Here is a 140,562-nt window from a genome sequence, read left to right on the forward strand (position 1 = left end):
TACGTACCTTTGATGTCTGTAAAAAGTAAGGCAGGCATCACTCCCGCTGCTTCGGCAGGTACGTACCGCACCGGGCAGCGTTATGGACGGGTCTGTAACTGCCTTGCCTGTAGAGTCCGTCGGTCGTCCCTCCCCTTTCTATCACCATCATCAACATCAGCATCAGCATCAGCATAGCACCTTCCACCACCATAGTACCTGCCCTTGTCACTAGGGGGTGTTGGTGTCTACCTAGGTACTTTAGCTTACCTCACCTGCTCATTTCTAATGATAGTGTGCATTTACAAAAAGATATTGTGTTTGCCTGTGTTTGCAAGGAAAGAATGGGAGGGAGAGCCCGACCTTATTTAGCATGCATTGACTGTGATCGAAATAGAAGTATCGGTTCATGGTACAGCTGAGGAAGGCGTCGAGGAGGTGAACGGAGGCAGGTGCAAGCTTTGATGAAATTGACTGTCTGAATCTCCCATGTAAGTAGGCAGGTAGGTACTAGGGTTGTGTAGGTGAGTGCCTACCTGCTTGTTTCTCAAAAGTGAAGTGTTTCGTTCTGGATATTCATGTATTGTATGTACGTACTTGCCATAGATCACAACAACATTTGGCCAGAGCCACACGACATTTCCGTCAATCAACCATTCCCTCCCTCACTCACTCAGCCATTCATTCATTCGTTCATTCGTTCGGTTGTTCAGTCAATTCTTCATTCATCCCATCAACGGAACCTGGCTCTGTCGATTATTTGGTCTGCGTGTGCCCATGATCCATGTGATCCTGTGATGGTCTGGGGGTATCATCCCATGCCCTTCCCAGTTGAGTACAGCGCCGACGCCGCCGCCGACGACGACGACGACGACGCCGCCAGATTGTGCATCTGCTTCATCTCCAGTCCCCCAGTCGGCCATTACGTTACCTTGCCTGGGGTCTGTCCGCCTATCTACTCTGGGAATTTCCAGCTACCATCCCATCCCATCCCATCCCATACGATACCCACCCTCCACTCTTCCCTCCTCCTCCTGCTCCTACTCCTACTCCCCTGTCCGGAACACCTACCGTACGTCTATACCTCACTCTACCCAGACACTACCCCTACGGGAGGTACTGTAGGTACCTCTAGTATCTACCCTACCCCTACCTTAGCCTTACCTTATTTCGCCTTTACCGTACTCTACATGCCATGCCATGCCTCGCTTCTAGCCATATGTACAGTACCTCCAGTGCTGTGCCTACCCTGCCTTACCCACCCTCCCTAGGTCGTGAATTACTCTTGAGTACCTTACCCTTGGCCCACAGAGAGACCCGGGCACCCAGAGCAGCCATACAGAAAGCCTTAGACTAACACACACATACAATCATTCTGACACACACACACACACAAATTCGAGGGACAGCAGAGAGCAGCGCAAGAAACACACCGTCTTAGCATCCCGTTCTTGTCTCCGTCCGTCCTCCTATTCCTCCACTTGCTGCACGAATTCGACTCGACGGTACTCTACCTACCTGCTTTTCGCTGCAGCTGCATCAACTACTTGCTATCGATCCATACAAACAGCCATACCTACAATACGTACATCATGCTGTGCCCCCCGATCCACACACAAGACTGACAAGACAAGACTTCCCCATCCCAATCCCCCCCTCCAGACTTTGTCTTCGTTGACTTTCATTCGTCTTTCTACTGCAAGGTATAAGGACCTCCCCTCCTCATTCTTCTCCTCCTTTGCCAGTTTCATTCTCCTCTTTTTGGTTCCCTCACGTCACCTTGGGAGCAGAGGAATAGAGATCGGATCTGACCAGAAGCCAGACCGCAGCAGAACAGATCAGACCGGCTCGGACAAGTAAAGCGATTGAAGACGCCCGTTCAATTCAACGACGACTATCTCTATCTCGAGGTACAACTCACTTCTCGCATCTTTCCATGATCGCGTCTCGACAAAGACCAAGTTCGGCCCTACTACCCACCCTGGAGAAAACGCTGTCTCGATTCGACGCTACTGGGTCTTCCTCGTAGGGCGCCGCCTAGTTTCGCCTGACCTGAGTTGTCTCGCCCGCCGTATATGCGCAGCGTAGTGGTATTACAGTAACCTACCTAGGTAGCCAGGGTGAAGTACTGTACCTACGGTACCACACTACCTAAGGTACGCTACCTACTACAGGGCATTATTCTACGGGCTAGGGTGTGTGTGTGTGTGAGTGAGCGAGTGCTTGCGCTTCGCCTTCCCTGCTTGCCGGGACCCTCAGCTGGGTTGGGAAAATTTACTTGTAGCCACAGCGCTCCACAGCAAGCTTGGAAAGCCACCCGTGAGCTGAAGCGCATATCATCCCGTCCGTCCCTCGCCAGTGAACCCACTTTCGTCACAACCAACTCCAACTCGAACTCGAACTCGACTCGAGCGACTCAAGGGTCCCTCGAAACTAAACTACTCAGTTACTCCGTACTCACCTTACCACTTATTTACTTACCTGACTACTTACGCACCACACACGCCTTGTCTCTTCACCATCCTCGCCCGTCTCCCTTCTTCTCTTCTTCATCTTCTTCCAATCGCCTTTGCTCAAATGTCCCGTTGAACTACGCAGTGTCTCTCCATCATTACAAGCTTTGAAAAACGAACAGCATTGCGTTCTTCAGCAGCACTTTTGTTCTCTGGTTTTACGGCGGTCCCGGTCTATTTGCTCTTCCTGCTCTCACTGGCGCCCCTGCACCGCTGGTCTGTTCTGCACCTGATTCAGCACCTGCATCAACACTTATACCTGCCGATACCACACAAGACAGCTCGACCAATGCGTCAGTGGAAATCCCGAGACACGGCATATATCTGCTGAGCTCCCACTTCCCGATTACTCGTCCTTCTGGAGTTCGGCCATTCTTGAGCGCCACACGCCGGGTTGTGTCCCTCCCTCTTTCAGCTGCGCTTGTTCCTCGGCGGTGGCAAGGCGAACACACAGTTGTTCCCCTGTCTTTCTCAGCTGCCAACTCCATTGTTCACCAGCAAACACTTCTTCTTATACGAGACTGCGTTGTCCTAGTCGACGCTAAACGTAGGCGGCGATATGGAGATTCCACGACCCCGGGATCATCACGGCGGCTTGCCAACCATATTATGCAATGATGGCCACGGTCACTACCCGTCCAGCCCTCGAGGCTTCGGCTCTTCCCATCGACCAGGTGGCTTCCCCTCGAGGTTCTCTCCTACTCTTTCAGATGCCATGTCTATTCCCAACGACAACTCATATATCGACGCTCCTCCTCCGCTTCCTCCACCGCGCTTCGTTCCTGTCGAAGGTCCCCAGCCAGACCATAAAGACTTCTTTCGCCGCGAGGAATACAACGATAGTGTCTACGGAAGTCTTGGAGAGAGTCTCAGATCAAACGGGAGCTTGTACGACGATCGATCTGGTTATAAGAGCAGGGACCACAGCGCACCCATGAGGGGCCGAGACGAAGGCTATGCCAGCCTCTCAAGCTTCGCTTCTTCAAGGTACTTCCACTTGCCCGCGCTTTTATGGTGACTTGGTCGGCATGGAGCAACCCTATCTTCCTATCCCTGATTTACTGACACAACCCGGGGTAAACAGATCTCGAGAAGTCCCTCCCCGATTTCAAGTACATGATCAATATCAGTTCCGCCCGAGCGCAGACAATTCGTACGACAATCAGTTGCTGAAGAAACTAGACGCCAAAAGACCATTGGATGGCCGGGCAGGTCTGAGTTCTTCAGTTCAAGATGCAGTTCCAGCGCGATCATCCGACCGTCCTTACATGCAACTAAAGCCGTTGTCTCTGCCAACGCGGATGAAGCACCAGCCATTGCTAGATTCTCCAGGCAGATACAGCGAAACCCCTATGACTTCTGCCGTCTCCCCACGAAGCACGCCGTTCAGTCACCTTACACAAGCTCACGAATACCGGTCCCCGATTGACCCGCCGTCAGCCATGGACTTTGAGAGGAGCCCCGTTCCACGAAGTAGGAGGACGAATTCTGGTTCGATGGGTGATGATCTCTCTGTATCTACGGAGAGCTACGACAACGAGACAGACTTCCCCATGGAAGAAACATCACGCTTACGGGCTATTCACCTGGATGACCCTCACCACTCTAGAATGAGCAGCCTGGATTACCAAACAATTGGGCAGAAGCGTAGAGCCTCGAGTCCTCCTGGTGACGAACCGCCGCTGCATACTATGTCAAGCCAGAGTGATCTCCTACGGCGCCGTGATGGTGTGTCACGGGGCAGCCCAACCCCACGGCTGACGGTTATCCCGCAACATAGCAGCGTTTCGTCGGTGTCATCAGCAGGCAGGAGTGGCAGCTACGCAAGCCAGTTGTCCTTGACGACAAGCATGACGTCTGCGCATTCTTATGGTCGGAGATCCCCAGTCGGTCTATCACCAAGCGGTCTATCCCCAACTGATCCGACAGCCTCACCTTTCATGACACCGAATTCGCTTACCATGAGCCCAAGGTCCACCATGTCTCAGCGGATAGGTCCGCACCAGCGTACACTGAGTGAGCAGAAGACTATGGTCAGCCCCAGGAAGCTGACTGAGACGACTTTACGGACCAATGGCAATGTATCAAAAATCCAGGGATTCTTTATGTGTGATTGCTGCCCCAAGAAGCCAAAGAAATTCGAGACGGCCGAAGAACTGAGGTATGTGCACTGCCTGCTCCATAAGCTGACATAAACATGGCTTATGGCCTCAATTGATTCTTGGTCTGCTGACAACCTGACCGTAGTGCTCATGAGGCTGAGAAGCAGTATGAATGCTCATTCTGCGGTAATCGCTTCAAGAACAAGAACGAAGCGGAGCGGCACCAAAACTCCCTACACGTCCGTCGCCACTCATGGTCTTGTTCTGCTTTGTCTGGCTATGACCGCGCTTTCCATGAATCTACGAGCCGCCCTGGAGAAGCAGATTCTTGCGGCTACTGTGGAGAGGAGTTTGTGCGCTCAGGCAGCGGTCCTGCTGGCCACCTACGTCACGCTACGGACCAGGACTGGGAGGAGCGAATCCGACATCTACAGGACGTGCACAAATTCAGAGAGTGCAATAGCTCGAAGAAGTTCTACCGTGCAGATCACTTCAGGCAGCATCTCAAGCATAGTCATGCCGGTACTAGTGGTAAATGGACCAACATGCTTGAAAATGCCTGCATGCTGGAAGAGGAACCGCCTCAACCCGTACGGTGAGCAGTGGCTCCTTGCGGCTGGCTGGACAGCGTCCCAGCAATTCGGCAAGGCTCCACGGCGTCCTTGCCCTGGTTTGCGGCACGGGATAATTGAGGCACGAAGTCAGGCAAGAATCCGCGAGTTGATGAGACGCCGTCTTGGTTATCTCCATGGCCAGGCGATGACGGTGCCCGCGGCCCGAATCAGGAGATTTGGCGGGTAGTGAGGGAGGCACATGTCAAGTGGAAAAATCCAGCATCCTGGGCCGCTTCCCGCGAGCGTCCCAGCACAACCCCCGGCCTGCGCTTCCGATTGGAATCTTTACGACAGGCGCGGGGTTGTCAGAGGCGTCCACCGCTCCTATTGGGGAGTTTACGATAAGCGCGAGGCAAAGCAACAAGACGCTGCTGCGCCGTCAGCAGCCAAGACTCGAAGGCGTGCTCGAGCTTACGCTCCGACAGCTCAGGTCCAGGGTCGCATCGACCATGACCCATAGCGGGGTGCTGGAGGATTCCGTGCCTCAGGGCCACTTGACTGCCTTGACCATCATCCATCCACCCCCGCGCCGCTGGGGCCATTGGCCTCTCATCACTGCCTGTGCCTTTCGTTCATTCTGTGACGACAGGTCTTGACTGATTTGACGATAGTCGTTGAATTCCTATTGACACGGGTGATTGGGTCGTTGGATGTCGAATTGTACTACTTGTAGTCCAGTTGTCTGGTGTTGGGCTTGACCGGTCAGACTGGTGATGATGGACATTCCGTCTGGCTGACTGCTTACGCTGCCGATCTCCCGCTTCAAACCCGTGGGTGCCAATGCGAAGCGGGGGAGGACAGATGAGCGACAGATCTGACAAATCCGACCAGTATGCCTCGCTTTTCGCTGCGGTCCGCGCCTTGACTGCGCTGCAAGCACACCCGCCCGCCCGCTGGCGCCAAGTCATAGACGCATGCCTGCTGCTTCGCATGAGTCTAGCTTCGGGCGGATGCATGTCGGCGAACTTCCGTCCTATGCCCATCACGCTCCCCCCTCTTTAGCCATGCTCATGGGAGCATGTCTGCCGTCCTCCCTGCAGAATGGAATGCTACACTGAACTCGCACTCGTTGTATCTTTTGGGCAACCCGCTCCTCTTAGCCTGTTGCAGACCTGGGGAGATACAGGCGGCACCTGAAACGTCATCGAGAGCCATCCCTATCGTCATGTCATACATCTATATATATATATGTCTTGTTTATGTTTTCAGCACATTTCCACCCGTCGACACTTTTGGTCACGGTTTCACTCATGAATCATGCTCGAGAAAGGTTTCCATCATGTCGCCTCTTGAAAATACCCGCCTCTTCTCCCCCGAGGCACACTCTCACACATGAAGCATTTTCCTTGTCTCGGGAGTGTGACACAACCCCGAGTGCAATAGGCTGGTGGATTTTAGTGATTTCTTCAGTGGTTGAATTGGCATTCTAGGGTCGACGGTATATGCACACTCTGGGGTTGGTTGCTCGGTATCGGAGTTTGAAAAATACTCACTGGGAAACGGGTGGACGCACATTATTGTTGGCGCTACTACGCTTGGGGGTGGCTTATCACTGGCGGGTGTCTTTGTGCGTGTTGTGTTTATTTGATCCTCGTTTTCTGATACCAGTTCAGACCAGGCGCGAGCTCCTGCGAGAAAGGGCGAGCGGAGCGGGAGACGAGACCGGGCCAGTTGAATGTTATTCAACGGCGCGTGGTACTCAACTGGGAGGAAAGCAAAGGGGACTTGCGCACGCTTTCTGGTCATTTCACATAGTATTTATATTATATACAGCTTTTTGGGTCAAGGACAGGGTCGGGTAGCTCAAAAATGGATTCCGGATAAGGCAATGGCAATTTGCATACCCTGAAATTGTGATTTTCGCCGTCTTGTATGTGTTTGGAATGCTGGACCATCTCAGCCCGATATATCGGGGTGAAAGAGACGACTTGCAAAATTGCCCAGTACGTAGTACTTGATCGTTTCTAATTTAGACATATGTAGACAGACTCAGTGACGCGCTCATAGGATGCCAATATCCTGCAATACTTCTATCGCCTGCCTATAAGTACAAGCCAGTTTTGCCTTGCGTTGGGTTGCCTCGTCGGTTAAAATCGCTTCTTCGTTCCGCCTTTCTTCGCCTTGCCTTGCCTTGCCTTGCCTTGCCTTGCCTTGCCTTGCGTAGCTACGTAGCCTCGTTCAGCCCTATGACAAAAGCGTGGCCAGTTCTCTCCCTCCCTTTTTTGGCCCCCACATCCACGCGCCAGATGTGCAGTTTAGCCCCGGCCCGCTGGCCGCCCGCCGCCTCCACGCCACCACCCACTTCCATTTTCTAGAGTACTTCCAACGGCCGGCCGGCGGGGATCTGGGCTGGAACCAAAGGTTTTTTTTTTTTTGGTGACACAGAAAGGGGATAAAAAAAAAATCAAACACTAAAAGTAGGTAGCCGCATTTGGGTCTTGTCACGGGTGTGAAGTGTGACTACAAGACAATGCAACGACATATCAAACCTATATTTTTTTTATATCGCATCGTATCGTATTCATCATCCCATAGCAATCTGTCCTCCTGCCTGCATGCCTGTTGGCGGTGGGGAGTCATACTTGTTTTACTCTTGAGGCGACAAGTTAGTTACCGTAATAAGCCAGGCTTACTTCACCCACGCTGAGTGCTGGTGTTCAGCTTGGAGGGGTTGAGAGGAGAGAGCTCAGCTTGCCCACAGCTTCCACACCTAGCTCAGCTACCCCGCATTGCATTGGTCGAAAAAAAACCAACCGAAAAAAAACAAAGAGACTGCGACTCAACCCATCTACTTCACTTCATTTTCATCAATCAATTAACCAACATCTCATCACCCAGCCCGCCAGCCCGTCCAGAAGATGGCGCTCAATAGGGTCGACGGGCCCGACGAGCTGTACGTCGGCGGCATCTTCGCCCTGCGCCGGCCCGCGGCCATGGAGGAGAAGCGCATCACGCACATCCTGTCCATGATCCAGTACTCGTTCGTCCAGTGGGCCGACTTCCGCGACCGCTACGTCCACCTGAGCGTCGACATTGACGACGTCGAGGACGCCGACCTGCTCGTCCACCTCCCCAAGGCGGTGCGCTTCATCGAGACCGCGCTGCATCCCGAGAGCGAGATACCCTATTCCGAGGACACGGCCGTGCCGGAGCGGATGAGGCGGTTGGGGCCGCGGCAGGTTTCTGGTGGTAAGGACGAGGGTAAGGACGGGGATGGCATATCGCCGGCTACAGGGCGGCTAGAAGGGTTGCATATCACCACGGAGGAGGGGACCACGAGACCGGCGGTGTTTGTGCACTGCGCCATGGGCAAGTCACGCTCCGTGTCGGCCGTCGTTGCATATCTGCTGTGGAAACACCCCCACCGATACGGCCTGAACCCCAAGAGCCCCAAGCGGCCCGACAAGGAGAGGGCCTGGACGGCCGTCCGTCAGGCGCTCGACTGGGTCCGCAAGACGCGGCCCATCGCCGAGCCGAACCCGGGCTTCATGGAGCAGCTGCGCATGTGGGTGGAGATGGGCATGCCTGCGGACAGCGACGACGCGGTCGAGCGCAACGGCACGTATCAGCGGTGGATATGGGAGAGAGAGGTCGAGGAGAGCGCGAGGATAGGCAAAGCGCCAGATTGGATCCGGTTCGAGGACGAGACGGAGGATGGGAAGACTGAGGAGGAGGAGGAGGCTGCTAAGGAAGATGGAGGTGTTGAGCTGAGGTGTAAGAAGTGCCGACGGGTGCTGGCGACCAAGCCGTTCATTATCCCACATCAAGAGGACCCCGCCAAGCAGAGGTGTCCGCACTACTTCGTCGAGGCGCTATCCTGGATGAAGCCGGCCTTGGAGACGGGTGAGTTGGATGGACGATTGGTATGCCCGAATGCAAAGTGTGGTGCCTCGGTGGGGAGATATGCCTGGCAGGGTTTCAAGTGCAGTTGTGGTGAATGGGTCTGCCCGGCCATCTCACTGCAGTCAAGCAAGGTGGATGAAGTTGCGATCCGGAAACCCGCTGCTGGTCGCACAGGCCCGGGACAGGATCCGCGGTCCGCGTTGGGTATACGTCTCCCTCCTGGTATGAACGGGCAGAAGCAGAACCTATGATCGCAGCCACATCCATTTCAGCAAATTACACTATCACAGGGCGATCCTAACATGACAGTATAATCCTGCTGGCGCCATCAATTACATGACACGACGAGACGGCCTAAAAGATGACAGTGGTTCGTTTCCAGCCTTACTGCCGGAACCCTCTTGGCCTACTGTATACTACCGACCGCCGATCGGTCGGACGAGGCTGCGGACCCGGGCGGCCGCCCCATCTTTATGATTGCGGATGAAACGGCTGGTCACTCGACAACAGCATTGGAGCACGCACGAGCCAAGCCTGATGAATGTGGCTGCTTATGCGTTTGCACATTTCGCAGGAACCTGGCTTTCTCACCTAACCCGCGAGACGGAGGCTGCTACCGAGCTAATCACAGCACATCGCTCCTGAGTGATTCGTCTTCCCTTCCCTTCCCTTCCTTCTCTCCCCTCTGCTCCACGCACCCCCTGAGCTCGGTCCCGAAATGCCCTTTTAATGAGGGTGTCATCACGGAGTCATCTGGGCACACGCCCTCCCTGCCTTACCCGCCCGAAATGTCATCTTTGCCGATGCATGGCTGTCTTAGGGCTTACGCCCCCCACCAACTTCTCCTTCCAGCCAGGTACCTGCCGCCCTGCCTCACTCTGGCCTGGAGCACAAGTATAGTCGCATCGACACTCGGGTCGTCGACCTGCGAACCCTGCTGGGTGTCGTCCGGCTCCACGATTTGAGGGCTTCTGGCGCAGTTCCGAGACATGCCACGGAGAGCGGGGGTGGTGTTGTTGTTGATATGGACTTGACATGCTGGCATACTCGCAAGCACCATGCCCAGCATGTTAGTATGTATGCACATATGTGCGTACTGGGGCGGTCGACCTGGGTCCGTGTGGAGAAGCCCGCCCAATGACGGCGTGGCCGATGCAGGCTTGTGAGATCTGAATCGCTGTCAAGTCTTCACCTCACCTTCACCCTCGTCCCTCCCAGGTCGTCCAGGGGAGAACCCGGCACGGCTATCGCGTAAGGGTCCGTTGTCGTCGTTTGCCTTTCCTAACATGACGATGCAGTTGCCCGTTAGGAGACTTTGCCTGCGCCAAGTCCTGCAGTTATCCTTTCTACTCGGCAGTATTATGATGCGAGCCGAGCCCTGCATGGCATGGCATGGCACGGCGGGAGAAGTCGGGACTGCTGAGGGAGGATGAAAGTGGCCTTGCATGACGCAGTCTAGTCTGGCAAGCCTAGACTTAGCGTTGCTCAAGGCTACAGACTTTTAAGAATGCCCGATTAGTGAATCATCTGATTTTGACTCTCCTGTATGGGATTGTACGCTCTTGACTCACGAGGGGCAACTTTGCACGATATGCCGCGTGGCTTAGGACTAAAATTATTGATGAGTCGAGCGCCACTTACAAGCAGTTTGTGGTCTCGCCCTTCTATCACAGGTCTGTCAGAACCTTGGTTCAAAAGGGGCTAGGGTGGGGTGAGACCAACACAAAAGAGCCTTCACAGGCAGACACAAAGGTCACGAAGAGCCATAAAGAAACCCAGATTGCGAGCTCCTCGCCAGTTATGGACATATCTCTCCTTTGGGGAACCGCTTAAGTCCGAGGTTTACGATAGGCAAGCGTAACGCTTTTCGGAGCCCAAGGTGATCCGCAGCTTCCGTGACGAAACGCGCCGCCGGTCGGCATATTTTCTCAAAGCAGATTATCCTGCTGGAAAAGCGCCGAATTGTCTGTGCCACGACGAAACTTTCCCAAAGGGGTCGACCGGGCTTGAAGAAAGAGCCTACGGTTGAACAGGGGCAAGGGTGGTATGGAAGATTCTGTCCCATTATAATGACTTCTATTTGTTACATCCAAGGGTGGTGAAAGACAGCCAGTCAACTCTATTACGTCCGATCGAGATTTACGTTGCAGACATGTGGGGCCTTCCCTTGCTGCCGTGTGTCTAGCGGTTGATAGACAAGCCATGACAAAGGCAGCGAGAGGGCGAGAAGTCACGGTACTTGAACTTAGAGTGCTGGATGTATCTGACAGGCACCACCCCCTAACGTCAACCCCTGACCGATCTTGCCGTCGAAAGCGACGCTACAAGCCGTGCCCCGCAAACAATTATAGAACCAAAACGCTCTCAACCCTGACGTTTCGATGATGATGATGATGACCTTCGGTGAAGATCACTTGCCAACTTGATATACCCGGCTTGTCGACACTTGATTGGTGGCTGCGCCCGGTTTGACACCACGGGTTCGCATGGTCGACAAGGTGAGCCCCCTTGCTCGACGCTGTCCTGGCCCATCCAGATTCACAGACCACCCGAGCCACCCCATCAATTGCCTACCTCCGTAGGAACGTGCGAAACGTGGGGGCAGATCGGAGGCTGAAAGCGGATACGTCTCCCGAGAGTGTGCCGAGAAAATCGCCGGTTGACGTTTTGAACGTTACAAAAGCCGTTGTCAATGTTATTGCAAGGGGGAGGCGAATGTGTTTCGCGACGGCACCTCTCTGCAGAATCGGACAGGTCATTGAGCCGTCTTTACGACGAGCGGAGGTTGTCAGCTCCGACTTTGATCGCGATCAGCCAAGACGAAGAAGAAAAATGCCCAGGTTTGGTTCTGGGGGACAGTCTGATTAGCTCGCATGAGTCTTCCGGTTTTGTCACTGTGATGGTCTTGGCTCTTGGCGCCATTCAGCACTATTGGCGACGGCGGAATAGTGCACGGTGAATAGTGATCCAGCAGCTTGTGATGTTACACTAAATGGCTTCCCGTGAGGTCATTTGCTTGAGGCTACGATAAACAATTACAGAGTCTTGGCAAATGGGGTCTAGACTTGCCCCCTGATAGATAAGTCTATTTACCCAGATATTAGAAGAAATCACTCTAGTCCCAAGACTATTCTTCAGCCTTGCAGAACCCACCAGTTGTTCAGCCCATCATCTCGAGCCCGATTTTGCCCTGCGACTGACTGGGCGAGCACTCTAGTGGCCCAGAACACATCAGCACTTGTGACAAGCCTAACGGGCTTACTGGCGGAACTCCACAACAAGCCAAAGAAGCTTAATTGCCCACACCATTTACGGCGAGCCAGTAATGGAGTGTTGCTGTGTTGCCCAGAAAAGGGCTTACGGCACACATACCCCGTTCCCCCAATCCACTCATCGTCTCAGAGTGACGGGCCACACATCCTCATTCGGTTAACAGCCAGGCCAAGGAGAAGGAGCCAGTAAGCGGGGAATGGAATCGATCAGGCAGCGCTCGCTTTTGCCGTGTCCCTAGGCTCAAAGGGCGAGAGGGAGCACCCGTAATCGCCGACCTGGGAGGATCTAGTGTGCCCTGACTATCCCTCTTCTCTTCAGATGGATCAAACTGCTCGATTACTGGTGGTGGTGCGGACCCTTTCTTTCCCACATGGCGGCACATGCACAGGTCCGCCGGCCGGCAGCTCTCGCTCGCTCCAAGATCGGCCGGTAGTAACCACACCGTCAGACGGAACGGACGCACATGGTTGTGCGCGGAGATGGGATTCAGACCTGGACGGCAGGCGGAGATGCGGTTTTTGGCGAATTTGTCGTGTCTTTGCTCATCGTGGCATTGTCGACAACTCCAGTACCACGAATAAAAGCAGGAGAGGGTTAATTAGCCCCTTAGCATTGCGAATGTCGCAAGAGTTTGACCCTATTCCTTCGCAGTCTGTTCCTTGTCAACTCTGGAGAAATCAGGCTACAATGCATCGCGGAATGATGCCGCAGGCACGGCGAGACCGGCGAGGATCGTCCCACTATCTGTGCAGGAGCTGAGAGCTACGAAAAGGGGATCTACAAGAGCTCTAACAATACCGGGTCTCAAAAGCTTCTCTCCTGTCTCAACGTCAGCGTATCCACATCGGTTCTCAGACACGGCACTTGAGGCTGAACAAGAGAGTATAGCTATGCTTATGCTGAGACTTGGGGAACTGGTCCTCTAGCCTTGCCTCACTTACGCAGTAGAAGTAGCCCCTGGGAACTCCCCAATGAGTCGACACCTCCCGTAGACAAGGCTGTTATGCTCTGAAGAAAGGGGATCGTATAAGGCAACAGCACCTCCACTAGCCTCACCTAGCCGCTATCGCCGAGGGGTCTCGGGTCTAGGCCAGACTGCATTAATAATAGGCCTGTACGGAAGCGGCAAGTTGCGCGATCGTATAATTGATACTAGTAGGCGGTGTGGTTGTTCGAACGAAGACTGCCAGGTCCGGTCTCCCGCATAGCGCCTTGCTATCTTTGGAAAGAGATATTGGCGAGCCGTTATCAGCGCATTTACGAGCCCCTCTAATGGAGAGCATTACCAGACTGTCGGGACCGAGACAGCACACCAGACACTGGGCAAATGTTATCGAGAGTGACTGGCGTGAAAGTAGAAGAAATGCGGCCTAGGATCCCCTGTTGCCAATATAGTGCACTGAGCCGTGAATAGAATATCTTGGGCAATATCTTGTGTCATCCGAGCCATTCACGTAATAATAACTAATCCGATGTGCTTTTTTGGGTTCACCGAATATTTTCGGCCCCAAGTTTCGTGGGTCATGCTATGCTTCTTGTGAACCTGTGGGTAGAAGCCCTGCTTATCCAGGCACTTGCCAAGCTACATGATGGTACAAGGACAGCGGCCGTCTACATCTATTTCGACCGTCAGCACTAGCACCGAATCGACGACGGCCTACGTAACTATTGTTAAGTCCGAGCTAAATGCCATCTGATCAGTGACCAAGATAATACGGATCAAAATAAGCAGCAGCCACGCGTGTTCGGAGATTGTAGGCTAATAGGGTAATAGCTTGGGATGCACTAGCCATCCTGCTATGTATCGAGGATTCGATTGTAAGTGATCGGGTACCACCGTTATGGACGTGATCACGGCATTGCCTGACTTAAACGCAAGATTGACGCTGATGATCAGGTATTCGTTGCGGGTAGCTGCCCTGAACCAGCCCAAGTGCCGAATCCTGAGACGGAATCTTGGTGCGCAAATCGCCATTCACACTTATGAGTAACTCGTACACCCCCCTACAAGCACCACTTCTTAGTGATCGAACATCCGATTATAGAAGCTAACTTGAATCTACCCTTTATCATATTCTCCATTTGGTTGGGCTCGTTTGCCAATGCGGCAGCCGCGGATCACCGCCTAGTAAGATAAGGTCGATGTAAACTGTGCCATAGTGACATTGTATGAGCAAAGCCCAATTGGCTGCTTTGATGCAGGCATGGCCCGGCCAGTCAACTTAAGCCACTAATAAGAAACATCGATAGGAACTAGCAACACGGAATATGCGTAGTACGAATTGCTAGCCTTTTGGCGGGTTGGTAAACTCCTAACGATATGGGACAAGAACAAATGGCCCACGGCTTGGCTAAGACAAGGCTGTTTCCCTCATCAAGTTAGGTTAATGGGTTGATGCTTCAAAGTGATGAGGAATCCTAATTTCCACGGGGACCAAACGCCAAGCCACGGTGATCTTGTTCAAGTAGGACCCCTGGTCCCACCAAAGCCACCCGAACAACCTCGTAGGGCTGACTAACGCGGCCCCACTGATCAGACTCGTCTGCTCGCTTGAGAAGGGAAGCAGCGGCCAGGGTCAAAAGCTGGGGGCCAAAAAGAGGGAAATTAAGCTTGATCTTGCCGGCCGGAACCCACTCCAGCTTGTAGCACTGGCCCACCGCCACGGGCTGCTGCCGTGGACTCAGTCAAACGGCCCGTGAAGACAAGAGAGACTCGAGAAGGTCTCGCCACAGGTTTCCTCGATTGCTCAAACAAGACGAGATCCGGAATCGGCTCGCTGCAGGAGTTTCTCATGCAAAGCATACACGCGAGATTGCCGGACAGCCAATCTAGCGCTCTCTGTCGTGAACCGAGGTGGCCACTAGCACGGCGATCCGACCGGTCTCTCTTCCGCTGCGCCTGTGTATCCGATCACCACCGCCAAAAGATGCGGATAACGGCACATCGCTCACAATCCCGCGCCTGTAAGAGCTATCTCGTCAGTAGCACACATGTCGCTGGGCTCTCGACGAGTGCTTTCCTTGTCTGTGGCTGCTAGCTGCCAAGTAGGTAAAAGTACTGTACATGTAGCCCGTCAGCAGATGTAAGCACTAAAGAGAGCTGCTTGGTGCTAAGGCTGTTGTTTCGCGCACTCAAGACACCCATTTGCGTGACCCGTCGCTCCCCGCATGATCGCTCGCAGGATCAAGCTCTTTCTGGCTGTGCCTTTCTCTGCCCTGCTAGGCGTTTCACAGTACGAGACACGAGCCTGAGAATGGGTTAGGGGACCTCATGAGCCCGGTATCCATTGCGATGACAAGATCCGATGTTTGAGGCGGCTGACATCAGCCCTCGCGGTCCGTCGCCGTCCAGCGTCATCAGGTGACGGCTGTGCGACGCGAGGCTCTCCTCGACGTCGAGATTGGTGTCACTAGACGGAAGCTTTGAAGCAGTGAGAAGATAGTGAGGATTATACCGACGGTAGATGGCTGACTGACCAGTCAGACTTGCGCCATACCATCCCAAGGAGATCGACATGATGGACATAAGCTGCAAATGAACTCCCGAGGCGCACGACAGCTTGCATCCGGGAGGATTGCGCTGCCGTGTTATGCCTGGGAGAGCCAAACCATTCAATCAATGTTGCATCGCGTAAGGAAAACATCTTGTGTTTGTTGTCAAGCCACATTTTGCTGATCAAAGATGATCCGCGGTAAGCGGGGGATTTCAAGAGAAGAAGAATGTCATGAGGCACAGCAACGAGTTGCCCAAAGTATGTAGAACAGCAAATGAACTGGTACTTCTAGTGACCTGTCTTCGTGTCCACGGGGTGTCCATGTTTGTATCGTCTTGGATTCCAAAGACCTGCAATGCTGTAATACATACGCCATACCCTCGACCCTTTCTCCTCAATCTAGCTATAAACGCCATTAGCAAAGCTGCGTATAGGACACCATCGCAGGCTGTTGGTCGTGGGACTATTTGCGCCAAGATGTAACGCTAGGCTGCCTGCCGTGGAAATTCTGTCCCACGATCAGGACCTCATCTTCTGGGGGCCTATCAATGTTCCGCGATTGGTGGATCTCGACAATGCGTCCTCATGCATCATCATGGCAGTCCCTTCGGAACGGATGGGAAGAAGTTGGGATTCTGCAGACGTTCTCGGTTCCTCTTGGCCATTTCTGCCTGGCGTTTCTTCTCAAGACGTTGTTGATAGAAAGTTCTGACGCTGCGTTAGTTGTTCTATTTCGAAACTTGGTGTACTAAGGTCAGAGTTACCTTTGCAACGCAAAGACTCGTGGCTCCTCTTCCTTTGCGGGTTCCTTATCTTCAGATTTCTTTGAAACTCTGTTAGTTACGAGTTAAACAATATGAGATATAAGAGATGATAAATACCTTGGTTTCATCAGACTCGTCTTTTTTCTTGTCGTCATCACTCTTGTCGTCCTTTTCCTTGTCTTTGTTCTTATCTTTGTCTTTGTCCTTTTCTTTGGCTTTCTCCTCTTTCTCTTTTTTCTTGCGCTGCTTTTCTTCGTACTCCTTCTTGACTCTGGCAACCTCGTCTTCCATCTCCTTCTTCTTGCGGGCTTCTACTGCTGCCTGGTCTATGATCGGGGAGCAGAAGCCCTTCTCCTTTAAATGCCCTGGACAAACATAGAAGAAATCCTATCACGAAGTCGCGTTAGGATGAAAGTTGGCGTTGCGATCATGAGACGGTGACAACGTGTTCACAGCTGACTGACCTTGTTCTCGGGAGCAACGAGCACACTCGTGCTGGTCCTGAAACATATCTCGCATCCTCTAGCCGCCGTGTCGGCAACCTTACGGTGGGTGTAGATGTTTTGAAACGACATCGCGCATGATGTAAAAGCGATGCGGCTCCAGTAGTGACCTCAATATCTTGTCGCTGAGATATCGAAGTTCGTGAGTGAGGCGGGGGTTAGCTTGTTTCTGGCGCTAAATTCGGGTTGCTCTAAGGGCACGAGGAACGGCACGTGATCTATCCTACATCTCCTTTGTAGACAGCTCTATTAAAGAATATACCAGGTAATCAAATAAATACAGTAGAAACCTGGCCTTTGCTTCGAATATGCACTCCTGATAATAGCTATATCTGGTTGTTCTTGATTGGCCTCGAGTAAAGATTTCGAAAGCTCTGCAGAACGTTCCGCGGTTTGTGAAGACACCTAGAAGTGCCCTGAGGTCATCAAATCAGTGATGAGAGAACTGCACCATCTCTGGTCATGAGTCAGATCATACTGAGTATGGGACATTTACATATATGGCAACACAATATCAGAATGCCGTCTTATATGACACTTGGCTAGCTCATGCCGCGTCGATACTGGAATTTCACACCTGTTTGATTGACCAAAAGGGCCTTAGAAAATATGGCCCGAAAATAGTTTGACGAGAATGCGCAGCGATTCAAGTTATTGCTCGTGTTAACCCGCTATCTAACCGTGGGAAAGTGGCAGGTGATCTATCGACTACCTCATTGAAGCCTGGAACCATTCACTTGCCCTTCCCAGTTAGACATGATCTGCTAACAGTTTTCCAGCTCAGTATGGAAATCATATTCTAAGTTTATGAGTCTGCAGGGTATGATTACGCATCACTTGAGACTTTGAAGCTGTTGAACCCACATCAATACTCTGTGGATAGACTTTGATCCATGTGACCATTTCTGTGGCCAGAGATCCCCACATCTAAATGACGAGTTAACGTTTATTTATGTCCTACTAAGAGTGTTTGCTAATGATAGTGCATATTGTGTCACTAATTTGAAATCATTTCATATGATACCCAACTGAACGTGATACACTCCCGCTCTCCCCCGCTGAGATATTACATCACACGAGCGGTAGGGGAAAATTATATCCCTTATTATGTTTTGCTCGCATAGAATTGTTATATAACAAGCTCCAAAGAGTACAATTTTAGTGAACATTAGCTAGATTTCTATCTATCTGAATTTGTGATGACAAGAACAATCTTTCATGTGGTGCATGGGATGGGCACAGCCAAATTCTATTTTTATGATGGCGTATTATTACATATGCTAGCAGCTATGCTGGTCATATGAATGAACTCAATTCATTGGACTTGGTTTTGAGAAGCTGAGGAAATCATTCTGCTTCGTCCTCAATCTCTAGATCTCCGACTTTGAACTTTTGCCCCTTTTTGTCGGCGTAATCATTGTGGTCATGATAATTTTTGACTCTTTCTCTTACGTACTGGAGTCCAGTTACCGGTTTGTCACCCAATAATTGTTGATCCTTCAGTAACCCAAGCCTTCTAAGCAACGGTGAAGGTGCCGGCTTGATGTCAACTGAGTCTCCTGGGCGGACAAAATAGAACAGTCCCTGACGATACAGATGTGCTTGGTCCTCTGGCGGTCGTACAACTCGATGTGTTGTCGATTTAAAGTAACCAGCCGACCAGAAGTCCAAGGTGTCCCCAACGTTGCAAACTATCCCATTGTCTACCGGAGGCACATACCGCCAGTCTCCCGTGCTAGTCTTAATCTGAAGTCCAGCAACATCTTGGCTCCACAGCAACGTGAGAGAACCAAAATCGGTGTGTGCGCGTGACCACGTATTAGCGACTTTAACATCATCGGACAGTGGTCGTGGATGATATGTCATGTACCGGAGGTGGTCTTCGCTTGGGGACGAGTAGGCATGTCTTGACGAGAAGTAATCTTCTGGAAGTTCAAGTATTATAGAGAATAGCGTGAATATCTTGCTCGCTAGGTCAAGCGAGCGCTGTGGGTGTCAATGATGAGAAACATCGATACATTGGATTGGAAGAGACTTACCCTAGAAAACTTTTCGATCTCACCTTTGAAAGGTTCAAAGAATGGATGAAAAGGTTCATTGGCGTATTCTGGTATAAATTTTGCGATATTCACTGATTCAACATTGTCAAGAACTTCCGTGCCCATTATAGTCTTCTCGTGTGCCTAAACATGAATTAGACCGAAACCACTAGATGTCAGACATGAGAGACATACAGCTCTATATCCGAAATAATTTCCCTGTGTGAAGTCACATCGAAACTCAGGCTTTCCCTTCTCCTGGGGAGACAATTTGAAGAAGTCTTGCCCAATATCATATTGCCTTTGCACTTCCTCAGGAGTAAAGCCAGTGTTAATTAGACTGAAGAATCCAGTTTCATGGACCTAGAGAGATATTAGACGGCGTCTCGGCAGTGATGTATGATGATAGAGCTGACTGCTTGACGGAGCTCCTCTGCCAGCTCTTGCTTTCCCCCAGGATTATCAAATTTGGCCATATCAATGACCTTGATATCCGCCCATGGCAGAGTCTCCTTCGTCTTGTTGGGACGTTGCCATTTTGGCAAACCTGCCGCTTCAGGCAATACTACCGACGGCATATTATCTCAAAGTTGTCGTCGTAGGGATGTGCAAGTGAAGGGGTTAATTGATTTCAATTTACTTTCTTCGTGTCACTAAAATATTAAAGCCTTTGTGATAATTATGATTTCATCTTAAAGCCACCCCCGCGTCCCCGGCACTAGGTCCCCGAGGCCGGCTTGCCTACAGCTATGAAACCCGAGCACGCCATTCTCCAAGATTATGACGATCATACCGTTGCCAGCGACTGAGAATTAGATGAATCTAATTTGGTCGTTTTGTGCTAGTGGCTCCACCGTCCCTTGGCAAATGTTAAAGAGTATGAAGCAACCACGATCATGCTGTCATTTTGATTATGGCAACCAGAGGTTATTCCCGATAGCCAAATCCTCCTTGTGGGGTAAAGCCCAATATTGCAGTGCTAAACCAGCGAGAGCCGTCTTGCAAATAGTCCCACAGTAAGGCGTGCTCAGCGGCCCGCTGACTAGCCGTTATCATGCCCGCTGCCGAAGATAATTTGAACCTCAGCACGACAAAAGTTCTCGAACCCCATTGAAAGAGTAATTCGTTCAAGATTTATCTCTCTAGAGCCTTGAGATTCGTCTGGTAAAATGGGATTCCTGGACCGATTTCTTGACGGCAATGGCCCTTCAGTCGGAAACGAAAAACCGGTTGTTAAGACTGCTCACCGGAAGGTGGACAATCGGCTGCTGCTCTGGTATGCATTCGTGTACTTAATCATGAGAATTCATGTGGGCAACATTAGCAACGCGGCAATCATCAACCTTGAAGAGGGCACAGGTATCAAGAAACAACTCGGAGGTTTATCAAGCTCACAATGGGCATGGGCACTCAGCATATTCTATTATCCATATATGGTGTTTGAACCATTGGCGACTTTGGCATTGAAAAGATTTTCGCCCAGCGTATGGATGAGCCGAATTATGGTTACCTGGGTAAATTTGTTTGGTAGTCTTTTCAGCACCCTAGAATCTGTACTAAGTGTTAAATAGGGTATCATATCTATGTGTCAGGGGGCAACCCAAAACTATGCGGGCATATTAGCGTGTCGATTCTTTCTAGGCCTCGCTGAAGCTGGCTTTTATCCTGGAGTTCTGTATGCGTTTCTGTCCGTGTCCGTGCTGAATTGTAGCTAACATGTATTAGATACCACCTCAGCTTTTGGTATCCCGCGCACAAGCTTCCGTTTCGAATAGTAAGAAGGCTCTAGTATTGAATAAGTTACCAAAACTAATTACTTATAGGCGTTCTTCTATGCATGCGGCATGTTCTCCGGTACAATCAGTGGGCTTTTAGGTATGTGGTCTCTGGTCATGCTATCGAATATAATATAACTTACTTGTGCAGCGTATGCCATTTCCTTCATGAACGGAGCCGGAGGTCTGGCAGGGTGGAGATGGGTACGTCGGTCAATCCCTAATTGCCTTTACATGCTATTGACTCAAGCTCTGATTTGCAGCTGTTCATCCTTGAAGGCATTCCTGCTATACTCTGCGGTGTTTACACGTTCTTCTTCCTCCCGAACTGTTAGTCTTCATCGCAACTTTGCACATAACTCAGCTAATGCAAGACATCTAGACCCTGAAACAGTAAAGTTCTTGAGCGAAGCTGAAAGAGAAGCTGTCTTGGCTGAGCTCCCGGAACAAGCCCCAACTATGAAAGCGAAGACTGTCAATGTTCAGCAGATCAAAGACTTATTCGGCAGCTCGACATTTGTCCCATTTCTAATGATTTGGATCACTCATGGCATCGGTGGTTGGGGAATTTCGTTTGTTCTCCCCACAGTCATATATGAACTTGGAATCTCAAATACTGCCATTTCGCAAGTCATGACAATGGTATGGCCTTTGAAACTCACAAGAGATGAGAGACGTCTAACAGTGTATAGCCTCCGTTCACACTTGTATTTGTGATACTTCTCACACTCGCCTTTTTCATCCACGCACAGAAGCTAAGCCCGTGGATCGCCGGCTTGGGTGTTGAGCTGGTACAAATCATCTGCTATATTCTTCTTATCACTGTCAAGCACCCCATTGCAAAGTATATCTTTGTCATGATTGCTACGGCGGCATCTCAAAGTTTCTTTCCGATTATATGGCCAGGTGAGTTACCTACATACCACAAAAGACCTCAAGCTGGCTTTGACACGATTACTTTAGAACGTATTCGAGCAGCAAAGGGTACGACCTCCGCTGGTCTAGCTATTGGTATCACGAATGTGAGTAGTGGTTCTGCATACTGTAAATGACTTCAGTATTGACATAGTACGTAGGCATCTTGTCAGCTGATGGGCATTGTTGTAAGTACTTTCGAAAGTCTCACGGATGTGTATCGTCTCATTGTTTCATAGGGACCACAGATATATCAGTCAAAATTCGGCCCAACATATCGTGTCAGCTATTCGTGTTCAATCGGGTTACTTTGTGCAACTCTTATATCCGTTGCAACGGCATGGTTCTTTGTAGTCAGGGAAGACAGAAAGAGACTGACAGAGCTGGAGAACGAGAGTGTCGAGTCGGGACAGGTGGTGCAATCATTGCCGCATGTTAACGAGAAAGTTTAAAGGTCTGGGATCAATATGGATTGCTGACGTCTGCTCAAATCTTCGGCACTTACATGCAAGGTCAGCTTTGGAGCTAACGACTGTGCCGTTTACACCCCTCAGACATACTCATACATCACACTCTAGCCAGTTCAGATTATGATACCCTTGAACATTTGGTTTTAGACTCGATTCTCGAGGCGCTTGTCACTTATGGCGCCTCCTTAAGAGAAACACAAGCGTGCCCAGAAATTGAATATCGTTACGGTCGGAGCCACGGCGTCCAGAAAGACCGGTAACCCCACTATTTTCAAACCTGTCTAAGACAACATAGGAAATCATATCGTCGTTGAACCTAACCCATTTCAGGAGACAACCAGATATTGATAGTAGCTTGTAGTGACAATGCTGGATGAATCTGGTCCCGGACGCCCTGAATTAGCTGGGCCACGTCGACATCATTTCCATTTATCTCTGTGAATATCGAGTTGAACTAGAAAGGTTCATCATGGTCTTTCCTTCACGGGAGAAGGTGGGCCTTTTCCTGATCCCGAAACGTGTACTTGGCCATAAGCTTCTGATCGCTTTTTGGGAGCATATACAAGTACGGATGGCGCTTGAGGTCACTTGGCACATGATATTTAGAGATATGACTGGATTTACTACTAGGAGGTCAAGAGACTTGGCATAGTAACTTCACCGAAAGGCTGGAAAAGAATGTCTTGCCCCCTGCCGAACTTTGACAGCCTCACACATGGGAATTGCCCGAAGTCACTAGTGCAATTACTTCTTCCGGTCATTTTGGTGAAGTGATAGATAATAGCAGTATACCGTACTTCAGAACTGGCTCATGAGTTCCAAGCAGAAGTCTTTCCGTGGGGGGATACAGGGCCCCGCAAGGTGACCAGTGCTATTCTTGCCCGCAAGCTTCAAGATAGGAAAGGAAGGGATACCAAGAGCGTGTGATTATCGACGCTTCTCATGTGATATGTTTTTAACAAGTGTCTTGATGACTACCAGGGCACGAACCCCAAGAGAAGGTCTATTTGACAGCTTTGTGGAATCAGAGTGCCTTGTAAAGACCAACTGATCAAAGCTCCATCGGCCGACGATCTCTCTTCCAGACACCTGCAAAATTCATAGGATTGAAGCCCTTTTCAGGCTGGTAATTGAGCTCAAAGCGTAAACTATCCCTAAATGCATTTGCGTACCTGCAGCAAGGCTTGGCATTCATAATCCGACATGCGCTTTTAGATGGAAGTCCGGGGTATGACTTAGACATTGGCCAGATCATCTTGCTCAAGCTGAAGGGCCTGCATCGACTACCTTCTATGACTTGCCCTTCTAATCTCTCCATAATGAGGGGAAGCTGCATTGGGGCGTGGGAAAAGTCAAAGCAATGCGGAGTTAGCTTGTTCCTAAGAAGATGTTCCGGATCTAAAGTCGGCGACTCTTGTCACCCCTGGTCAATCACTTGTGTTCGGAGCAATTTCAATAGGCGGTACCCCAATTTGCGGTTGTGAAGTTCCGAGAAGAGGAAGATCAAAATAAGATTATAATGTTATAGAAGGCGCAACGATGCATCATGATTGCCAGCGTATTCGCTCTTTGTTCAATGTCAGCCTGTCGCTTTCTTCTATCTAACAATCCTACAACATGGTGCTTGGAAAATGCCTTCCCGCTACTCTCGCACTTGCGCCAACGCTAGGGGTAGCAGACATTTCCCCAATGCATGATGCGACCCTTTACAATAGCGGAGCTCTTGGACCGATACCAAATCAAACATATGTCTCTTCGGATTTGGTCTCTCCTATATTCCAAGTTAATCGATGGGTTGAGGATGCGGTTGATGTCAGTCGGTCTTTTATCTTCCTGACTTCTTACGAGCCAGGGCAGGCTTACTCAGTCCTGATGTTCAATTCTTCCGATCTCTCACTTGTATATTCTGACTCCACGCCACGAAATCGCACGAACGCCCGGGTTCAGACGTACAGGGGCCAGAATTTCTTGACTTTTTGGGAGGGCTACTTTTCGGCAGCGGCGGGCCATGGTCAAGGGCACTGCCTGTTTTTCGACAATAACTACAGACTGGTCTATAATATCTCGACCATAACGACCGCCACACTTGCCGATGCTCACGAATGCCAGATCACAGACGATGGCACTGTAATAATCACCACGTATATTCCAACGCCATACGATTTGACTCCTGTTGGTGGCCCGGCTGACGGACTTCTTCTCGACTCTTCCTTTGAGGAGATTGATCTCGGTACAATGCATAGTGTTTTCACTTGGCGTGCAAGCCATCATTTTAACATTACAGATACTTTTGGCGCTTACGACGGCGCCAGTGATGGGTGGGACTTCTTCCACATTAATAGCATACAAAAGGTGATTGCATCCAAACAGTGCTTACCCAGGTATTCTGACAGCTTCTCAAGGTTGGGTCAAATTATCTTGTGAACGGGCGACTTTTAAAGATTGTCACTTTGATCGACGGTTCTACGGGATCTCCTATATGGAAACTAGGAGGCAAACTTAATGAATTTTCTGATCTATCAGAAGGGAAAGCAACGGACTTTGGATTTCAACATCATGCACGATACTGGAATTACGATACCAAGCATCTTACCATGTTTGACAACCATGAGCTCATTCAAGGCACGGGATGCACATCCAATTGCTCACGCGGTCTATCACTTGATCTGGACTACGAAGCAATGACTGTATCTGTGATTGCTGAGTCTTGGCATCCTGAGAGCATGGCTTCATTTGCTATGGGAAGCTATGATCAACTTGACAGTGGTAATGCTCTGGTGGGGTGGGGAGTCAACCCTACTTTCACTCAGCACCTTCCTACTGGCGAGTGTGTTCAGGATGTCCAATTCTCCATCTGGGGCCAGCCACAGGCTAACTACCGTGTCTTCGCGAGTGATTGGGTGGGATACCCTACTTGGCCACCTTCAATTGCGGCCAAGGATAGAAAAATTTACGTTAGTTGGAATGGTGCTACTGAGGTTAGGTCATGGCTTGTGGTAAGTCTTCAGATCTGGGTCCACTAAGAAACCGCCATCGCTAACTTCTCTTCATCAGTACACCGGAACAAGTGCAACTCAACTTACAGAGTACACTACGGTTGTTAAGTCCGGCTTTGAGACAGCTATTGACGTAGGTAAAGCAAAGTACGCGTTGGTGTCAGCACTGGATGCAAGTGGAAATGTTCTAGGCTCTACATCGACTGTCAGTGTGTGTACAGGACGGCTGATAAAGTAGGCATGTGAACATCAGCCCAGAAATCCGCAAGTCAACAATAGTAAATACTGAGAATCAATAAAACGTGTAGTCTTAATACTGAGCTACCCTGCGTGCAGAGAGTTGAAATACTATGATAATCCCGATTGTGGTTTCTCTAGATTGTTGTAAATTGGATAAATGCATAGAAGTCTGAAACTACCGCTATTAGTACAGTGAACAGACATGAATGACTAACAGTAGCTGATTTATCTCCTTCGATATACTGTAATGACACTCGATTACCAGGGTTGAGCAATTTGAGGTTTGACCTTGAGCCAACAGCTGTCGACGACAGGTGTATGACGCAGTGCAACTTTACCACACCTGAAAGAGATGTACTCAACAACAGCACATTGGGCAAGCTGCGCCTCGCTTGCGCCTCACGCCACGCTGTAATCTCTGTATGCCTTTCTCTCACTGCTGTTCTTCCAACCTTCTAAAACATTCACTGCACTGGCATATATGCTAGTACTAATCGCAACTATTATAGCAATGTCTTTGCCAATCCAACATACCAAATTGGTATTTTTCGTGTCAGTTCTCTCAACCAGCTGGGATCATGGCGGAGACTCGGGATTTTGTCTACGATAGCCTTCTCCAAACACCCGAGGCTACTTCGCATGCTATTCGTCTGCTGCGGATACAAGGTGGTGACACAATCACCCCGTTGAAGTGCTCATTGAAGACTTACAGCTATAACACTTGCCCTGACTACTGGGCTCTGTCATATACGTGGGGCCCCGAGACACCTTCTCACATCATCTTCGTTAATGAGCGACGGTTTTCTGTTCGACAGAACCTCTTCAACTTCATGAAATCGTTTCGCTCTTCATACAACGATGATGTCTACCTCTGGATTGACCAACTTTGTATCAATCAAGAAGATATCCCCGAAAGGAATAATCAGGTGCGCGGTATGGGCCAGTACTATAGTCGCGCAGTATCTGTGCTCGCGTGGCTTGGAGTTGGCACGGAGCTCGAACTTGCTGCTATGGTATGTATTCAGAAAGCAGATGTCGTCAAGGGGAACATGGCAGAGCGCGAGGTGCCAATGACTCTTGACCTCCTGCACGGATTTCGTTCCATCATCGCGAATTCATATTTCGAACGGCTCTGGATAGTGCAAGAGATGGCTCGAGCCAGAAATATCCTTGTCATGTTGGGAACGGAGGCCTACAGGGAGGAGACGACGTCATGGGACCACTTCAACTTCGAATTTCTCCAGATCATGATGGAACTCAAGATTATATCAACAACGGCGATAGCTACACACCAGGAACTCATGTTGCGGCAGGAGATACGCGACCGCAAAATTCTTCTTCAGCTCTTCAAGGTCAAGCAAGATCAAGATTCACTAGACATCTTTGACCTCATCGAAGCATTCAGTGACTTCAAGTGCGCTGACCCAAGAGATAAGCTCTATGGTCTTCGAGATATTGGATATCTTCGACAGCAGCTGTTCACAGTTGGTTATAGTAAAGATACACATGAAGTCTACCACGATTTCCTGATTGAATGCTTCAGGTTAGCAAGCTCCGGCGCCGCACTCAGCAACCGACAATTTGATATTATGTCAAAGCTTGCAAAAGTGATGGGAGTACAAGTTGACTTCCAGAAAATCACTGTAAAGATGAGACCGAACTCGGCTTACATGCCATGCAAAGGCAGCAGAGGCTCAGCGACCTCTTTACAAGTTCGCGTCGAGGACATTGAGATGTTCAAGGAATCACTAGAACATGCCAAAGACAAAGACGTACGCATGTTCGGGTTTCAGTATGAAGAAGACACTGGAGATCGCATTTCGCCATATGCCAAACTGGGTTCTGACTATTGGACTCCTAATGTTTTTTGGATCCCAGACTCCGTAGATCTCAACGAGATAGCGAAAATAGCTCACCAGCATCTTGCCGAACGACTTGGAATAGATCCGAAGATACTTCTACAATCCGATGAAGGAGAAAAAGCAGACACTGTTACTGAATGGTATAGTCCAGATGGTTACCAGACACTCACAATGATCACAGCAGATCTCAGCCCTTGGCAAGAATTATTCGAGAAGAAGGAAACAAAAAGCTAGCTGATTAACAGAGGCCTGAAGACCCGAGACTAAAAGAAGTTTCCCAACTTTCACCTAATAAACTACAATCCATCTGATGACAACTGGTTTGAGTGACAACAATTCAGCCTATACTGGTATCTTTAGCAAAATAAACGATTGCGCATGACTCCAACCCTGAGCTTATCAAATGCTGGCCTGGATGATTGCTTTGCCCTCAATCAGGGCCGGCCCCTTCTCAATGAACAAAGTTCGGCCTTTCATGTACGAGACTAACCAGCTGAACGGCTTCATCCCACCCATCTGACCTGTACCTTTGCTCTTGCCAATGGTAACGAATATCATAGGCTTGTCTGATGTCTTGTAATCAGTGACACCGGTCGAGTTGCCCGTAACCACGGCGTCTAGGTTCTTGGCCAAGTGGATAACCTGAGGCTCAACCTTCATCACTTGCTTCGTCTCCAAGTTACCAATGTCGCCAACACCCCACACATTCTTGGTGCCCGTCACACGTAGCGTGGTATCAAGCTTAACGTTGCCGTTGCTGTCAAGGACTGTAGACGGCAAGTAAGAGGCATTTGCCCTCAAACCAAAAAGGGGCAGGTATACATCTGCCGACAGAGTCTTGGCATTAGACAGTGTGAGAGACTTGGACGCTCCAAGGTCTTTGACATCAGTGACCGTAGCGTTGTGAATGATGGTGGTGTTCATCTTGATCAGCTCCTTCTCGGCAGCCTTGCCGGCAGATGGCATAAGACCGGGAAGGGCATGGTCTTTCGAGACAATGAAAGTGAGTTCTTTCTTGCCACCATAGGCGTGGGCAATCTCGCCCGCCGTCTCGACACCCGTCGGGCCGTCTCCGGCAATGATGATGGATTTGGCGGCCTTGATCTTGCCCTGCAGGTCACGAAGGGCAGTCTTGGTTGCCTCGGAGGAGCCAATATGCTTCAAAGGCAAGCCGGAGCTGATGGATGATCCAGTTGCGAGAATGAGCTGGTCATAGGTGATGGTTGTTGGACTCCCGTCCACATCGACAACGATTGTGCTCTGATCGAGGTCGACGCTGGTGGCTGTTCCAAAGACGAGTTCGAATTGGGAGGATGGGTACTTGGCAAAGCCCTCCTTGATTGGTCGGAATAGTTGATCCTCGGGGATCTGATCGGGTACCACCGCGCGCACTGCTGCGAGGTTCCAATAAAGGTGTGTGGATGCAGAGACCAGGATGAGTTTGGCCTCCTTAACTTTTGGGATGGTGTACTTTAAGAGCTTATGGGCTAGCGGGATGCCCGCGAAGCCGCCACCAAGAATAACAATCTGCTTTGCCATTTCGGGAATACTACTCGAGACCTTGGTGAAATGAAGTAAAGAATGTTTGTTTGTCGTCGAGTTAGAGATACCGTAGATGGCCAACGATGCTGTCCTCTAAAATTGCATCGCTCCATCAAAAGGCGGCAGGCGGCTGTTATAAATAATATCAATGTGGAAGGCTGATCGTGCAAAATTTCGTCAGTCACACACTGGGGTTCCTCGGAACTCCCTCCCATGTAAGGCAGCCTTTCCAAATCGAACGCAGGACCCATCCCAAACAGGCGGAACGAGGCCTGACTTACAAAGCTGCCGCGCGAGTAATTCTGGTCAGCATGACTAATTCATGGCATTGACACGGTTGAGCAGCGAATCATCGTGCGCAGCGCCGGCTTCGTTTTGCTCTATTAAGAAGACCGCTCGCGCGACCCTAACCCTCGCCCGGATGATGCTGGCTGTACAAGCTACCCCTGGAACACAGCGCCGACCGCCCTTCACTAACACTAGATAGGCTGTAGTTTCAGGTCTTAGTCTTGCGATGGAAAGGCTGGACCGCCAACGCTGGCGGCTTAAACATGCGTGTGGAGTTGGCAGGCCGAATAAATACCTGTTATGACTGGCATTGTAATGATAAGGACATTTTATGACTTCGCAAAGCAAAAACTTGGCCGTCTTTGCAACATTTTGACTCCTTTGGATGCTCAGACGTCTTCTCATCAACCTGAAAACTGCTGAGCGACATCTAGCCCATACAATGACACGCGCTGCTGTAGTGAGCGTTGCCCATGGCGGAGGTATGTATGCCAATGCATCGACAAGACCACGGGCTTGCTAACATCCACTTACAGGCCCCATGCCAGTGCTTGGTGACCCTGGGCACAAAGAAATAGTGCAGTCGATGAAGAAGCGTGTGCCAAAGATCCTCAAGTTGCACACCCCTGAGGCACCGCGAGCAATTGTGGTGGTCACTGCTCACTGGAGCACCAACCAGCCCACAATCTCATGCGCAAAGTCTCACCGGCTGTACTATGACTACGGCGGATTTCCGCGCGAGGCTTACGAGCTTCAATACCCAGCGCCCGGCTCACCAGAAGTGGCCGAGGAGGTGAGGCAAGCACTGGAGCGGGGAGGCTTCAGCCCTGTTATGGACAAGACAAGAGGTGCGTGCTAGTCCGTACAAAAAGCCAATGATTACATGTGGTCTAATATGCCATTAGGCTGGGATCATGGAGTCTTTATCCCCTTCTTGCTCATCAACCCCCAAGCGGACATCCCAATCGTGCAAGTCTCCGTGCTCGCTAGCGAAGACGCAGCCGCGCATCTCAGAATGGGCAGTGCGCTCGCCAGCCTGCGCGACAAGAACATCGCCATCGTAGGCTCCGGATCCGCCTCGTTCCACAACACGCCCGTCCTGCGACGTGTGTTCATGGGCCTTGCGTCCATCGCATCTCTGCAGGCCAAGTCGAAAGCGTGGCACGTCGCGCTGAACGACGCGGTCATCGGGGACGAGGTCAAGGGCGACGAGCGGGAGAAGAGGCTCGAGCGCTGGAGGCAGTTTCCGAATGCCGATGACATGCACCCGCCGTCGGCGGGCGAGCATTTCCTGCCGCTGCTGGTGTGCGCGGGTGCGAGAGGCGAGACTAAGGGGCGGGCGTTTAAAGACCCTTTGTTTGGGGTGGATAATTTCACGTATTACTGGAGCGATACGCCGGAGAGTACAGAGTAACTTGGAATATTTGTTTTTAAATAACTTCGCTTTTATACTAATAGAGCGCGATACCCTGGAATCTGAAAGCATCCTGGCAAGTCCCAGAAGTCGGGACATAGCTCCTCGCGTTTGAGCCAGACCCTTTCCATGATGGTCAATGACGCCAATATGGACCCAAAGCCCTGCAACACGCCTAGACTTGAAGCCATGTCTCGAAGGACTTGCTCCTGATGTGCTTCGGCCAGACAGCCCGTGACGCAAAATGGCCAGGCCAGATTCCTCAGCCAGCCGGGGGACGGGAGCGTGGCGAGGAGCTGGATGGTTCGGCAGACATTATTGCGCAGATCTGGACTCGCTCGCTGCCAGCCTGAGACAACGATGAATAGGTAAGAGAGTGCCGAGTGTGCCCAAATCCTGGTGAGGGTGACCCGGATATCTGGCGTACACGGCTGATTGTTGTACAACGCGAGAATATCCAAGGGATTACTGTTTGGATTGCTTGAACCGGTCGAGTTCAGCTGTTCCAAGCCATCGTGTAGTCGTCGCTCGATGGTGCTCGCCCTCCTAGCCACCTCCATCATTGATAGACGGCCATCTTTCCTCATGTCTTTCTTCCATGTGTCCAGAGCAGAGATCTCACCAATAAGTATGAGCACCCAATTCTGACAGCCTACGAAGTTCTCCAATTTGACTAGCGGCTCGTCGTCCGGGCACCCGCTGCCGATGAGAAGACGCTGGTGATATGCTTGTAACCGCGGGGGTTGTTCCAAGGACGTGCTGGCGATGATATCATATGCCAGCACAAGGGACCCAAAGAACAAGAACGCGGCTTGGTCTGGCGCCCACACCGTATGGTTCTTGGGATGTCCATTCCGCCATGACATCTCCCCCATCTTCTCAAGCACAACCTTCATGTCCGGGACGCCATTGACGGTGCCGTAATGCTGAAAGATCTGCTCAAAGAGCGCAATGGCCGCGTCCATGTGCGGCTGCCAGTACTCCCCGCAGCCGCAGCCCATCTGGAATGTGAGCATCTGCATGACGCTCCCCATGAGCTGTCCGCCCTCGACAAGCCTGTCTTGGATGCCATCGCGGTTGAACTGCTCTACATCCTGCTGTATCGTCTTGATGGACAGCTCCGATTGCTTTAGCAGACACTCCCAGCTTCCGTCCTTGCAGTGGTCGTGTCCGGAGTGCTGCGCTGACAGCGCAGTGGAGAAGACGTAGGCGCTCAAACTCAGGGCAGTGTGGTAAAGCCCTGTGTTCTTGACCAGGAGCGCGAGCATCCAGGTGCGGCCGCCATCGACGACGCTGGGCTTGTAGAGAGGGAAGAGAAAGGGCATGACGTAATCCAGGTATGTCATGACGAGGAATTGATCTTCCTCCTTGATGAGTGTTGGGTCGGGTGTTTGTAGCGCAGCAGGATTGGTTGGACGATGATCTGTCGTCGTGGCTGCACGGACTGGGACATCGAACGTTGCATTCAGTACGGGATCTAACATACCGGACGCATCGGTGTGTGAAAATGTCGAATTGTCAAACGGCGAGTCCACGAAGACGCCGGTATCGACACTCTCAGGCCCAAGAGACGAGGGCGTCATGGACATGGACGTCTCGCTCGGCGTCATCAGCGCCACGACACTCTCATCCTTCTGCTGCACCGTCGTGGTCGGCGGCGCAGGCGTCTCCATCGACGCCGCCTCGGCCGCATCCATGAAGCTGAAGCCGTCGTCCTCCATGCCCCGGGCCAGGGCTTCAATGTGCCGCTTGCTACGCCGCCGGGTCGCGCTGCGCTTGACCTCGGCCTTGAGGCGCTCGGCCATGGCGTTCTGCCGGTCGCCGCCGTCCATCCACTCGGGCTTGGAGTCGCGGAAGTGGCAGGTCACCTCGAGCGTCCTGCACTCGCCGCAGACGGGGCGGGCCTCGTCGCACTTCTTGCGCCGGAGGCGGCATGTCCAGCAGCCGTTGACGGGCTTGACTTTGGTCGCCATTGCTGGCAATGTGCTGTGTAATGATAGGATGGGGTGGTGAGTGCAGTAGTTTCAGGTAATTCCGCTCTGAAGAGTCCAGTGCGGCAGTGGAGATGTCACCATCTCACATCTCACATCAGATAAGATTAGAACACATCAAAGTTCCATCTTGCCCCTGCCCTGGCTGAGCCTCTCTTGATAACCTGGTGGTGTTGCACCTGATCTTAGCTCCAATTCAAAGCCGCAGTCTCCATCGGTCCAGCGCCACCGGTGAGTCTGGATTGACTTTGATTACAGATCTGTCGTGGGTCTAAGTGCTGAGCCCGCGCGGTGGTCCGAATGCGGTAAGGCGCTGTTTTGACTCAGTGCCGTGTTTGTAATCGGCGTCGGACACCATCGACCCTTCCGCGGAAGCACGCAAAGATTGACTCTCATCAGGAACTGGCCAATTGAATTTCGTTGTTTGTGTGATAGCATCAGGAAGAGCTCTACTCGTCTTTTGAGCCTTTCACAACGACTCGTCGCATGTGTGATTTCAATCCATGAGCCACGGGGTTGAAATACTGATCTCGATCTAAGCGCGCGCGGCCGTGAAGAGCGCAGACGTCCTAGGACTTCTACGGATCTTCAGAGCCAAACAATCGTCTTTGTGAGGGCATCCCAGCACGAATATTGAAGACTGCATCTCAATGTTCAAACTTGACACTTTTATTATTCCATCCGAGCCAACTCCTATCCTACAGCAAGGCTGATCATTTGACAATTTTAGGCTCCTGCGGGTAACCGCGCCATGTCCACACTGTAATCCAGTCCGTGTGCCAACGGCCCGTCCTTTTTGTTGCATGCTCGCATCCATCTAAGCCAACACGCAGGCCCGCTTCCATTATCTAGTTAACCCAAAATGCAACAACGCCGATGATGTATGCGCTCTCTATATAGCCGTCCTCCCCTGCTCTGTCTCGTTGTCACTCACTATCTCCTGTGACTGCATCCTCTTCGTCATTCATGGCTGTTAATCAGCTCTTCTCATCAGGAGTCGTTCAAGGAGCGGCGGGGACCACTATATCCGCCCGCCCTCGAGGACTTCTCTTCCTAAAATCTCCACCTCCCCCGTCTCTGCTGTGCGGCGGCGCTCGACCACCCAGCGCGTCTCGCCGCTGTCTTCCTCCTTGATGTACGAGATGCTATCCGCAGAGCCCTTGTGGCGATGCCCCATACCCGGCCGTCTGCTCGGACCTGACGCCACGGTTGGTGAGATGGGCGATATCATGTTGGTGTGGCTCGTTTCGCTTGGACTCTTCATCCACAAGCCCGAGTTGGACATGCTGCTGTTCTCTATCGGCGGCGCATCGTCGTGAATCTCCTCGTCTTCAAAGACTGGTGGGCACTGTGGCACTGGAGACGGCTGCTGTGCGGGAGGAGCGGGCGGGGAGAAGATTGGTGATGGCATGATGTTGACGGGCGCTGCCGAGTGGGCTGGGATGCTTGGGAAAGCCATGTTCATTGTCATGGTTGGGCTCCCGCTGCCGCTCCCGGCGTCCGAGTTACTCCAAAGCGAGAAGGCAGAGTTCTTGCGACCGTGGTTCGCAACACCAAGATAGCCGCCGGCACTGGGAATGCCCCAGGGACTTGCAGCGCCATCTCCGCGCTCGCCCGGTCCGGCACGATCGGATCGTGGGCTTTGATCCCTCGGTGAGCTAACAAGACTTGCTTGACTCCCACCCCAAGTCTTGTTGCGTAGACGTAGCAGTGCAGAGAGTGACATGTCACTGTCATCAGCCATCATTGCCAACTGCGCCAGACCAGGCGACTGGAGGGAGCCAGAATTCCGGCCTTCTGAACCAATGGCGGGCGGCAGCGTGAGACTCATGATCGAGTTGCGGTTCGAGTATTCAGACCGCTCAGTGATTGGTGTCAAATTGGGCTCACGGCTGACCACCCGACCGCTCGTGCTGCGGTTGACTCCCGAGGGGCCAAAGAATCCACCGTTTGAATACTCGTAGAGATTCTGCGCACTTAGAGAAGATGAATTTGACGAGGTGGATCCGTGATGAGCGTGATGCGACTGCTGTGCCGGAGCCGAGTAGAAGCCGAACTCCTGACCGTAGAAGCCATCGGAGTCATTAGCAAGCGCGCTGGCATTCGCTTCAGCAATGATCGCGTCATCGTCGAAGTCATAGTCGTCCAGGCCGTTTCCCAGATCGTCATCATTGTAATTGTCATAGTCATCATAGTCATCAAAAGCAGGATCTCGATTGTTGTGGTCAGCAGTACTTGGCTGAGAGCCCGTTGTTGGTGATGTGATGGTCAACTCGGCAGGTGCTGGTGGTGAAGAATCGCGGCGGAACTTGCCCGAGGCAGCAGCTTTATGGGCTGCCTCTGCCAGAGCTGCTTGATATGCCGCGACCTTGTCCGCTGAGCTGATCTGAGATGGGGCTGGTGCCACGGGCTGCTCGTGGTCGATCAATGCTGATGCATCCCTGTCCTTGTCTATGACTGAAGGGAAATGCTGTAGCCCGACACTCATTGATGTATGAGCCGTCGATTGATTAGCCCCTGACTGAGTAGATAGTCGTGACGTGCTGTCCGACACCCGCTTTTCTTGATCCTGAAGATGCGCAGCTCTCATAGCTTGCGCTTGCGCAAAAGCTCCTGGAATGGGCCGCCCATACTGATCGGTATCATGGTTGTCAAATATGGACTCGTCAAAAGTCGACGGTTGGATCTCGTCATCAGCTAGAGCCAATTCCTGGAGGAGACCTTCGTCAAAGTACAAGTCATCTTCGCCACGAGCTGATGGCCGTGGAATGTGCGGCGGCGCTGACTCTTGACGGGGCTGTTGCTCGACATCGTCATTTGTAGATGGCCGGGACATATCAATACCTTGTATGCCCAATCCCGCGACCGAATCTTCTAGCTTCGATTGCAAAGTCAGATCAGACGAATCGAGGGGGAAGGCTTGAGAGGTGGCCGACAGTGGATCCGGAGTTGTATTCTTCGTCACTGCAAACCCTACCGGATTGCCGTTCGCGTCTCGAGGTGTGATCAACATCCCAGGTGTGTGAGGGCTAGTCACTGATGATTGGGGGTTTGAGCGCTGGAAGGTGAAGCCGGCAAAGTTCTCCTGATCGTTGTCTGGATCATCCTCACCACCTAGATCCGGTTCGACGTCGTCCAGTCCGACTTCAAAATCTTCTTCCTCGTCATAATCAGCATTGACTCCGGGTATCCTCTCCTCTAGGCCATCATCATCCATCATTGCATCATAGTCAAAGTCATCGTCGAAGTCGTCGAACCTTGAGTCGCGTTGTGCCGATACGGGGTCAGAAGTCTGCTTTTCCAGGGCTTTTTGACGATGTCTCTCCTCAAGCAACTTTTCTGCTTTGGCAGCGCCGATCATATCGAAGCTGAAGCGCGAAGAAGTGCTCTTCATATGCTTGGGCAAAGACGACATGACGCTTTCTCGTCTTATGATTGTCTCGGTCAGTGATATGTTCCTAGACCGTGTTGTTCTCGTCGAGGCTGTTGAGCCTAGTCGAACTGATGCAGCATCCACAGATGCCACTCGAGATTTTGTTGAGACCGTTCTCGAAGACGCGGCGTCATCCTTGGGCGGAACTTCGGGTGTAGGTGATAGAGGCTTTTCGGGAAGGGGTTTCTGATCGAAAGATGCCCGCCTCGTATCCTGGAGCGTCTGCTCGGAGGGCATCTTGTTGAGATGCCTCTCATATTGAGCTTCTACATCCAGTGTATAAGGCTGCCTCTGGCCCGATCCACTGCTGGCACTCCTGCCATCACGACTCATCTGTGTAGGCAAGCTTGGCGCTTCGCGCTGGGGAGCAGGTATTGGCGACTTTTCAAACCCACTATAGCCATCTGGTCTAGGGCTCAAGCTCCCTTGGCCAGCATCGTTCGAGACAATTCTTCGAGGCCGCGGCGCACTAAAGTCATGAACTCGAGTGCCTCGAATGCGCGGGTCATATGACGGCTCTTCTGTTGGCTGAGGGAACGGGAGCGGGTTGAGATCAGGGGAGTTTTGCGTTCCTTTCCTCCTCATTAGCAAGGATGACATGGGATTCTTCAAGAAGGGTAGCCCCTTCTTCGCCTTCTGCGCATCGACCATTGCCTGAGATGTGTTCGCCATGACCGGCTCTGATACGAGCCTCGTTCCTGCCGGCCGTTTCCCCATGACAGCAGTGGAGTGCTGTAGATCCGTAGGGGTGACAAAAGATGACGCGGGCTTGACCTGCTTGATAGGCACTGGTGGTGGTCTGCTCGGAAAGTTTGTGTTTATCGGCGGGGGTGGAGCCTTCATTCTGGAGATGTGACTTTCTGGGAGAGAAACGGTGGAATTATCGGCGGTCGCCTGCATGTTCCGACGGTAGTTCTGTAGAGCAACTCCGCCGAGGAAGCCCGAGTCACCGCTCGAATAGGAGGGCCTCGTGGGCGGGGATGCGACGGGCTGAGGCGGAGGAGGCTCATTGTCTCGATCATGGCTGACCTCGGCCTCGTTGGATGTGACTCGGTGGATCGGAGGGAGGGTCGGCGGGGTGTTATTGGAGTTGGAGGATCGCGGGCGGAAGTCCGGACGGGGAGAGACATCCTGGATGCTCTGGGGATGTTCGGCATGGTCCCATGGGCTCAATTGATCAGGGACGGGCGAGGTTGGATTTGAGGGCCCCCGCCGATGGAATCGCAGATGCGATAGCATGGCGTCCATTGCCAGGCCGGCAAAGCCGCGTGTCGGCGGCGCGTAATGTGCCTCTATGGAAGCTGGATATTGAAAACTATTCCTGCATATATCGGCGTCGGTTCTGCTAGATCCGGGAGATGGGGTCACTACGGCAAGGAGTTGTTGTCGACAATGCAATCCGTGATGTTGACGCGGTCATCGCTCTTCCCGGAAAATCAAGGCAACGACGCGCAAGACAGATGGTCGAGAACAAATTGGCGACGCTGCGGGCAGCTGAGGGTTGCGAGAAGAAGCTCCATAGACGTCTCGATTATCGTCGTCGTAATCGTGCGGCAGATGCACCACTTCGTTATCGTCTCAGGTGTGGCGTCGGAGGTCTCACAAAGCTGGTGAGACGAATGTCTGGTAGCTAGCTAATGTTGGTGGTGGGCGTGATATTCTCCGGGAATACAGAAACCAGCGTTAACATTAGCCAAGCCCAAGTGTCTCTAGCTGCCTGCAACGCTGTGCCTAGGAAGCGGCGCAGCACTGGCCAACAAATGGCCTCTCCCCACAATGGTCTGGGCCGCCTCCTGGCACGTGCAGAGGATGATTAAAGATTGACGACACCAGCTTCAGATTGAACATCCTTCTCAACTACAGAGTCGCATCAAATCGCCTTCAGGAATAGCCTAGTCGTGGGAGTTACTGAAGCAACTCGCCGGGATACAACTTGTTGACCATTTTATGATGCTGATAGGCTGAGCACTCCACGCGAAATCGCCTCAATAATCAGGAGGAGTGACATTTAACGATCACCACTTCTAGGATTTCTGCCACAGTCAAAGTTAGTAGACGTGAATCGAAGGCGGTGTGGCCTAGAATCTCAGGGCATTCTGAGCGTCTCGGCTCTGGGAATATTCCCTTGATTTATTATTCTCTCATTGAACTTTCAGATACTGCCCTTGGAGATGATGATCTCTTTCAGCGATTCCCCATTTCCTGCTATCCACACGAATCAGCAGTGACATAATTCAAAACAAGTTTAAGATGGATTTACTCTATCTCTACGGTAGTCCTTTTTATATCGTTTCCGCTCTCCGATATGTCAAAATCCTTCGCTCCACGCTGCAATAATTGTGCCGCAACATCATCACGAGATATTTCATCGCTTCCGCTTCTTGTTCCGCTTGTTCTGACAATACGCAGAGGGCTACGGCCTCGAAGATGAGCAAATTCTCCAAGTACGAAATCAGAATCCCATTCCAAAGCCCCCTTCTGGCCGATGTAGTTCGGGTCTGCACCTGCGTCTAATAGGAGTTGAATACCTCTCGGGTCATGCCTGTAACAGCAGATTTGTAGTGGCGTTAGCTCGAAACCTTGGGGGTTGGGGTTTGCACCATGTGCAAGTAGAAACTCAAATCTGCAGTTGCCATCCTCTCTATGTTTTTTGTTGCAGCTCCGACACTCAGATCCATGGGTGGTCGCATAGTATGCGAGTGCGTTTGAGAAATCGGTATGGCCGATTCCGTACTGACAGCATAAGTCGAAGGACTCAGGACCGTATCTCCAACCATTCAGCATGCCATAAGCTGCGAAATATTCCACTACGGTTCCTTTAAACCACGGTGCGCGTGAGTACCTATCTGAACAAAGCCAAAACTCTCCGTCTAGAATAGTCTTTACACCGTATTGTAGGAGGCAAAGTTCTGCAAGATCATCTCGCCCCAGTATCATGAGCATCACGAATGTGCCAACTATGGCAGAACCATTAAATAGATCCCAATTCCATAACCAGAAATAGTGGCTGTGATGAACTTCGTCGTGAGATATAACCCATTCCGACCACACCATGCTGTGAGTTGTAGCCAATTCCAACCACTCGTTGACGCGGGAGTGTGAACGCGAGTAATCTAGGAAGATTGAGAGATGAGGAGCCTTGGGAGTTAGAAACTGGAACATAAGCTTCGGATCAGCTTTCACTTCCGAGTGAAATCGTATCATTTGAAATGATGTAGCTAAGCAGTATTGTCTCGAGAGATTTGGTGATGTCGAACCAGGATCGTTGCTATCTAGCCTCGCTTTCAAAGCACAATTGAAAATGGCGTCAACTAAGTCAGCGTAATCGCGTTGTGGACCTAGGGAGAAATGTAAGGCATTGCCTAACAATCTGTCTGACTCTAGGAACTCCCGGACAGTGTAGTGAGCAAGTGACGCAGTCTCTATCACCGAGCCATTACCGGATGAGAATGTGACCAAGCAGCCACAGCTCTCTTTGAGCGATTCCACAGTGAACAAGTAATCAGCTGTATAATGGTCTTCCCCTACCGATAAGGGGTACAACTCCAACAAAGTTGATGAGTCGATTGGAGGCCATTCATATATGCTTCCGTGAAAACAGATCCATCGAATCGCATGGCGAACCAAATCTCTTTCCTCAGGGTGGATACTTGAGAAAATCCTCTCGTAGGTTTCATCAAGAGTTTCCGGTAGGCTTTGTAGTGCGGTCCTAATTTTGCCCATTCGGTTAAGGCGCCGGAGAATATCGAGCTGGCAAACCGCCCAACGAAACATTCCTTTGGCTCCTCTAGACAACTTTTCTTCGACCTCCATGCGAAGGCTTGGTGGCCATGCCCTGAAGGTTGTATTTGCGGCAATTTTGGCGGCAACGTAGCGCTTGATATCAGACTCTACCAGCGGGTTTGATAGAGATAATGGGGTCGAGAGTTTTAACATTATGCGCCGAATGTCGATGTAATCTCTGCTCGACACAAAGAGCTGTACTTGTTTGAGACGGTCATCCGTGACCATATTCTGTAACAGATGCAGGATATTCTGCCGATCATGGCTCTCATCAAGCGCATCAACCATGACGAATATGGTACCAAAGTAGCCGGTCATTTCAGCCAATAGGTCGAGTAATCGTGGTAAGCTGGGCTCTTTCCCTTCCTTAAAAAGTTCCTGGGCGGTTGGGGGTATGGCTTCGGCTTTCCTGAATAGCTGGCTCAATACCCACCGTAGAAAGGAAAATGAGGCATCGTGGTTATGACCATGATAGCAATAGTAGAATATGCAAACATCTTTCCTGCTCTTGAACTTGTGACATTGTTGGATGGCCTCTTCAATAAGAAAAGACATCATTATCGTCTTTCCGGCTCCGGGTATGCCATAGAGCCAAACCGCGCGTGCCCGTAGGTTGATCCAGTCCATCCATTCCTGGGATCGGAGCACCCAGCTTGCTGTCCCATCTTCGTAAAGGGATCTGGCGATATTGTGATTTGACGAAGGATTTATTTGTTCGAACCAATTGCATATCGCTCTCTGTTCAGACTCTAGGCTTTGATATCAGCATCAGGGTCGAGCAGTTGAATTACTTTTCATACCTGTCAAAGATTGTTTCATCTTCTGGATATCTTTCTTCACGTCTTTCACGTTCCGACTGACCTGACATCAGCGTCTAGGAAGCAAGCATATATTTGGAGAAGACGAGGTAGACTCACCAAAGCTCCCCTGTTAAACCCATGGTTATGGTGGATTTGTACTGCATAATTTCATCAAGTAGCTTTCGAGCCTTTGACGCTTTGAGTGGCCATGCAAGGGACACTAGACTTAGGCTCAATCTCTGCCGTTTTGCCCGGCTCGCTGCCGGTCTTGTTGGGACAGGGGCCAATAGGCTGGCGGGCAGAAGTCTCCCTAGCTCAGTCACGGCCCTGCCGCAGCCAAGAATAGGCCCGTCTGGCTGGAAAAGGATCTGGCTAGCCTTAGAGTCGTCGACGTCGTCTTCATGTAGGAATTGTAAGCTCTCGAACAACAACTTGATGCTGGAAGTCTCGATGTAGATGAGGCGAAGATCTTTGGGACAGTCCTGAACTGCCTCGATATATGACTTGCAGACACTAGCGATGGATCCGGCGATTTGGATGAAAGTGGCGATGCTCGCACCTAGGCCAATGATTTCGGCCATCCTCGCGCCGATGAAGTGATAAGCTCCTGCGACAGAGGAAGGGAAACGGGACGTAAAAGTCTTGGAAAACGAAAGGATTCAAATTAGACTTAGAGCAATGAACAATGTGTTCTTGTTATTATCATACATGGTACAGCATCGCTATACGCAAACGACGGCTCAAAGTTTCGTGTGCTGCTGCATGATCATAGTGATGAGATGCTCATGAGGAGGAGGCGAGGCTGGGACATAAAAGTTGAAAAACATGCCTGAATAAAAGCCACAATTCAGGCAGCAAGGCATACCCGAGTAACAGTATTCTGTCGAATCATACGTCACCCAACAACTCTCACCCAGGTATTTGATCAGCTGACGGCCCCTTGCAGCCAGAAGAAATAGTGTTACTGCGTTCATACGCTATGCCTCGGGGATATAATATTATCAACACGCAATATCCAAGAGCTGGGACCTATTTGACTAGTCATGAGATATTTTCACATCTCTTGTCTTTCACAGTTTCATGAACTACCTGCTAGCTTGGGTTGTTCTCAATGCCAACACACGAAGTTGTATCTTTAGCCCGCACGTTCGAATAATGCTATGCTTATTTACCTGAGAAATATAATACAAACATGAAGTGAAAAAAGTTGTTAACACAGGTCCCAGCTGCGGTAATCAGTGTCGCGTGCGCAACACACTCGATAGTGGAGGAAGGAATGATCATAGCGTTCTAGTAATCGTCCGTACATGTGGAGTGCACGCTGCATCTGGCGCATGAGGAGACAGGCGATGAGTGGGCCGTATCCTCGTCCGAAGCGTGGTTGCAACGCCGCCCGCTCGAGTTGTCGCCCGGGTGGTAGGAAGAACGACTGTCGGGAACGCAGACGCGGAGCTAGAGGCCCCGATTGGGAGAGCCGCGGATGTTGGCTCAACACTCAAGGTGGACTCAACGGGAATGGCAATGTCGCTCGTGGGAGTAGTTGCAGCATTTGATCCCGTCGCAGCAGGTTCTACGATCGAGACAGCGACCGGGCTGGAAGACGCCTGCACTGCAGTACTGGATGACACTGGATTGGCGCTCGAGCTTCCTCCTGATGAAGCGCCGTTGAGATTGGCACAAGCAAACGACATCTTCGTCGTAGTGGTCCCGGCACCATAGCCAACGGCCTTGTCCAGCGTCCAAGTCATATCCACATACGGCCAGCAGATACGCCCATCGCTCATCGTGACCATATCCCCAGCGACAAAGGTGTCCGTAGACTTAGCTGGCTCCCCGACCTTCGTGCCGTCGCTACTAACAAGCTGGAAGAACGATCCAGTGAAGGTACCCCGACAGCCCATGGCGATGAAGTCGCATGTCGGGCTGCCGATCTCCTCCCATGTCACCAGTGCATTGCTGGCGTCGAAGGCCGCTGCGTGCGCATTGGAGCAATCAGCCGAGCTCTGTGTTACCCAGTTGACCTGGGAGTCGCCGCTAGCGGAGGGAACCACGCTCGTGGCCTGGTCACCGACGATGGTGTTCTTGTCTGAGAACAAGGCAATAGCGACATTGCGACCGTTCGTGCGGTTCACAGAGTGCGTGTATCCATTCCCCATCCAGTCGTTGACTGTTAGATCCTTGGCGCCTCGTGATACCCAAGCAAAGATGTACGCATTGGAGTCTGCGAAACGAGCCATGTTGCTGTATGAGCCGCTCATGCCGCCCATAGGCTCGCCGCTGCCACCATTGGTGGTGTTCTCGTTGGACACCTTGACCCCGGCCGTCGACATACCCTGGCCCTTAGTGTTCAACCAAATAGCGCCCTGGTCCTCGGCACAGAGAGATGCAAATGGTGCTGCATCGGCGGCTTCTAGAGCAATGCCCGTGTTATGAGAGCAGCCCCAATCGCTTGAAGCACCGGAGATAGTCGTCAACTTGCCGCTGGTGTCGACGTAGCGTATAGCGTCGCCGAAATGTCCTGCAGCATCGCCGGTGTAAGCTGTCACCACGAAGTAAGCCGCGTAGTATCCTGCGGTCTCGGAGAAGACAAGGTCGCCGTTTAGATCGGGCGATGAGACTAGACCGAAGGAGGTGCTCACTCCCGGGCCACCAAGAAAAGTCTTCCATGACTGTTTGCCGGATGCATCAAATCGATAAAGCGCGGCTACTGGAGTTGAATCGGCAGGCGCATTGGTGGTACCGGAAGGAAGAGCCTCGTTTGTAAGGAGCGCAAAGCCATCATCATGTGCTACCAGACCACCGGCTTCTTTAGCTCCTGTCACTGTAACCGGCGTCCCAGTCGCCGCAAAGGTCGTAGGATCAACGGGCTGAACATGGACGTCCGTCTCACTAGAGTCGAGGTAGGCGAGATAGGCAGTCTTCCCATCGGGAGAGAGAGCGAATGGAGTCCGTCTGTGATGCGGGTAACCAGTCCAGTAAGCGGCTTTTACTGGATTGAATGAGTTTGAAAGAGTCAAAGAATTTGCATGTTTCTCAAGAGAATCCGCAGTGAGACCTTGGGCTGCAACTGCGTCGGTGAATAGGAGGGAAGAAATGAACGAACGAAGCGACAGCTTCATGGTGACAATGTCCGAAGAAACGAATGTGGTAAATGAATGGAATGAAGCCTTACGGACCAGTGAATGATGGTTAGAGCCATTCTGTCCGTCTCATTGAATGTCATGATGCTATATAATGTGACTTTTCAAAACACGAATTGGATGTTCTCGGCTCCGTTGCGGGGCACAGCCAGGATTGTCAGATGGATGTTTATTAGAGCTGTTTCGAGTACATTGCAAACTCGAGAAGCTCACGGAAAAAATTAAACCATAACCAGGTAAGTCGCCATACTAGAAATTTGGTGCGATCTTAGCCAGGACCAGGACCCTTGATAGTGCACTGTTTGCTAGGGGTCCCCTGTTGCTGTCAGCGATCATATGTTATCCGCCAGCTTGGGCTGAAACTCGTGGCTTGACCACATCTATCCAAATCATCCAGTTGCCACCATGAGTACGATACCCCACGGCGCCGTGTTCTCCGTTTCTGAGAAGAGAAAATATAAAGGGGGTTTGGTTTTGCAAGGATTGGAGCTTCTGAGCTGCGCCGTGGGAGAATCCGTCTTTTTCATAGTACATCGAGATAAGCGTCTCAAATATTGGATTCAGGAGGCTACGATTATCATACAGTATGTTCAATATTCAAGCTCGAAATCGAAACCATTTCGTGATTCGTGATATGGTTACGAAATATCATGTGCATTCATCATAGCGCGTCTTTCTGTAAGCAGAAAACTGACTTGCTCCAGTGACCATACCTAATTCTTAAAGAGCAAGAGTCGAATAGCAATTTGATGCTGCTCCCCTGTTCCCCTTTCCCATGAACTCAAGCTATAGCCATTTACTCCCAATGACCGCAAATCAGAATCAATCAATTTAGAAGGCCACACATGGCAAGAACCGCTGTATCTGAACCTTCTTCACCATTCACATCCCCAATATAACCCAGCCTGCCAGAGCCAACCTTTGCCAAGGCAATAGCGGCCTCGTTGGAATTCTCTCTTTCAGTGTACCAGGCCATGGATCTCTGTATACCGTTTACGAAGAGGGCCTTTTGGCTATATGACGAAGGAAGAAAATTGACCAGGGACGCACCGACAGCATCCCGGCGCAGAGTGGTTGTCGCTCGATGATATGATCCTCTCTTCCAGGGAAGACCAACCTTAGCAAAGAAACGAATAAATTGACCCGTGCTCACCATGCTGCTGAAACAGCCTCCTAGCACAACTGTGGTACCTTGGCGGAGACGATCTATCACACACTCCCAAACCTTTCTCTCGCGTGTAAGTGCTCCATCTGCGACAAGTATAATGGATGGCGGTGAGCTGTGGCCAAGTATAGCCAGGGCGGCTTTTGGCGTCGAGGCACGTTCCATCTTGGCTCTTGAGGAGATCTGTGAGATGAGATTCGGGTAACAATTGTCGAACATGGATTCGGACTCGAAGCACAACACAAGAATCCGGGGTTTCTGCTCGATTACTGTTGCCGCATTCCGATTAGTAGACATTACGACATCTTCAAAGTCGGCTTTGGTCAGTGAGTTATTGGCAGCCTGCTTTGCCGCGACGTCGGCATCGATGTTCAACTCCCTCGGAATCTTCCAAAGTTCGACCCTCAAACCACGTTCCTTCCATCTCTCCACTTCGCCGAGCAATATGTCCCACAGATCTTTGTTCTTCACATTATCGCCGGAGCGCGTCTTCCATCCGTTGCGCACCCAGTTTTTGCACCAACCAGTGGCACCATCAACCAGGTAGGATGAATCAGTTGCAATGACAATGCTCTCGAATCCCTCACGACGCCAGTCGCAAAGGCGCAGTGCAGCGATGGCTGCCCGTAGCTCAGCTCGGTTGCTTGTTGCGACACTATCGTCTCCAAATGGCCCTTTGTTTTCGAGGGGGCCGGACACCACATGGGAACTATTACTTTCATCAAGTCTGGATGGCCCGTAAACGACTGCCCAGCCTGCACGAGGGTTCGCGTGGCCATTATTGGTACAAGCACCGTCAGTGTACACAAGTACCTTCCTCTTGCCATCGCGACCCACAAAGAGGACAGTCTCTTGGTTTCCCATTCCAGTTGGTAGAAATATGCCGGCTGGAGTACACGTCGGCCGTGGGGGCTTGAATATCGATGGAAATGTGATTCCGGTACCGCGCCTCTTTTCCAACTGCTCCACTCTTTGCTCCATACCGGCCAGTCGTAGAGTGCCCATGTTAGTTAGGGGACCGCTACCTTCGTAGACACAGGCGTGGCCCGCGGTGTCCGCGTCAACCATCAAAATGGCATCCTCGCTCTCTTGCCAGACAGGTAAACATTGGTAAACAGCCAGATCCGCTTCCTCTTGAGAACCCGGCGAATAGTATGGGGGTGGATAAGAAGCTTCTTCTTCAACCAAGGCTTCCCAAAAATGTGGATTTTTCTTATGTACAACCTCACAGAGCTCGAGGTATTGCTCTTTCAATATCTCAGCAGTCGCGGATAGGTCTGGCATGGTATTCGTCCGCATCCTCGCTCGTACAAGTCTTCCGACGGGGCGATCAGGTTCATAATAACACATGTCGGACTCGAACATGTCTTCTGCCTTTGTTGCATACGCATCGAGATCGAGATAAAGGCGCAATTTGAGAAGGGTGAGGGCGGCGAGCTGAGTGAGGCTCAGATTTCCGGAACAGAGTATGCCGATGGGCTCAAACACATTTGCGTTGTGGATGTCCAGATAGGGCAGGGTAGGATCGCTCCAGTCGTACTTTTCGTTGTAGTGATCTTTATCATCGATGACAGCCCACCACTTGAGAAAGTCGTAGCACTCCTGTTCCTTGCCGAGACGCAGCAGGAGATTGGGAACAATGTCTCGCACACCCAGATTGTCACTCCGACAGAGATGGAGCATGTCTTTGAGGTGATCCAGCGCCATCTCAACGGCCCGCACCGACTCGATTTCAAGAAGAGCGCTGGCGGCAGCAAATCGCGCTCTCATGTAGTCTCTTGTGCCGACTATGCCCCAGAAGCGCCCTACACCATTAGTAAATACATCTGCCGGCATCATGAAGTCTGCAGGCTGAGCTCGTAGGGCGGCTTCTTCGCGCTCGAGGTTCTCCCTGCTCTTCTTGATGGCCTTGCAGGCTGTCTTATGCTTTGACCGATGGACTGATTGGTGTGCGGTGCCGCAATAACCGACAACTCTGCAGCCACTGCAACGTAGCAAGCCAGACCTTGATGCGCAAACGGGGCACTCTTGTGAGGGAAGTGGCGCCAGTCTGTACGACATGCTGCTGCCGTCTGAGGCGTCAGAAGAATGGATGTCTTCCATCACACCAGGGCTGAAGCTGTGAGCTTCTAAGGCGGTTAATCGAAAGAATGATCCTGAGTTCCAAAAGCTGAGGCGTGAAGAAGTATGTGACTGTGTTGACCCCGCCAATCAAGAATGATCGATCTTTACCCGGTGGCGTCAACAGAATGAATATGGTGGTTTTCGGGTGAGGGTTTTGGTGAGGTTCTGGGGCGAGGTTCGTCTGAAGTTGGGAAATGCCTAGTAAACACACAGATGGCCAAACTCACTCACCGCCTGATCGCGCTTGCCAATTCTGAGTGTACATCTGCGTCCCCCCTGCCTGCTCTTTCCAATAAATATCAACTCTAGGCAGTCGCTGTTTTAGGAAAGACCGTAAGAGCACAATGCTCACACAAAGCCCCACGGCTAACGACAGGTGCCAATGTCGGTACAGCTAGAGTGATCCGGGTTAAGCATAAGAGCTTATCCCTAATCCACCGCATTAGTACATGGATATAATAGCCTCCACTGACATACGTTCTCTGACAACTTCTATTTTCGTTGAGGCAACAATGGATGATATACAAGTGCTTGCTTAGCAGCTGACTAACATCCAGCACCACAGTCGCTACCAAACGATTATTCTTATTCTGAGCTACAGGGCCAATTCGCGAACAAATCGTCCCGAAATAGGTTGCCCTCTTGAGGGGTTGATGAATAGCTCATATTAAACGTTGTTGGAGTGTCTAGTACGGTATTGTTGAGAGAAATGACAAATAAATCATTCAACATAGATTCTTGAATCGAACCTAGTAAGGCTACTGAACGATAAGCCTGTGTAGATGTCACAGACTGGTTGTCTCGCGTAGAGTTATTATTTAGCTCGTTGTTGCTACCGCTGCGGTGCTGAGTCAAAATATCCGGAGAGACCGGTTTAATCTGAGGCCTGTAGCGGTTGATTATATTAGACCGAGTGACAAAAGGGAGATTCTAAATATACATGTTAAATTTATGTATCACAGTATTATTATGAAGAGGAACATGACTTACTTCTAAATGACTTTTGTTGAAGGACCTGAAAGGAGTAACGTTTGACCAATTAGAGAGTAGGCTTAGGCCCATAGATGGTAATCCAGGCTCCCGTATTTGTTGAGATTCTTTCCGCATACGCTCATCAATCCCCGTGATTTGAGCCTTGATCTTGCTAGCGAGCCCTGGTGAGGACGTTCCTGTCGACTCTATCTTCGAGAAGAAATCGGCAAGCTCGAGAAGTATATTTCTCACCTACAGATATGTCCAGGCGGAAGGTTCGACATTCATGACTGGCCTGATTGCCATGCAAGCAAGTCTTCCAAGAGATCAGATGGCAGTGGCGCCTGGTGTAAGGAATTTCCTGCGATTGTTGGGCGGCACGATTGCACTCGCTACTTCTGCTGCAATATTAAACAACAGTGTCAAGTCAGTGCAATTGTGAAATATTGTTGGGACTTCCGATTACCATCCATGTAGAAACGAGGTACAGTCGAGCCTACCAGCTACCGTCCTCAAAATCTATCATCTTAGACCCCACAGATATCTATTTACCTGAACTCGGTCTCACGGCGGCGCAGCAAGCGGAGGTGATACTTGCCTACAGTAAGTTATTCCCCGTACATAGTCTGCTGTCTCAACTCAAAACTCGAAATCGCAACCGAACCGACTAACAAATTTAGTCCATGGTATTTGGAACATCTACTATTTCATGATCCCGTGCTGTGCCATTTGTTTCTTGGTCACTTTATTCCTTGTAAAGGCTAGAAAACACTGAAACGCGAGGACGACGACAGATTGAAGGAAGAGGGCAGAGCATGGGCGGCGCAGAATACAGGGTTTCGACGTCAACGCCCGAAGCAGCATACAGCACAGGCCATAGAATTGAATGGCCCCGTGAGGACATCTGCGACTTCTCCCACTGCAGAATCGCCTGGTAAAAACGATAGCTGAGCTGTTCGCAAAAAAGTCGTATCGAGTCGATGATGTGTTCTAAGAGGGAACACGTGTCGAATTATATCCTCAAGCCATTGGTCCCGGACCTGGAAAGATGCAACATCACCTGTGCTTATTGCAGGGAACACTCGAGACTAGGCACATATTAATGGCTATTGCAAGTGACCCCCAACCAGAGATATTCCATCAGTTTGCGCCGTGACCTTCCACGGTGGAGATTGTGGGGTTGAGACAACACTTGAGGGATGAGCTAGAAGGTGGGTCGACGGCGGCGCCAAAGGTCGACCAGGCTTAGCTAGTTGTCCGGCCGGTGGCGGATCCGATTGCGGCTTTTCATTCGAAAGTGATGGGAGTGAGATGATGACTGTCCTTAATCAATTACGAAATTGTAACCGGAGCACGGATGGATTTTAACTTGTTTCTCTGATCTCACCTTTTGTCGACGGATTGTGACCAGTAACGGCCAGCCCATAATATGCGATAGCTACATTGCTTACGAACCATCAAAGGAGCTTACTTGAACAATAATTTTGATCCTTAAACTTCTTATTTATATCACTGCTTCTGTTAATTATTCAATATTAGAGACCCGGGGCCTAGTTGAGAATGTCTCAACACTATGTTAATCAGCAACAGCCTCCGCATGTGACGGCATTGAATCTGCCCCCTAACACATCATGCCTACTCGTCAAGAAAAGAACGATTCGCGTCGAGCCTATTCCTCTACCAATACTCCAGCCCGATGGCGTCTTGGTGAAGATTATCTCCAATGGTATATGCGGGTCAGACATGCACGGCTATCTCGCTGGCGGCGTGGGTGGTAGACCTGTCGTCGAACCGACTGTCATGGGCCATGAGGCAGCAGGAGAAGTCATAGCTGTAGGAGAGCAGGTAACGACACATAAACCCGGAGACCGTGTTGCAGGTGGGCCATCTCACATTTGCTTGTTCTGCAGAATTAGTTATGAATACTGCAGGGCGGCGTGTCTCTCCTTACTACAATGCCTCTGCACATCATGATAAGATTTGAACAGCGCCTATTCAAAGCTGATACTGACTGTCATACTGTTTTCTAGTTGAGCCTGGTCTTCCTTGTAGGAAGTGCGTCAACTGCAAGAATGGCAGGGGTAATATTTGCCTCAGTATACGCTATTGCGGTGCCCCAGGTACACATGGAACGCTGTCAAGGTAGATGACACTTTACAATACCGCATCTGCAGACTAATTGGATCACTAATATTTTCATTTTTTTGAAGATTCTTTGCCGTTCCATCAGACATGGCGCCTCATGTTCCGGAGTCCGTGGGCTGGGACGAGGCCGGCAGCATCCAACCTTTAGCAGTGAGTACCGGTCTAAAACCCATTCACACCGGTCCAATCTCATTACTGACTGCTGCCAAACTCATGAATAGATTGGCGTTCAAATAGGCAAGCGTGCGGATCTCAAAGCCCATCAGACATTAGCTATATTGTGCGTCACTACTCATATACTTCCTGATCTGCAAGACCTGTGCTAATAACAGTACTCCAGTGGCTGTGGTCCCATAGGACTTATCACAGCTGCCGTGGCTCATGCCTACTCTGCACGGAAGATCATCGCCTTTGACATTAACCCATCCAGAGTTGAATTTGCCAAGAAGTACCTATCGCCGCTTACTGGAAAGCCGATTATCGACCACGCCTATCATATCGAGCCTCTTCCGGAAGTTCCGGAGCATGATACAGCTACAAATGGCGATGTCAGCGTGGCGGAAACTGGCGAGATACCTGTAGCGGCGGATCAGGAAGCCGTGCACGAAGACACCGTCGGCGATATCAAGTGGGAGTGGGCAAAGAAGAGAATGACGAAGATTATCGACGAATGCGGCTTGGCAGCTGAGGAGGGTGTAGACAGGGTCGTTGAGGCTAGTGGAGCTGAAGACGCAATGCTGCATGGTGTAGCCATCTGCAAGGAGGGCGGCATATGTAAGTCTAAGCTCCATGAACATTGCCCATTTGTTTTCCCCCTGTTTAACGAGAAGTCGATGTGGAACGAGACTAATTGGGTGTTCTCTCCACGTGTAGTTCTTCAGGTGGGATTAGGACATGTCCAGACGCACATCTTCCCTACGATTGCGGTGACCAACAAGGAGCTTGATGTGAGAGGCATCACACGCTATACGGCATCATGCTTCCCATCAGCCATTGACATGCTCTCACGAGGCGTTGTCGATCTGAAGCCCCTCATCACGGCCATCTTTCCCCTTTCAAGAGCGAAGGAAGCCCTTGAAGCCGTGGCCAGTGGGAAAGAGATCAAAGTTCTCATCAAGAATCAAGAAGTATAAGCATTGCCCGTGCGATGCGCAGGATTGAAGATCGCCAGGCAGGGGCCTGGGACAGCCTTCGATGCCCAGTCAGGATTGTGTGGGGTTGCAGGGAGCATCTACCCCACGCTAGGTGCCAAATGTGTGGGACACCTCTTCGTCACTCAGATTCAATTCAGTTGCCCCGACTTACATTAGAATATCTCGGCTTCAAGAGCCAGTGAATATTATCATATCATGTGCACTGACACTTGAATATAGGGCACTCTAAAGTCCAAGAGCCTAAGTTCTATATGAGTATCGTAGTAATGTTTTAACGCGAGTTTACTATTGCTATTCACGATAGCGACATTGAGGGGTATGCGTGGGGGTCACCGAGTCCAGGTCCCCCGATCACGGATGCCGTAGCCTTCGGAAAAGTTACAAGAATGCTTTTCTAGCCCCCCCATGATTGGATTGCTTATCCGTCAGTATTTGGAGAATTGCGAAAGCCGAGTTCTCCATTTTGTAATGGGCCTAGTACGGGGCGGATGGCGAACAAACCCACTGGCACGAGGATTTAGCTCCATCGGCTCGGCTATTATGCGACGAGCGTCATTGCACGCCGATTGGCATCCGGCGTCCAGACATTTGCGATTATTATTCTCTTGCCATCCTCTCTACACACCTACACGAGATAGCTTCACCCGGTTTGCTTTTCCTAGACTGGTCCCCATTCGTCCGCCCAAAATGTCATTCACTACTGCCGTCCGTACGAGCTTCGAGAAGAAGGAGACCGCCTGGGGCTTCTGGCTCACGTGAGTTTCTCCGCACTGGTATCATTCTTGCACTCGGTGCACAATACACCGAGCCCGTCGTGACCTCGACTGACTGTTTCTGCTTTGATTTTGAAGATTCCCAAGTGCAGGTGTTGCCAAAGTCATCCTTCGGTCGGCTGCTACTTCACCTACGGGGCCGTTTTCATGGGTCTTGATTGATGCCGAGCATGGATTGATCTCAGATAAGGATTATTACGAGGTATACTCGAACCAGGAGAAGTAACCCAGGTGCAAAATTGGGATCAAGTAAAACTAATATTTCTCTGAGTAGCTCTGCAATGCTGTAGCTTCAGAAGGAGCAACTCCGATTATTCGTGTCCCCTGGTCAGAAGAATGGTTGATCAAGCGTGCGCTCGACTCGGGTGCACAGGGTGTGCTTACCCCCATGTGCCATACTCCTGTATGTCCAATTTCCCATGACGCACTGGTTCTCCAAGAGCAGGGCCATTCTCAGGGGGTTTTACGGCGAATGACGTTTGCTGAATATAGAACAGGAAGATGCTGCTCGCATCGTGAAGTACTCGAAATACCCGCCTGTCGGAAGCCGAGGTTACGGACCTATGTACGCGCTTCACTCCTTTGCTGGGCTACCTGCGGATAAGTATGACGAGGAGGCCGATAAGGGGCTGTTTGTCGCTGTACAAATTGAGTCAAGATTGGGTGTTGAGAATGTAGAAGAGATTGCAAAGGTTGAAGGCTTGGATATTCTTCTGATTGGTGAGTTGCTGTTACATTTATTTCGGGCATCATGCAAAAAAGCTTAGCGAAAGGAGTGGCGCCGCTAACTAGAACACAAATAGGTCCTTTCGATCTTGCTAAGCAGATGAATGTTGTTCGTGGTGGTGAAGAGCATGAGGCGGCTATTCAGCGCATCCTGAAGGCTGCGAAGGCAGCAGGCAAGATTGCCGCAATTTTCTGTAGGTCTTCTTTCACCATGTTGGATGGATCCTCCCCTATACTCTATTTGCGACGTTCAGATTCAGATATGCACATGATGCTGATATGAGATCCACTTATAGGCAGCAATGGAGCCCAGGCGAAGGAGAGAGCTGCACAAGGCTTCGACATGATTTCTGTCACGACCGATACTGGTGTGATAGGTGAGGGTATGGTTCGGGAGTTTTCTGCGGCAAGAGGTCTGGGCGGCGAGGCGAAGGAGAGGTCAGGATATTAGATTCATGTTGACGGCTCGAGAAGAGAACCGGACAGTTGATTACAATGAGCTCCCGTACTGCATGGCAAAGGCATGAGCTTTAGGTCATTTTGTTCGATAGCAGCACATGTTAAGTCAATGGTATCATTATAAGGAACGTCAGTAAATATGTTTGAGTCTTACTTCATCAGCGAGCGGGGCTGCAACGAGGACTTCATTCCCAAAGAGTAAAACAAGCTGCGCCATTCTCTCTATCTAGGCCAACTAAAAGATATTGAAATGCAATTAGATGCCTGCTCTAGGTAACTGTAATTTCTCCCCACAATATCAATCGTTGTCATAAAAAAAAAATTACAGTGAGACAAGGTTGAAAACGCGTCCGGCCATTCAAAAGATCACGCTGCCTTGGTGTATTTTGATCGTTGTCGCCACACCGGTCCGTATCTCATGATTAAAATTGGAATCGGCGCCAGAAGGAAACTTATCCCAGCAAACACAGTAAATCCCCAGCCATAGCCCAAATGCTCCACCAAGGGTCCGGTAGTGAGTGGTAGGAATGTGCCCATAAGGCATCGAGTAACAATGACTCCAGTCATGGCTGAGGCGGAGTATAACCCAAATGCATCCACCACGTAAGCCATGAAAGGCACAAAGGCGATTATGAGCGTCATTCCTAGCATGGCAACCGAAGCCAGAACGAATGGCAAAGGGAGCTGTAACTGAGCACTCCAGCCGTAAAACACGACGGCGACAGGCAAAGCGAAAGCGCCAAAAATAGCTAGAGGTAGGCGATACTCTGGGTGCCCGATGCCTCCCCGAGACTTACGAAGCTTGATGTAGATCCTATCAAGGCTCAAGTTGCAGATAATGATGCTGATAAGAGAACCAACGCCTAGTTTTTCATTAGCCTGAAGGTCTCAACAGTGGTAAGGAGGCATTTTTGGAGAATGATACGTACTGAAAGACATGAACGATGATCCAGTCAAAGCGGGAGACAGTTTGTAGATGTCTTGCAAGATATCCGACAAAGTCACAGACATGATGTAATAATACGCGAATGCCACAGACCCGAAAAGCGACAGGGACAGAAGCACTCCAGAACCGAAAAGCACGTCTGCCGGCCTCATTACAGACTCCCACATCCTTCTAGACTTCTTTTCTTCATCACTATCAAAAGCTGTCCGCAATGAGAAGTCTCCTGTTTCTCCCCGCAGTCTCGCAGCTCTTCGCTTCAGGATAGGCACCTTGTATGTCTCATTGAAGCAGGTGAGGAACAAGATCTCGCATGCTGTCGCCAATGCAGCGCTCATCCACAGAACTTGACGCCAGCCCAAGCTCTGCGCGATTGCACCGCTAATGGCAGGCCCAACAGCACCGCCTATCAGCGGCGCCATCGCGATGATACTCATGGGCGTGCCTCGCTCGTCGGAGGCAAACATGTCTCCCACTATGGCAGGGTTCAACACATTCGATGTGACAGTCACGCCTGTTAAAGCTCTCGTGACAATGAACAAGGTTGTGCTTTGACAGAGGGCGCTGAGAACAATGGTTCCGATGAAGAGAATGTTGGCAACATTCAGCACTGGATATCGTCCATAGATCTCAGAGAGCGGCGCGATGAACAGCGGACCAGCCGCCTCGCCGAACTCCCAAATCGTAACGAGCAGAACACTGGCTGATTTACTGCCTTCTCCGTCGGATAGATCTGCCACGATCGCGCTTGCAATTGGGACGATTGATATGCACGTAAATGTCCTGGAGAGAATGTCAGCAGAATTGCACCACGGCAGCCGCTTCAAGGCCAATGCACATACACAGTGAAGGCCATGAAAGCCAGAAGCGCCACGATACCCCATTTGAACGCCTTCGGCCAGTCTAGGGGGTTTTCCAGATCACCATTGGGGTCAAAATCGACGACAGCATTTGGTTCTCTCGCGAGAGTTTCCGTCTGGCCGATACCGGTCCCGAGCAACGGCTCTGTCTCTGCCATTGTGACGCCCTCCATACTCTGTCAGACGCCAGAAAGCTGTTTCACGCAGAGAAAAGAAGGAAAACGAATTGTCAGAGATGAGCGGCAAGAGACCGAGCTCACGTTCGGACCACCGCGTTTTTGATGTTTTTGGCTATCGCGAGCAGGATTAATCATCTGCTAACCGTCTTGAGCCGCTAGGGTGAGTTAGGCCCAATGACTCCCCCGGCCGCTAATCGGGATCCCGAGCTCCCCTGTCACTAATAAGTGATAGGGCGCGCATTAACGCCGTATGTCATCGGGGCGATTATGACTAAAATCCGGGTCAAATTGTGAATTCATAGGTACTGTACTTAAGGGTCAAGATAGCTTGCACAGCTTTCAGCGGCGCATTCGTCTCCGAGTGCCTGGCTCCGAGTGGTCTCTCAAGGAATGCATGACATGTACAAGAGTATGTAGTGTCGCATCAAGTCAGGAATGAGTCAGAGTCTGCGATACTTACTCCAAGTTCAAAGCATCACGGTGTTACTGCTGTAACTCAACTTGCTCGACTTTTTGGGAAGTGCGGGCAGGACAAACACAAGCATTAGGGGATTGTCGTTTCGCGACAGCCACATGCAACTTCTGTCATGGCAGCGGAACACGCTGCAGACAGCAACCGAATTCTTTGGAGGTTTATGCAGATCGTTCAGCCGAAATGGAGACTATCGAAGATAACAGACTTGGACTTACTGGTAGAGTGCGACTGTTGCGGCTTAAATCATCGGTGCCCCAGGTTTTGTTTCCCTATGGGCTTCAAGCAAGTACTGTATTGGCTGGCAATAAGCAACCTGCATTAGCGCAGTAAGCACCTAAGTCTCCGTCCTAGTAAGAATAAGCAACGCGAGCAACAAATACACCTGGCTGACCGGTGAGCAATATCGAACATAAACGACTGATAAAGACTTTCTTATCAGGAAAAGATTCATATTTGCATTTAAGTATACTGTTTTCTTGTTTCAAACTCAACCCTTGCCTAGAACGTCTTTGTTGCTAAGAATAGAGTGAAGTGAGAGCACTTCTCGGGTATTTTCGGCCATCTACCACTGCTTTATCTCCTCGCCAGTGTATTTCCACAGCTTTCCACTGTGAGATCCACGAGTTGCAGCATCAAAAACTTTGATAAGCCCCCCGACACTGTCTTCGGTGGTCGTTGGCGCGTGCTCCACACCAAGAAGCGCCGCAGCATTCTCTCCCATATCCGTCTGCACCCAGCTAGAGAAATGAAGAGGTTAGCCGACACCACTCCGCGTGTCGAAATGACCATGTCTCTCTTGAGATGGGATGGAATCCTACCCAGGATCAATTGGGAATGCAATAAGCCACGGTTCTTCTTGGTGCATCTTTTTGCAGTGATAATGAAGGACGGCTTTTGTTGGTCCGTATGCTGAGTTTGGAGTCGTTAACATGTCCCTGATATGGTAGTTACACATTAGCTTCTAGCTTCTTTGGAACGCATGTGGCTTTGAGTTGACTCACTAGAATATCAAAATGTCAGTAACAAGACAAGCTCCCGATTCTAGTGGTGTAGAGGCGAACATACCGTGAGTACACCTGCGGACGAGCCGATGCCGATGAATTTTGGCTGCACGGCCTTCTTTAGCAGCGGGATAAGAGCCTGGAAGAGCCATATGACAGCATAGTTGTTAACAATAGCATGCTTGTGCATGTCCTCGGTGTCGAGCTCTGCGACCTTGCCATAAATATAGCTGATGGCGGCATTGGCAATGACAACGTCGACATGATCTATACCTTTAGCTTTGAGTTGCTTCACGGCCTCAACAGCGTCTGACTTGACTGTTGAATCGAGCTTGATCACAACCAAGGTTGTCCCATCTCCTTTGGGCAATCTTGTAAGGGCTTGAGAGTTTGCATCATTTGGGTTGCGGTTGGCCGCGATGACAGTATAGTTGGGCCGAGCAAGATATTGTTCAAGCAATCCTTTACCTATGCCACGGCTAGCACCAGTAATTAAAACGATGGTTGTGCTCATATTGCTTCCGCTCAACAGTTCAAGATCAGCAATGGGGACGTAGAATTTAAATTGACTAATGCGGGAGATGTCCGATTTTGTACGAGACAAAGAGTGAGTAAGAGTACTCCTCAGAAATCACGAAACTCTGGGCCTTTTATCTTTTTAAGATAGAAGTGGCCTTTACGGTGAATAATCAACAAGTGAAAATTTTAGGTTGGTCATAAAAGTAAGAATGTAAGCCCGGTTGAGATCTTACCTTCCTAGAATTTCAATGGTCCTCATTTCCAGATTTTCACTTTCATGATCTTGCGGGTTACCATCTCGTCTGTTTTTCCCATGCCTCATAGCTTATTGAACTGCGCCATTTTACGAGGGTGGGTGTATGATCAATGTATCGCGATGCTTTCGTGCTTGCTTACATGCTTATTTACGGGTGGGGCGATCCAAGACAATGTTAGTGTGCCTCTGTTCGACATTCGGACTCGGCGAAAGATTGGCTATGTTAGTAAGCAGGTCTTCACACCGGGTCTTTCCATCCTGCTCACTTTACCATACACAACTGGCCGTTCATTTTCATCTACTTTCACTAGAGGGCATCCACTTTGCTTACCCAGCTGCATATCTACTGCCGGGGGTAAGACTGGCTGACGAAAGAGATGGATGTAGTTTCTGAGTTGCCCACTGATCCTGTCGAACGACGCCGCGTCCAGAACCGCATTGCACAGCGGAAGTTCCGCCGTAAGTCTTCGATGCCTATTCAGTCTACACAGCTTTGAGCATATAATATGTACTATATACTTGAAAAGAGACTGACCATCGCAGAGAAGCGTGATCAACGGCGTGCTGTTGCTCATGTGAATCTTGGTCATCATTCTCGTCCTTCTCTGGCTACTGACCACCTTGCATCACTTCAAAGCCCCAGCGACACTCCGGTAACGATACCTCTGGCTCCACCGCATGTGACAGTACCATACCAGTCAGCAAATATCCCAGACGCGAGCAGTGTTTCCAATAGACCGGAGACACTTAACGTTAACAGCATCGGTTCCTTGGAACTCGCGGGCTCAAGACAGCCAAGCATATCCAATTTTGCGCCATTAACACGAATCGAATCCGAGCAGAACTTGACGCCTCCTCTGACCACAGGTGACAGTTCTTCGGGGAGCAGCCATCGTCAACATACCGATGGTTCCTCAAGCAGCTCTCAAACTTCCTGCTACTCTACCAACAAATATTCCTCCCCTAGTCATCTTGGCTATGCAGCACGTCACAATTTCTGGGTTCACCCAGGAGAGCCAGGTGGATGGCTTAGTCCCCTACACATTGCTACGCAGCAGGGGTATGAAGGCGTCGTACGGACTCTCCTATCACAGAGTAACACCGACCCCAACGAACGTGACAGTGATGGAAGAACACCGCTCATGCACGCCATCATCGAAGGACATGCTAGTGTTGTCTCTCTGTTGTTAGCTGCCGGGGCCCGCGTTGGTGACTTTGATTCTGAAAAACACAGCGCTCTACATTATGCTGCTTGGTACATGAACGAGAGAATTTTGGTTGCTCTGCTGGAAACATGCCCTCCGGGTGGACCCGAGGTTGATGCATGTAATTGGGCAGGCTGGACGCCATTGCATGTGGCTACGGCACGAGGGTTTGAGGCCGGAGTTATCAAGTTTCTGGAAGCTGGGGCAAACGCAATGTCGAAGGCACCCAAGTGTCCCTACGAGATGAGGTGGCACATCATTGACGAGCAAGACGCATGATGAAAGTGAGAAAGATGGTTAGACGACGCAAATATCAGATAGTCTTCAATTATAGATGGACTACTTAGGAATGACGCTAAAAGGATTGCCGAATTTTATTCATCCTCCTCATCTGACAAATCTGGCAAGAACACATAGTCGTCGGCCTCATCGAAGTTTTGGATATTTTGGACCTCCCGTTCCTCTTTTGGCTTACCGCCTACTTCATAGAGATCCTTCATGAATATCTTCTTTTCAGGGGAGAGGTCATCATCCAGCCCTGCGTACACAAGCAGTGGACCTTGGTCATATTCTTTGACAACTGGAGTACCGTCCTCCATTGTTGTCTTTTTGAGTGACAGATAATGGTCTGCTAACTCACCCTTGTCATCCAGCTTGATCCGCCTTAGCCGGACAGCCATGACAAAGTCGGTTGCTGTCTTGAATTCGCGTCTCTTAGACCGCTTCCACGCCAGTTTCAAGGCTTTGATGTTAGCGATATTATTTGCCGCATCGCCAGCACTCATATCCGCCCCAGCACACGCATTTTTATCCACGTTCTGTTTTGCACCCTTGGCCACCCTGTATTACAGGCCAAACATTAGTCATTGAACGATGTTATACCAATCACATCAAAGTTCTCGCGACCCGACGTCAAAGAGATACACTCGTATTGTAAGACAAGAAACTTTTCAAGGATTGAGATAAGGCTGAAAGCGTAGAAGAGAGTGAACACCAACTTGAGACCGGATACAAGATAGAGATAATCCTTGGGATGCTTTTTGAGGTGGTCTTTGACAGGCGTTGACGCCAGCAGCATCTTGATATAATCGTCGGTGACGTCAAAGGTATGGGTCTCGAGCGTTTTCACTTCGATGATCTCATGAGACTTGCTTTGCCAGTAGAGGCTGACATTGAAGTCCAGGCCAAGGTTAAGAGCGGCCAGCATGCTCGCCATCACTCCAAGTCGGCCCTCGAGAAGATTTGCCCGGGTCTCTTTGAATCCCCCAAGTTTGCTTGGCTTTTCGACATATTTTCCGTCGATCGCTGTGCGACTGTAGCGGTTCACCGGCCGCCATTCGGCTCCGAATGGATCAACAAGGATGTCACCAAGCTGAATTTGTACCGTCTCCGAAAAAGGGCTGCGTGTATGCGTAGATGAAATTGTTGGCGTTGTTGTAGAAGCACCATAACTCTGCGCAGTAGGGGCCGTTGGTCCAGGGGCGTGTTGCCCAGCCAAAGCGCGCGGAATCAAAGGCGGGGGTTCAATCGCAAAGTTAGGAGCGACAACGTATGAGTTGACCATTGTGACCGCCTATTCTTTACATATACAAAATCTTGAAAATGCACTCCCTAGGGTTGATATGAAAACTGTGGTTTATGCGGCTATGAAATGATGAGGAGAAGAGTGTTTAGGTAGGGCCTCGCTGTTGGCTCTTAATGCCATCACCACAGCTGAATCTTGCTGAAGGAAATTAGGTCACAAGCGGAGATGGCGCAGAGAATGTTCAGCCGCATGCACGTAGAGGCGGAATGGAAACCCGCAGCCAATCGTAACTCTACCAGCGGGGATACAGAACCTATCAAGAGAAGGGTGGCGTCACTTGACTAATTCGGCCCCTCTTGAGAGTACGTACACTTCACCAATTTATAGCATCGCATGGTATAGATTAAAGCTCACAAGGTAGGCTTTGACGAGACATGAAAATGAGAAGTATCTACGTAAAGCTGGTGACGTTTGATTTCCGGTGCTTAATGCTAAACCTCATCAAGATTTTGCCAAAACTGACATAAGCTAATCCCTACTTAACATTCTCCCAAGCTTGATAGTAGCCCTTATCCATGACATGATTAACGCAGCTGACGTTGTTGAACGTCATCAAATTCATCGGATTGGTAAGCTATATACGGCATTCATATGGCCATACGCGGAATGACAGTATCAAAGCATATCCCGCTTGTCGTTTTAAGATGCTTGAATATGGATGCCTAGTACATTCCAAGGGTGCATCTTATCTCTAATCGTCAACCGCCGATAAGAAGCCCTCAATTGTATTTAGACACCGTTGGGTGGTCTTTTGGTCATCCTCTACCATGGGAGGAGGAGCTGGGTATGAATCTTTTAGATCCCAGCCTTGCATGGAGTAAAAGTTCCAAGGTGCCACAAACATCATGTCTGACTTTGACTCCTGTTTTGTCGCCATACATTCCCTAAAGACCTTGATAATCCACTCTGATTCTCTTGCGTGTTTATGCTTGTTCGTACCCAAGCTTGTGGCGTGGCAGTCGAGCCAGGCAAGATAATTCGCCGTCGTCGCAGCAAGAATGGGAGTGGCATACGACGTGCCCGACTTGTACTGCTGAACGTATGTTTTATTAGCAGTATCTTTTTCCGACCACTTCAGATCGATAGCATGACCAAGCGTGCCGAAATTCGGTTTGAATGGATCAGTGGGTGGGTTAAGCCTGTGGACATCGAAGCCTTCGCCGTCTAGGGCATAGACACAGATAACATTGGCATCCGAGGCAGGAAACGAAGGCGCCTTCAGAAGTCCGTGGTTAGAAGCGGCAGCAAAGAGCAATGGAGTGTGCCCTGTTGCACTAGTCGTCCTTTGAGAATCTTTAATGGCCTGGTGGATGCTGGTGCTGGTAAGATCACGCCCAAACGACATAGTTATAATATCGGCTTTGACATCATCGCATGTCGCCCATTCAATCGCCTGTAAATTATGTTAATTGATGAATGATGTTGTTGATCGTGGACCTAGAAGATGTTCCGCGAAACCCACCTTGACAATAGCCTTCTTGTCCTGGAATTGCATTTCCGAGGATACTTTACCTATGTAAATGTCCGCGTCGGGCGCATAACGGAGGAGGAGCAGAGCAAGGTGTGTACCGTGTCCACAAGTATCGCGAGTACTAGTATCTGTCCCTTCTTGAAATGATTCACGTCTCTTTATTGGGTCAAGGTCATGGCCCTCGAATCCTTGCTCGAGCCTATATTGCTTAACGGCTCTCCGTTCATAGTTGAGATCTTCGTCTTTCAAATCAATGCCCGTGTCTAATAGACATATTCTGACGCGAACTTGAGGTTTCTCGCTCTTCTTTAGGTATGGGATGATAAAGCGTCGCCGAAACTGTCTGTACAGTCTGCTAAACTCTTCGGCCTTTTGAGCAGTTCTATTAGACAATTAGATGATGTTTACGCAGTATAAAGACGTAACGAATCTTAACAGATACATACATTAGTATATCCGCTGTCACAGTTGAAGTCGGTTGACTGCTAAATCCGAAAAACTGGTAATAATCAATACGACGGTATTCGGCTCTTTGAGATGTGCCTGGTGTATTGCATGGCTGGAGAATGGCCATTGCTGCACCAAGAGCGATTTTGGGAATGAACAGGCCACCGGTGTGAAAGACAGTCGTACTTGTAGGAAATGATGCAAAGTGTGTCTCTAATCTCTTCACGACCTTGGTATAGATGACTCTGCGCACGTCTTCCAACTTAAAAGCGACAGTCTTCGGTTCCAGAACCCCATTCTGTCTATGAGTCGAATTGGATTCGGATGGCTTCATTAAAGCCTTTGAGAAGTTAATGCAGCCATGTATTGCCTGGATGTATGACTGAAGTGTCCTACCAGTAGCACGCCGGCTTACATGACGCCTCACCTCGAGGTTCCTGACGTGCCTCCACATCTCAATCTTGAATGACTCATGAGGTAGTGAAACGTCAACATCGATCTTGCTCCCAATTTCGATTTCAAGAAGCAACTTCGCGAAAGCAGAGAGAAACCTTTGGCAGTCGTCGGATTTCAGTTTTGGCCGTGATGCCACTCTATCGGGCGCGAGTGAGCAAGTGACATATGGGTGATGTATGTCGAATATCCAATCCTCAGATTCCGCCTCCTTATGCAGGAAATGTACGTTGTTGGCGGTCCATAGCTCATGCATCCACGAACCTCGAAACAAGTGAAGGAGGCAACGAGCCAGTGATAAGGAGAGAATAGCCTTGTCGCCAAATGTGAATAGTCCACCTTGGAATGGATCAAGAAGAACACCTTTCTCGAGGAGGTCGGCAAGGGACATGGTTGGGGCACTCTCTTGGGAAACTGAGTGGTTGTCTTCATGCCATTCATCGTGGTATAGCCTGCCTTCCTGAAAGAACATCTTTAGGACCGGCTGCCCCGTCACCATCGACTCTGATTCTATGGGCTTTGCGGTGTGTACACATAAATCCATAGCGTCAAGCTTATTCTCACGACTTGGAATGGTCAATATCTCAACTCGTCAATTATGTGATCTTAACCTGCATATTACTTACCTGTTCACAGACGTGTACCATCCTTGTCGCCAATGAGACGGCGGTGCAGACGATTGCCAGGAGGGAAGAGGTGGTGATGGGCACGAAGACAGGAAGACGTCAAGTCTAAGTGACTCTGTGACACTGTCGAGAAGAAAGCCATCTAGCTGGAGCTTAGCATCGTGGAACTTTCTCTCTGGTTGGCCGCCTTTTGATCCAAGCAAAGGACGGCATGTTCTTTCTCTAAGAAGATAGAAAAGCTGGCACGATAGTTGCCAGGGTCGAAGCTCCTCCCAATTCGTATCTGTAATTTCTTGTCCATCTGGTGGTGCCTGGGGGATCGATGTAGATGCAAAGACTGACCCCACCTCTCCGGCATCATTTGTTGCTTTTTCGAGCTGGTCGAGAGAAACATTAAATCGTATAAATTCCTTACAGGTCTTCATCAGGTCCTTCTGATGGCTCCTTTGAATGAGTTTCCCAAGCGCCCTGAGGTTGTCAAGTTTTGGAGAGCTTGCGTCGTCATCTCCCTCTATTGCTGGGAAAGCGACAGCGACAGGTCCTGGTATGTGCCGTCGTACTGAAGTAGCAGATCCGGCAGCTTGTGTATAGGCCCAAGAGACAAGGTTCGTTAGGTTGGTGAGGAGGCCTTGGGGCACTACCAGGCTTGCCCAGAGCCGCAATCCGGCCATTCGGGCAGCTACTTCATTTTGCTTATCTCTTTTCTTTTTGATAATGTCTGCATCGAACTCATCCTCACTAGCCAAGCCAGGCTCAGTCTCGGGTATCGCCTCAGAAACAATGCTGTCAAGGAAACAGAGGAGGGGCTTCAGAGCATTCTTGCACACACGGAATTCGGGCTCAGAGAGTGTCTTGTCAGGAAGCAAGCTTGGTAAGGCGGTAATATGGGCTCTAAACTTTCGTTTAGAGGTGTCGAATCGAACCTCGTCGGCAGCATCTCGGGTGCTTGAACGACCTTTTGGAAAGGCGGGCACCCATGGTAAGTCCAAGGCGAAGAGAGGCTGGACGAGTTCAAAGACAGCCCATCCCGGTAGATCCTCATCTAGATTGTAGAAGACGTGAGCACTGAGCTGTTCCGACATGTCATCAGTTGTTCAAAGGAAACCTCTAGGCGGAGCCTTGCTCGAGACCCAACAAACGAAGATGAAAACCCGACCCTACTCTACATGGCCGATTGTCCAGGGAGCGTAATGCCTGTATTCACACAATGCGTAACGAAACCCACCCACTAATGAGGAAATGAGGGCAAAATGACAGCGGGCGCTACGGGCGCCATAAGTAGCGGAAGGCCAAGTGGGGGACAGGCTGGAAGCTGGGATGATGGTGATTAGTGTGACGCCCAAATCTTCTTGCGAACCAATGGGCAACTCCGAAAGCCAATAGCCTGCAGCAAGCTGAAGAGAGCGCACCGGATAGGTGCGGCGAGACCCAGCCCCGATCTCCCCGCCTGAGACTTAGGTAGAAAGTTGCCGTTAGATCTCTGCTGTTACGTGCGATGTTGAGGTCCCGTAGACCGCATTCATCTTCCTGTCGACTGAACCATCTTCAAGTGCCATCTGCTATTTGGAGCCTCATCTTGAAGAGGCCACATTCAAACTGAGAGAGATGGGACTGCAATAATGGCGTATGCTTCGCAGGGAGACGACGAGATCGTCGACCTGACCAAGCAATGTGTGGCCCTCTTCACGGACGTCAAGAAGCTCTTGTCCGATCGGCCCGGGAACCAATTCATTCTAGCCCTCGATTACGAGCAGAGATTCCAATATTGGGTCGAGAGCTTCAGGTTGTCGTCTGAGCTGCGCCGCTCCATCAAAACAGAACAGGGCCGCCAGCAAGGCCTTCGCAATGCTGTCTTCCAGTTGCTCGAGCTGCTGGAAGTCAATCTCGGTCGCAGTAAGTTGTTCTTCGATTCTGCTTGAAGATAGCTTACAGGCCTGCTGCTTACCGTGTTAATTGAAGTCGTTTACTTCGAGTCACCCGCATCGAACGAGCAGCCAAATGTAGCCTCAGTGCAATCTTGGTTGCGAGCAACCCTAGGCGACTTCCAGCGCTTCTCCATTTTCAAGGCGGCAAGCCGAACAGACATACCCGCCGCCGAGCTCGCCCCGGCAAGCTTGGCATGTTTTGATGCTATTCAGGACGCTATCGATCAATTGAACAGTCTCATAGTGGTTATCACTTCTCAGGAAGATCACTCTACACTTGCAAATGAAAAGACTGCCAATGGCGACAGAGGTAATACCGACAATGATGACGATGACTCATCTGTCTCCGACGTTACTCCGACACAGCAAAAGAGTGGCGGGTTTATTAGGAGCAGGTTCCCCGAGCTTGATGTAACTTTGGTAACACGTCTCGAAATATCGATCGAGAAGAGGAGGAGGCGGCTTACTCGAAAGCGCCAGCGGTTACATCACGGCAATCCATTGGATTTACTCGATACCCTCGAAACAACAATAGACGAAGGTCTAATTCCTAGCGGAAACAATTCGTTATCTAATCCCAATCAATTTGAATCTATGTTAGAATGGTACGAAGTCGACCAAGATGAACTGTACAACTCTCCTACTCCGATTGATTGGGATTCATCAACACATCCTTGCCAATGGTGCCATCAACAAATTATCACAAGCACAATCCAAGAGTCAACATGGCGGTATGTCCTGAAGATCGCATATACAATACCTAGAATCTAATGTTTAGTCAATCTTTAGACAGCACTGCCTACAAGACATACAACCGTATGTATGCCTTCTTCCTGCTTGTCAAGAACCGGCTCCTTGCTTCGCTAGCTTGGAAGATTGGGCAGGACATATGAGCAGTCATAATGCAGAATGGATTCTGCAGCTAAACAGTCGTCGAAAATGGCTTTGCGACGAATGTTCCTCGCAGCATCAGGATTTTTCCAGTCCAACGGAGCTTAATGATCACATCAATGCAAATCACAAGGAAATTCCTAGAGTCCAGATTGCAGCGATGTTGGAAAACAACATTATTGTCTTGAAAGGCGATCCTAGTCTCTGTCCGTTTTGTAAATCAACACAAGGCACAACGGAGCAGGTTGCAAGGCATACCGCGCAACACTTACGTAGTCTTGCTTGGTTGTCAGTTCGATACCTTGATGACAGCCATTCTGCTTCAACACACCATGAGCAACACGTTTCTTTAGCCGAGGAGTCTGACGAGGCTCAACTAGGAACTATTAGACGCTCCGATGACTTGTTGACAATTTCCTCTGGGTCACCCGACTTGGTGAATCCGACAAAAAGCCCGAACAGTGAAGGTTTACTATCGGGTTACAGTGATCCAAACGAGAGGGTGGGCCGAACTGAGGAACATTCCGAAGAATACACTGTCGGCAAATCCGATCCAGAACGTCTATCAATGTCAGAGAGTGAGCAGAAATCCGAGATCACACCAGAGCACATACCTGTGCCAGCCGAGTTACCTCTTGATAAAAAATCTTCCAACTCCCGCTCAATCAAAACGACGCCAGGGAAAAGAGTAACAGCCAGGACTTTGGCACGACAAATTCAGGAGCTGATGGTTGAGAGTCCACTTGACGCAAAGCGCTTTCTTCCTCGTACTCGTATCGACGAGCTCATCACTCCAGCGAATATTGCCGCGGTCATCGGTTCAGACATCGAGACTGAACCCTGTGTCAAGTTCATCTCCCGGAGTGCAAAGATATTCTTTGCCATCATCCTTTCGATACGGATGGATGTCAAGCTAGCCGTGGAAACGCTCTATCGGTTTGGTCTTACTGATGAATTCCTTCCGATCTCCGAAGATACTATTGAAGATAACTGCGAAGAAGACGACGTTGATAGACGTTGTGGGCATGACCACGCTCTTGACGCATTCCATGATGAGCCGTGGGATCATTTGACGCTATCGGACTTTTATGAAAAGCAATGGAGGTTTCTAGCTCCTGTTTTTACGACAGATGAGTTCAAAGTTTTCCATTTATCGACGAATAGTATCTTTCCGTTCGTTGATCTAGGCACACAACGCAGATCAAGCCTATTCAGTGATGTGTACGAAGTCAAGATACACCCCGATCACATCACGCCGGTAGGTTTTCAGCCGATCCAGATTCCTTTCTCGCTAATACGCTTAGTTCTATGGTCGAGATGCACGATTTGCAGTCAAAGAACTACGATCACATCTGGAGATGGATAGGGAGTTCGATGCATGGAAGTCCTTCGAGGCGGAGACACATGCCCTTGAAGATATCAGCGCCTTGAAGAGCCAGCACATTGTATCTGCACTTGCAACAATTGGACGAGGGGATAAGAGATATATTCTCTTCCCATGGGCTGACGGAGGTAATCTTAGAGAGTTCTGGAGCGACACCGATATCTGGCCCGTGACACCAGGGCTGATACATGAAGTTCTCGATCAGCTACTAGGATTAGCCGAAGGTCTCAATAGCATCCATCAGCTTTCATGGCGACATGGTGATGTAAAGCCAGAGAATATCCTGAGATTCACGGATGACAAGGTCTTAGGTAGTCTCAAGCTCGGGGATATGGGACTCGCCAAGAAGCACCAGGTGAAGACAGACGAGCGACGTCACCCGACTGAGACACGAGTCGGGACGCTTCGCTATGAGCCTCCAGAAGCTGTCGTATCGGACGGTCCTAGGTCTAGGCTATACGATATATGGTCCCTGGGGTGCATCATGCTCGAGTTTTTGATTTGGCTACAGTACGGCCGAAAGGGTCTAGAGAGCTTCAATCTAACCCTCAACTCTAGCCTCGACACTGGCGGGTCATTCTATCAAGTCAGAAAGGGCTCTGATGGCAAAGTGCATGCTCATCTCCACGAAGAGGTTGAGTGGTGGCTGGATCATATAAAAAATGATGAACTCTTTGAAGAGAACACAGCACTTGGAGATCTGGTACGATTTGTGCAGTCACGAATGCTTGTGATTGAGCTACCTCTACGATTACCTGAAATCCCTCCTTCAACAATTTCTGGTCAGCAAACACTCTTACCCGAAACTTCAGTAACACCAAGCATCATGGTAAGGAACCCATCACCAGCCCCTCAGACTGGTTCGGCCACCACACGTGCAGATTCCGAGATTCTGGTCAATGTTTTGCGGACAATCTGTATCCGATCGCGCGAGACCGAAACCTATCTAGTTCCCACCAGATCGCAGAAACAAGGTCAACCCCGTCGGGCCCCACCGCACCGACACGGGCTTTTGCAAAGGAATGATTCACGGATGGCATTTCTCGATCCAAGTCTGGCACTAGCAATCGAAAAGCCTATATTTGGTGCAAATTTGGATGGATATAGAGGTTTTGAGGTAAGAAATCTCACCATGCCCCCCCCCCCCCGGAAAAAAAGAAACGGCTCTCATTCTCCAGAATGATGCTAATATTTCTTCTTGTTGGTCTAGCTTGTATGTGGACTATCACCTTCTATGATATCAACTGTGAAGTGTCATGCCGAACTAAATTCAAATGCAGAATACTTGGAACTATATCGTGGACAACACGTTCGCTGCAAGCTTCGCGCGGTCGAGCGACGAGATTCCCGAACTTGCACGGCGAGCAGAGCCTGTGCCCCTTTGTGGAATTTGTGACAAACTGAATGTTCGCTCTTCAGATTTTACCATCAGTTACGAAGTCTCTTACTTAGAAAGGAGTACGAAATTGCGCCACTGTGCTCTTTGTGCTCTACTCTTCAAGTCCGCAGCCAATTCTGGTGTGCCTATGATTGGCACACTGCAGATTAAAAGGGTTGGATCTGTGCTGAAGATTCTTGACAGTGCCCCACCTGTTCTCTCTGTTGTCGCTGGACTATCATCAGGTATGCTCTCAAACGGCATCTTCGCCGCACCCCCCGACGTCCAAAAGTGCTAAAGATTCTCAGTTCGCGACCACCCTCAATTGCCCAATGATATCCAGCTTGGCTATACAGTGTTACCGGAGCCTCAAAGTGGTCCTTCTTTTCAACTCATGAGGCACTGGATCAAAACGTGTGACGAGACTCACCAGTGCACAAAGGCTCCTGCCGAACTAGGTTTACCGAAGCGGCTCCTAAGTACAAATTATGAGATCCAAGGTGGTGTGCGCCTTTGTTCCACAAACGACCTGAGTCTTGATACTCGCTATACGACTCTCTCTTACGTTGGAGGAATGCGTTTTGCAGACTGGGCTGGTCTGTGGGGTGCCACACTCTCAAATCTCGCGCAGCTTTATCAAGGGATTGACTACGCCCTGCTGGGTCAAACACTCCAGGATGCCATCCGCGTCACCCATGCGCTAGGCATTCGATACATATGGATTGATACTTTTTGTATCGTCCAAGACGCCGTCGATGAATGGCAGGAGGACATGTTGCAGCTCGAATCGATTTACAGCAACGCGTATTGTGTCATTGTGGCTAGCTCAGCGCTTGATGCCACAGAGGGCTTTCTTAAACGAACTCAGCGATCTCGAGCCATTGTTCCTTTGAAATCAAAGGACGACATAACTATCTCTATATGCGAGTTCATTGACGATTTCCAGAAAGATGTCGATGGTTCGCCCCACAGTACTCGGGGTTGGGCGTTTCAGGAGCGAGTGCTAGCGAAACGCGTTATCTTCTTTACGTCAACTCAGATGTACTGGCAGTGTGGTGCTGGTATCCGCTGTGAAACTCTCACGAAGCTTCAAAAGTGAGCTTTAACCTAATATCCCATTCTGCATACATTGGAGACTTCAAGTATAATAGATGATTCTAATGTGACTGCAGTGTATCAGCCGACATTCTAGGCAGCCCTGACTTCCCCCGGTCTGCATTGGTCAAGAAAATACCGGCTAGTCATATATACAAGTCATTATACGAACGTTATTCCCGACTGAAGTTCACTCATAACATGGACCGCGCTGATGGCATAATTGCTCTCGAAAATAGACTGCTGCGCGCCTTCAAGACTAAAGGGGGTTTTGGTATATTGGACAAATTTCTAGGTCAGAGCTTGCTTTGGCGTCGTGAGAATGAGCACGAGCCATTTGAGCAGATTCAGTTTCCCAGCCATCGTCCGCGAGTGCCCACTTGGTCCTGGATGGCTTATACGGGCAGTATCAGCTACTTTGATATTCCGTTGGGTGGTGTTGACTGGGCAGAACTCGGCTCACCTTTTCAACCCGGTCTTCATACTAAAGAACCTAGGAACACAATCATTGCTGACACAAGCGGATTCAATAAGAAGCAAATCACCAACCTCTTCTATGACCTACCTACGAATGCCAACAAGAGTAATCAGGAGTGTGTTGTCATTGCAAAATCAAAAAGTTCAACCGCATTCTATCTCATGATTGTAGCTCCTGGGGAATCGCCTACAGCGGTGCAAGGTGGAAAATGGGAGCGGATTGGGATTGCTTTTGCGGAAGGAGATGAAGCATTTATTTTGGACAGACCAGCAAAACGTGTTGAGATCTGGTAGGTCGAAGAATTAGAATATATAAAATAGATATCATGTCATTCATAAGTACTGCCAAGAGCGAACACATTCTTGTGATATCGATTGTATCTTAGTGGGCTGTTTTTGCTGCCGAAACTGTGTTTGCCACATGTTGTACCAAATCGTAACCGCATACCTCTTCAATTGTCAACTTGTCAGGCCTCTCGAGTCCTGTGCTCCACCCAATGCGCTCGTCCAGGTCAGTCCTCGCTTTCGCACTGGCGTCTTGCACTCTGGTAGCTCTAGGCTTTCTGACATCTTCATATAACTTCAACGTTCGCTCAATGTCACCATCGAAATGTTTCTCGCTAAAGAGTTCTCCTAGCACGGCCGCATCTTCAATCGCTTGGCAGAAGCCTTGGCTTTGGTCAGGCAACATTGGGTGAGCTGCATCGCCGAGCAATGCCACCCGACCTTTAGCCCAGTATGGATACGGTTCGTGAACATAGAGTCGCCACATCTTGATATCCTCGGCGTTCATAAACAGCGTCTTGATACGTGGATCGAGATCTGGAAAGGTATTACAAAGTTCTTCTGGAGAAGCACCAATGTTCCAGCCATCTTTATCTAGCCCATTAAATGAGGCTGGATAAAAGCAATAACAGCTGACGACCTCGTTGTTGTGACAGCCGGAGAGAACTATTTTGTTGATTCCAAATCCACCCCAAAATTCGATCGCATCATTTGTGATAAATTCTGACAACCCCAGAGACCTTAATTTGTCTGCACTGATAATGCATCGATAGCAACAGGATGCCGAGCGCTCAAACTTGGGTTCAATACCAATCGCGCGTCGGATCTGTGAGCGTATTCCGTCTGCACTGATGATCATGTCGTGCTGAACTGAGATGCCATCTTCAAACTCAACCTTGCCGGCTTTGGTATCAACATTGATGGCTCTATGATGTGTGACAATCTTGCAGGGAACCCCGGCACCTTCTTCCTGTTCAACCGTCTTTTGAAGTACCTGGTGCATATCTATTCTATGGAAATTGTAGTATTCCTATAGCGATCGGTTGTTAACTAAGCCTAGATTCTATTGAGCAGATAACCTACCGATCCAAACTTTGCTTTGTAGTCGCCCAAGCCATATTGATTTGTAACACTGCCATCTTCCCATTTGTGCATGATCAGATTTCGCAGTATGACTGGCTTTACTGCTGTAACGTCGAGTCCCCAATTAATTAACCATCGTGACCCATTGGATGCGACAGACAGAGATGCTCCAACCTCCCCAGCGAAGTCGTATCGCTCGTACAGTGTCACTCGATGTCCTGCTCGGCGGAGGGCGAGTGCGGCGCACAGTCCTCCCAGACCTGCACCTATCACTGCCACATCTAAACGTGAAAATGGCATCACGAGCAGAGTTGCGCCCTGTGTGAGCTTCTTTACACGACTTGGACTGAGGTGTTCCAGAGATGTTGCTTGAAAGTCGATTTGCTGGCGACTTCGAAACTTGTTTTCGTATGAAGTTACATTCAAGACAAGCTCATGAAAACGTTTCTCGGCGTGAACAAGCTACTATCGTGAGGACCGCAGCAAGGAGTATCATACGCCATTGGTATTAGCCTGTGGGCGTATTTCCATTACGACGGACTATCTCACTGATGCGCAAGGGGCGATAAGTCATGTGGGGGCAGAGGTGAAGTGGAGCTCAAGTTAGCATTAGGAGAGACTGATAAGCCAGAATGAGGATCTTGGTGCGCGGAAGCCGGTCCACCCCTGTCGCATGCTGAGGTTTTGCAGCTATGGGGGAGTTGTGCTCATTCACACAGAAGAAGTATCGGCTGGTTGTTGGAATAGGCTTGGCAAGATTCACAGACCAGGGGTTTGCTCCCGCACAATTGAGTTGGAATCAAGGATGGCATAATGTGATAACCAATACTCTTATATTATATTTTCATTGTGACCTTTGTTCAAGCTCTACTAACTGAAGAATAAGCTGGATAATCGTGTTTGATAAGCACTCCCCAGGGTCAGCTAGATCAACCCCAAGAATTTCTTGAGCACTGCTACTGTCCGACGTAAATATCTTCCCAGTCAGTCTCTCCCCCGGAGCACCTCTAGGAACACGATCTTTGACCACTTGGGGAATCTGGGCTGACTCGTAGATGATATCCGCGAGCTCCTGCATGTCATAGTTGCCGTTGACTACTAGAAATCTTTGCTGGGACGCTTGAGATACTTCGAGTGCGGAAACATGGGCTCTAGCGAGGGCTGTGACCGAGGTCCATACTTGTTGCCAAGGTTAGCTTCAGCAAGAAGTCATCTGGATTGCAGAAAGCTCACATGGTGCTTTGGTGTCAGGCACCGTCTTTGCATCAATCAAACTCCATGGAATCTGATTGCTGGCATTGAGTGACTTTAGGGACTGTAACATCCCGGGAAAAGCCGTTCCAAACACCATTCCAGGGCACAGCGTGACGAGATCCCAGTGTGGCTTCTTCTCTTGAACGAACTTCCAAGCCGCCTCTTCAGCTAGTTTCTTGCTTGCACGGTATGCCACTGGTGTTGGACCTTTCTTTCCGTCTTCATAGGTCAAAGGCGACCACTCTTCGGGGGTGTACACCTTCCCAGGGCATGGCCCTTTTGCAGCATCGTAAATAGCGGCGAAGCTACTTGTCAAAACCACCCTTTTCACACTTTCGGTTTTGGTTGCTGCTATACAAATGGATTCGGTGCCTTTGATACTCGGGATAAGGAGATCATTCTCTAGGTCATCGTAGGCGTAGCTGAAAGGAGCTGCCAGATGTAAAACACCGTCGCAACCACGTATGGCACTATCAAAAGCAGTGGGAGAGATTATGTCGGACACTACAAGGACTGATAAGCCTTTGTGTTTTTGATGCGCGTCCAAAACCACTTGGACACTTTCCGATCTGCGAACTGTGCCAACAACTGTATAGCCTTTCGACAAGAGTTCTGCAATGCAATACGCAGCAATGAAGCCGTTTGCACCTGTGACAAGAACGCGTCCTGGAGGCGACATTGTTTTGCTCGCTTTGACTCAAGAATGGACAAAGTCGAAATGCCTTTGTTTGGCGGATTGACCGTACACCTATTTTGCTTGCATGCCCAACTACCTAGGTATGTAGCAAAAGGTTCTAGCAATGCGCCTTATCACGGCCCGGTTCCGCCTCTCCGATCCAATTCCGAGCGTCATCGCTGTGTTGTGCCTCCGGGAAGCTTCAAGCTGAACAGATCGACTTTAGTGCAACTTTTCCCCGTCGTATTACTTGATCACTGAGATTGCCAGATTAGTAGGTAAGGGGCTTGTGGAAATCTCCATCCTGGATACCGGCCCGAGCAAAGCATCGGCCGTGATTGGATCCACTGTCAACCCCGCTGTCGCCGATCCCCCCCAAGCTAAAGTCCAGAGCTTACATCGCTGTTGGCGCTGGAGCAAGTAGGACAGCTTGCTGTCTCATCCACCGGATCCCTTACAGCTCGGGGTGTGGTCTGTACCAAAGTCATTCACATCAACATGATCTCATCGCCATTGTTTCTAAAGTGTTGGTTAGCATAGAGTTGGGTGAAGAAAGCTACCCTCTGTCACCTTTGCAGCGACTTATCAACATGGCAGCGGGCGTAGGACATGAAGCCTTGAACCCTATTAACAACGATGTGTTGCCAAGATTAGATCCGAAGTTCATCGAGCTTTACAACACACACGTCGCTAATACACCCAATCGGCCGATTGATCTTGCAGTGCTGCGAAAGGTGTATTCTCGTTTATATGGTTACGGTACAGCACCTGCACCAGAGTGTGCAAAAGAGTATGAAGTTCAAATTTCTGGATGGTCTAAATATCCGGGAGAAATTGCCATCCGGGTATATGTACCACATGGCAACAAGCCAGCCGACGGCTGGCCAGTGCATTTTGACTTCCACGGTGGTGGTAAAGCGACATTGTCATCCCCAGCAGACAACTCCTTACTGACAAGTTCGCAGGTTGGGGCCTTGGTGACCTTGAAACCGAGTCACATATCTGTAGGCACATATGTGTGAGAGCTGGTGTAATTGTGGTGGACGTTGACTATCGCCTGGTTCCTGAGTTTCCATTTCCCACGGGCATATATGATTGCTACGCAGCCGTTCAACATGTCCTCAGTAAACCAGACGACTTCGAAGTCAACCCTAATATTATCACGTTCGGTGGCGTCTCTGCAGGAGCCAACATTGCACTCGCACTCAACCACCTCACGCGCGACGCAGGGATTTCTGTCAAAGCCGTGATAGTTGGCACTCCAACAATCGCTGATATTTCCAAGTACAACACGGCAAACGATGCTCCATACCAGTCGTTGAAAGAAATGGAGTTCGCGCCACTTTTAAACTGGGCACGTTTGAAGTGGTTTGACACATTGAAATGGGACTCGCTGGTCAAGGATGATCCGGCAAAGCGCGCAGAGCAAGAGGCGGATGTCGGATGGTTCAGAGACATCATGGGAGCACCTGACTTTGAAGGTCTAGCCGATTTGACAGTCATAATGACTGCTGAATGTGATCCTCTTCGGGATGAAGGCGAAGCATACGGGGGGAAAATAAAAAACGCTGGTAACAAGGTGATCATCAAGAGGTTTCAAGGTGTGCCGCATCCATTTCAGCACATGGACATGGTATTGGATCAAGCGAAAGAGTTCATACAAGACACGATAGATTATGTAAAAGCATGCCAATAATATCTCGTAGAAATCCAACCTCGAAATAATTCTTTAAATTAGCTATCTAATTTGGCGTTGGCTGGGAGAGATTTGGGCTTCATTATGACGAAATAATCTCGCCTGGCTTCTTCAGAATAGCTCGCTTGCTGACCAAAGGGCTATCGGGGTTAAGGTTGTTGATATCATGCGCATCAATGCACGCTTGTCGACTTAGTAGGACCGCAGTATGTGTTCGCGCCAGCATTTCTTCCTCGTAAACCTCCACAGCTTTTTCGAGTGACAGGCCATTCTTGCAGGCTGATATTATTTGCTCACTCAGCTTAGCTGCATCCGTTATGCCGTGGTTGAATGCCTCGCCTCGATACATTGTCATGGCATGTGCTGCGTCTCCAACTAGAGTAATCGTACCTCTCCTGTTGTCCCATTTTTGTGTTGGCCAATCTTGGAGCTTGATCTCAAGAACACTGGAGTCATCGGGTATGCTGTCAATAGCCGCCTTCAATCGCGGCTCAAAACCCTCGGCGAGTCTCTTCATTTTCACTACACGCTCTCTGTTTGTTTCGGGAACTCCATCATCTGCATCTTCCGACTTCCAAGATAAGTTCAGCTGTCCTTCGTAATATTCGTTCTGTCCCGTCCCCTGAGAGCCATTAACTTCAGGAGTCGAAAGCATCGAAAACCACATGAATACACCTGTATCAGGGTGGGAGCCTTGGAAGAGCAGAGGATCTACTTGACGAAGTGGGTGGACTTGATCTTCAGTCATGCGAACTGTCACGCCCATGAACCGGAACGGAAGCTGATACAACTTCCCAGCCTCGTGGCCAACAAGAAGTCGGCGCGTTCTGCTGCCGCTTCCATCGGCCCCAACTAACAAAGAACCTCTGGTACTGGTGCCGTCCTCAAAGTGAACAACAACCTCTCCTTCAGCTGGATTTTGAAATCCAGCAATCGACTTTCCCCATTTGATGTCAACATCATCTGACAGGATGCTTCTGAGCTTCTTCCGATTGATTCGCATGCGCTTGCTGGGAGGTATGCTATAACGTGCTTCACATGTAGATATGTCAAGAAAAAGAAATCGGCCTGTGTCTTTTAACCCCTGTTGCGGATCGACTTGGATAGTCTGGAGTTTTTGGAAAAGCTTTGGTGGTAGGCACGAATCAAGCGCTGAAAGTGCCCAATGCACAGTGATGCCCCATCCCCCTCCATTCGCATCAAGGTGCGAGTCTCTTTCGTAAATCTCGAATGGAATGTTGGCATGCTTCAATGCCTGAGCCAGAGTGAGTCCAACAATGCCAGCACCAACAATAATTATTGGTAGACTGGTTGGACTTGTTACAGCCATGGTTAGCGGTTACAGTATGCCTGCCTCAGATCGTCAGATTGTGTAAACCTGGGCCAGATGAAGAGCTAAGAGCTCAGCCTGAAGTGTAGGAGTGAGAATCACTCTGCGGGAATTCAAAGGCGAGAGGGTTGATGGTGTCACTGCGCTTTCCGCCTATCACATCCAATTCAGCCATACCGCAGAGGTCACGGGCGACGGTATGCCTCTCCTACACCCAATCGCTGCTTACACCGTGAGTGACACAGCACTAGATACTCGATATTGCTAGCCCATGATCCTGTGGAGCAGTCTGCTGTAGCGGGAGATCAGTGCTTCCCGATCAGCGTACCCACATGCCCGACGGAGCAGACGTTATGCCTCAATTAATGAATTTCCAGGAAGCTAACCTAGTCTTTTGCATAGTTGCATTCGATATCCCGTCGTATAAACCGCTGGCCTACCCCGCCCTTGCTTTCCTAGAACCACCGTGCACACCATTCGCTGTCTCGATGGGGCGAAGAAGGACAGCCTGTGAGACATGCGCTGCAATCAAAACGGTATGCTCCAAAGAAGCCCCTTGTGCGCGATGCAAGCGGTTATCACTGCAGTGCAGCCTCGGTAACTTGGCCCTGGGAACCCACAATCAGCGTCAGCCCGCAGCAAAAGGCCGCAAGTCCAGGCACCAACACTCCAAGTCGTCCAGGGGCTGCACAAATTGCAAAGCACGCCGGAAGAAATGCGACGAGAAACGGCCGACATGTGGAGACTGCGTCCGGCTCGGACTGCGGTGCATTCGTCGCCGGCCATCCCTCAGCGCCGATTCATCCCCGTCCTCCGAGAGGGAGGTCCGGGTCAGTGATTTTGGCACGGCCACTTCTTCATCGGAGAGCCAGTTTTTCGACTGGATTTCAGTTATCCATGAAGAATATCTTACAGACTCGGCGGGGGTATCAAATCTCGCGAACAGTAGTGCTCTTGAGGTTTTACCAGATGCTCGAGCAAGTGATGAATCTCCCCCAAGCGATGGCGTCTCGTTCCCGTCTACAGCTTTGGCTAATCTGGCCGGCATCACGCATCGCGCATTGAAAGACTGGACTACTGGTGAAAGACACCTTCTCAACCACTTTCTTGAATCAGTGGCTCGATCATTAGTCATGGTACAAGACCAGGACAATCCATTCCTGTCCGATATTGTGCCTATGGCTTTAGAAAGCCCTCTAGTGCGCCATGCCCTCACAGCGCTGTCTGCCTGCCACCTGGCTAAAATCTACCCGGACTTTGAACGCAACCTGTTTCTTCACCGAAGTCGCGCTCTGGAGGCATTGAAGGTTGAACTGAAAGAACATCAAACTGTTACATGGGCACTTGCTGCAACTTTACTGATGTGTTTGACGGAGGTTTGTCCTTTTTGTCTAATGAACTCAATGAGCTCTCCCTGTGTTCCGGAGCTAATATGTCACAGATATGCGCTGGGGATTCTAGAAAATGGCTCTTATATCTGCATGGCGCAAAAGCGCTCCTATCAAATGTAGATGCAGCTGAGATTCTTACTCCTTCGATCGAGTTTCTCATTGAGTTATACAACTATCTATGCTGCATAGCATCAATGACATCCGATAATGTCCCTCAGCCATTTGGACAGACCTTAAAGCTGGGGATCTCCAGAATCGGAGGGGCGATCCACCCATTCTTTGGTATAGCCGTCGAATTATATGAGTGTCTTGTCCGCATCAATCGACTCGCCACCATGAATGCTAGTAATTCACAACTTATCATGAACTATGAAGATTTTAAGACAGAGGCCGAGGCTATAGAGCTTCAACTTCAGAGCTGGGTACCACTCGAGCCTAATGACGGTACGGTCTTAGATATGAGCGAAGCAAGGGCGGCTGCCTTTGCGATCCAGTGGGCAACCATGTTACGTTTACGGCAGTTGATGCCGCCAGAGAACACCGACAGTCGGGACGCTCACTTCAAAGGTCCGACAGATCATATTATTTCAGCAGTATCTCTGATCCGACCTGGATCACGGACAGAGTCACATTTGCTATTTCCATTGTTCATAGCTGGAACGAGCTGTACAACCAAAGCCAGCAGACTAACAATTGAATACCAGATCAATATAATGGAACGAACTATTGGTTTCGGCAATGTTTTGGCAGCTCACCAGATCTTGGATGAGATATGGAGGCAATACAATCGAAGAGAAATTGTGCAATGGGAAGAACTAGTGGCTACGAGAACTCCTGGGCTTGTATTATTCTAACACTTAAAGTCCTGTCTTTTGATCAATAGCTGCTGCAATACGACGGCTCTCACCATGTGTATAGCTTAGTAGCTCTTCGCGCCAGCCAACTTCAATAGCTTATCACTCATCTCCGGCATCTCTCGAGGTCGGTCCCTATCTCTAGGATCTCTTGTGCCATCTTCCAAGTACGTTTCGGTGGCTCGTCGTACTATGTTGTCATGAGGCCAGTGGGTAGTGCCTCCAAATACTTCAAAGACCTCCTTCTTTAGGGCCAATTGCTCTGGGCTGGCTAACTTCGCCGGGGTATAAGCTGCATAGATGACCGTTCTGATCTGGGAGCTCTTCTCTGTTGGTTCAGATCCATAATGAATGGTTCGGCTATCCCATACAATCAGATCACCTATCTCGGCACAAACCTTATGTGGCACGATACCCCGGGCTTTGAACCATGCCAAATGTTCATCGGTGAACATATATCTGTCCATTGGATTCCATGTTGCTTCATCAGTCTGTGTTTTAAAGAATTCTTCCATCACGGCATGCGATCCGGGATAAACAACCAGTCCTCCGTCTTCCGGCCCGGAAGGGGATAGATTGAGGATGCCCTGAACGCAATGTAGTCCCTTTCGTAGAGGGCTCTGGTCGATATGCTCCCATGCAGGCTTCCTCGGTACGTCCTTGCGGTTAGGCAAAGTGATATTTAGGCTGTCAAAGCTAGCAAGTAACTCCGTAGTGCCCCAAATCTTAGCAAAAGCATCTAGTACTCCGGGTTCCATGCGTGCGTCCCACATGAACTTTTCGTGAGCCACAGCGTATGCATGAAAGGTGTTGATCTTGCTCATCACTGGAAGATTGCTTTTGATCCAAGTATCAGGATTCTCGAAATCGAGAGCTGTGCCGAAGGACTGGAGCCATTCAAATGCTCTTTGTTGGTAGGACACTGCACGGTCGTGCGGGATCGCCCCCTTCACAATTGCCCAACCATTCTTCTGTAGGTCCGATCGCCAGTCGTTGTATTTTGGACTGTCAGGCCATCTCAGCATTCATGTATGTTTTTGGGTAACTCTGATTCTCTCACTTACGTGATGACACTAGCGATTGGCGCTGTGCGGATCTTAGGTGGTGCGATGGTTTCGATAGCGCTTGGAGCCATGCTGTCGGTGATTGAGAGGATTGAAAGAAGACTGAGGTCGACTTATTGATGTCGAGGTTGAAAGATCGAGAGTCTCTGTTCGTAAAATACTCTGAACTGATGTCTTGGGCCTTTCTTGTCTCTCTGCTCGCGTTACTACGTACAATGTTCTCGACTTCAAGCGATGTACCCGTTCTCCTCTCGGATAGCGCCAGGCTTTGCGACGGCATATCCTTAGGTCTGCATAGTAAGGTGGCAAAGATGTCTTCACAGGAACACATGGGATAAGGGAGAATATTACACTATCATTAACAGTGTTATGCAATTTTAGGGTTCTATGACGCGAGTTACACAGCTACGCATCTATCAGGTTGGGGCAACTAGACTAAGTGAAGACTAGCAGCATAGACCAGAGCTACTAGTTTCCCGTCGTATCGTGATTTTCCGTCGTAAACCCCCTATCAACGCCACTAGACCTCATCCCAAGTATCGCCCCCGCCTTCAAGTGCTCGGTTGAAGATCCGGCGCAGATTCTACCCTCGAATCAGCGCGCAGTTGATTCGTTCTTGGTTTGGGCATATCGCAACTATCAAAATCCGGGGAGCGCAGCCTGTTATCTGATAGGTTTTATCATGACTAGACGGAGACTAGAGTCGAAGATGCTTGCGCCTCGCTAAAGGGTGGTTGGCCAGGGAAGTCGAAACTCTTCGGCAATCATACTCCTTATCTTCCCGCCTGGCTCAAGGTGTGTGTTTGGTTATGCAACGATTGCAGGGTAAATTGCCATACTAAAGGCGCTGTCGTCCACTTGTCGAGCAGTTTGTCCTGGCAGACAATACGGTCGTGTTCCATACTCCGTCGTAACTCTTCTTTCAATCAGGCCACAATCTGATTCTCTTACGATATCATACCATTCAATATGCTTCGACCAAGCTCCAGGATTCGAAAGCAGGCCCAGCAGCCCCCGTCAGCTGTCATTGCAGCCACTGAGGATCATCCTCCCTGGTACCGTGATGCCGGTGTGCGAAAGCTGATGGTGCCAATCACCCTAATCTACTTGACTCAAGTCTGTACGGGCTTTGATGCTACCTTAACAGCCAATCTACAGAGTTTCAAACAATGGAAAAAAGGTAGGCGCCCCACTGAAAGAAGCTCAACAACTTATGGTGACTAAAGGATCATAGAAATGGGAACGCCAAACTCATCACAATTAGGAGCTATCACGGCCATATACTTCATTGGTTGCTTATGTGGCAGCTTTCCTGCATCCTTAATCACGGATAAGTTGTACGTCGATCTAATCTCAAGTTTGTGAAAATATGCAACTGATAAACGATAGTGGCCGAAAATGGGGACTCGCAGCCGGCCAATTCTTCACGATCGTGGGAGCTGCGTTTCAAGCAGGCTCTCAAGGAAGAGGCCAGTATATGGGGTCTCGTTTCATTCTAGGCTTCGGCATTGCCTTCGTCACTTGCGCCGGCCCCGCGCTGTTGAGTGAACTTGCCCACCCGAGATACAGGGGCACACTTGTCTCTTTTTTCAACCCCTTCTGGTATCTAGGCTCTATCATGGTAGCCTGGACTTGTTTTGGCACGAGCCATATGACGCCTACAGAAACATGGAACTGGCGGATCCCATCTCTGCTACAAGCCCTCATTCCCTGCTGTGTCTTACCACTGGTATACTTTGTTCCGGAGAGTCCACGTTGGCTTATATCTAAGCATCGAGATGCAGAGGCATCTGAAATCATTGCGAAATACCATGGAAATGGCGACCCAAATGATGCAGTCGTTGTTACGCAGGTTGCCGAGATACAGATGGCTATTGAACAAGCAAAAGAAGGAGTCGCATGGAAGGCTCTATTGACACACAAGGCAAATCTACACAGACTCTTCATTGTGGTAACAATGGTACTTATGACTCTGTGGTGTGGACAAAATATCATCACATTCTACTTCTCAAGCATCTTGAATAGTGTTGGGGTCACGGCTACCACTGCACAGTAAGCTCGCCTCATCAACGTATCACAATGTAATTGTGGACCACTCACTAACCGGCTGTATAGAACTGGTATCAATGGCGGCCTCAACATTATCAACTTGATCTCCTCGATCATCGGCGCTATCCTTGCTGATCGTATTGGACGGCGTAAGCTTTGGCTTACATCTTACATCGGTATGATCGTCATCTTTGTGCCCTTCATTGCTCTTAGTGCAGTATATGCAACTAAGGGCAGCCCCAATGAAGGGTACGGTGTGATCGTATGTCTGTTTCTCTTCGACATTATGTACAACGTAGCTTGCAATCCGCTATTGTATAGCTACACAACGGAGATCATGCCCTTCTACATGCGGTCTCGAGGATTGGCGATCAAAAACTTCGTTGGACAGATTGCCTTGATCATCAATATGTATGTGAATCCGATTGCCTTGGCAGCCATCGGCTACTATTACTATATTGTATTCTTGGCACTGAACTGCATGTGGCTGGTACTTATATATCTCTTCTTTCCGGAGACAAAGGGCTACTCCCTCGAAGAATTATCCATGCTCTTTGACAGTGGTGATAGCGTCGTGGTCCTCGACGGCAAAGACGGTGGCGTTAATGTTGTGGTCCAGGATGCAAAGGCTATCGATTCAAAGGCTTAGATACAACCACATAGTCTCACATAAACCACGCGTATTTATTGCTTCCTGAAGGTTCCAATCTTCAGCCTCTCAATGTTTCGGTTGCCTCATTGATTGTCATGCTGAATCATGACAACCGCTTTTTGAGTATGCTCGAGACCCATCGAGCCGGAACAGAGGTCATTAAGTTTAATGTGATTATGGCTGATTCTGTCTCTTCCATTCGCTATGCTTGCGATAGATGTCTCGGCGAAATGTTTGCTTGAGAACTTCCACCTCCTGGCTATCTACCGGGAGGGCGGCTTGGACAGCACCAATCCCGCAGAGATCATTCTTACGGTCAATGAACCAGGTCTGGGTCAGGCCGCCGCCCCAGGTTAACGTACGCTCTCCATACCATCCATCAACATCTTCCAAGAGCAAGACACCACTCAAGCCGTGACCAACTTTGGTGCCGGGGTCTATACCTACCCGGAAGAAAACGCCCAATGGCCCTACTAGGGCAGCCTGGTGCCCAGCCGTTGCTTCGGGGCTCAAATGATGCTCGAACATGTCATCAACGGTGGCAGGCTTGAGCAATTTGCCATCGTTTGCAAGTAGCGAGTGCAATACCTTGACGTAATCGGCACCGGGCATAAACAGGCCGTGACCGCCGAAGTCACCGCGCGTACGCTTGTTCACTTCCCCGCCTCCCCCGAGTGGAGCACGGCCGAGGCCCTCTGGATCATCCGGGTTCAAGTCAACCATACGGGCCCGAAGGTCCTCACGCGTTACCGGGTAGAACTGAGCCGAATTGAGACCCAGTGGGTTGCAGATACGCTGCTGGACATGCTCGCCCAGGGTGCGACCGGTAACTTTCTCCACGAGGCGTCCGGCCCAGTCGAGTCCTGTACCATACATCCAGCTAGAACCAGGCTGGAATGCAAGAGGATAGCAAAACGACTCTTCGACCGGCCGGCGCTTCCCTTCCTCGAACTTGTTAAACTTCTGATTCCATTTACCAACGATGGGGTTTATAAAGTCGTAAGCGGTCCCCGAACTGTGCGTGAGCAGCATTTCGAGCGTAATCGGGCGGACCGCTGGCTCGAGTACAGGGGTTTCGCCATCATCAGAGAAGCCAGTGATGACCTGTTTAGCAGCCAGTTCTGGGGCAATGGGGGAAACATCGCCGGTCAGAGTCAGCAAGCCGTCCTCGACACACTGCAGCGCGGCGACCGTAGCAATCAGCTTGGTGGCAGACGCCAGGAATAGCACGTCATCTAGCTGTTGCGGCACCTTCTCGCCTGAGAGTAAGGTGCGTTGTCCCAGTGCTTTGTTGTAGACAAAATGCCCCGCAGCATCGGTAGCACAAATGACAGCGCCGTTGATCTTGCCCGCATCGATGGCCGCCTGGAATTTCGTCTCGATGTCGTCGGCCATCGCGAACTACTAGAATCAATTGACCGAAGTGTGAGGAATCGAGAGACAAAGGGTTAGCGACGCAGCCGACGTATTCGGGGATTACGTCAACATTCGATTCTAGTTGGTGGTGCTGCGCCTCTGAGCTCGGATTAAAAGTGAGTGCGATGACTTCCGACTCCGCTGGAGTTGTGGGACGGGCAGCTCTATGAGCAGCAGCTAGCGAAACAGTGTATCGACACACAGGTGCCATCCCTGGCCAATGAGCATGTTCAGCCATCATGTACGAAGAGCTGCTGCTGTTACCCAACGAGGTCTTTTTCGAAACAAGGATAGTATTTTTCGAAGAGTGATTATAGTTGAATATTTGGCCCTGAACGCTCTCGACCACCTTATGGAGAAGCTCTTACTCGCACCGCGAGCTACATGCATGCCTCAACAATCGTTCAGATGAGCCAACGCAATTAAAAAGCCTTTAAATTACTAGCGATAATTCGAGAACCAAAGCAGGTATAGGCCTTGAAATAGCTGTCTGGATTATGTAATGGTTAGTTGGAATGACAACCAATAATGCGGCTTGGTCATCTCCTGCCGTTGTGCCAACCCTTGACAAGCAATTACTGGAACCCCTGAAGATGCCGGTGATGCACTCACATCCACAGATGCAAAAGCCAGGTTCAAAGAACGCATGCCTTGAGAGTTCTCTGTGCCCTTGAGATAGTAGTGCTCCACGACACAATGCACCAATTTCGATATATATGCTGCTCAGTTGCCTTCCATTTCCCTGGATTCTTGCACTAGAGACAAGGAACCACGCTCATGAAGTGAACTAGTAGTCATTCACGGCTGGAGGTTGTGCTATGGCATTGCCAGACCAAGCTTCTAGTTTCGCGCAGAAGGAAGCGATGACCTCGCCTGCGTAGCCTTCCTTGCTGACTGTTCCGAATCCACCTCTTAGTTCGACCATTTTCGCGATAGCCTTCGCATGGCAGCGAGCGACATCGTTGTCTCCGAACTTCAGCTGTAACACTAGTCAGTATTGTCTTATTGTCTAGCACGGCTCAAGTACCACGAAAAGCTTACCTCATAAGAGCACAATACCATGACCCTAGCTATTGTAGTCGTGCTAACGAGGGTGCCTTCTTCGTGAAGCGCGGCTCTGATGAATCGCAGACAATCCCCTTTGTATCGTACGGCCATGCTGTCAAGTGGATTGTTATGCCAGCTATCAATGCTGAGTAGTTCTAAGCACCGGCATGTTATAAGAAGAAGGGATGATAATAGGCCCTTATCCGACAGGGCAAACGGAACCCATGCGGAGCCCACCTTTGCGGCAGCTTCATTATTGAGGTCGAAAGCCTCAGGCGCTATAACCGTGAGGTCTAAGCTACTGTCAATTGAGAAGAACAAGTTTCAAGACTCTTTGAAAACAACGCACAATGGTCAATAAGAAAGCTTTCGGCATCATTGAGTGGTCTGGCAAGGCGATTGAGCTGATCTCGTCGAGCAGAGTCGAGCAAGGTAGCCGGACTGGGTAGCTGGCCGTGTCGACCCCGCGGATCCGGTTGGTATACGGCGTCGGATTTGTCGTCTAAGTTATCTCCGCATACCGAAGTTTCCTTTCTGGGACTGCCAGGAGAACCGAGCTCCTTCGTACGGGTTTTCGGATCTGATCTAGCCTGCGTAGCGACCTTCTTTCGGTGGCGGCGAGTAGCGTGGATTTCCCTCGCAACATGCGACCGGATTGTGCCAATTACCTCGACTGACGTTGCCTCGCTCGGGTGACTTGTGTTGACGAACCGCAATGCAGGGGATGAGAACGCCTCTTCCTCCCGGTCCGTGATGGCTCGGACATGCTGAATAATGTTTGTAGTGTCGTCGGCCGCATCGGTCGTCCGTATCCGTTTCGCCGCCTTCCAGGGCCTAAACTTGGTGTACATGATAGTGCAGGTATATCCGACGCTTAACCATGCCGTTCTTTTTATTTCTGAAAGGAGAAATTGTAAAGTAGCCTAAAAAGATCACACATAATCTCCGGGAGACAGAAGATGAATGACGTCCCTAGTCCCTGGTGGCCGGAGTGACTCTGTGAAGTGCGTGTATGTACGAAGTCAGGTGGCAAGCTTTACACATTCCCAAAGAGGATATTTCTGAGAGGGGTGGAAGAAACCGTCCACTAATGTAGAGAGAATCCTACCGCTTAGCTCATTCGGAATTGGGCTTGTCAATGGCCGGCCGCAAACCCTGGCACGCTGCGCAAACCCTAGCACGCTGTGCAAATCAAAAGACCCACTCGCTGTACAAGGTACTTTGAGGGCTAGGTGAAGACCATCTTCTCAATAAAGATACTTCCTTCGAAGAGCTATCGTCGGGGCTTGGCAAATCCCGAGGCTGAAGGACTGACTTAACATGGGTCACGTCTTCAGAACAAGAAGGAGACTTCGAAGTCCTATAAAGGGCATCATGTTCTTGCCTAGCTATTATTACTTTCGTGGCAGAGACAAGCATCAATCGGTCAGTGAAAATAAACAGCTACTCGCTATGTCTGACCTACCAATCGCCATACCTAAGGGCTCTAAGATCCTGATTACCGGTATAGCTGGTTTTCTTGCTGGTCATATAGCAAAACAGCTTCTGGACCGCGGCTTCAAAGTTCGAGGCACGGTGCGAGACACTTCTGCTGCCAAATGGGTGACCGACGAGATGTTCGCAGAAGCCACGCAACGAGGTGACCTTGAGCTTGCTGCCCTCGACTTTACTACAGCATCAGATAGTGATTATGAGGCTGCTGTGAAGGGTGTGGATGGAGTTATGCATGTCGCCACCATCCAGACATTTGATCCAAACCCCGACAATGTCATTCCGCCTGTTGTAGGCAGCGTTACTGCCCTGCTTAAGGCTGCAAGTCGAGAACCAACCATCAAACGATTCGTCTACACTTCTTCTTCCGTGGCATCATTTATGCCAAACCCCTTTACAGATGAAGCCAGCTTTGTTGGGCGCGATTCATGGAATGAATTTGCCTTAGCAGCTGTGCAAGCGCCGCAGCTAGACAATCCGATGTTTGGTGGTATCGTCTACATGGCCAGCAAAGCAGCAGCCGAGAAAGCTTTTTGGAAGTTCGCCGCAGAGGAAAAGCCACATTTTGTTGTCAATGCGGTAAGCCCATACACCCTGATTGGGCCAATTCTTCACAAAAGCTTCGTGAACAAGAACCTGCCTGGCTGGGTGAATTGGCTCTACCAGGGCGACACCAGTTATATCGGAACCATACCGGGTCGTAAGTTCAGCGCGAATATAGATACTATAGCTCGATTCAAAAGCTAATGCGCAGCTTTTACTTAGTATACTACGTAAACGTCAAAGACGTGGCACTAGTGGAAATCGCAGCGCTCATTGACCCAGACGTCAAGGACGCCCGTATTCAGGCATGGTGCACGCCCTTCAACTGGAACACTCTTCTCGCAATGTGGCGCAAGAAGTATCCAGAGAGAAAGTTCATTGAAGATCTCCCTAACATGGGTATGATAAAGACAAAGATAGACGATACCCTACCCAAGCAACTGCTCAAAAAGTGGGGTGGTCAGGATGGTTGGATTCCTATGGAAGAGGGCTTTCAGGAGTGTCTTGACAGTGTTCTAGCTGAACTCGACAACCCATCCCACAACTAAGACAATCTACCAGCCCATTGATGATCAGCACTATGCGCAACCTATTATGTGATCTACGCCATTTCTCACACCCGGCGTTTTGCTGCATTTTTGATGAGAGAGAACTGCCAACGATTCTCAGCAGCGGAAAAGCATCCTGATTGGCTATTGCCTGCCATCAAACGAGCATCACGACTTGGCATTCAGCTACCTGCAAGTCTGCCCAATGAAGAGTATTTACCAGGACAGTTGCCATCACGTGCCAGGCAGCTCTTGATATATGTACTTATTTCCAAACTGCGCAGCCTTGTTGGGCAACAATCTGCATATAAAGTTGAAAATTGCAAGATCAATTCTAGAGCCCCCTCCGTACTTGAATGCTGAACCACTTGTGCCCTTTTTATTAGCATTCTTAGCTTGTCTTTGAGAGCTTTGCTGCTCACTCAACGCAGGCCCCGTCGGATATCCAGCAGCTCACTGTACAGACCGGAGCTACATCCTTGCAGACAAAATGAAGACCTTGGCAGCAATCGGACTCGCCAGCGCCATCGTTCAGTTTGTCGACTTCTCTTCGAAGTTGGTAACTGGCGCTAGCGAGATCTATTCCTCAACATCAGGAATGCCAGCAGCAATGGGCGACTGCGATGTCATCATTGGCAATCTCAGGTCTCTCACAGGACGACTTAAGGTCCCTCTAATGCATGGCTCTCTCTCAACCGAGGACAAGAGGCTTGTTGCACTTAAAGATGGTTGCGAACGACTGTCAGATGATCTTCTAGCGGTCATACAGACGACGAAGGCCAAGAAACCAGGGTCCAGGCTTTCGAGTTTGAAGGCTTCTTGGAAAGGTCTAAGACAGAGAGGGAAGCTAGCCTCGATTGAATCAAGATTAGACCGATACAGAACCGAAGTCCTCGGCCAACTTCTAACCATGATGAGGTATTTGAACTTCACTTTCCATATTGCTTAAATGACTCACGAAGAACGGCTAGTGACGAAGTCTCCGAGACTTATACCTTTCTTCAGTCGTCAATAAAAGCGCAAGAGGAGTACGCGATCGAGACGAGGAATCAGATTCGCCAAGCACGAGACTATATCACTGCTACAATCAAGTCTGAGTTGAATAAACATGCAAACGAGACGGTATTATCAGCAACAATCGATATTTTGACAGAGATTCATCGGTCTCTCATCAAGATATCCAATGCAGCGCATGCCATCCCCCGCGAAGATGAGATCTTACAGAGGTTATGGTTTCCGCATCTCGGTGCTCGAGAACGGACTGTGGAGGACGCCCGCAACCGAACTTATAGATGGCTGCTTTACTCTGAAGATGAGTTATCTGTAGATTCCCGCTCTGAAGTTTCGGATTCAGACGATCTGGAAGAAACTGCCGACGAACTGTTAAATGTAGAACATAACTCTGATGCCGAAAGCGATACGTCATACTATATCACAAGCTCGTGGGACTTAAGCATTTCTTCAAACCAAGACTGTTTTCGGTATAAAGTTGTCCGACGTCGATTTCTTCAATGGCTCTCTAGCGGCACTGGGGTCTTCTACATATCTGGCAAGGCTGGATCTGGGAAATCGACTCTCATGAAATTTGTCGCACACTCCAGCAAAACAAGAGACAGTCTTGAACAATGGGCTCAGTCCGATGGAAAGACTTTGATCTTTGCGTCATTCTTCTTTTGGAACTCCGGAGATCCGTTACAGAGAACTCTTGAAGGCTTATATCGAGCAATTCTCTGGGATGTTCTTCGCCAGTGTCCTTACATGATTCCCAAGATATTTCCAAAGATTTGGAAGGCGTCTGTAAACGTCAAATATCAAATGGCAAACCAGCCATTTGAAATGGCCGATCTCGAGCGTGCTATGGATAACCTGTTTGGTGGACATGGCCTGCTCGGCACTCACAAGATTTGTCTATTCATCGATGGTCTAGATGAATATGAAGGAGACTATTGGAAACTCGCGAAAGGCTTAAGCTCATGGGCAGCCCTTTCAAATGGTGTTAAGCTATGTCTCTCGAGCAGGCCCTACACCGAGTTTATGCAGAGATTCGCCACGAACTCAGAAAGCCATGTGCAACTACAAGACTTGACACGAGACGATATGTATCGCTTTGTGCGCAGCGAGTTTGATGAACGCTTTGCAGCCTTTCAGGAACAGGATGTTCAGGGCTTCCGGCATATCATCAACGCCATTGTGGACAAGGCCGACGGCGTCTTTTTATGGGTGCGACTTGTCACAACATCCATGTTAAAAGGTATTGGTGACAAGTGCTCGGTGTCCCAGCTCCGTGAGAAACTGGAATGTGCACCCCAGGGCCTGAGTGGCATGTTTCGCCAAATGATGGATTCGGTCGAGAAAGACGAGCGTAGGAGAGTAGCACAGACTCTTTTGATCATGACATCTTTATGGCCAACAATGCCAGTCCAGACTTGCTACACCCAAGCAGTCCTGGACAATATGCTGGATCAACCCAATTTCCAAACTTCCCTTGTTTCAGGGAAGCTGGGGAAGCGATATACTACAGCAAAGTGTCAGGCTATGTGCCACGCAGTCGGCGCCCGGGTCATAGCCAGATGTCGAGGATTAGTCGAGATAGCTCAAACGTCTACTCTGAGCTTTCCACGGTGCCACCAGATTCAATTTTCGCATCGGACTGTGGGCGATTTCCTTTTGGATGCAGACATACAGAACGAGTTGTGTGGTGCCGCGGGTAACTTTTGCCCTTATCAAGCTTCAATATGGGGCATACTCTCAACTATCAAATTTGTGGACCTAGAGAAGACAAACTGTAGTCCATATTCCTGGCATTGTAAACGCCTTCGATACAGCCTCCAATATCGCCATTTTGGGGGTCATATAACAGATGCTCTCGTGAAGTACTTTTTCACAATATGTCAACGTGCAGAGGCTGCTCGTCTTCCTCCATTCTCCAACGAGCTGCAGTCATTGGTCTCGATGCTTAAAGAGCTCGCAAGAGAAAGATTCAGCAATCTCCAATCTATTTGCCAACCCATATTTGTATCACTTATGGATATGGCGGCGACGCTATCAGATTTTCCAGTCAAGCAGGAACATATCGAGGCGGCAATTCTGAGCTCCGGGGCAGCCCTTGGCTGCGCGAAGACAGTTTTAAGTATAGCATCTTCTGACCAATCATTATACAATCCAACCTACCATGAAGGCTCTAATATCCTCCTAGCCGCTGCTTTCCACTACCTACATTCAATCTTTCTGGGAAGTCACGACGTAAAGGGGTTTAAACCCTTTCTTGTTCGTGCAGCGTCCAATGTAAATGCAGAAGCACCACGCACGTGTGGAATCTGGAACCGAGATATGGATGAAGAAGGATTCTTTGATGTTCCGTCATGGACCACGTGGTCATGCTTTTTGATGGGTCTTTCACAGTTCTCTCGAAACGTTGAGCTGTTTCAAAAAAGTCAACCACGGAATGCGGTATCTGAAATGATAGGTCTGTTCTTGGATCACGGGGCCGACTTCTCAATGCACTTTGTCGGATACAAGTTAATTAACGGTGGAGATGGTCATCAGCAGAGGGAAGGACCATTTTATATGGATCTTAACAATATGATGCGTCTATGGCAGATCTCTCCAATGCCATCTGCCGAGTTAACTCTCAATTCTCTTTGTCGCCGTCGACACTGGGCATTGCTGGAACAAGCTTATAGGATATTCGGGGGGTTTCGTGGCACAAATCCGAATATCAGAGCCATCATGCCTGAAGATTTGGCTGGAGCTGAGTTTGTTACTATAAAGGTCGTTCCCTTTGAACAGATCGGCTTAGTCTCGTTCGAGCATTTGGAGAACCATATCGCTCAGTACTGTCTTTATCGAGATGGTTGTATTACACTCAGGGCATAGGCGTTTTAGTCGCAAACATATCGCTGTGACACGAGCATAGAGAGAAAAGAAGTATTATAGAAAGCATTGTGCAAATTAATGTCTCTCACAAATCGGCAAATTGTTAGCAAATCAAGGGGATTATGGTGTTTCTCCCATCGTGGACGTTTGGCAAGCATGCATGATTGAGACAGCGGATGCTATTGACGGCAGAGTCTCAACAAGCTAGTGTCTATCAACGCTATGTAGGCTTCACCATATGAACTGTCTTTTGACAAATAACACAACTCTAACGGCGTTCTTTGGGTTGAAACTCTGTATAAATTTATGGTGAATATTCCACTCCCTTGCTAGGAGCGAGTTATAGGCAAGCGGCCAATTGGTTGAAATTGGTTTTTTTGACTATACCGTTAATGTAGTGAAAATAACAATAGAAACAGCGCACACAGCACAGTGGCTAAGCTCAACTCACTGTCCTTGCGCCAATGCTTGATAAGTGATGGTTGGCCACAAGGTACAAGAGCTGTCTCCTGGCTAGAGCTACTATATAGAGCAGTAGCAGGTCCCATTCTGCAAATAGAAATTGGACTTTATTGGCTGTCTCCACGAAGAGCGCACTTATAACCGAGGACATTTCGCAGGCGCGCGGATGAACGGACGGGAGAAACGCCGAGCTTCGGCCGCTTGTTGATGGTCCGTGTGGCTGTGGATCGGAGATGTGGCTGATAGATTTGCTTAGACGTGGGAAGCACCTTGGACAGCGTAGAATACAGCCCATGGCCCATGGTATTTGCCTTGCTTTTCTATAATGATCGCCACCTCTCTTCTGTATAGACGCACTTGACTTTCATCGACCCCATGTACAGATGCCATCAATGCCGAGTTATGGAAGTCCAAGAGAGTCAAAGTGTGGCTTTATCCCAAGAAGCTGTGGCTGGTGATCAGAATGTGCTCCACCGCGGGGCACGGTATCCGGAAGCCCCGCCACGAGCACGAGCTCCCACGCCGACAGGAGCCGAGCCAGCAGCAACGCAACAGCGAGCGCCACGCATAGGTAGGATGGCCTGATCCCATTCCATTTGCTGGTGGCAGTATATAAGCTTCCACCAAGAGCTCCAGTCTGCTGATCTAATTGACTCTCTGGGGAATTCCGCTCTTCAGTTTTTCCGTGTTTCACTTTCTTTTGCTTTCCACTCTCTTTTCTCTTTGCTGGAGCTGTCTCAATCGCGCCTTGTTGTCTCCCTGGGCGCATCTCGCTGGGCTTGTAGATATAGACCGAAGATACCACATCCACATCATAGACGGCGCCCCGGCTCCCTTTTTTCCAACTTTGGCAGACCTCACCTCACCTCACCTCACCCCACGCCGCGCGATTTAGACTGCAGCAGCAGCAGCAGCAGCAGCAGCAGCAGCAATGGCCGCGCCAATTGCCTCACAGGCGCTCAAGGCGCGCATCAAGCGTCCCTCGATGCTCAGCAAGCTCTGCCACCCCGAGGACATGCTCAAGCACTTCCCCAATGGCTCCTACATCGGCTGGTCGGGCTTCACAGGTGTCGGATACCCAAAGTAAGCCTCCTGACAATCAATTGGCGCTCCACCGCCAAGAGAGGCCTCTCGAGGCCACCTCCGGAGATACCGATAGCTAATTGCCTCTCCCACAGGAAGATGCCGACCTACCTAGCCGACCACGTCGAGAAGAACAACCTCCAGAGCCAGCTGAAATACACGCTATTCGTTGGAGCCTCGTCCGGCGCCGAGACAGAGAACAGATGGGCGGCTTTGGACATGATCGAGCGCCGGAGTCCTCATCAGGTCGGCAAGGCGATCTCGAAGGGAATTAATGAGGGCCGGATCAAGTTCTTCGACAAGCACTTGTCCATGTTCCCCGTCGATCTTGTCTACGTACGTTTTACCATGGCTCGGCCGCGAAATTGCCCCGCTAACAGCTTCCACAGGGCTTCTACACGAAAGACAGGCCGAACAACAAGCTTGATGTGGTGGTGGTAGAAGCGACAGACATCATGGAGGATGGCAGCATCGTTCCAGGTGCGTCAGTAGGCGCAACTCCGGAACTGATTCAGTTGGCAGACAAAGTAAGGAGATACCCTCAAAATGCCTCAACTGGGTAGCACAGCTGACGTCAATAGATCATCATTGAGGTGAACACGTCTTTGCCCAGCTTCGAGGGGTTGCACGACATCACAATGACGGATCTCCCACCCAACCGAAAACCCTACCTAATCATGTCGGTGGAGGATCGGATAGGACGGACATCAATTCCCATTGACCCCGAGAAGGTTGTGGGCATTATCGAATCAGACTACCAGGATCACACGCTCCCGAACTCGCCCGCCGATGCAGGTTCGAAAGCAATTGCAGGTCATCTAATCGAGTTCTTCGAGCACGAGGTCAAGCACGGCCGATTGCCAAAGTCGCTGCTCCCTCTTCAGTCTGGTATCGGAAACATCGCAAACGCTGTCATCGGAGGACTCCAGGACTCCAACTTCTCCAATCTCAAGGTCTGGACCGAAGTCATCCAGGACACATTCCTCGACCTCTTTGACTCCGGCAAGCTCGACTTCGCAACTGCCACCTCCGTCCGCTTCTCCCCCGAGGGCTTCAAGCGATTCTACGACAACTGGGACAGCTACCGCGACAAGCTCCTGCTGCGCTCTCAGCAGGTCTCCAACTCACCCGAGATCATCCGCCGCCTGGGCGTCATCGGCATGAACACGCCCGTCGAGGTCGACATCTACGCGCACGCCAACAGCACCTGCGTCATGGGCAGCCGCATGCTCAACGGACTGGGCGGCTCGGCCGACTTCCTGCGCAGCTCCAAGTACAGCATCATGCACACGCCCAGCACGCGGCCCAGCAAGACCGACCCCCACGGCGTCAGCTGCATCGTGCCCATGTGCACGCACATCGACCAGACCGAGCACGACCTCGACGTTATCGTCACCGAGGTCGGCCTGGCGGACGTGCGGGGCCTGAGCCCGCGCGAGCGTGCTCGTGTGATTATTGACAAGTGCGCGCACGAGGTCTACAGGCCGATCTTGAAGGAGTACTTCGAGAAGGCCGAGTTTGAGTGCCTGAGGAAGGGAATGGGCCACGAGCCCCATCTGTTGTTTAACACCTTTGACATGCACAAGGCGCTGCTGGAGGAGGGCAGCATGGCCAAGGTGAAGTGGTAGTTAGAATTTGTAACGATTTAGAAAATTTGAAAATCTAATTTGGGAGACAACCTTAGTTTAGTTATGGATGAGTTGTGGTCTTCAGCCTTTCCCGGCTCTGTGGAACTATAACGGCCGGAACACTGGATGACAACTTTGATCGGGATGTGTTTCCTTCAACGTCTAGTGGTCCTGAACGCCCAGTCGTCCACGGTTGGCACCGTTGTCGCCCATGGTAGTAGATATCAATTAACTTGCCAATTCTCAAAGCTACCAGAATGAGACCAGAAGTTGAGGTATTTGAAGGTTCTGTTCTTCCGATTTGACTCCCACCGTTTCTCCATTTTACCCCTTTTCCCCCTTCCTCCTCCTTCCCCCATGGCCTACCTACCGCTGGACATCCCACAAAGCATGAATTACACAGAGGAACACGTCGCCATGCGGCCCCACGCCAGGCAGATCCGGCAGCGCGAGCCTCGCATATCCAACGTCCGCAGATTCTGGACCCTCGCCGCTGTCGCGTCTGGCCTGCTCTGCATACTCCTCTTCCTGCTTTCTCTTCTCAGCGTGGCGTGGATCAAGTTTCAAGAAGAACGCAACGCCCACCCTGAGCCCACGAAGACTGCCGTTCCAACTTCCAAGATAGGAGTCTCCGTCACCCCCACTGACAAGGACCGCCCCGTCACTCGTCGGGAGTTGATGGTTTCTCTCATGACCGCGGACTATGAAGATGAAGATCACTGTGTATCCTGCACGGAGGCCTTGCTGGATCTAGGTGAATGTCTCCACCGCTCAGATTACAAGGAGGCGTGCAGAGCCGAGCGGAAGCTCTACAAGAGAGTGGCAGGCAACTGGCAGGAGGAGGTCGCCGCCATTGTGGTCAACGATGCAGCTGCACTGCCGCCTCCCGCGGACAAGGACCCACTGGTTGTGTGCGTGCACAATGAGGAGTGTCATGTTGCCTTCGAGATGTTGATGGAGTGTGTCAAGGTTCGGATGCTGAATCCGGCGCTGAGCTGCGAAGATCAGAAGGAGGTGCTTAGGGATGCAGTCAAGAAGGCTATCGCGGAAGACCAAGAGGGGATGTGAGGAGAGGGAGAACAGACAACGTCTCGTTTGGCTGTCCATTAGATTGAATACTCAGGAGTATCATTAGAATTGATTTTTATATATACTAAAATAAAGCTCAAGACTTTTTACATTTACTAGGGAATGAATATAAATTGTAGACAAGACAACACTTTCTCAGCTCGACTTTCACTTCTTCTTGGCTCCATCAAGAAAGCAACTATCAAACAATCGAAGGCAGGTTTGACATCCATGTTGCCTTAAATGTATCTGGAGGTTGGAAGGCCAAGCTTCTGAAGGTTTCCACAAGAAGAAACAGTCGAGCAAGCACATAGGCCATTCCACAAATTAGATTCATATTGTGGGATACGCCCCGGTCGTCACCCGCCCACTTGGTCATCGAAATAATTACCACCACAACCATAGATAGGGGAAACAGTGCAGTGGCTACGATGCCGGCTGCATGCCACAACAATTGCTCCGTAGGAGTAGGAAACTTGAAGTTCCAGGCCGCCAAGTGTATGCCATTGAACACAACGCAGCCCACGATCATCCCGAAATAGTATCCGAAGAATGACTCAACAGATTTTATACTCAAGTAGTCATTAGGGACACGTTTAGTATTTGGACCTATAGTGTTGGAGTATGATCCGTTCGAACGGTAGATGACGAAGTCCCGGAGGCAAAGATCGTCTTTCCATTCGACATTCATCAAAGCCTCATGAGCGCTTTGGCTAATTTTAAATGGCGGCAAAGAAACTGAGACAGATTGAGGCTTGGGGATGACAAAGATATATGTGAGAATAGTGCAGACACAGAAGGCTGCTGTTGAAAGTTCCAGCTGCGTTACTGCGAGGCTTTTGGTGCTTCGAACTATGACCTCAAGGCATACCCAGAATATCTGGATGACGGCCAGTGCTTTGACGAATGTATCCGCTTTGCTCTTATCGAGAATCTCCTCTTTAGTGACACCAGGAAATTTTTGAAGTTGTTTATCTTGCAACAGCCAAATAAGATATTTGGGAAATAAAACGTATTCAATTTTGGTGACGTTCGAGGGCAACTCGGCCGTGTTCTGTTGTGCATGGGACTCGACATTGTGGGGATCTCTCACATTCGTACCCTGCCCAGGCTCTACATCTTGAGTCACCGTCCCCTTGTCTGGGGATTCGTCTTCAACCATGATTCGAAACCCGCCAAGAAACAAGAAGAAACTATGGGTGAGGCTCCACTCTTCGATCCCATATTCGTTGCTTTTGGCGAGCTCGTCAATCTCTTTCTTAATGTATCTTGCTTCAAGGAACTCCCCAATTGCCTTTGCAAGGATTACTTCGGGCGCAATTATATTAAAAAGCATCCATTTCAGCTTAGTCCAGAAATCGCTCAAAGTCCATAACGCAGATCGCCAGTGGCGAGCGAGACTAGAAGTTGTTTTCTGATTTTTGTCTCGCTGTAATGGTATATTTAGATGCTGTATAGTCCATGTGCATGCTATGATAGTGAACAGACAACTCCAGACAATCCCCAGAGTGCCGCGTGTATCGGGTGCAGTGATGTAGCCAGCGGAGGTATCCGGTAACGAGCAAGTCGTGTGGAAGCTAGTGTATGCATCCACACATGTCGAGAGGAAGAAGAGAGTTGCGAAAGACCATCTCGAGGACATATTGTTTGATTCGGCGGCGTTGATTGATGCGGAGCTTCTCGCGCTGACTTGACCGGTCGTTTCTCGCACGCAGTAATGAGAGCATACTTTAAAGGTTGCAAGAAGTTAAGAGAGAAAACCAAAGAACCGCGTAGATAATGGCAAGGCTCTGAGCTTCGCCTCCCTCAGCCGCACAGCTGTTTATTGGACAGACGCTCTGCGAGGCATTCGGCGGCCCTTCTGCCGGCGCTTAACAGTCAAAGATGATCTTTATTGGACCTTGCATAGTCCTACATCACTGATGTTCTAAAATAATTTGAAACCCCCAGGCACGCCCTTCTGGAACAACCCCTCTGGATCATACTTCTTACTCACTTCTTGCAATGATCTCTTATTCTCCTCGCCGTATGAACTAATCGGGTCTTGGAAGTTGAATGAGTAGTTGAGGTAAACATGGTCGCGCAACGTGCCGTTCTCCTGTGCCACCACGCGGATCTTCTCCAGGGCCCCTTTAAAGGCAGCGATAATCCGCTCATCGTCGTCTTTCGAGCCCCAATATGTCAGCAGGAGCACTGATACAACAGCACCATCCCTGGGCAGAAGACCGAGTGAGTTGCCGCCTTTAGCGACGGACTGTTCTAGGAGCGATACAGCGTAGGGCTGGAAAGTCAGCGAGCAGATAAGGCCAGCTGCATCCTTTATAGGCTCAAAAGCCGCCGTGTAAATGTCAGAAGCGGCTTTCAAAGTCGCCGCATCGGCTTTGACGGACAGGTTCATGTAGGCGCAGCGCGTTTGAAGTGACACGCCTGCATCTTGACCCGCAGCTGCTTCCGTCAAAGTGATCGTCTTCAGTGAATTGAGCTGTGGGATCTGGGGCTCGATAGCAGTAAAAGGCTTGAGCACAGGTGGATCCTCAACTCCTTCTTTGGTGTAGTACACCGTATTCATGCAAGCGGATCCTCCAAATTGTGCTGCATACCCAATGCTCACCATAAGATGTGTTTCAGGATCCGCGTCCGGCTTCTGCAACTCATTGACCAGAGCATCAATCTGGGAAGGAAAACTTGGAGGAAAGTAGTAAATATTGCCGCCCCAGAAAGGCCCCTGTTTGAACGTGAGGAGCTCAAACTTGGTGACTATGCCAAAGTTGTTTGAGCCTCCCTTCAAAGCTTTCCATAAGTCCGAGTTCTCCTTCGCGCTGGCATTTACGATTTCACCCGAAGCTAGCACGATTTCGAAGCTGAACACGTTGTCGCAGATGAAACCTTCGCGAGACGAGAAGAAAGACAGACCACCTACAAATGTGTTAGCAGTTATTTCTGCAAATAAAGGTCGCCGTATATAGTGACATACCAGCCAATGCCAGTCCTCCGATTCCGCCTTTTCCAGCTCTACCACCTGTGACGCCACGCCCAGCATCTTGCACGGTCTCGTTGACGGCAGCCCAAGGTACTCCAGCGCCGACTGACACGGTATTTTCACCGAGCGACAGCTCGGTCAGTAGGCCCAAGTCCAGTGTGATACCTCCCTCGATGTTCGCGCAGCCTGGGGCGGGCATGTTGCCGCAGCCACGAATGGCGAAAGCCACCTTGCCATCCCCCACAAAAGGCTTGATGAGCTTCACGAACTGTGACACCTCTTCCTTTGTCCTAGGCTGGAAAATGCAAGCCGGCTTGATATCGCCCTCGAGCTGTGAGAGGTATGAACCATTGCGCTTCTCGTATAGGTCGTTACCAGGGAGAAGGATTTGGTCGGTCGTAAAGGCCGTCTGGATGGCAGCAACCGCGTCGGTGGAACCCATACTGGCGCCTTGAACGGTTCTAGTTGAGCAAATAAGTGATGATTTTAACGTCAACGTTGAATGCGAATAGGTCCTTTTTATTTACTTCAATCTCAAATTGACATAGTAAGTGCGAGAAGCTCCCGTGATCGCCACTGTTAGTTTGCGGCAAAGCCATTTGCTGCCCCCTCAGCAACGAAGGATGAGCTTGGCGACCGTCTAGAAAGCTATATTGGGGAATGATGAAGCCTGTCAGCAATTGTGGGGTTTCAAAGCACCAAGGGCATTCGTAAGAGGGCGGTTTAGCTCGGGAAGGATCGAATCCTTTAGATTATGCCCTCAGACAAAGCAAGCTACCCCAAAGACATCATCGCGAATACAATTAGTACACGAGACTTTAGCAACTAGAGTCGACGTTCATACTGGCTCTATAGACTCATGACTAAAGTATGGTCTGGAAGCCTTGCATCCCGGTAGGAGGTTGGACAAATTGTGCCAACCGGTAAGTCTTTGCCAGTCAACCTTTCTGTAAGAAGCTGTGTTTTTCTTCAAAGAGAGCCGCCTCTTGTGAGAAACCACCCCTTGGCTTCATCAATTCCCATCAGTGCCGTGATGAGAATTCTTCCAAAAGTATCCACGTCATCGGCTCTTGCATCCCGTAAATGGTGCATGATACTGCCTTGAGTTAGCATCGTGCATGCAAAGTCATTCGTGACACTTGAATGTTGAAAACACCTATAGAAATGGCAGAAGGGGTCATCGATATACATACTTTGTACTCGTTATAGCAAAGTGGTTCCTCTGCTTCCACGCCACGGCAAAGTCCACTGCATCCGCAGCTTGCCATAAATATGCCGACAGTGTCCACGAGTAACATCGATAGAGTCTGCTGTCGCACTGCATCGGGATATCTCCACTCAGGTACCGATATGTCTGTAGCATAAAGAAGGTAACGATGAACGTACGCTTCGCCGACTCTTGATAGATCCACTCATGCCAGAACTGCCGTGCTGTGGCCAATGGATATAACGGCAAGGGGTCGCCTCCAGAAGCGTCTGCAGGAGCCAAGTGCTCGAAGTCGATGTGATCCAGGAGAGCCACTGCAGCTGTCTCTAGAGCAGGGCGTGTGCCTTCCGCAGCCCCGCGAGCCTGGATGTTACCGTCAAATAGTCGAATGATATGATACAGCAAAAGAGCGTGGACGCGAGCGAGAAGCTCTAAACGCGTAGTCGGAAGAGGGGTTGAAATTAGATCCTGCACACGGCTCTCGATTATACGTAAAATTGTCTGAGAGTTAACCTGATTCTTTGCTGCATAAAGGCTACAACACGAGTATGCATCTACATAAACGTTAGTAGGGGCGGGTAATTAGCATGGAGCATCTTTCATTAACAGACCTTGCATAGATCGCGGCATATCGTTCTCATAGAGGCGATGGTGACACCATGGCGTTTGGTTTTCTTTAATCATCGTCTTCGGGGCTTTGACAAGCTCATCAATACTATACTGCAAGCGTGTCGCCACCGCCAAAGCAACTACATCGTTGATGTCCTTTTGTAACCTTCGTGGGAACACTGTGGATGAAGGAGAGGGGATAAGTTGAGCCTGGTCCGACGGTAGGCTCATTTGGGGATTATAAGCCTCGGTCAATGGATCCTCGACAGGATCAATGAGGAAGTCGAACATGTTAAATCCGCAGTCTATTGGCGGAGAAGGGTTTGCCAACATAGGTGTGAGTGCCACATCAGTCCCTGAATGAGTGACATTCTGTGGCTCAGGATCCCATGAAGACACGTCCACTGGCTGGTCCGGCTGTGTATCAGGAGGCCCTGGATCAGTAGATTGCTCATTCCTGGTAGATTTGCGCTTAGAAGTCTGCGAAGGTGGATACTTGCAATCCAAACCTCGTTGAGAGCATCTTAAGCAGGAGGGTAGGCCGAGGTCACATCTACGTTTGGCTCTGATGCAGCTGGTACATGATTTTCTGCGAGGCGGCGGGTTGCCACGTTCCAGGGCGGATAATGATTGCGGCATCTCGATTGCCAATTTGAGGAGTATTCTTTGGTGCCAGGGGCAGCAATGATGAGAGCAGCGTGCTGTCGGTACCTCGAGCTGGCGCAACTCCGCGAATTATATGCCCTGTAGAGGCTCGCAGTCGTCTACTGAGCTTGCGTGTGACTTGTGGCAGCTGAATCATGCAGTTGCGGAGCTGATTCAAGTCTAGGAATTCTATTTTCAACGCTGGCGGAGTTCCGCCAGCATGATAACTAGCCTATCAATATTCGCTGCCTTTCTAGTGCACGGCCGCCTAAAGCGCTATCCAGGAACCGTAGACCGGATACGAGCACTGAGACGGGTTACGCCGAAAAAGCTTAGACAGTCGACTAATGCCGGTCACCAAGTGCACAGCAAGCAGACATAGGAATGCTATCGGGATATACCTTCGTATTATATACACCACTTGTCAATAGTAGATAGATTTGCCACTATTTTTCTAGACGCAACTCCAATCCAGGCATTGCGAGCTAAAGGACAAAATGGGTAAGCACAGACAATGGCAGAGAAATTATGACATCCCGCGTATTTCGAACGACACAGCGTGCTCTCCCATGCTGCTCTGAATCATGAAGGACAACCAAAGCCTCGCAACTATAGCAATATACTTATACTAAAGTGATAGCTAAACATTTTCTTAGCTCGGCTCCGCGGAGGCAACTCTCATCCGTTCAGCCCGCGCCTGAGCTCGAGTCCTGGGTCCAGTCTTTGCGGTCTGAATGCCGTTACGTTTATCGCCGTTCTCGGCATCAGATGCTTTACGTTTCTTTCCAGACACTGGTTGGCTCTCTACAAGGTTGTTGAAAAGATGCTCCAAGGGATTTTTGCCAGAAGGGTGGGATCTGGCATACTGTTTGGTGGCGGTCTCCTCCTTGATAGCTTCTATGTCGTATCCAAAATCGTAACCCCTTTCATCTGCATACCTCCCCGTAGCGAGTAGACGCCGGTTCGGCTCGAGCTGGCTGGTTGGTGGCCGCTCCCACCCCAAATACGGACGCCCCAAGCCAAGGATTTCCTGCCGCGAGAATGGTAGGGAATATTCCGGCCGTTCTGTATATGGCACCAACACGGATTCTTGTGGGCGAGGAGGAAATTCTTGGGGCCAATTGAGGTATTGCGGAGCTTGTGTAAAGTGAGTGAGTTGCGTGCCCGAGCGGCGCTTCGTGACCCATTCCCTCAATTCTTTGCAAAAGTCGGCAGCCTCATGATCGAGCTGTACTTTAGGGTGCTGAACCCATTGTATCGGGTCGTCAATGTCAGGCTCTTCTACCTCCAAAAGACGACAATCGATATACTTGGGGTTGGCCGTGATAATGGAATTGAGAAAGATGATCACGCCCTTGACATCATTGAGTTCGGGGCGGTACCATTCGCAGTTCCGGAACCGCTTATCACCGATCCGGACCGCCTCACCAAAGTCAATCACCTGTATGGTATCGGTTTCGGAGTCAACAAGAAGATTACGGTCCGTGAGATCTTGGTGCATGAGACCGTATTTCAGATTCAAGTCATCGATGACGGCCATCAGTTGGCGCATCCACTTCAATTTAAAAACACGAGATCTGTTGCTCAAGAATGTGCTACCAGAGATGAACTTGGTGGTAAAGCCAACAACGCCTTCCTTTGTGATTTCCTCAAGAACGAAACGATCAATTGGCGGAATGTTGGGATGGATGGGTAGCTTCATGAGGATATGTGCGAGCTGCCATAGCCTTGTGGTTGGTTTCCAGTTCTCTATCGCGTAAGTAAATACGACACACTTTTCTTGGCCGTCTTCGTGGTACGATACCAGGTCTGTACAGGGGCCAAAACGTTCAAGCTCGGTGAGTTCAGAACGTAAAACAGTACGGATATTTCGGCTACCAGTCTCATACGTAGCGAAGGGGGGATAGTAGTTGGACGGGTTGATATCATCCTCCACCTTTGTCGACACGGCCACCAATTGTGCATTGCTCGTGAAGTCAATGCAGGTCACCTCACTGGAAGAACGCCAATCAGCGACGTCATGACATGTGCGATGATCTGCTGACGTCGTTCTGATCGACCCTCCTCATCCAAGTCATCATAAGAGTCATTCGGATGTGCTCGTAAGGGCAAAGACCTAAGCCTGGCTTTGATCAATCGTCTCTGATCGCGGTCATATATCTCCATTTCAGAAGATGCCTCGCTTCCATGGATCACCATCTCGACAACCTGGAAATTCGGCTCTTTGCTTGACATGGTGTCGTAGTTTGCGTGGTGCGAAAGGACAAGGATGCTCCTAATAAAATTTGCGAATAACCCCAACGAGGTAGAATAGACTGTACAAGTAGAGAGATGGCAGAGAAGTTCCAGACAGATTTTTAGGCGCAAAAAGTGGTGATCCAGAAAGCGATGATGGTAGGATAGATAGAAAGGAGATCAAAATTACACAGGAGGCAAATCGCAGAGAAGATTATTCTACTGGATGAATTAGTCCTCTGATAGGGCCAAATCAAGCAGAAAGATGACAAACATGACTTGATCTCTTTGACCCTCCAGTGGTGAAACCAGGCAATTGCTCGAGTGGAGAAGGGGTGTGTCTTCGTTCAAAGTGAACATGCAGCCAACGACAGCCAAACAGTCTCCACGGCGAGAATTTCCGGACAGATCGATAATGTGCTGTATTCGCTGCATCCGTCCTAGCTTTGCCGGTTCTCGTTCCTTTGAGCATGGTTCAAGCAAGATCAGCCATCCCGGTCCAAAATCGGCATGAAGCCGTTTGTGGTTCTTTGTTCTCCTCTAAGCAACCCGAATTCTAGCCTCACTAGCCTAGTGGCCCACCCATTTTGTCGGGTTTTGGGTAGAACGTATTGTGTATCCGTGAGATACATCTCATCTCATAATAGAGGAAGATAATTAATCGAAGCTTTAGCTGTCGGAAGACCATTCTGCGATAAGATATGTGACGACTATGCTTTACGAGCAAATAATTCTACCCTGGTGGTCTTTGTTTTACGCGCAGCGATGTAACTGACTCCTAAATCATGGAGTTAGTGTCTTTGACTGAAACCCGATTGAAAGCCTGTTATCCCGTCTCAGCACTTCACACGGATAACTTAGGAATTGCTGGACAAGATCAGCTCATAGAGCAGTCTGAATCACGAACCTCAAATAGCAAACAGCTCCCCAAACCTTGATCGTCTGTTATCCTCACATTACTCTCATAACACAAAAACATCCAACACTAGCACAAAATTCCAGTTCTTCTCTTCCCTAGCCAGTCTCGAAATCCTCTGTTTTGAGCCTACTATTCAAAATTTATCTAGCCTTTCGGATTTTGTGAGCCCGAGAACGAAGTCGTTGCAGCTATTGCCTACAACAAATACTCAGCGTTGCAGCCATGGTCCGCATCATAGAAACAAAAAATATGCAACTCGAGCTTGCGGAATATGCAAGGATCCAAGATGCCAAGTACGAGGAAACACCAGAACTCGGCTGTTCATGTGGGTAGCTCCAAGACGACACGGGCCTTGGTTTTTTTGCATGCAAAGACCCCTTCATTTGCTGTGCCTACCCTCGTGGCAGCGCACTGCATCACATGTCTACCAAAGCAGGAGGTACGTTTGTGACAGCCTCTTCAGAGTATGAAGTGACAAAAGACTGAAACAAGTTCTGTTCATTCAGATGCCCCAGGGTGGTAGTTCATCAAGTCCCTGAAGCGATGGCTAGGAGGGATTTTACCTGCAACATGCTTTGCCGGATGTGCTGGGCACTCTTTCAAAGGCCGGAGGACGAGTTGTAAAGCCCTAGTTCACTATATTCCTGATTACACTGAGTCTTCAAAGGGGCGAGTTGATTGGTTAAGTTCTGGTTCAATTAGATAGATTGGCATCACCTCCGCTCTTGGCCGCTTGCACCTTGATCAGCCTCAAGGCAACTTTTTATCACCATCAATTGAGGTTGTGCGACGGATATTGCGATAAGCGGACAGAAATCATCTGGTGGATCAACTTTTCGTTGTTATATTTGATACAAGAGTAAAGATTCTCATTGACCGCCTACCCTGTGAGCCATCGCGATGCTACTCACAGATCTTGACTTTCCGACCTCTTCCAGAAGAATGGTACATAACTGAAGCCATATTAACAGTTTCGTGCTAAAAAGATTTTCTGCGATTCACAAGTCACACAACAGGCTGCAGGACAGTCGGAGAAGGCTGGGTGGCGGAGCTCCGCGACAGGAGACCTAGGAGAGGAAGAGCAAACGAGATTCAACGGACACAGTCACGGACACAGTCCAAGAGATCTCATGTAGAGTCTGGCGATATCGACATATAAAAGCACATGGACGCTATCCAGCCTGCAGAATGAAGGCAATTTCCCCATCGTCCGTAGATATTCCGGCTCTTCACTTGTGCCTATACACTCATCCGACAGCACCATGCCAACCACCACATACACCGTCTTCGTGACAGGTGCAACAGGCACCCAAGGCTCGGCCGTAGCGCGGCACCTCCGCACACTCGGCTGGCCCGTCCACGCGACCGCACGCAATATGGACGCCCCCATCGTGCACGAGCTGCAGGCCCTCGGCGTCGAGTTCACGCCAGGCGACTGGGCCAACGAAGTTGCGCTCACGGCCGCCATCGCAGGCTGCACCCGTCTCTTCCTGAACCTGATCCCCAACCTCGCCGACTTCTCCTCCGAGGTGCCGCACGCGCGGCGCATCCTCGCCATCGCCCGCGCGGCCGGCGTGCGGCACGTCGTCTACTCGAGCGGGCTGTCCGTGCAGAGCCCCGAGACGCGCGCCTTCTATGACCCGGACAGCCCGCCGGGCAAGGCGATGGCGTGGAAGCGCGAGGTCGAGGAGCTCGTCAAGGCGGGCGGCTTTGCGCACTGGACGATCCTCCGCGGAGGCTTCTTCATGGCGAACCTGCTTGCGCCACGCGTCATGATGTATCCCGGGCTGGCGGAGACGCACGTCTGGACCATGGCTTACACTCCCGAAACACGGCTACCGCTTTGCGACACCGAGGACATTGCTAAGTTCGCTGTGGCGGGGTTTCAGGACCCGGCGCGGTTTGATCGGAAGGAGATTTCGATTGCGAGCGAGTCGTGGACGCCGGAGGAGTTGATGGCGCAGTTGGCGGAGGCCAATGGGAAGGATATGCGGTGTCGGTTCTTGACGGAGGAGGAAATCGAGACGGAGAAGAAGAAGAACATGTTCGTGACCGCGCAGCTTATCTCGAGAGACATGAGCAAGTCTGTGGACATAGAAGCGGTCAAGTCTTGGGGTATACCGCTGGGCACATTCAAAGGCTTTCTCAAAAGGGAAAGCAAGGCTGTGAAGGAGACCTATCCCTAAACGCCTGGCGACTGCGGCAGTTGAAGAACGTAGTCACAAAGTCTAAATCTAGTCAGTCAAAAAGTCTTTCAAAGATGAGAAGATTCTTACCTGAATGCAACAGAGAGAGTCTAGTAAAAGCTTGCTTCATGAGGAAAAAATCATGTAGTGGTAAAGAAATACTCCCGTAGAGGTATCATATCTTGCATTAAAGCTCGAAACTAGTGCTATCACCGACATCCTGCCACATTTCAGACCTAAACTCATACATTATGTACTGTTTATGGGCGGTTTCCCGCCTAACCGCTTACCGTCCCCTTGCTCTAACCCCGCTGCTCATCGCCTCTCAACATCTTTGAGGAATCACTTAAACTTCGGCCTTGTCGGTGTGGTGAGGAAGAACATCGACAGGGGCGACATCCTCAACTGTCTCATCGGTGTACTTCAGATCCTCTTCAAGAGAGATAGTGTCCTTGATTCGGAGCAGAATAATGGGCGCGGCAAACACAAGGGCGGCGCCCAAAGTGCCCCAAGTCGCACCGAAGATGGTGTTGTATGGCTTCTTGAGGCCGTCCAGTCTCCAGAAAATAGCATTGCCGACGGATTGAATACCTTCAAGTTGTTAGTCTTGGTCAAGGTTTGAGTAAAGTGGTGAGTGTAATCTGCTTACCCTTGTAAAAACCGGCAAAGTTGGCAGCCTTGCGGCCGGAGTTGGACAAGGCACCCATGTACCAGTAGATGCAGGTTTGCCAGGCGGCATCAAAGAAGCCCATGAAGATGTACAGGAACATGGGTCCAATGAACTTCTTGCCACCATCAGTCCAGTCAGCTCGGCCGGTATAGGTGGGGTTGCCATCCGCATCTACGGCCTCAACAACCTCACGAGTCGGCTGCTGCTTCTGCCAAGCCCAGCCACCGCCCCAGACAACGAAGGTGAGAGTCACCAGAGCACCAAACGCGATTCTAGCACGAACCGAGCGACGGATTCTGGCGAAATCCAGAGCGAAGCCGAAGATGACAGCACCGAAGATCTGAGCAGCCCAGTAGAGCACGTTGTTGAGGGCACGCGTGCGGACGTTGAAGTGAGCACCGTTCATATCGTTCATTTGCCAGGTATAGAAGGTGTTGGAGACGAAGAACATGGGGAAGAGGAAGAGGATCCAGGGGTCTGAGATGATTGTCTCGTACAAACCCTTGAGCTCAGACCACCAACTTGGGTTCTTCATCAGAATGACATGCGAGCCATCGTCACGCTGGATAGAATTGGCGTTGCACAGGAAAAGTGCGATCACGGCACCAGCAAACATGAGAACAATGAATGCGGCATAGGTGCCATCAGTGACGGCGCCTGCGGTCTTGTGGATGTTCTCGCCCAGGGGGATCAGAGCACCGATGACAGCACCCATGTTGAAGATGATCCAGAAACGAGCGATGTAGCGTCCCTTCTTGTCCTCGGGAGGGTAGCTCATCATGATAGCACCCTGGCCACACCAGAGCAGACCAGCACAGACACCGAGGAAGGCACCAGCGAAGACCACAAAGCCATCATTCTGAGTGTGAGAGTAGGACAAGAAAGAGGCGGCATAAATGCAGTAGCCCAGACCACCAAGAGACATGGTAAGCTTGACACCGAGTCTGTTGGCGAAAGTTCCGGAGAAGAAACCAACAACAGCAAAAGTCGAGTACAGGGCCGTGTTGGCATCATCCTGAGCCTTGGCGTCGACCTGACCACCACCTCCGAGGCCGCCAAGGGCGTTGAACATACCGGGGCACAGGAAGCACACCATGGCCACCATGATCAGCTGAACCTGGGGCGATGCATACCAGAACTCCCTCTTGCCGCCGAATCGGAAGCCCTTGTACATCCATCCGGCAGGACGCGGGATTGGCTCGCCGACCGGGTGTGTCGTCGGGCTGGATGAAGGCGGTGCCTCTTGCACGCCGGGGGTTGTTTTCTCGTCAGCCATTTTGAATTTTGTCAATTTCGACTTGTAGATGGATTCCCTCAATCAATTGACCAATCCGGTAGTTGCGCGGCAGTGAAAATATTCCGTCGGCAGTTAAAAGACGGTGCTGCGGCGCTCACTGAGCTAGACAAAGTGAGGGTACAGGGAGGTAGCGCAAAAGCAAGTGCACTCGTGATCTACCTGTGGGTGGTGGGAAGGCTGGCGGGGCATGCGCTGCTGGAGAGAAGAGAAGAAGAGGAGCGCTCTCGGAAACCCAAATTGGATGCTTCGGGAGCAGAGAATTAATAAGGGTTCGTGGGGTTGGAGATGCTTTGAGCCAGGTGCAAGGTGCCAGGCAGCGGAAGGATGCAGGGCCTTAATGTAAATAGTAAGATCAGGCCAGCCAAAAGATGGTGATACGGGATGCAACGGGGGTCCAATGGCCGCTTGTGATTACAAGATAACGGCTGGCACAGTGCAACCGCGAGGAGACAAGGGTGGTGGTACCGTAGTGTGATGGATGGTAAGTCAGTCGATCAGGCAAGCTGTGTGCTGCTGGTGCTGGTGCTGGTGCGCCTGCGGCTGTCGTTGCTACCACCACCGGGGAAGAGGCCAAGGTACCGTGGAGAGACAGAATACTCGATCCGTTGGTGACACGACACCGACCAGGTGGGAAGAAAAGAAGGCTGGGCCGAGGGCAGGTCTCGTCTCGAAGTAAGGTAACAACAACCAAGCCACGCACAAGCAGGGCCCTAGAAAGCTAGCTGCAACTGCACAGCAAATGCCCAGTCCGCTGGTCTCGCTGGTCTGATAGACAGACACAAGACAAGCAGAGTGACAAGGGACCCGTTCTTGGTGTTGTTCCTATCAATAGGTACGAGGTACTGTACGAAGGTCGCTGGGTGGCAGCAGACACGACAATCAAGCTGCCCGCGGACGCGACCTGTCTGCCTCGACAAACGAGCCGAACAAACGAGTTGCTACGTGACAGCTCCGAAGACAGGGGCAGCTTGACTGGGACAATCGAGTCGAGGGCGTCCCCCACCACAGGCCCAAGCCGGTCTAGGCGGGTTTAAGGTGACACTGGCGACCTGGGGGGGATGGATAGCCGGGTGGCGCTGGCGTTGGATCGGGGGATGCGCGATGAAACAGAGCAGCCGTGCAGATGCAGGCGTCGTTCAGGGTTGGGTTTAGCTCGCTCGATATCCGGGCCAGGTTCGCACAGCACAAGACAGGCAACGCACTGCTAATTAGCTGGTTATTGGTTCGTATCGGACGGGCCTTTTCTGGCTTGCTCTTCCATCCAGCATCAGCATCAGGATGCTGCTGGTGGAGGATGGATGGTTGGTTGGAATTGGATGACCACTTGTGCTGATTCTGCTGACTTTCTCTCCACTACGGTGACTGCACTGTGTTGCGAACTGAGGCAAAGAATTGGAGGAGGATGGAGCGGAGAATGCAAGAAATACGCGATATGGAGAATGCGATCTGGCCCCTAAGAAAAGACAGAGTGGATGATGATGGAAAGTGTCGATCACTCACTCAGGCTTACATGCCGTGCCGGTACAGTATAATGAGAAATTACTGCAATGTTGCTGCACAAAAAACGCACCCAAAATACATCGACATGTGGGACGAGGGACGAGCAAAAAGCAGAAAGAACGAGATGCTGGCGCTTTCCCGTGCCACCCTCGTCCCTGCCCTCCGCGGGGTGCTCAAATTGACTTCCATGTCCTAATGGGAAAGAGGCGCACGGCAATTTGGCGCCGCAGGGAAGGCACGAGGGTCCCTGGCACGATCATAGCCTACATAGTAAGTAACTCTGTAGCTTCCACGTTGTTAATATTTTACTCTTGCAGGGTAGGTGCGACCTTGAGGAATCAGCGGGCGATCAAGCACATCCGTTATGCGGTGATGGCATCTGTTAGCATCTACAGTGTGTACATAGCTCCTAGACTAGCACATTATATCTGTGCACAGTGTTGGCATCGTAAAGAAGAGATATCTCTACTGTTTCTTGTAAATGGACAGCATCTTCAATTCTACAGTATGTACTGGAGGAAGGAATGCTGGAATGCCGGGGCAGGAGCACCCCTGAAGCTTGATAAGGCCGGACCGAATGAGCAGTTGCTGATTGGGCTAAGCCAGCGCCAGATCACGAGACAGGCCCACCCCAATCTCAGGCTTGATGCGCTCATTGGAAGGCGCGACCACGCTGCTCTCTTCAGGAAGGAGGGAACAAGCCAGGCCGGCACCAAAAGACAGAATGCGGGGCGATCGAAGGCCAACTGAAGAGGCCACTGAGACGGCGTAGAAGACCGCTGGAAGCCACGCCGAGAGCGTTAAGTAGCAGGGAAGCGACGCCGCCCTACTAACGCTAGCCCAGCCCGCATAACCGTGCAGATGATGGATGGAGCTAGGGCTTGGGGCTTTAGTGCAGAACTACCTAGGCTCGCTAGGCTAAGGCCTGAGCTTGGCTGCGGAGAGGACGGGCGGGACCCTCATGTAACGTTTCGTAGATTAAAAAAGAGACCACCACACCACAAACCACAAACCACAAACTAAACCACAATCGCCCAGTCAGTCAGCCAGTCAGTCAGTCAAAGCCAGACAGCCGTGCCGAGCCGTGCAGTTGCAGCACAGCGAAATCGATATACTGACACTCACTCACTCATTTGGTGACTGGCTGACTGACTAACCAACAGAACAGCCTGCAATGTCGTGTCTCGTGCCCTTCCCCGGCAAGCAAGCAAGCCTCAATCAGGCTGGGCTACCCTATGCTCATGCAAATATGGAATCATCAACTCCATCCCGCGCCTGCAACGGCCACTAAGAATCAAAGACATTCCCAGTTACTATGGGCCCACCCATCACAAGCAGCTTCTCGATAACACACTGCTCCATGAGTCCATGGCCCTGGGTAGCCCGTCTTTGATGCCCACAGGAGAGAGCCCACATTGTCCCCATCCATTCATATCTGTTGCATAGCACCAATATCTTCGCATATCGGCAAGCCCACTGTGCCGGATCGACCAAACCGAGATGCAGGGGAGACACGAGGGACCGCTGGGAAAGGGTCTCTCAGTCTCAGGAATTGTCTGATGGTATGGTTCTATGGCTTCTGCCTCCCCCTATCTTGGGTTCTGACCACATGTGAATGTTACACAGATAACCACTGGTCTCCTTGGCTGCATCTCGCTTCGTACTCGGCCGGTCGGAACTCCTTTGTTTGATACGCGTCTGGACAGCACGTTGCTGTTGATGTCATGTTCATGTCCATGTCTATGTGTTCATGAGCAATTGTCGACAGCAACATGAGCGGACAAGCCAGCCATCGTTGCCATTCACATGTTGCCTCTGCTCATGAGAGTTGAGCCTCCTCCGCCGGCCATTACTAACACATGCAAGTCAAGCGTCTCCATTATTGATAAGGTCCCCGAAGTCCACCACTTGGCCTGTGCATCAGTCTACCACCCTGGGGCATGTACATGTATCAGTTCCACCCCGTCTGCCCTTACTATCAGCCCCACGGTACCTCCAGCTTGCTTGCCTCACCTACGTTGGGAGCCTCCTAGACAAGTGCCTTGCGAGGTTACATTGACTGTCCCAAACACACTTCAACGAAGCCAGTGCGGTAACGAAATCGGACTTGGCTGGCTCTGCATGCGCATCACAGTGCAGCATTGCATCTGGCTTAGACTATTACGACCCTTTGCACTTGCTCGTCAGGGCGACCGATCCTTGGTTGCTACTATGGCACGCGACGGGTCAGAAAGACCTGACATTAGTTTGTTTATCGTAGACATCCATCGAGCATGCTAGGGGATAGTAGGTAGGATCGTCAATGACTGGTAAATCCAAATTGGAATACCACGCCAAGCATGCCTACTCTATTGTCTAGAGCCAGTCCCTGACTAGAACACACCTTGTTGGACCATTAGACGTTTCATAGCTATCTTACTCGGTCCCTGAGATAGTCCCCCTTTTTTGACGCTTCTGCTCTGTGCTTTCTCTATCTCCTTCGAGATGGCATTGCTATCGACATATTCTGCTCGACCGACGGCTTGTCTTTGTGAAAAGCTTCACATTCTCAAGATGTGTACGTGATCAAATATCATTCATGTCTTCAGGTTTGTTCTATAGACCTTGTAAGTCAATAGACCGATACACCTATCAGCCACAAACAGTGCTTTACCAGCGCATTGATTCTTGAAAATGATCTCAGTTGCGCACAAAGAAAGCGCATTTTCCCCAATGTCATGCAGTTGCTTTCACGGTCGTTTTCATAAATTACGCTGCTGATACGTCGATGTCAAGAATACGGCCATGAAACCCGTTGACGCCATCGCCGCCTTATTAAGCATGCAGGTGGACGTGTGGGTCACATTCTCTTTTCAGACCCCGCCGTCAATGGCCTCCAAAGAAAGCTACCAAAATGCATCTTGATAGACTGCGATGCCGCCTTCGAACCAATTTTCCTGTCTCAATTGTTCCCAGCGTAAGGTGAAATGCGACAAGTTGAGCCCTTGCTCCAGTTGCTCCAAGACTAACGCCAAGTGCGTCTATCGACCGCCTCCGCCATCGCAGAGACATCGGAAACGGCTGACACATGGCGACCTCCTGTGCAAAATCCGGGAGCTCGAGTCCCTGCTCACCAATCATAATGTTTCATACGAACCGTTGGATAATTCATGGATTCAGTCATCTTGGGAGACGAAGTTAGAGCCTGTCAGGAGCTCTGGGGCTCAACCGAACCCTGACTCCGCTGGAACGACAATAGCGACCCAAGCCCAACTCGCGACGCATGGCCAAGAAACCATTGGTGTCGACCTTGTTGCCGAGAAACGTCACGAGGCATCGCGTCTATGGTCTGATCTTACTGAAGATGTAATTGTTCCCTCATCTCGCTAAAAGTTTATGACTAAAGATAAGTCCAGTTGAAAGTGCCGCAGATCTCACAGTTGAGACAGCCCATCAAGGATGGAGAGGAACAGGCCACGATCATCGATACAGCTTTGCCTTTGTCGTTTTCACTGATTCCAAATAATGTTAACACACAAAATAGACGACTAGAGTTACATCCGGAGCCGAAACACGTTGTCCAGCTCTGGCAGACTTTCGTAGATAACGTCAACCCTTTGACCAAGATTGTTCACACGCCCACCCTCCAGAAGAAAATCTTTGAGGCAGCATGGAGTGTCGAAGCAGCTACTCCTTCACTCGAAGCTACAATATTTGCCGTTTACGCGTTGGCTGCCGCCTCGATGAAGCCGGGTGACTGCCTCCATGCATTTGGCGAGAGCAAAGCAACGCTCGTGGCCCGCTATCGCATGGGTGCAATGCGGGCCTTGTCTGATGCTGATCTGCTTGCAACGCGAGACTTAGCGGCTCTGCAAGCGTTGGCTCTAGTTCTTGTAACTCCAGCGTACATTCCTCATATGAAGTGGAAATGTGAGCTAATCTCTCTTTCTAATTTCAGATGATTGATCCCCAATCCGAACTCTCAACCACAGCGGTCGCCCTAGCTATGCGCATCGCCCACAAAATGGGGCTACACCGCGCTGGACAAGACACACGCGTGCCATTTTTCGAGCAGGAGATGCAAGTTCGCTTGTGGTGGTACATCCGCGGTCTAGACTCACGCACACGTCGAGCAATGGGTCTTCTAGCTACAGTCGACGACCTTGGCGATGTGCGCCTTCCGATGAACGTCAACGACGCGGATTTGCATCCGAACATGACCAAGCCACCTACCGTCCAACACACCACTGCAACAGAGATGGTCTTCTGTCTGATGAAGTATGACTTATGGCATTTTGTGCGGAAGTCATCCCACTTCTCTGGCAGCCTCAACCCCAGGGAGAAGGCCTCGCAGCTAGCGTCTTCGACTGATGCCGAGGCAGTGACGAAGAAGCAATTAGTTCTCAAAGAGGTTGAGGGCATGCTCAAGGAGAAATACGTGAACCATCTCGACACAAGCATACCACTCCACCGTCTGTCGGCCGCCTTAGCAAACATCACCACTCACACTCAGAAATTCACGATGTTCCATCCACGGAATCAGCCTGACGGCGGCAAGCACATGTCTCAGGCCGATCAAGACCTCGGCTTCGAAAGCAGCGTCAGGCTATTGGAGTTGGACTATGAGGTGCGGGACACTAGTTTCTCGACGCTCCTAATAGACCATATGGCATGTCGGACACAAGTCGAGGCTCTGGTCTACATGGTCAGCGAGCTACGGCAGCGAACGAGTGGCTCTCTTGTGGACACAGCGTGGGGACTGCTGGCGCGGATGCATGAGGAGCAATCGGAAGTCATGCAAGGCAACCACAGGTTCTACATCGCACTGGCGGATCTGACACTCAAAGCTTGGGAAGCGCGCTGGCAGATGCTGGGCCTCCACGCGGAAAGTGTGCCGACGTTTATTGAGATACTACAAGCCGCGAGAGGAAATCCAGGGGCTGAGCGGTCGTCGATGGCGGATCCCGAGGATCCGCACTTTGGGTACATGGGAGACATTATGCACGATGAGACTCTAGACTGGACGTACTGGAATGATCTGCTCCAGCTCTGATCAATCAAAAATCCTGTTAGCCACGAATTGTGTCATTCAAAAGCATCTTGCAGGCGAAGGCCACTCGGGCTTCCGGACACGACTAACCGCATTCGGAAGCACAGACCCGACTTGTCCGAGTGCAATGAGAGCAAGTCACGAAATATAAAATACAACAGGTGAGTGAGCTCTTCAAGAGGTACTTGTACTATTCATCTAACTCACTGATAGCAGACATCCTGAGACATGGCACAACAGAATCTTCCAGGCTACTACGCGCGAGGCCACTCTGACTTCACCATCGCAACGCAGCAGCGACGCACCGCCGAGAAGGATGCAGGCTTTCTCCTACCACATATCAAGAAGACCGATCGCATCCTCGATGTCGGCTGTGGGCCTGGTACAATCACCGTGGGTCTAGCCAAGTACGCCAGCGAAGGGTCGACGATTGGCATCGACATCTCGACGGAGGTCTTGCAGAAGGCGAAGAACGCAGCAGCCGATGCCAACATGCCTAACGACGGGCCTGGCTCTCTCATCTTCCAGGAAGGCAATATTCTCGAAGGGCTTGCGTACCCTGACGATACATTCGATGTGATATTCAGCTCGCAGGTCCTCGGCCACTTCCCGCCGCCAGAGATGCCTCTCCGTGCGTTGATCGAGATGCGACGTCTCCTGAAACCAGGCGGTGTTCTCGCCTCGCGCGATGCTGCAGCTTCCCATAGCTACCCGAAAAGCCTGGAGCTTGATAGATTGTACAACCAGAACCAGTTCCGCGCATCGCGCAAGGGCAAGCCTGAGGCGGACCCCACAGGGACAATCATGCCCACGCTTTACCGCCGCGCTGGTTTCGAAGCCGACGGAGGCAAGGTTCGTATTGGTGCTGGAGCGTGGGTCGTCTCAGGGGCAGAGACTCGGAAGTGGTTGGCCTGGCGCATTGCTGGCCAGCTACAGCCCGGAGATCCCTTCCGTCAGACCTGGCTGGATGCAGGGATTCCCGAGGAGGAGATCGAACAGGCTGTGAGTGCTGTGAAGCAGTGGGCAGAGACGGAAGATGCTTGGTCTGTATCAGTGCAGTGCGAGATGCTCGCATGGAAATGAGAAAATCGTGGCCACCGTCTTTATTATCATGCTTCTAGTTACCACGAAAATCATATTAGACTGGCAAGAACATGGACTACAATCAATCGACAGGTCACACTCCTTGGTAGACTGCAGTTTTTGATGCAGTCTGGCGATATCGGACAATTAGATCCCTTAAAATGTTGTGTTGTTGTCGTGACATATTAGCGGAACAGCTGCCTGTGGAGTGTGCGTGTTTCCTCACAGAAAATCAATCGCTCGAGAACCCTTTCACGAGGTACCTGTCAGAAGATGAAAGCTGCAGTCTGAAATTTGTGTTTGGATTCTATTACATTATATACTGAAACAAAAAACCATCCATTTCATTGATCTTCTCTGACCATGCAGAGATCTTTGACTTTTGTGTGACCTCACCACCAAAATTCCATGTCCACTTTCTGATACAAGTGCGACATCGTCGCAAGCTAAAGCAAAATGAAAGATGCTTTCAGAAGAGAATCAGTATCGTGTCTCCTTGGTCCACCTTCACACAGAAGGCTGCAATGCAACCAAGCAGAATGGTGAGCGGTGGGCCTCCTTACACCTTGAAGAGGCGAAATCCATACACCTCTCCCTTAGCATTGATGAACGCCTTTACTTCCTTTCTCCACCGCAACAACTCGTGACCGACCACCCAAGAACGATCATGGTAAAGTTCTTCCTCGAGCACCAACTCATGAAGTCCCATTGCATGCCCCTTCTTTTTGAGAACCTTTGAGTGCACCAAAAAAGCTGTCTCAAGTAGAGGAAATTCCCTAACCAGAGTTTTGAGATGAGTGTGCACTCCATGAGGCAGGTCTTCTGGACTACCGTGACACTGCCAGAATATGTGCGGTGAACAAATTGCAAGATGGCGGATATTGCTGTCTGAGATGCGATATCCGTAGAGGTCGTACTCGAGAGTATAAGACTCCAGTTGCATTCCTGCAATGCACATGACATCTCTGTCGGGGCGGAAGGGTAGATTTGTAAGGATCAGGCTTCTGGGCTCTGAGGCCGGGGTCTTGGGGTCGATTATTCGAAGCACCAGTCGATCTGGCCCTAATGCTGCCATGATCGCAGCTTTGGAATCTCGAGAGACGGATAGAAGACTCTTGAGTCTAAAAACATGCTCTTTCAGACTGGAATCAGGCACAAGTCCGATCCGATTCTCATGATCTCCACCTCTATGGCGCCAGCGTCCCCAAAGGCGTTCCATCTCCGGGAGAAGATAATTGAACTTTGTACGACGGAAGACATGAATAGTGTTGGCCGTGTCCTCCATCGCCATCTTCCAGACAATGCATCGAAGCTCGGTAGGCAGCTTGGGAAAGCAGTGGAACGACTGGAGTAGGCCTCTGCTCAGGGGCCGAGCCTTGACAGCTGGCGCTTTCTTCGCTACTTTCTTCGGTACCTTTATATAGGATAAGGTCAGAAACCTAGTCTAATCAAAGTGGACTGAATTGATACATACAGGCATCTTGTCATGGATCAAACCAAAGGATTTGTGTCTTGTCTTGTCGGAGATGTGGTCTGCTCTGATCTGTGGCGTGAGACTAGAAGATTTGGCACCAATCGCGCTGCAATGCTTGAGTCCTGGCGTGACTGGTGGGAGATGATGAAGTTTGAATCAAATCTATCGCAGCAGTGACTCGAGAGACCAAGGTATCTCACTGTAAGCCCTGCAATTTTCGTCGGGATAGGGACACAAAAGTGAAAAAGAGATATGCAGGGAAAAACGGCTGGCGACAAGGGCAAGCATCTAAATTAGAAGAGTGCGATATGAAATGTGGGAAAGAAGGACGATGGAGACGCGGCAAATAGGTGGTGGCAGATAATCACGAACGCGTGAGAAAAAGGGAGAAGTAAATAGAAGCTGTTGCTGAGAAAAGCGGTGGTTACTCAGGGCTTTTGATGGATTAGGGGGTTATCACGTGCCACCATATATGACTGCAGAATTATCGCAAATAGCACTTTGCAGGGCAAGAACGACAAAAAACAGATGGAAATATTGACATATCGCGTTGTAGGGGGATATATCTCGATAAAGAATTAAACTATGTCACTTTATAGGCAATAGGCAAAAGCTAATTTGCAGCATGAACTTTGAAAGACAACATCATGAAGGGGTTTCAAGAGTTGTGATTAAAGATGAAGATGAACATCAGAAGGTTGGTTCACGGAATGCTTAGAGTGTGTTGATATCAACACCTCAATACATTCGTCTCCTCAATGAAAGTCTTGCATCAACAAAGCATCAAATACAATATAATGTTGAGATATTATGCAGTCATGAGTTACTCCATGCACTATTCATTGACAGCCCTAGAGCATGGGTGCAAGCCCGATTGAACTTTCACCACTGATTAAGCATCCCAGGTATCTCTGTTTTTTGTTGAACATCGGATCAAACTAAATACATGGTAACGATTTTTTTTTTCATCGCCTTGATAAGGGTTAGCCCAAGCCCTTAGATTTTGTTTGTTTAGCTTCTTTATACTTCAAGCGAATGATAAACACGCCCTGGAAGAATCACAAAAGGGTGGGTCGACCTACAAACCTGAACCACGATGTTTGATCTGTTTGCCGACAAACAACAACTGTCTGTACTGTCTATCGATGGCCTGAAGCTTCTTGCTCGCTGTGTACTTGTGCTCAGTTTACTTTATATCATCGAACACCAAGTCAGAGTACTCAGAGCAAAGTGTGCTTACCTGACATACACTGACCGGTTGGCGACCTTCTCTGAATGGCCCCTCCAGAGCCCAACCCGATTCGAACTGGCAAGACGAGGACTCTACTGGCTCCCTACTGCCAATGAACCACTTCGATTGGTCTGCGCCTTTTGCAACCGTCGATTCACTCCCTGGCCATCAACATCGAGCCTTCAAACCGCATCTCACTTTTGTGAAAGGCCTGGTGCCAGTTTGATCCTCAGTGATCGTCCAGCCTCTGGTTGTGCATGTGAAAACGGCAGTTTCGATCGGGATTATCAGACAAAATCACACGGAAATTGCAGGAGAAATCTTGCATTTACGGCCCTCGACGTCGCAACCCAGCCTACTTCATTTCATCAACCCGAGCCAGAAAACCCCAGTCGCTCTATCAATTCATCTCAGAACCAGCAAACGCTAGACACAGTGTTCGTTACACCCACTTGCTCCATCAGTCAAGTCATGACGGTTGCGTCTATAGCACCAGGTCCAGACATCACTGGTGTTATCATCTCGCAAGCTGCCTACGATGGCATACGAGCGTTTCACGAATTTGCTGGAGATGTCATCTTCTGAAGATATTTCCTGGAGAACAACATGTTGGGGTTTCGCAATTGCGCGAGGAGATCATTGTTTCTAATAAAGGCGAATGGGTAAAAAGAAATAGATTGCGTCTACTCATTCATACCATTTGCCTCAATGATCACGGAGCAACGTACATGTCTCTAAACTTCTCAGCTTCAAGTCCGTCTTCGTGCAGCTGACCGTGCTAGACCCCGCATCGTCAAGAACGATAATCTAATATCCGTCTAAGATGTTCACCCGGTGCGACAATGGCTGGTATGATGTTCGCTGATCAAGACAAATGTTCTCTGTCGTTCACCGTGTTCGGTGACGATTCGCCGGAACGTGACGACGCAAATGCGCGACAAGATGCATATGCAATGCAGCTCTGAGTGCACCAAGCGCAAGCGTCACTTTGTGGCGCAAATAGACTGGTTCACAGGATTCGATTGATTGGTCGTAGATATTGTCATACCACCAAGCTAGCAAGAATAATGTGGTTATCTTGAAGCGGGATCAAAATAGTTGCAGGAGTTGCGACTCGTCTCATCATCGTTGGCTAGAATTCATAGTACCATCGCAAGTGCGTCACAACGCAGGCAGGCATGAGAGGTAGCAAACAGCCAATGGAGCAAGCAAGGATGTGCGACCATGGAACATGGTCACGGAGCTCGTCGTGGTATCCCATTTGAATGACGGATTGCCCAACCTTGCCCGACTTGACTCACTTGCCTCAGCAAGTTCTTTGCTCTTCCTAGGCACCTTCACGAGCACCATGGATGGTTCGCGCCAGGTAGCGATGTCTCCAATGCTAAATAGAAGGGGCAATCGGGAGAGCAAAGGCTTGAATACATCGACGAGACTATTTTCGAAGATGATGGTCCAAGAGCCCTCATATGACAGGGCGTTAGATGCAAGACTCGCCGCTCCGGGTAGTGAAACATCTCGTTCCTCGACTCCCGTGACGGATAATTCGTCGCAGACAACGAGGTCATCGGTATCAAGCTGGGGAATGTCTGCACAACAAGACTCTGAGTGCAACTATCACAGTGACGATGAGGCAGATAAGCTGGGAGCAACAGGTGATAGGGAGTGAGTTTCCCTTTGCCATCTAAATTGATCAATGAGACAAAGCTGGACGATGGCGCGCGCATTTTGAATACCTTCAATGCTGACATAATGCAATCTATAGCTTGGGAAGTACGCCAGGATCTGGGTTTCGAGATTCCATACAAAATGTAGGACAGAGCCGCCGCGTTGATGCAAGTATCAGTGTCTCCACGCAACCGAAAAGCTCTCTTCGTCAGCTGGCATCGATGGAAATTGATGAAATGACGCATGTTGATGATGAAACTGAGGCTAGTGAGAGCGATAGCGAATTCTATGATGATGAGAATGAGGACCAAGACGATGATTGGAGCGGTGAGGATGGGAGTTTAGAAGCGACCGTCATTGCTGCAGTTGATGGCGATTTGGACCTTGCGGCGTTCTTGATTCCTCTCATTCACAACAATTTCAACTCCACAATCAGAAGAAAAGTTGAAACATGGCGACAATATGGCACAGCTTCTAGTTCGGCAGGGTCGGGAGGGAGTGGTGCACAAAATGGTTCTGCTTCCGCATCTCCGAACCAGTCACCACCAGCTTCTCGCAAACGGCAGAGACTCAATTCCAACGGCGGAGGCGCAGGGAGTCATGAAAACGAGGAGGAAGAAGAGGAAGAAGACGGAGAAATGAATCCTAGGAACACAGATACCTCTCCGCAAGATCTTGTTACTTCCAGTTTGATGCTGGCTTGTCCATTTCATAAGCTGGATTGCATCAAATACAGCCAGCACAACACGTCTGGACAGGGGAAGAGACACGACTTTCGAACTTGTGCAGGACCAGGGTTCAAGAGCATCCAACGGCTCAAGTATGTAGGGTGAACCCAAGCTTGCTGCTTTATGGCTGATGAATCCAGGGAGCACCTGAAGCGAAGACATTCTCCAGTGCAGTGCGACCGCTGCTATCGCACATTTCAGGGCGGCGACAGGGCTGCTTGTGTGAAGCAGCTAACAGAACATCGTCAACTCGACAAACCTTGTGATCGTAAGGACTCATCTCTCAAAGAAGGAATAAGCGAGGCGCAGTGGGCTGCGTTGGATAAGCAAAATCGTAAGAGAAATCAAGAGTCTCACCGAGTCGAGAAATGGTTTGAAATCTGGATCATTCTTTTCCCCGACAACCCAAGACCTCAGACACCTTGTAAGTCAAAGCCAATCATGAGAAATGAAAGATTCTAAGCATCAATAGGGTACGATGGTGTCATGCCAAGAGGATCCAATGCATCGCCGTCAACTAATCGGGACACCTTCGTGTCGCTCTTTGAAAACATACTCGATCGTAAAATCCAAGGTCAGGACATCGTCTTTCCCACAGAATTTGAACATGATATGAGGCAAAAGCTACGAAATCTTGTCGAAACGACTTTCAACGTTTTTACCAGCCTTCACGGACCTCTATCCCCAACAACAGACTCATCTTCGAGCCGATCTCGAAGTAATAACGTCTCTTCCCTCGTTGGCGGCTCATCTACGCATGTATCTCATCCCTCGAATGGGTCATCTCAGCAGTTGACAGGTTCGACTTTATCTACAGCCAACTCTGCGCCGGCGCAATCCTATACGTTAAACATGAATGGCTCGGCAACATCTCCGCAATATACGGGTATGGTTCCCATGGCAAGACAGCGCAGCCAATTCCAAAATGCACTTCCTGCCCAACTGTCTCCAGCCCTTCAACCGCAGGTCCCTCTGAGCACATTCTCCACCATGCCTCAGGAGAATCTTAGCAACTACTATACAGTATACCCCAGTCAGCAATGGCAATTTGGCATGACCTATCAACCAATGCCAAATTTTCCTGGAAACGGGCAACTAGGTATGACGGAAGAATTTTACAATCAGACTGAAGATTTCACGCAGGGAACACAGGACATGCGTTTCGATCACTAGTCTATGATGATTGCTATTTTCCCAATCATTGTGAGGTTGTTTCCTTTTCTTTCGGTCAGTTGGAGTGGGTATCTCAATTCGATGATAGATCTATTTTACGGTATAGCAATCACTCGAGTTCTTTTGAATGAAATCAATTGCTTATTTGACCCTGTTACATACGTGAAAATGAAATTTCATCAGGATAAAAGGCTTCGTGCTTCATGAATGCGTATACGATGAATGCATAAGTCATGAGGCTATACCAGTATCTAATATCCCGAAACTGCTGTCGCGGAACTATGTCTACTAATCCAGGATCAACTTCTCATATAGCTAACAATGCCTTTGGAGCGGTCTGTCGAGGCCCGATGCCAAGACAATTAAATTGAATTCCAGGAACGAATTTCATTTATGGCATGGAATGTGGGGAAAGAAGCTTTCGGGTGGTTACATACTGGGGAAATAACCGACCAACCAGCTCACTCAGCACATCCCAAGCCACTTTATCCTACACCTTAAAAAATAAATGTCTGCCAGCAGTTTGAAGTTTGGCTTGCATATAATCCGCCGGCTAGCCAGCGAGAGCCGGCTTATACTACAAAAGAGTCAGATCGGCAGAGTATTTTGTCAGAACGTTCACCCGCAGGATGCTAACGTCCCACCTTGAAAACGAAGGTTCCTGAATTTAGTTTTGGCGCATAGCAACTATGGGCATCTCGAGTAAATCAAATCTTCCCAACCAAGAAAGAGATTTCCGTCAGACCGTACATGCGGTGGGAAAACTACTCCCAGTCCTTAGCCTTGACCATCCCTGGTGGTACTTTATCGAATGGCTATACGGACTTCCAGAACCACCGAGACGGAAACGAACGAGGCCGATGGAAGTGATTTGTGTCGGACCGCCAAGGTCAGGGACCGAGTCACTTCAGCAGGCTCTACTGATGCTTGGGTATGACTATACGTACCACGGCTGGGACATCGTTTACGACGAGCAGTGCTACTCTCCTGGCTGGGTTAGGCTGGCTCGCAAGAAATGGTATGGGAGTAACGATGGCGAGGCCAACATCACAGCGGCGGAGTTTGACGAGCTCCTCGGTCACTCTGTCGCTGTGACAGATGCAGCGGCTAGTTGCTTTGCAACGGAGATGATCGCGGCATATCCCAACGCCAAAGTCGTCCTCAATGTTCGCCCAAAGATTGAAGCCTGGCATCAAAGTGCCGAAAACTCGCTCATTCATTCGAACGAAAGCTGGGGATTTTGGATTGCAAGTCTCTTCAACCGCGAGTGTTTCTGGGCCTGGCATGTGTATCACCGCTTCTTCTGGCCGCTTCTGTTCCGAAGCCCTGACGGAGACATGGCAAGTGCCATACGAAAGAACGGCAAATGGATATATCGAGGTGAGTGCGCTTAGACCGCTCAAGGTTCCGAGTCCTTGTGCTTGTTTCTTTACTGAACTGGCAAACTAGAACACTGCAATATGATCCGAGGCCTTGTACCCAAGGAGCGTTTGTTGGAGTGGTCTGTATGCGATGGATGGGAGCCATTATGCAAGTTCTTAGACAAGCCGGTTCCACTGATAGAGTTCCCTCATGCGAATGCAATGAACGGTGGATGGAAAGCGAGGGAACAGATGTGTAACAAGCGCTGGGTTGAAGGCGCGTTTCTAACTATGTTCTCGTTGGTAGGCTTACTACTTACTGGGCTCTGGTGCTGGCTCCAATATGCCTAATGTCATAACCACTTCATCCGAACAAAATTTGCCAAGTGCCTTTCACATTTGCTCTAAACTCAAGTTACGGAGCCGTATCTGGGCGATCCCACTCCTATTAAACCGGTGAAAGAGTCACTCGGGTGAAGAAGTTTATCACAAGAAACTCTCACAAATCGCTGCGAGGTGCAGTGCTTTGACACCATCAGGAGAAAAAGATCTCGGCGGCTTGCATTTAAAATACTTATACACTATCGATTCAGTAGGACCAACTCCTGCTAATCTGTTAGCATCAATGTCGCCCACTGTGCACTGATTTTTTTGTTTCAGAAAATTGAGCACTGATTCACTGTGATTCATCCACGCTAGGCCATAACAGGACGACAACTGCCAATGTCCCCTGGCGATAAAGAGCCGTGAAGCTACTTCAACCTTCAACAACTCAACGCACCCGACAACAACAATAAACTCAATATTCACACCGCCGCTCGTCATGGCTTCGAATTCCCTCAAAGAGCACGAGCTGCAAAACGCAGCCAGCCACCAAATAAATCGGAACTCCGCACCGTCTGTCGATGGGCCCGGCCCTCCTGCCGGTACAATGCGTTCATGGAAATTCTACTCTATCATCGCAACCCTGTCACTCACTGGGTTGATGTCAGCCGTTGAAGGCACAATTATCACAAGTGCGCTGCCGACCATTGCCGCTGATCTGGGTGGCGGTGATGCCTACATCTGGGTTCCTAATGCCTTCCTCCTTGCGCAGGTTGCTGTGCTACCGCTATTCGGTCAGGCCAGTAATGTTTTCGGCCGTCGACTGCTGTTGCTCGGCGCTGTCGCACTCTTCACCCTCGGCAGCGGTCTCAGCGGTGCAGCAACTAACATGAGAATGCTCATTGCTGCTCGAACCGTGCAGGGCTTAGGCGGTGGTGGCATCAACCTGCTCATCGAGACGATCGTGACAGATATTGTTGCGCTGCGAGAGCGTGGCAAGTGGATGGCTATTGTACAGCTAGGAGCCACCATTGGTGCTACTCTAGGTCCCTTCTTGGGTGGCTTGATCACCGATCGTTCAACATGGTGTTGGTGTTTCTATCTTAATGTCCCAATTGGTGGCGGTAAGCAGTGAAAACCGCATCTACAATTATGTTTCTGACGTCTTGATAGTCACTTTTGCGGCTCTCTTCCTATTCCTCCGCGTCAACTACGAGCGAAACATTAGCTGGTCATCTCGGTTCAAACGTGTCGATTTCTACGGCAATGCCATCTTTGTTGCCGCAATCGCCGCTGTGCTCATTGCTCTTACCTGGGGAGGCACTGTATATGGCTGGGGAACATTTCACATTTTGGTACCCCTTTGCCTGGGATTTTTCGGAGTGCTTTTGTTCACTGCTTTTGAATGGACACCACGACTCTGTCCGGAGCCATCCTTCCCTAGACAAATCGTGTCGAATCGCACCTCGGCGGCTGCTTTGGGTCTCACTTTTCTCCATGCCATACTCGCGTACTGGACGTACTACTTCTTGCCGATTTATTTTCAGGCTGTAAAGGGCCAGTCTCCCATGCGATCCGGCGTTAGCACTCTGCCCACCTTCGCTGGCGGGCTGGGATTCGCTGTACTGGGAGGTGTTCTCCTATCTGTGGTGGGTAAATACAAGCCACTCCAACTGGCGGGCTTTGCCGCGGTTACAGTCTCCTTTGGCCTCTTCAGCCTGCTGGACGCAAAGTCGAGCGACGCCGCCTGGGTATGCTTCCAGCTAATTTCGGTCATTGGCGGCGGCGGGCTCGTCGGCATCCTGCTGCCAGCTGTCCAGGCCCCCTTGGACGAAAGTCTGGTTGCGACGGCCACTGGAGTGTGGAGCTTCGCTCGCTACTTTGGTTGCATCTGGGGCGTTACGATCCCGGCTGCGATCTTCAATAACGAGTCTCGTCGCATTGGGCAGTCAATCACCAATGTTGAGATTGCCAGCATCATGACAGGTGATCGCGCCTATCAACACGCGACAGCCGCTTTCCTGAACAGTATCGATGACGATGCCGTGCGGCAGCAGGTCATCAGTGTGTTCACTGGGGCGCTGCGTACGTGCTGGCTGGTCGGCATTGCCTTCGCTGGGTTGGGATTTCTGCTCACTTTCGTAGAAAAGGAGATTGATCTCCGCACCCAGCTGAACACCGAGTTCGGCATTGAGGACGAGAAGAAGAAAGACTTGGAGAATGACACTAGTGATGCTGCGCCAGCTGCTGCAGTTGAGATTGGAGTAGCTTCAGTGGTCGCGCAGGGAGGAGCCAGACAAGATCTGGCCTAATGATATGTTTCATGGCGATGGCGTTGAATTATAGAGGATTAGAATGTAGATAATGCAATCCCTGAGGCTATGCTTCCGAACGATGATTGAGAGCGAGTCAAGTTGCACACATGCGCGACAGATCCTTTGGAATGTGTCAGCGACTCAGGGCGGCAATTGCACCTCCAAACGGAACGAGCGGAAGTTTAGAGCGAGGCTTAGTATGAATGCGGGAACAAGCGCGCCACACCACGTAATCGGATTCCCAATGCGTCTGGCATATTACATCTCATGTGGTACTGGGTAAAGAACATTCTGAGTTTATAATCTTTGGACTTGATCGTCGACGATGGAGAAAGTAAAGGCTAAGTTGCCCTCATGGGACAAGACGAAGACTCAAAGCAAGAAGGGCTTCGATAAAGTGTGGGGATGGGCCGATAAGCTTGGAGCGCCCGTCAACAGACTCTCCAATCGCATCGGCAGCGAAGCTTTCTGGCCGACGACCTTGGACAAGGAAAGCGATAAGGCGGCTAGGATTTTAAGATCATTTTGCAGTGAGCCACCAAAAATGCCCATGAGATACTCTGACGTGTCCGTTTGAGCATCCGTGCTATGACGGAATGCTCGGAATCGCGAAAGGGTCCTTAAGCTAACCAAGTGCGTCACAGAGGATGGTTTCTATACTGAGGAAGAGAAGCCAGCTGATCAAGCTGGCCCCAAGCAGAAGCAGAGGGTCTTGAAAAAGATCCCACAGAAAGTCATTCAGAATGCTGTTGGCCTTGCAATCTTCACCACAATGCGTACCGGTCTGTGGATCTCCGGAGCCGGCGGTTCCGGCGTCCTGGTGGCCCGCAAGGAAGACGGATCCTGGTCGCCCCCATCCGGCATCATGTTACATACGGCGGGCTTGGGATTCCTAGTTGGTGTAGATATTTATGATTGCGTAGTGGTGATCAACAACCGCAAGGCTCTCGAGGCTTTCACGAAGATCCGAGCGACTCTAGGCGGCGAGATCAGCGCAGTTGCTGGACCGGTGGGAGCTGGTGGAGTTCTGGAGAACGATGGCAAGTGGAAACAAGTAAACAAGCCAGTATTTACTTATCTCAAGTCACGGGGGTTCTACGCTGGTGTTCAGGTTGACGGCACTGTCATCATCGAACGAACGGACGAAAATGCACGGTTTTATGGGGAGACGATAGGGGTTGCGGACATCTTGGCCGGGAAAGCTCGACATCCACCACCGGAAATCAAGTTGTTGATGGAGACTCTGAAGGCTGCAGAGGGCCGGACTGACGTTGATGAGGAGCTCATGGACGAGCTAGAAGGGCAGCCGGCACCAGGAGATGTGTCCGTTGATGCTCCAACCGACGGCAAGCTCTTTGGTATCCCAGATCCGGACGATCCAGACCCGTTTGGTGTGCATGCTTTGGAACAAGAAGGGCTCGAAATCCGTGATGCGGCAACTCGCTCTAGGCCGTCAAGTCAGCAATTTGAATACCACCCCAGTCCTACAAGTCCCATTTACAGCAAGTTCAACCGCAGAAGTACGGAGGGGTCGGGAACAAGAAGTAACCGTGGGAGTTATAATTCGCACATGAGATGGAACTCGGACCGGCCATACACGACATCGGAGGCTGGGACACAGACAGAACCTGTCATCATTACTCCAATCGCGACTGACGCTACCAACGGAGTGGCTCACGTAGAGGCGGCAGAAGACGATGACCGGAGTATCTATGAGGATGTTGCTGAGTCAGATATCATGAGCCCGGATGGGATACCTGTCAACCATAAACAAGCTGCGCAAGAAAAAGACATTAGATCTGATGACGGAATCGAGACGAAAGCAACTAATGGAGCAGTACCAGCCGAAAACAGTCCGGCCCGTGTGCCCCCACCGTTACCACCAAGAGCTGCTTCATCTTCTGAGCCGGCTTTCGAAGATGTGAGCCTGAAGGATGCCTGAAAGAACGACTCCTTGGAGTGAGTTTTCTTCGATCATGAAATTTCAATCATCTTCTTGTCCGGGTCATCAGAGCATCTGCGCTAGATCTTGATACAGTGGTGTTAGTATATTGTCACAAAGTGATGAAGAGAAGCGATTTGAAACATATCATATATTATACACAAGAAACACGTCATACGCTGCACTGATTAAATGAAGTGAAGTTCGAGCTGCTGTTTGCATAGGTCTTGTTGATAGCGTTAAAAACGCCACTAACCCGCTGGAGCACTAGTGGCTTCAGCGACTGATGACCTTAAAACACGCCCGAATGCCATGCAAGATTAGACTCTACATATTAGCCTGCCACAAGTTGGTAGATCGCCACCAGCGGACTTAACCCACTAATATATCCGATGCGGCTCAATTTCAAACCTACTTGGGTAGAACTTCAAACCTGCATACGACTCCTGGAACATAGATGTTTCTACAACGAGGCTGAGTAAGTGAAAAGAAAATTCAGCATACGCCGTGGATGAAATGCAGAAGCAGTTTCAATTCATAGATGCAACGAAGAATGACAAGCTTACGAGGAGGCTAGCGCGGAGTCACGCGCTGAAGGGGAAAAACAAGGGCAAGAAACTCCATCGACGGTCGAGATTGGATCTGGGCCAGTCACAGCGACACACATATATCCCACTCATTCCAGGCCTTGATAGTCGACAGAATTCAAGAGACGATGCTTCTCCATCCAAGAGCAGTGTTAGCGATGGCATGTTGCCCCTGCCACTCACAATCGATATAGCACCGCAAACCGAACCCGATATCGTCCAGTGTAAGACATCTTTCACATCCATGCAGCAATTCGACACTAATACACCTTAGTCTTCTCAATTGTTATGCAGGCTTTATACCCCCCGCAGATCTGTCATTCGCTCGACCAAATAAGGTCAATATGGCTTGATATGCTGTTCATGGATAAGACCTGTATGATTAAAATCTACATACGAGGTGCTAGCCCGCTAACTTCTATGCAGCATATCACTGTTCAATAGCTCTTATGGGGACAATGAACGGCTTCTTCTTTGAAAAAGATTTATTGTCACCGAACGCCTCATACCATCTAGGACAAGCCGTCAGCTTGGTTAACCAGAGGCTCGGGACTGCGGAGGCTTTGTCTGATTCGAGCCTTGTAGTCGTCAATTTCCTCATAGTACAAGAGCTACTGCGTGAGTCAAGATCTAAAGCCGAGATTCATCTTCGGGGCCTCCAGAAGATGATAGAATTGCGTGGAGGATTGTCTCAACTCGGAAGGGACAGCGGCCTAGCGTTGAAAATCTGCAAGTGTGTAACCCTAGTCATAACATGATCAGCTGTTAACGCTATGAAATCTAAAGGACCGATCTAGATTTTGCACTGCACTGGGGCACGACAACCTGCTTCTATCGAGACCGCATGCCTGAAGTTGCCGAGATGCTATCAGCGGAAGGCTTCTTCATGAACAGAACCCTGATCAATTATGGATCGCGGCTCAATAGCATGAACACCTCTCTTCAGCAAATACTACTTGACGTCACTAACGTGGCTTGCTTGTTCAATTTGATCGATGCTGGGTCGAAACTGGATCCGGTAGTATTCCAAGAAATAATTATCTCAATCGGGGACCGCCTTGTTCGCTTTCATGCCTTAGGTGATTCCCCACTGGGTATGAAGTTGGAAGCAGCCTATCATATAGGTCTCATTGTATTCTTGACGACATTGTTCATCCAAATTGGACGCCGTCGTTTCTTGAAATATGGCCTCGTTGGCCAATGTCTTAAAGAAGTGATCAAGCGAGGCTTGGACGAGGATGACAATGATCTGTTGTTATGGCTGCTTTTCATCGGTGGGATATCAGTCTTGGGCGGCGCAGATCAGCCCTGGGTTGTCCTCGAAATCCTCAAAGCAACATCTTCCATGGATATTGCTAACTGGACAGAGCTACATAAACGCCTCAGTCGATTCCCATGGATCAACAATCTTCATAACGCGGCTGGAGAAGCGCTTTGGCACACAGTGAAGTCTATGCCGACTAGTACGTTTAGCTAGTTATGCCAATGAAAAAAAGGCTACATCCAACTGGCACGGTCATCTTGTCACTTCCACACTTGATACTTCTTGGTAGCTCTGCCGGACGGGCTTTGACAATCTCCGTCGCTAATATGGATTTAAGGAGGTGAAATCTCCCTCCATCGATATGGATTACATGGAGGTGTACGCACGGCAAAATCGGGCTAGAGACTGGCAAGCCAACATCCGGAGGTTGGCGCTTCGTAAAGAGCAGATTGATGCAACATCTCAAGGCGCCTCTTCCTTCAGCCAATGAGAGAGATGCTTCCAGATTAGTGTCTAGCGCCTTTTTGCCTGATTTTCAGCCCAGATTTTTTGCTCCATAGCACTGCCCAGTGTGATTCAGGTCAGCCAATGAGAGAAATGTTTCCTAATTGGGAATGAGCCAATCAAAGCCATTCCTGTATCTTCAGTAATACCCCCTAATCCACAACTCGTACATAACTGCCCACATCGCGCGAGTCACAGACAACTCGCGAAGGTTTAGCAGATGCATCGTGAACAATTACGAATCATGAAACAAGTCATCATGCCCGGAGTTAGGATCTTATCCGCTATCCTGGCGGACATTGCAACGGGCAGACCTCTGCTGCTCGACTTGTACGGTGTCTTGAAACTTATGACGCATTGCTTTATTTCACCATGCCCTAGACACTCGCGCCTATATAATGGTGTGAGCCAACTATGAGGAGCACTCAGCATTTGGGAACGCAAGCTGATTATCACCTGTTCTGTAATCTGTATTCCCTCCTTTCAGAGAGAAAGTTATCACCATGCCCGAAATTCTTGGAAAGCAAGTCGGCTCAACTGGCTATGGCCTCATGGGTCAGTATGGGTGTGCACGCTGGGAGCGAATTTTGCTGATGATATACTACAGGCCTCGTCTCTCATGATCCGCCCATCCCGCCCGAGCAGGCCGTGAATGCCTTGAGAACGGCGCTCGAAGCTGGTTGCAACTTCTGGAATGCGGGAGAGCACTACGGGACTCCTGAATGGAATTCGATCAAGCTCTTGGCCAAATACTTCAAACAGTACCCTGAAGATGCCGACAAAGTACTTCTAAGTGTCAAAGGCGCTTTCGACTTCCACACGATGACCCCAGACGGTTCACCTGAAGGCATCAAGCGCAGCCTCGATAATATCCTCAGAGATCTTGATGGGACGAAGAAGATCGATATTTTTGAATGTGCACGAGTTGATCCCAAGACACCACTTGAAATCACTTTCAAATTTCTCGAAGATGAATACATAAAGAAGGGTGTCATTGGCGGAATTTCCATCAGCGAAGTCAGCGCTGCAACGGTTCGACGTGCGGCCAAGATTACCAAGATCTCATGCGTGGAAGTTGAACTCAGTTTGTGGTCAACACATGTTCTTGAGAATGGTGTTGCTGCCGCATGTGCCGAGTGTAACATTCCCTTGGTTGCGTAAGTTGTGCTTAGATTTGATGCGAAAGCTTTGTTTGTTGACTTCGTCTTTTATCAGGTATTCGCCTATTGGCTCAGGGATGTTAAGCGGTCAATTCAGGTCCGCAGATGATCTTGCGCCGAACGACGCTCGACGTTATTATCCCCGCTTCCAAGCAGAGAACTTCCCAATCAATCTGGAGTTGGTAAAGCAACTTGAAACTTTAGCCAAGAAGAAAGGTTGCACATCTTCCCAGCTTGCCATAAACTGGGTCAAGGGCTTGTCTAAGAAACCTGGCATGCCTACCATTATTCCCATTCCAGGCGCGACGACCGAGGCTCGAGTTCGAGAAAATGCCCAAGACTGGGAGCTCACAAACGAAGAGCTATCCGAGATTGATGATATCCTGGCAAAGTTCAAGGTGTCTGGCAACCGATACCCGGATGGCATCCCTATAGATGGCTAAGGCATCGCTAAGAAAACTGGAATACATGAATGAATAGCTAAACAAAACTTTCCCATATGTTTTACCAACTATTTTAATTCATATCAATATGACTTGGGCAATCCTATAACGCGTTCTCCAATATAATTACATATCATCTCCCGGCTAACAGGTGCGAGACGTGGGATGAATACCTCCCTAAGATACCTCTCAACATGGTATTCCTTTGCATACCCCATTCCACCATGACACATGACAGCTCTTTCACAAGCGCGGAATGCAGCTTCTGCAGCTAGGTATTTCCCAGCATTGGCATATTCGCCGGCTTGATACCCCTGGTCATACATTTTTGCAGCTTGATAGATGACCAATCTCGCCGCTTCTAGTTGCATCCAACTATCCGCCAGTGGGTGCTGGATGGCTTGATTCTGACCTATGGGGCGTCCAAACACGTTACGCTCACCAGCATATAAGGCTGCCCTTCGAAGCGCAGCGTAGCCTAAGCCGAGAGCTTCTGCGCCGATGAGAATTCTCTCAGCATTCATGCCATGCATGATCATCTTGAAACCCTCATTCTCGGCCCCAATACGGTGCGCAGCTGGAATACGCCAGTCGTTATAAAATAGCATGTTGGTATCTACTGCAGCGCGGCCCATTTTAGGAATTTCTGTGATCTCCACAACCTTCGGGTCCAAGTCAGTGTAGAACAGTGAAAGGCCTTGAGAAGGTTTGGCGACTTGGTCGAGGGGAGTTGTTCTGGCGAGTAGAAGAATCTTTTGGGCATTTTGGGCTGTGGATATCCATATTTTGGAACCAGTCACCAGATAGTCGTCGCCATCGCGGACAGCACGAGTCTGTAGCCGCAAGGTATCAAGCCCAGTGTTCGGCTCTGTCACACCAAAACATGCCCTCTCTTTTCCCGCAATCAGAGGCTCCAAGAACTTTTGCCGTTGCTCTTCAGACCCAAATTTGACCACCGGTTCAAGTCCAAAGATATTCATGTGTACGGAAGATGCGGCTGTCATCCCACCTCCTGACTCTGAGATAGTCTGCATCATAACCGCAGCTTCGGCAATACCAAGCTCAGATCCACCATACTTCGAGGGCATACAGATGCCAAGCCAGCCGTCCTTTGCAAGTGCATCGTACAGTTGTGTTGGGAATTTCTTCGACTCTTCTTGCTTCGCCCAGTACTCGTCGGGGAAGTCAGAACAGATTTTTGCGATAGCCTCCCTAACAGTTCTTTGCGAATCAGTTAAATCTGGATCGTTCAACTGAAGGTATTCAGTAGCTCTGCTATGTGCAAATCTATTTCCAGTCCAGATGTGCGGGCCTGTAGTCGAATTCAAGAGGCGACGACATTGAGGACCAATGCAGCGTGAAATCCGCCTTGACTGTGATGGGAGTAAGTGTAGGATCAGACCTGTGCCACACGGGGTCTACTTACTATTCCGAGTGTCAATGGGGTCATGATCGAGATTTAGTGCAGTGTTGCTCGATCTAAACCTCTATTTCTCAACATCAAGTGGACGATGTTCAATATCACCGTCTTTAAGAACTTGGATTGCAGCATGCATATTGCCTACAGTCTCTAATATTTTACATTAGGGCTGCGTTGCCCGTTATCACCTACCGCCGATGACTTAAGGCGAGGGTGCTCACCTGGAAGACAGGGGTATAACCCTGCTAATTGGTTTCGGCGGATACTTTCCGGTGATGATGCCCTCGGGATTATGCGACCGAGGTGGGTCCCGGGCCTTATGATGCAGCTCGGAACCATGGCTGGCATCCGTGAAGCTACTAGTGCTGAATCTGATCTCCTTAGCTTTTGAGATGAACTGAATACAGCGGTCTAATCTTCTACGAGTATTTGATAAATGATAGAGAGGAAGCCAAAGCCTTGAGAAACCGTTCGGGTCAGCTGAGAGCGGACTCATCGCGACCACAAGCTACGATGTCTGTTAGAGTATTTCAGACATGTACATCTTACACATCGTATGAACTTAAAAATGCATTGCAGATCCGCAAACTTCAAGGCTTCCATCCAATAGTTCGATTCGATGGACCTCGCCAACGATGCAACCTTCATATCCAGCGTGTGCAGCGCCGACAGAGGAGCACTGTATCACAAAGCCAAACGAACCCTACAGGCCCCTTACAGGGAATCAAAATTCTTGATTTGACTAGAGTCCTAGCAGTAAGTGAGCAGATAAAATATCAGGAAAATTGACTAATATCTCAGGGGCCGTTTTGCACGCAAATCCTCGCCGACTATGGTGCGGATGTTGTTAAAGTTGAACATCCCGTTGGAGGCGTGAGTTTTGCATAATGTGTTTTTGCACAATAAATGGATACTTACTTTGCTTATAGGATGACACGAGATCATGGCGTACTCAGGGAGAAGACCGATTTTGGAAGGGCAGAACCGACATGTCGGCATATTTCTCAACAATCAATCGCAATAAAAAGTCCATCACGCTGAATCTAAAGCACAAAAAGGGTCGCGAGATTCTATTCAATCTAGCTAAAGATGCCGATGTTGTGTATGTTATATGGCGGAGTTGATAAATGCCTCACTGACTTGATGAACAGGGTAGACAACTTTGTGCCCGGAAAGATGGATGAAATGGGCATTGGATATGAACAGTTGAGCCAGCACAATCCAGGCTTGATACATGCGAGCATCTCAGGTTTGTTTCAACGTTGACGTACTATTTCCATCGAGTTGACTGGCAATAGGCTATGGCGCTGGTGGGCCTTATGCAAAAAGAGCCGGATACGATGTCATTGCAGCTGCTGAGGGCGGTCTTCTATACATTACGGGAGAGCGCAATGGGAAACCAACTAAGCCGGGCGTCGGACTAACAGATATGTGTACTGGTCTTTACCTCCATGGAGCTATCTTGGCCGCCATAGTAAATCGCCAGATCACAGGGAAGGGTCAAAAGATCGATGCATCTCTTTTCGAAACACAAGTGTCATTGCTAGCAAATGTGGCTATGTCCTGGCTAAATCTAGGCCTGGAGGCTCAGAGATGGGGGACTAAGCATCCTAGCATCGTACCATACGACGCGTTCGAGACTGCCGATTCAGTCCTGGTCCTGGGAGCAACCAACAACCGGCAGTTCAAGATCTTGTGTGATAGGCTCGGCCAACAAGAACTTGCAAGTGACCCTCGATTTGCAGATAACGATGCGCGGGTAAAAAACCGAGATGCACTCACAGCTATTTTAAACAAACTCTTTGCGGCCAAACGCACGGAACAGTGGCTTGCAGTCTTTGAGGGAAGCGGCATGCCCTATGGTCCAGTGAACAACATGCAGCAGGTATTTGAACATCCTCAAGCAAAAGCGCGAAAAATGATCGAGACACTCGATCATGATGCCACAGAGTCGGGTTACATTAAGCTTCTCGGTATGTGTGCAGGTCGTTCCAATACTGTTATTTTAGAGATGATTAATGGAACCATAGGTATCCCGGTGAAGTTCAGTGAAACCAAGCCCTCAGTACGCACCAAACCTCCGGTTCTAGGGGAGCACTCCGAAGAAGTTCTACGAGGGATTGGTCTGGAAACAAAAGAAATAGAGGAACTTAAACTAGAGAAGGTTATATAGTGACACTTGAGGCGTGTCGTAGCTAAGATATGATCGCCACTAAATCCACATTTCCGGACCATTGGCTCCTCGCTTCAAAACACCCGTATGACAACCTATAGTCCTAAACAAGGGTCAATCCACTCTTTTGTTCTGATCAAAACATCTACAAGGACCTGTGTCTGAGAGCACTCGCAACCACCCCGACAAATATCAGCACACTTGATCGAACCAATCCTTGTCGAAGCCAAAGAAAACTTCATTTGAACCGTTAAACCCATACTCATAAGAGTTAGTTTGTACATCTTGAAATAGTTGCTGGAACTCCTGTATATTGTCATATTGATGTTGATCCTGCCGTGGTCTTTGCTCTGCGCTGGGGTGACTCAAGTCTTGCAGAACATTGTCCGAGCTGCTCCAATCCATTGCAGGAGCTTCATAAGCCAGATTTGAGGTGGGAACCGTGCTATTGCCAACACCAGCTGTAATCGGAACCGTATTCAGCGAAGAGCTTGGCAGGGCCTGTGCTTTGAGCAACTCTTTGATGGCTCCGTTGCTGAGGCGGCTGAATATCTCGCACGAGCTTCTAGCATCATCCCATCGCTCGCATATGGCTGTCAAAATGTTGGAGCATTCACGGACATCATCGATAACATCGATTACAGATGGCAGAAAGCTGGCTCGGTCTGTTACTCGCCTTTGAGCACACCGACCTACACTATAAACATTTGACAGGCCGGCAATGAAGATGCTATAAAGACATATCCAGGAATAATTTAGTTTGCGGGCTCGGAGTACTTCTCTGTAATTGTATATTGTAGCCCGGGAAGAATTCCACATCGTTCTTAGAATGTCATCGTTTCTAGTAGAGCTTTCTAGACTTTGGTGAGGGAAAGCAGTTGATGGTCTGTAGAGTAGAAGCACCGCATTGTGATAGAGGGCCTCGTACCAACTACGATCCGTGAAAGCAGACAGAACACCCTCGCAATCTGATTTAGGAGCCACTCGTAGAAGGCGATCATTACTTGCTCTCCATTCGTTCAACTCGTTGAGCAAGTCGCGCCGGATGGCTTCCTTTTGCTCAAGTGACAGTAGACGAGTCGCCATGTTGGTGTAAAAAGTCCTGTGTATTCTAGAAAGACTGCGGCGCAAACGAATCATCTGAAGAAAAGGGGATATGCTGGTAGGTGCTGGAGTGGTGTGTGCATCCGTGTTTGGTGGTGAATGTGCCATATATTCATCGTTAAAGTGTGATGGCAGTGGGGTGTCAATGTCATCATCAGAAGGAGTCAGAGGTCTGCTCAGCATCACATTTACGATCCTGTAGACCTTATGTCAGCCTGATGCTCTCTAGGTCAAATATGTGTTAAATCAGGATGCGAGTACCGGTCCAAGTTGTAGAAGCACCAGAAACACCTGTGCCGCATTTCGATTTCTACAGAGGTTGGAATCGGCCCAGTCAAGTGAATGCTATTCTTCGCAGAACGAGGCGACAATCTTGACCGATGTAGTCCGAGCTCGACACATAGGCGTCCGGCCTGCCCCAAAAGATGCCACATTTCTTCGGCAGTATCACGCAAACTTGCATGTATGCCATATTGACAGCAGAGTAGCAGTGCTTGAAGGGCGCGGATATCTCTGTATCTTAGAATCTCATCGAGCTTGCATGAAGCTCGTGTAAAGTGCGCTTCAGTGTCTTTGAATGACCATTCAAACCGCCTTAGAGCTGCAGAGCCTAGTGCTAAGACAATATCAAACACAAAAGCGGCTGCTGGATTCTGTGCGTAAAACGAAAGGTCTTCGTAGATAATCTCCACTAGGTCTAGAAAAGCTGGGCGGTACAACAGAGGAAAGGTGACGTGCCAATGCTCAAAGTAGACGTCAACGAGTTGTTTAGCCACGTGCCTTTCCGGTACCCTGGATGGAGAAAGCTGAGTTGATGGTGATGTTTCCGCACTCCGAAGCTCGGCAGTGACCATGTTGAAGACGCCGTTAGATGCCCCGGACACATCGACGACACTCTCCACAAGGTCCACGAAGTCAACACCAGCGACCGACCCGTAAAAGCGAGGCTGAGTGGCCGGCATGGACGACCGGGTGGGCCTCGGATCGTGCGCCGTGATGTGGACATCACGATCATCTCCAGTCGCGGGCGTCACTTCCCGAGGAGGCTCCGGATTACGGGCCGGAGATTGGGTATCGATGCCACTTTGCTCCGGTGTTGGAGGTTCCTGAGGACGATTGGATCTTTGCTGCCTCAAACCTTCATTTTCCTTTTCTAGCAAGCGGACCTTATTCTCCAAAGCCTCCAGACGGGAGGCTTCAAGTTGCCTGTAGTGAACCCTTGAAGGATAGTGACAATGCAAATCGCGCTTAACACACGAGCTGCAGCGTGGGAGCTTCCTGTCGCAGCGAGTCTTCCGCAGATGGCACGGATCGCACGCCATCATCCGTTGTATATCATACGCTGTGTAAAGGAGAAGACATGAACGTCTACAAGTCTCTCGTCGTGCCGCAACGAGCCATTGACCACAATTCGCCTTCCCTCTTCCTGGATCTCCTCGAGGAAGAAGTGAAGGAACAGGCTAGGCTAAGCTAGTCTATATTCCCCTCCCCCCCTTTGAATACGTCAGTACTTACTTGGTAGGGGGCAAGAATGCTAGATTCCCCGCATCGACCTGATCACCCACTCGAGCCACTGCATCGTCGATTCTGGGGCAGGACACAGTGGATACTCCCCCGCACTACATGACAAGGAATGGTTTCATTCAGATGCCTACGGTGTGAACCAGCCGACGACCCAATTTCTTATGTGGAGTTAGGACGATCCGCTTAGTATTTGGTGATGCCACAAGTCCACAAAATCGCTTTAGAATTCGTGATTCTGGATTGGTTTACATGAATGCGATTACGAGAAATGTTGGGCTCGTCGATTCCAGTATCGGAATCGGCAGTGGAGACTGAAATGACAACACTCTTTGCCATGTATCATGCTTCACAATCGTCAGAGTTCTGACTGCATAGCAGCCCTGCCGGTTCTATGATGCCGGTAGACGAGACGTTGGATCGCCGATATCGCACTTCATGAGAAAATCCGAAGAACTATCCGCGTTTGTAAGAGTCCATCCAATTGAGGCTTAGAACCATGATGTTTTTGAGCCTCAAATTCGCCCGCGCTCCAGGAATACCTCCGGAATATCCACGTCTTTGCTTCGTAGATATTCACCTACGCCTTTGCCAAGCCCATCAATTCTTGAACTACTGGCAATGCCACCATCAAGAAAATCCAAGATTCGACTACAATGGGTGTTAACAATTGCGTTTTTATCAATCCTGCTCCGCAAAACTCACAAATGCACAGCCCAGATGTTAGGGAACTCACAGCGCTCGATGCGCCGATCTGTATTGCCTGTCTCCCAGTCATCCTCCAGCAGTGACTTGAATCTGTCTATAGTGAGTAATGACTGTAGCCATGGGTACTCATCTTCGTGTCGTACAAAGAATCCTACGTTTGAGTTGTTTGCTTTGTCTCCTGAGCGCGCGTGAACTATAGAGCCGAGAGGTGCTCGACTGGTAGGCCCAAACTCCTCTAGTGGCAGTGGGCTTGCAGTCTCATATGATGGACGAAGGACCGAATAGTCCGCCGTCTTTTGAGGTGCACTTATGTTGATCAAATCATCCCCAATCTGGACCTGATGTCGCACCTCTGAGATATCAATAAGGGCGGGAAATAGCTCCATAAATGGTTTTGGCTCCATAGTCCGAAAGTCAAGATTCATGTGATACCCTGTGTCAATCAGCATTTGTGTTTCAGTAATGTGAAATAGCCATACCGGGATAACTCTGCATACGCAGCGAGTAGATTGGAGTCTTGAAATGTTGGTTATCGAGGCACTCTCGGTTTCGTGCTTGAGCAAATACGCGAAGCATAATCGTCCCGGCAGCCTGTGTCTTAGGATTGGCTGCCTCCGTGCCGTATAGCTCGACAGAGAACTTGCTGAGCTTGGCGTCCTTGAATATGTGATTCAATTGAGCTTTCATCATATCTGCTTTTTCGATGACATCTAACCCGTTAATATAGTATGTGGTCTCTGCCTGAAAACCTGCCTCTGCAGCTATCATAACCTTTGTCGTCCGCGGAGGTGGGTAACCAAGGGCCCCGCTGACAAAGACGCGGTCCTTCTGATCTGTCGCGTCTACCTTGACTCCAGAAAGATCAGCGACAACATCAGGATTAAGGTAGATGTGGCCCTGAAGTTCATAGAGCAATTGTGCGGTTACATTGAATTTATTGACCGTGCCGGACCAGCCTGCGGGCTTGGTAATGAAAGATTCACCAGAGGGCAAAATTTCCAAGCTATGTTCATCTCAGAAAGCCAGTCTCCTGTGATGACATCCACGTTTCCACACTCAACCATGCGAGCCATCGCGTGAGGCGCATCCCCGGTAGCACCAGAGACATTGCCGATCCTGATAGGTCTTCTAGGCGACATCTTTGT

At 50.0% G+C, this 140,562-nt stretch overlaps 25 protein-coding genes across 25 annotated transcripts; 13 read left to right on the forward strand and 12 right to left on the reverse strand.

Moving 5' to 3' along the window:
- Positions 1-8,066: 8,066 nt before the first annotated feature.
- UCRPA7_8830 (putative tyrosine-protein phosphatase yvh1 protein) lies at positions 8,067-9,302 on the forward strand (the record flags this gene model as incomplete). Its single annotated transcript, XM_007921340.1, has 1 exon — positions 8,067-9,302. The coding sequence occupies one exon, from the start codon at positions 8,067-8,069 to the stop codon at positions 9,300-9,302; it is 1,236 nt and encodes a 411-aa protein (XP_007919531.1).
- A 7,276-nt stretch (positions 9,303-16,578) lies between these two features.
- UCRPA7_8831 (hypothetical protein) lies at positions 16,579-17,164 on the reverse strand (the record flags this gene model as incomplete). Its single annotated transcript, XM_007921341.1, has 4 exons — positions 16,579-16,641; positions 16,700-16,969; positions 17,047-17,077; positions 17,130-17,164. 4 exons carry the CDS (start codon positions 17,162-17,164, stop codon positions 16,579-16,581), a joined length of 399 nt encoding a protein of 132 aa, XP_007919532.1.
- A 10,617-nt stretch (positions 17,165-27,781) lies between these two features.
- On the reverse strand, positions 27,782-28,921 carry UCRPA7_8832 (putative amid-like mitochondrial oxidoreductase protein; the record flags this gene model as incomplete). The annotated part of the gene is made up of 1 exon (XM_007921342.1): positions 27,782-28,921. One exon carries the CDS (start codon positions 28,919-28,921, stop codon positions 27,782-27,784), a length of 1,140 nt encoding a protein of 379 aa, XP_007919533.1.
- Positions 28,922-29,654: 733 nt separating this feature from the next.
- UCRPA7_8833 (putative aromatic ring-opening dioxygenase protein) lies at positions 29,655-30,626 on the forward strand (the record flags this gene model as incomplete). The annotated part of the gene is made up of 3 exons (XM_007921343.1): positions 29,655-29,694; positions 29,749-30,060; positions 30,118-30,626. 3 exons carry the CDS (start codon positions 29,655-29,657, stop codon positions 30,624-30,626), a joined length of 861 nt encoding a protein of 286 aa, XP_007919534.1.
- A 465-nt stretch (positions 30,627-31,091) lies between these two features.
- Positions 31,092-32,599, reverse strand: UCRPA7_8834 (putative c6 transcription factor protein; the record flags this gene model as incomplete). Its single annotated transcript, XM_007921344.1, has 2 exons — positions 31,092-31,126; positions 31,249-32,599. 2 exons carry the CDS (start codon positions 32,597-32,599, stop codon positions 31,092-31,094), a joined length of 1,386 nt encoding a protein of 461 aa, XP_007919535.1.
- A 1,039-nt stretch (positions 32,600-33,638) lies between these two features.
- UCRPA7_8835 (hypothetical protein) lies at positions 33,639-35,105 on the reverse strand (the record flags this gene model as incomplete). The annotated part of the gene is made up of 1 exon (XM_007921345.1): positions 33,639-35,105. The coding sequence occupies one exon, from the start codon at positions 35,103-35,105 to the stop codon at positions 33,639-33,641; it is 1,467 nt and encodes a 488-aa protein (XP_007919536.1).
- Positions 35,106-41,801: 6,696 nt separating this feature from the next.
- On the reverse strand, positions 41,802-43,752 carry UCRPA7_8836 (hypothetical protein; the record flags this gene model as incomplete). Its single annotated transcript, XM_007921346.1, has 2 exons — positions 41,802-41,805; positions 42,392-43,752. The coding sequence occupies 2 exons, from the start codon at positions 43,750-43,752 to the stop codon at positions 41,802-41,804; spliced, it is 1,365 nt and encodes a 454-aa protein (XP_007919537.1).
- Positions 43,753-52,020: 8,268 nt separating this feature from the next.
- On the forward strand, positions 52,021-53,283 carry UCRPA7_8838 (putative -dihydroxyhept-2-ene- -dioic acid aldolase protein; the record flags this gene model as incomplete). The annotated part of the gene is made up of 6 exons (XM_007921347.1): positions 52,021-52,088; positions 52,185-52,308; positions 52,381-52,509; positions 52,604-52,826; positions 52,910-53,026; positions 53,129-53,283. The coding sequence occupies 6 exons, from the start codon at positions 52,021-52,023 to the stop codon at positions 53,281-53,283; spliced, it is 816 nt and encodes a 271-aa protein (XP_007919538.1).
- A 264-nt stretch (positions 53,284-53,547) lies between these two features.
- UCRPA7_8839 (putative major facilitator superfamily transporter protein) lies at positions 53,548-55,252 on the reverse strand (the record flags this gene model as incomplete). Its single annotated transcript, XM_007921348.1, has 4 exons — positions 53,548-53,555; positions 54,089-54,154; positions 54,221-55,017; positions 55,077-55,252. The coding sequence occupies 4 exons, from the start codon at positions 55,250-55,252 to the stop codon at positions 53,548-53,550; spliced, it is 1,047 nt and encodes a 348-aa protein (XP_007919539.1).
- A 1,493-nt stretch (positions 55,253-56,745) lies between these two features.
- UCRPA7_8840 (putative aflatoxin biosynthesis ketoreductase nor-1 protein) lies at positions 56,746-57,263 on the reverse strand (the record flags this gene model as incomplete). The annotated part of the gene is made up of 2 exons (XM_007921349.1): positions 56,746-56,748; positions 56,814-57,263. The coding sequence occupies 2 exons, from the start codon at positions 57,261-57,263 to the stop codon at positions 56,746-56,748; spliced, it is 453 nt and encodes a 150-aa protein (XP_007919540.1).
- A 1,840-nt stretch (positions 57,264-59,103) lies between these two features.
- On the reverse strand, positions 59,104-59,936 carry UCRPA7_8841 (hypothetical protein; the record flags this gene model as incomplete). The annotated part of the gene is made up of 2 exons (XM_007921350.1): positions 59,104-59,569; positions 59,677-59,936. The coding sequence occupies 2 exons, from the start codon at positions 59,934-59,936 to the stop codon at positions 59,104-59,106; spliced, it is 726 nt and encodes a 241-aa protein (XP_007919541.1).
- Positions 59,937-82,051: 22,115 nt separating this feature from the next.
- Positions 82,052-82,792, forward strand: UCRPA7_8842 (putative sugar transporter protein; the record flags this gene model as incomplete). Its single annotated transcript, XM_007921351.1, has 3 exons — positions 82,052-82,146; positions 82,210-82,392; positions 82,465-82,792. The coding sequence occupies 3 exons, from the start codon at positions 82,052-82,054 to the stop codon at positions 82,790-82,792; spliced, it is 606 nt and encodes a 201-aa protein (XP_007919542.1).
- Positions 82,793-82,969: 177 nt separating this feature from the next.
- On the reverse strand, positions 82,970-84,190 carry UCRPA7_8843 (putative transesterase protein; the record flags this gene model as incomplete). Its single annotated transcript, XM_007921352.1, has 1 exon — positions 82,970-84,190. One exon carries the CDS (start codon positions 84,188-84,190, stop codon positions 82,970-82,972), a length of 1,221 nt encoding a protein of 406 aa, XP_007919543.1.
- Positions 84,191-84,998: 808 nt separating this feature from the next.
- UCRPA7_8844 (hypothetical protein) lies at positions 84,999-85,369 on the reverse strand (the record flags this gene model as incomplete). The annotated part of the gene is made up of 2 exons (XM_007921353.1): positions 84,999-85,190; positions 85,253-85,369. The coding sequence occupies 2 exons, from the start codon at positions 85,367-85,369 to the stop codon at positions 84,999-85,001; spliced, it is 309 nt and encodes a 102-aa protein (XP_007919544.1).
- A 1,341-nt stretch (positions 85,370-86,710) lies between these two features.
- UCRPA7_8845 (putative aldehyde reductase ii protein) lies at positions 86,711-87,840 on the forward strand (the record flags this gene model as incomplete). The annotated part of the gene is made up of 2 exons (XM_007921354.1): positions 86,711-87,449; positions 87,515-87,840. The coding sequence occupies 2 exons, from the start codon at positions 86,711-86,713 to the stop codon at positions 87,838-87,840; spliced, it is 1,065 nt and encodes a 354-aa protein (XP_007919545.1).
- Positions 87,841-93,109: 5,269 nt separating this feature from the next.
- Positions 93,110-94,889, forward strand: UCRPA7_8846 (putative acetyl- hydrolase protein; the record flags this gene model as incomplete). The annotated part of the gene is made up of 4 exons (XM_007921355.1): positions 93,110-93,261; positions 93,357-93,597; positions 93,651-93,788; positions 93,843-94,889. 4 exons carry the CDS (start codon positions 93,110-93,112, stop codon positions 94,887-94,889), a joined length of 1,578 nt encoding a protein of 525 aa, XP_007919546.1.
- A 390-nt stretch (positions 94,890-95,279) lies between these two features.
- On the forward strand, positions 95,280-95,957 carry UCRPA7_8847 (hypothetical protein; the record flags this gene model as incomplete). The annotated part of the gene is made up of 1 exon (XM_007921356.1): positions 95,280-95,957. The coding sequence occupies one exon, from the start codon at positions 95,280-95,282 to the stop codon at positions 95,955-95,957; it is 678 nt and encodes a 225-aa protein (XP_007919547.1).
- Positions 95,958-97,884: 1,927 nt separating this feature from the next.
- On the reverse strand, positions 97,885-99,379 carry UCRPA7_8848 (putative fad binding domain protein; the record flags this gene model as incomplete). Its single annotated transcript, XM_007921357.1, has 2 exons — positions 97,885-98,873; positions 98,932-99,379. 2 exons carry the CDS (start codon positions 99,377-99,379, stop codon positions 97,885-97,887), a joined length of 1,437 nt encoding a protein of 478 aa, XP_007919548.1.
- A 6,435-nt stretch (positions 99,380-105,814) lies between these two features.
- UCRPA7_8849 (putative nad dependent epimerase dehydratase protein) lies at positions 105,815-106,738 on the forward strand (the record flags this gene model as incomplete). The annotated part of the gene is made up of 1 exon (XM_007921358.1): positions 105,815-106,738. The coding sequence occupies one exon, from the start codon at positions 105,815-105,817 to the stop codon at positions 106,736-106,738; it is 924 nt and encodes a 307-aa protein (XP_007919549.1).
- A 346-nt stretch (positions 106,739-107,084) lies between these two features.
- Positions 107,085-108,684, reverse strand: UCRPA7_8850 (putative major facilitator superfamily transporter protein; the record flags this gene model as incomplete). The annotated part of the gene is made up of 2 exons (XM_007921359.1): positions 107,085-107,329; positions 107,388-108,684. The coding sequence occupies 2 exons, from the start codon at positions 108,682-108,684 to the stop codon at positions 107,085-107,087; spliced, it is 1,542 nt and encodes a 513-aa protein (XP_007919550.1).
- A 5,524-nt stretch (positions 108,685-114,208) lies between these two features.
- Positions 114,209-115,237, forward strand: UCRPA7_8851 (putative c6 zinc finger domain-containing protein; the record flags this gene model as incomplete). Its single annotated transcript, XM_007921360.1, has 1 exon — positions 114,209-115,237. One exon carries the CDS (start codon positions 114,209-114,211, stop codon positions 115,235-115,237), a length of 1,029 nt encoding a protein of 342 aa, XP_007919551.1.
- A 225-nt stretch (positions 115,238-115,462) lies between these two features.
- On the forward strand, positions 115,463-116,317 carry UCRPA7_8852 (putative methyltransferase- family protein; the record flags this gene model as incomplete). The annotated part of the gene is made up of 1 exon (XM_007921361.1): positions 115,463-116,317. One exon carries the CDS (start codon positions 115,463-115,465, stop codon positions 116,315-116,317), a length of 855 nt encoding a protein of 284 aa, XP_007919552.1.
- An 8,620-nt stretch (positions 116,318-124,937) lies between these two features.
- On the forward strand, positions 124,938-126,588 carry UCRPA7_8853 (putative efflux pump antibiotic resistance protein; the record flags this gene model as incomplete). Its single annotated transcript, XM_007921362.1, has 3 exons — positions 124,938-125,364; positions 125,450-126,361; positions 126,422-126,588. The coding sequence occupies 3 exons, from the start codon at positions 124,938-124,940 to the stop codon at positions 126,586-126,588; spliced, it is 1,506 nt and encodes a 501-aa protein (XP_007919553.1).
- A 328-nt stretch (positions 126,589-126,916) lies between these two features.
- On the forward strand, positions 126,917-128,533 carry UCRPA7_8854 (putative duf500 domain protein; the record flags this gene model as incomplete). Its single annotated transcript, XM_007921363.1, has 3 exons — positions 126,917-127,121; positions 127,236-128,111; positions 128,217-128,533. 3 exons carry the CDS (start codon positions 126,917-126,919, stop codon positions 128,531-128,533), a joined length of 1,398 nt encoding a protein of 465 aa, XP_007919554.1.
- Positions 128,534-131,391: 2,858 nt separating this feature from the next.
- On the forward strand, positions 131,392-132,491 carry UCRPA7_8855 (putative pyridoxal reductase protein; the record flags this gene model as incomplete). The annotated part of the gene is made up of 3 exons (XM_007921364.1): positions 131,392-131,443; positions 131,496-132,045; positions 132,146-132,491. The coding sequence occupies 3 exons, from the start codon at positions 131,392-131,394 to the stop codon at positions 132,489-132,491; spliced, it is 948 nt and encodes a 315-aa protein (XP_007919555.1).
- Positions 132,492-140,562: the final 8,071 nt, after the last annotated feature.

Source organism: Phaeoacremonium minimum (assembly GCF_000392275.1).
Source record: "Phaeoacremonium minimum UCRPA7 unplaced genomic scaffold PA7_03_scaffold_610, whole genome shotgun sequence".
Classification (NCBI taxonomy): Eukaryota; Fungi; Ascomycota; class Sordariomycetes; order Togniniales; family Togniniaceae; genus Phaeoacremonium; species Phaeoacremonium minimum.